This window comes from Pagrus pagrus (assembly GCF_965226575.1).
Source record: "Pagrus pagrus genome assembly, chromosome: 23".
In the NCBI taxonomy this organism is placed as follows: domain Eukaryota; kingdom Metazoa; phylum Chordata; class Actinopteri; order Spariformes; family Sparidae; genus Pagrus; species Pagrus pagrus.
In genome coordinates, this window is record NC_140205.1 from 4,538,173 (window position 1) to 4,655,364 (window position 117,192).

The window sequence follows — 117,192 nt, forward strand, 5'->3', positions numbered from 1 at the left end:
ATGTGTCCACACCTCTCGGACAACCACGTCATGGAGAGCGGGCGAGGAGGCGGTGGAGAACACGCCGGCCGCCAAAACCCAAACAGAGTGTGTGTGCTGGCCCCGGCCTCTCTGTTATGGTCTACATTCTGTGGCGCTGTGTGAATGTAGGGGAGAGTGTTTTGGGAGCGAGAGTGATGGATGACTTAATCTGAAGGGACACGGAGAGAGGAACGGGAGGTGTGAGAAACAGAGCAGGGTGATAAGGATATTTTTGTCTAATTTATGGGAAGTATTCCAAGGCCTGGACGGTTATATCAACTGTTGTTGAGAGACTGAGTTCATGTCTGGGAAAAGATCCGCTCGGCAGCGAGGTTTCAATGACGAAGAGCTGTAACCTTTTATAGGATAAAGTAGATTTTTTTTACAACTTTGGTCTCACCATCGTTCTTCTGGTTTTATATTGTCGGACTTGCCAAGTTAATCACTGACGAATGAAAACATAGCAACATTGCTAAAAAGACAAACAACATTAACAGATTTAAATGGTTTTAAACAAACTTTTTGCAAAGTGAAAACAAAGTTAAACATCAAAATTACTACGCAAATACCCAGCGACCTGCAAGGAGAAGGTCAAGCTAGCCGTACCGCTAGTGAGCTAATCTGTTTGCTTGTTTTATGTGATTTCCCGCCCTTTTTCTGTGTCCACCTGTGTCCTATTAGTCAATCAGCCCTTGTGTATGTAGTCTGTGTGCTCCCTGCTGTGTTTGTCAGTTTGTCTGTTGTTTCGCAGGTTGGGAAACTAACAAGGCACTGCACAGGTCACAAACGGGTCAAAGCAAACTGGTCCCTTGGTGTCTAAAAAGGTGGCGGTGGGAATAAAACACACAGCACGACCAGCAGCGAACCCAACAGCTCCTGATTACCTGTGACCTAGATCTTGAGAAATCCCTGTTCACATCAGGACCTTGGGGAATCTCTGATGTGTCCATAACACTGTTTTGCACCCCCGAGTCTTCGAGTCCCTTCTCCCATGGTTTGTTTTCAGGCTTTTATTCCCTGTTTGTTCTTTGCCTTTTGATTTGAACTTTGCTGCTCTTGGTTTGAACTTTGTTTAGCTTTTGTGTTTCATCTTTGTACTTTGGTATTTTTGCATATTTTGGTTGTTATGGTTTGGGATCCTCGACTTTGTTATTAAAAGCTGGCTTTTTTCTTCAGCACTCGTCTGCCTGTGTCTTGCGTTTGGGTCCCGTTCTGTTCATCCTGACAATTATCTGACCTATTTCCAGTGAAGTTCCCTGTTTCAGTGCGCAGCTGTTTGAAGGACCACTGCAAAAAATGTGTGTGTGTCATAATTTGTCACTCCCTGATTTCAGTATAGTCATCGCGGTCCTTCGAGAGTTTCATATCTCAGTTCACAGACTGGTTTCCTGGTTCGACTCAGACCAAACCCACCATTTTTGTGCATTCACACAGTTTTCCTGTCAACACTTATTACATTTTGGGTGTTTGTACCCATCCACAGAGCTTCAGTGACATCTGTGAAGAGAGATGTCTGCACAGAGCCCAAAAAATACTACAAGACGACACCCACCCAGCCACAGTCTGTTCACCCTGCTGCTGTCTGACAAGAGATACAGGAGCATCCGCTGCCGTACCACCAGACGACAGCATAACCTCGAGAAATGATGGCCAACGCTGCGAAAATAACACCACAGTTGTAATAAACTGGACTTATCCTTTAATATTACCACATACAAAAAACAATTGAACAGAGAGGGAGAAAGATGAACAATAATATTTATATAGATATATACAAATAATACTGTACAAGAGCACGAAGGTACTGAATGTAGCAGTGTAATATGAGATGAATCAAAATACATAAATCATAAACGTTGGAACGGCTGTTTTTGAAAGTGTACATACACGAAACCTACAGAAAGAGCTGGACTGAGTCTGGACTGTGCTCCTTACACACCGCTGCATTCAAACCACTCTCTCGCACACACACACACACATGCTGACACACACACACACACACACACACACACACATTTGCAAAAACAGGCAAATACATTCACGTTCGGGGTAAAATCCCATTCACTCTGATTTCAACACAGGCACACCTGGACTGGCTAAGGTTTAACCACCTGTAGTGGCTTGTATGGCTTGTTCAGCGTCACTCTGGGTGCTCTGCACATTATGTCTGCAGCACACACACACACACACACACCAAACACACACACACACACACACACACACTGCTGTCTGTGTGTGTGTGTGTGTGTGTGTGAGGGAAGGGACGTGCTCCATCCACAGCCCATGTCAGGGGGTCGTGTAGTGTGTGTGTGTTAAGTCTTCCTCTCTTTGTGTGTCCATATTCCCTCAGTCCATCTTAGGCTAAAGTGCTCCAGAGGAAGAGATTCAGTGTGTGCGTGTGTGTGTGTGTGTGTGTGTGTGTTTGAATGTGCGTCAGTGGGTCCGGGGGGCATCACTCAGAATAGAAAAGCACTTGGCCGCAGCGCTGAATTCCTCATTTCTTGCAGAAGAAATCCCACATAGGAAAAAATAAAAATAATATCCCATGTGCTTTTAGCTGGTGGAGTCCGCCACAAACTTAAGGGTTTTTTTTTTTCCAGTCATCTCAGTTCAGCCCCCAAAAATCTGCGAGTCAATATTCCACATCTGGAGGACAAGAAGACACAAATCCACAGTCTCGTCTGTCCATGTGTCCGTCTGTCCTCCAGTGCTTTGACGCTCCGTCTACCAGTTGCAGTCTTTCTTGAGTAGCGAGAGGACTTTGCGCCCCAAACTTGCTTTCCAGGGCTTCACGAAGCTCTTCATGTTGACCAGGAGGCGGCCCTGCTTACGGTCCGAGTGGCCCGCCACGAGGTACTCCACCCCTGAGGGGAGGACAACATCATATTTTAACATTTTAACATCATATGCATGTTATTCTGCATTTCAGTGGGAGGTTTTAAGGTATTTATCATTTATCTGTCATTAATCAGTCATGGGAGAGTGTGAGTCTGACCTGGGTTGAGGATGGGGCAGGTGCAGCCCCGTGCGGTCCAGGACTCGGGGTAAAGCGTGACCCGACCCCGCTGTATCTTCACCTTGGTGTTCTGACTGAGCACCTTCTGAACTTTGACCTCCACCTCGGCGTGGGAGCCCTTATCGTGGGCTGACAGCACTTTCACCTTCAGCACTACGAGTCAGGAAGAGAGAAAAGATGTATAAGACTTTCAGTGTACATGTCTGTGTCTGGACCCGTGAAATGAAGTGTTAGCGGACTTTTATTGACGATAAACATGTTAAATTTTACAAATACAGTCAGCAGTAGCCAATGTAGGCTACTTCTTTGTCACCGGTGGAGACAGTCCCCCAGATTCCCTTAAAAAAATGCTTAATTTAAGAGTTTGTAAGTCAGGAGTAACTTTAAAAGCTTTGTTGGACACTTTCAGTGACACATTTTAAATTACTTGGGTCTTTTTGTAAATTCGGCAATGAAATTTCACAAATGTTAGAAACCAAAATGATCCTTTAATTTAAAAAAAGGACAAATAAACACATCCATGTTTGTTTTCTTACCGTATGCATAATTCATGGTGCAGAAGAGTTTGCTGTTGGTCAGGGCTTGTTCTTTGCACTCACACTTCTCTGCAGGAGACACACACACACACACACGCACAGATTAATATTTGTAACATAACTGATGCTGTGTGTGTGTGTGTGTGTGTGTCTGTGTGTGTGTGGTCTGTGCATGGCGTCCTAAGAATGCGAACACAGTGTGTGTGTGTCCAGTGAGGAATGTGCCTATGAAAGCTGCAGTTACATGGCGGTGGAGGTGGAGGCGGCGGCGGCGGTGGGGGGTCTAAGAGAAAGGACACTTGGAAACTGTCCACGCATGCACACACACACACACACACGCACACACACGCACACACATGCACACACATGCACACACATGCACACACACCATCTTTGTTCCGTGTCCTTCTAAGGCCCTATCAAGACTTTCATTACTTAACCATTACTGCTTGGTCACTGGACTGTGGAGGAGGATGAATAACACACACACACACACACACACACACACACACACACACACAGACACACACACACACACAGACACACACACACACACACACACACACACACACACACACACACAGCCACACACACACACACACACACACACACACACACACACACACACACTGTCAGTCTCACCTGAGTAGTGGAGGGCAGAGAAGAGCTCGTCTGCTCTGAAGATCCTCACCGGGTCGCTGGAGTTTCCCTCCAAGTTGTACAGGTCCAGATCAGAGCTGCACACACACACACACACATAAACACACACACACACACACACGGGAATGAGTCTAAACTAATCGAACGTCAGATTGATCAGGTATTGGTAATCGTATCCGGAGAGGAGAAGCTCTTGCACTCACCCAAACATGCAGTCTCCTGTAAAAGGATCACAGTCTCCCGCACAGTCACATGGACGGCAGCCGTATTCGTGGAAGCCCCAGTATCCCACCATGCACCTGTCGCAGTGGGCTCCACCCACTCCAGGTTTACAGATGCAGTTCCCGTTGGAGGGGTCGCAGAGGGAGCCGTCAGCCAGGTGGAAGGGCATGGAGCCCAGAGGGTGACAGCTGCACGCTAGGAGGGAAAGAAGAAGAAAGTTTAGATATAAAGGCGCCATCATGTTAATGCTACTGTTAATGCACTGAGATGGTGTAAACCGAGAGAGACGGGGACAGTCACCAATAAAAAGATGAACTTATATCAAATCATAGTTTCCTGAACCATGATTTGACTTTCTGTCGAGGTGAGAGTGCAGGGGGACGGGCCTCTGTATGTACAGTCAGTAGTTAAGAGTCATTTACTGCCAGTCGAGCTTCAAGCATCATTAAACAGCAGAGAGATGGCCCCAAACAACGCCCCCCGCTTTGTTCCTCTCTCCTCGTCTTCGGTCTCTCCTTCACCACGAGCTCCCTCCCCGTCTGCCCCCGAGATAGGGACAGATTTATGGAGGAGGAGGCCTGACACCTCCTCCTGTAAGGGCTCCCGGCCTCAGTGTTGATAACAGCAGACAGTCGTTTTCTCAGACTTGCCAGTGGAAACATGTGGGTGTGAGTGCGAGTATATTGTTTTTGGAGGTTGTTTAAAGAACACACTATCAGCACACAATTAGAGGGGACAGGAGGGAGGGTGTGTGTGTGTGTGTGTGTGTGTGTGTGTGTGTGATAAGAAAAAGAGAGATGCCTTTGTCTTACGAGCTCCTGCAACAATACCAGACAGACAAATGGAACAACTGATGAATGCTGACATACTTAAGTCTGGTAATAAATTAGACTCTACAGGTCAGTTTAAAAGACCTTTAGACTCGATGGTCCGATGTGACTTTCTCTTAAATGGTTTGATGTTTTTTTTTTATGCCATATGAACGCTCACAGACCCATTTTTAGGGTCGCACGTCTGCTCTGATTGGTCAGCTCTCACAAGCCTGAGTCAGCACCGCCCACCATGTTTCAGCATCAGTTCTGCAGGTGTTTTTGTAATAGAGAGCCGAAGTCACGGCCCTTTCGTTCAACTTCTAATAAAACTAAGCTAAGCTCCGGTATATTAAACTTGACAAACTCTCCTTCCACATAAGTGTCTCTGTCAATATGAACAGATTTATTGTGATTTTCACATTTTTTAACAAAGTTTCTGAGCCGAGCTGATCGCCATGTTGGTGCTGAGCGAGACAATGTAGTTCACTGAGCAGTTTAACACAAAACTAGATGATCATTTATGATCTTAAGACAAACAGCAACTTTCCAAAATTGATGTAATTCATGGAGCAATAAAGATAAACATTAATAGTTTCACGCTAGGGTTAGACTTCTTGACATAATATGAAATGTCTAAAATTGTTACTTGTTAGGTGAGTGTGTCTTATATTAAGTGTAATGAGATATTTTGACTCGTAATTAGACAAATATACTTGGTAATATGTTGAGTTTCTGGGAATAATTTCTCATCTGTCTAACAACACGTACAATATTTTGTATTACATTCCCTCCTCACTCAATAGTTTTGTTATTTAAATCCATGTTTCTGTAATTCCTTTGTTTGTTTGGTAAGCGGTGGGCGTATGTGGTCAGTTGGGGCTTAGAGGCTCCTCTGAGAAACTGTTTTTTTGTCTGAATTTCCTCGACAGAAAGGGAGCAGGAACGACAAGTTTCCCACGTTCGACTGCTAAAACTGCGGATGAAGCACATTGTTGTCTTCAGCCCGTGAGAACGTTGATCAGAAAGACGTTTCCACCTTCCTGAACTCAAAACCAGACAGTTTATCAGGCGAATCACCAGGTACAACAAAGATAAGATAAACCTTATCACGAGACCCGAGCTGCACAATATCAATAAAACAATAAAGATATCACATTTATAGACTTTACAGATGCGAAAATGCACGAAGGCACACACAAAAACACACATACTTGACATATAACGGCCATTATGACACGAGACCTTGATATACACGCTGAGAAGCATTGTGTACAAGTGTGTACGAGTGTGTGTGAGTGTGTGTGTGTGTGCGCATCAGGCCTCATCAACACTATTATTTCGCGAGCTGCCTCCGCACGTTAATAATTAACGAGTCTACAGCACCACCTCTGTTCCGCGCAGAGCTGAAACACGTGTGGCGATGTGCTCGGTGTGTGTGTTTACATATCTGCGTGAGAATTTATGAGCACTTGAAGGGGTCACCACACAAGGACTCCTGTGTGTAAACGTGTGTGTGTGTGTGTATCTAAGATAGCTGACAGCTGCAGCAGCGCAGACAATGAAAACTTCATGAGCTGAGACATGACAAGACACCTGCCTGAGCAACCTGTGCAGACAACAAACTACACACACACACTGTAACTAACCCCCCCCTCCCCTCCACGCTAAAGAGTTTAGTGTGTACGAGCTTGACAAGAGTGTTTTCTTTCCCGGGCCCCTCGGAGCTTGGTATGAAAAAAATGTTCCTCACGACGGAGGGAAATTCCTCCATTGTCAGCGAGGGCTAGAGCGGGGTTTCACAACCTGTACCTTCGTCTCAGGGGTTCTCCGAGCTTTCCATCGCTCCTTGTTTCTATCAGTCAGCTGTCAGGGAGGATTCATTAGCCCTTCAGCCTCCGCAGTTACCCAACAGGTGAGATTTTCACCTCAGGCGATCGCTGAAATCCGAGCTGCATAACGTCTGTTTTAAAAAATCTGGTGCGTTGGATTTCTTTGCCCTTATCAGCGATGCCAACACACCTAAACTTGATGGCATGTTGGCATACCTTTGCTCCAAAAGAAGTCTAATTTATCAACTATGAGATCCTGATAAGATCGACGCTGATGGAGCAGAATGGCTCGACTCAGAGAAAGTGATTTAGGCCTCTTACTGTCATAAGAGGTTGGCGTACACGCTCAATGAGTGTGACAAGGTTATAGATTTATGGGGTAAAACAACACCCCAAAGCAGAGGTCTTCAACATTTTTCAGGCCAAGGACTCCTTCGCTGACAGACAGACGGAGCAGCGACCACTGTTATGTTTACTGTAGAAGAATTTCTGTTCTATTTCAAACTGGGCCTACATGTGTAGGGCGGCCTATGGTGCCATGTATAAACAAGTTGGCTAATGTTAAGTGCGTTTGCCTCACTCTGCATCCCTGTTTTTCTCTGAGGGGGTTTCTGAGGTAGAGGTTATGTTGCTCAATACGTTACAAAACAATCCATTCATTGTGGCTCACGAGAACGTCTGTGCGATATTAATACAGATAACAGACCAATTTGTTTCTATGATACACAAAGGTGGTGCACATCATCAATGTTGAGTAAATTAAAGGCCAACCAAAGAGGTTGGTGTGATTACTGGGGCAACTACAGCTACTGACCTGCTCCAGGGTCGTGTTTGTGGTTTTCTCGAGGTGGGATTTTTTAAAACAAAACAACAAGCTAGCGGTGGAGCTGATGCAGCGCACTATTAGCTGCAGTTGCCCCGGTAAACACACCAACACTTTGGCTCCCACAACTGCAGTGTCTCTGGGCTCGTTAGGTAGAGCGGACAGGCTGGGTGGCGGCGCAGCGAGAGGGCAGCCCGGTGGCTGTTTTGGGTGGAATATCTAAAAAATATTGGATGGACCGCCATAAAATTTGGTTCAGACATTCACTTCCTTTTTTATTTTGTGTTTGTACAATATGTTGATTTATGACTAAATACCTGCAAATCTAATTAGCCATAGTTAGCATTGAGCTAATAGAACTGCCTCACAGAATTGCTAGCATGGCTGTAGTTTTATTCTTGTTGTTTGCTGATGTTCAATGTGTATTCTACCACTATTTATTATGATATTTGTATTATTAATTTGTGTAAGTTTTCTATTTCTGTTGTAATAGATCTCTTAATATCATGAAAAAGATCAAATTTGCAGGGCACGCCCGAACTGAGTGATACAATTGGGCTGATAGCCGACACTTTCCCCCCTCTAGATGTTTTTGAATGGTCTGGTACAATTTCGACAGTTGTTTTGAATTCGATGCCTACGTGAACGCAAACACACTCACGCTGCAGTAATCACGCGCGAGTCCGACATACCTGCAGGACCGAGCGCACTGGGTCAAATCTGACAGATAATCAGAGGGAGAATGTAGCCACTGCTCTGCGGTTATGGATGACTATCGCGTGTTTACTTAAGACGCGTCTCATCGCCGGAGGGCAGAACGCTGCACAACCCAGACACACACACACACATATAGAGGACCCTCACACATTTACAACAACTACCAATGATTACCCCGAAGCTACTTGAGCTCTGAGTCACACGTGAAAAATGGCAAAACAAGCCGAGATGGACATGCAGGGGTTGTGTGTCGAGCTTGGAGTCAAGACGAAGGAATGTCCCCATCTGATGATTAACTATGGTGTAAACGGTGGACGGAGCGTGGGCCGTCTGCTGTCTCTGTCTCTCACACACACACACACACCCACACACACACACACACACACACACAGAGAGCCAGGTGCCCATCAGAAATCAACGCTATCCAGCACGTCCCGGCTTGTGATCTCAATCCTCAGCATTCCTCGTGAGAACGAGAGCGCCGTGCCAGTGTGGCGTGTGTGAGGTTAATGTTGTGATTTACGCCAGCAACATTTTGTCAACACCGGCATGATTAACGATGCGTCATGTAATCCTACAATGTGTTCTACATGTCGCGGTTGTGGGTTTTATTGGTGTCAGTTTGCCAAAAAGTATACATGAAAAAGAAAAGCTCATATCTACAAGAGCAACGCCTGTTTCCTGAGGATACGTTATAGTAACAATATCAGACATTGGTTACAGGATTTAAGAGTTTTTAAAGCCACTTTGAATAAAAAATATAACACATTTCTGTGAAAAAATGAATAAAAGTTGGTGAATATACAGTTCGCCCACACCTTCCTTCTAGCCTACACAACTAACTATTATTAACTAACTGTTACACTTTGGTGTAACTACCTTTAATGTCATGTTTAACACAAGTGGAACCTACTATCACTAAGACCACATTTCCCATAATTCCATGCTGCACACTGTCCCATGTAGTGTAGCTGAAAGCAGCTGAAAAGTTAGGATTTTAGTCAGACTTTACACAAAACAAACTTTTTAATTAGCTTTTAGTAGTCTGGCACCTTTAAATTTACTTCTTATAACCAGACGATGTCATTAACAAACCATCTCCACAGCTTCTGTACCATCGACTTCAGATCCACAATGACCAACGTGTTTACTAAGTTATATTTGGTGTTTGTGTATCTTACGTTTGCAGGAGTCGGGGGCGGTCTGCGGTCGCTGAGGGTCTCTGTAGAAGCCGGCTTTACATTTCTGACACTGGCGACCTTCAGTGTTGTGGAGACAGTCACACGCCCCTCCGCTGCGCTGGCCAGACTCGCGCCACGCCGTCCAATCAAAGTGGCAGCTCTGAGCGTGTCCGTTACACTTACACTCTGCAGTGAGAGGGAGGAGATGAACGCATCAGCAACGAAGACGGACAGACTGGAGGAACTGTCGCTTTAGACTAAAACAAACAGCTGATATTGGCATTTTGATTGATAATTACAGGTGAATCGTCGACAGGAAGTGAATCCTCCATGAAGAGACCATCTTTATCACAAATTGCAATACAAGTTTATTTAGGCCTGTTGTATATCTGTTTCAGGAACAACGTGATAAACAAGCGACTGTTAGCTTTCTATAACATCATAGTTGCTTTTTACAAACTTGACACAGGAAGTAGAAGCTTGTTGACGGTCCAAATCTTGTTACGATCTTGTTTTCTGTTCTTAATCTTTCCATCTGCAGGTGTTTACCGTTTGTTGCACCCAAATTCTCCAAAATAGTGCTCATTTTAGACCCTCTTCTCCCCAAATCCTCATCGGGGCTTAGATGTCGTACTATGTTCAACATGTGTTTTATAGCGGCTGTGTTTGCACTTGCAGTCGTAAACAGTTGTTACTGTTTAGCTGTTTGTTCTGGGTGCTCTTGTTGCTATGTGACACCACATCTGATTGACTTATCATCATCAACAACACTGCTGGCACCACCTGAAACCATCTGGAACTTGAATCGAGAATAACATCCTGAGAAGGGCCAACATTTGACTCATTATGAAAGCAGGTCTGCACATTTCATTAACCTTTTAAGGGACAGTTCTTCTTTTTCGTTTTTACGCAGGTAGTGTTGTAGTATTGGGTCCTGGTCTCGTTATGGGGTAAATTATATTTTTACTCGGTCTCGTCTCAGACAAAGAGGACTCTTGAATGTGTCTCGCAGTCGTCTTTGTCTCGTCTCCATCTCAATACACCCTGGTCTTAGTTTTGGTTGAGGTGGTCTTGACCCCAACACTGGAGGTGGGGTTATAAGATGTACCTGTCCATAGACTGTTGTAGAAGTAGCTAACTAATGACGCAGCAAAACACGTTAGAAAAAGACCAGACTCAATTGACAGAAACAGTCATTTTACCTCACAGCACGCTGGAGTTGCTTTTCTGCCTCTGCCTGCTCGTTTAGTTTGTTTGCTTTATGGTCTGACTTTGGCGTTTTAAAGAATTAGCTCAGATTCACCGAAGTCCCACAAACAACACAAACAAACTAACCGATCGAGGCAGCGGCAAACCAGCAACTCTTGCGTTGTGCGAGGTAAAATTAGTGTTTTTGGCAAAGAAGTCTGGTGGCAATTAAACTGAAATAGATCTTTTTAGGTTTGCCTTTCTTTTGTTGGTGTCTCCATCCACAGCCGTACATTGCTTAGCTTCCAGCACCAGTGAGGGCGTGCCGACTACCATCTACTGTAGGTAAAGTGTTAATTTCGTTGAATGAAAACTGTGAAGACAAACGTTCGTCAACAACCTAAGACGGTACGATGACGAGCTAAAAATAGAAACTATGAAGAAATGTATGTTTTGTTGTCATTGACGAGACAAGACGGGGCTAAAATGTGAGTGGTGGGCTATCGGACGTTGGAAAAATGAATCGTGATGAATGATTATTTGTGCGTCTAGTATGTCTTTCCGAATATAACATCACTGGACAGAGAGTTACCTCATTCAACCCCACCTCCAAAGACCCGAACTTTCCCTTTAGGTTCCTGTGGTGGTAAAAATGTGTGACTGCGTTTGTTGGACTCACTCCGACATTCGTGTGGAGCCCCCGTCAGTCCGTCAGCGGGCTGCCAGGGCCGGTCGTTGTAGAGCGGAGCGCAGCGCTCGCAGTGATCACCTGCAGTGTTGTGTCTGCACACACACTTCCCATGAACCTGAGAGAGACAGAGAGGAAGAGAGAAGGAGCTCATTAGCAACAAGAAAAAATGATAATGATGTAGAGAAGGAGGGTCGGGAGGAACAAAGAGGTCAGTGTGACGGAGGAGGGAAGTTTCCATGTGAGGACGAGCCTGTCGGGGTGAAGACTCGACTCTTCCTTTTAGATTTATCTCCAGTTCTTCTTCTCTCGTTTCATTTCTTTCCTCCTCTTCTTCTCCCACTTCCTCTGGTATCCTAACTTCCTCTCACCCCATCACTGTCTCTCGTACTCCCTAGCCTGAAATTAGTGAATGGAGATTGATTGTTTGGCTTCATCACTGGAAACAAGAACGGGCCTCCGGTCTGAAAAGCCTGTGTGTGTGTGTGTGTGTGTGTGTGTGTGTGTGTTTACGAGTGTGTGTGTATGAGAAGAGTGCAAGTATGCAGCGCTGAGAGCACAATAACAATCTCCTTGTCATTCCTGTGAGCTGGAATGCCATGCATGCTGGATAATGATTGAAGGAGGGGAGGGGGGGGCAAGGCATCTGAGGAAGCTCTTTATTTGTTTGCGTTACACCGTGCAACTGTAATGTAGGACACACACACACACACACACACACACACACACACACACACACTCGATTATACAATGATTTCAGAGGTAGACACACACTGACACAGAAATGGAAAATACACACACTAATTCCTGCGTTTGTTTCCCACGGTGTGTGTGATGTGTCACTACCTCCTGATTGGCTCCGATTCACACACGAACACACTGTACCGAGTTTACAGTTAAACACATCCACATGCTATAGAACAGAGCCTGAAGCAACATGTTCCCCGCGTGAACTGACCCCGGATCAGCCCGACAATGTAGAGGTGAACACACATGACTGATTTTACACCAGCTCAATCACACTAATAAGGGGAGCAATCGCTTAAATGAGAGGTCCGGGCGAATAGGAGGCAGGAGACCTAATGACACGTATGGAAAAATGAAGAAGACGTTATTAATGAAGATTTGTGAGAGAGTGGAGAGAGAGGAGGGGCACAGGGAGAAGAAGAAATGGACAGGGAGGAAGAAGAGGAAGGAGGAGGAGAAGAAGAAAGAGTAGAAAGAGAAGAAGAAGAAGAAGAAGAAGATGGAGAAGAAAAAGAAGTAAAAGAAAAAGAAGAAAATAAAGAAAAAGAAGAAGAAGAAGGAAAAGAAGAAGAAGAAAAAGACGAAGAAGAAAAAGAAGAAGAAGAAGAAGAAAATAAAGAAAAAGAAGAAGACGAAAAAGAAGAAGATGGAGAAGAAGAAGAAGAAAAAGACGAAGAAGAAAAAGAAGAAGAAGAAGAAAATAAAGAAAAAGAAGAAGAAGAAAAAGAAGAAGAAGAAGATGGAGAAGAAGAAGAAGACGAAGAAGAAAAAGAAGAAAAGAAGAAAAAGAAGAAAAGAAGAAAAAGAAGAAAATAAAGAAAAAGAAGAAGAAAAAGAAGAAGATGGAGAAGAAGAAGAAGAAGAAGAAGAAGAAAAAGAAGAAGAAGAAGAAGAAAAAGAAGAAGAAGAAGAAGAAGAAGAAAAAGAAGAAGAAGAAGAAGAAGAAGAAGAAATGGCCAACACCAGCAGCTGGCTCGGGTCCAGACAGCTGGTATTTGAACCCATTTCACATGTTTACCATATCGTGATACGGGACAATTAACACATGTACACACTGAGAGCTGCACACACGCAACCATGTAAGCTCAGCCATACAGAGGACACAGCAGAGGACCGATGCACGGTGCTAAGTGCTGATGGAAACACTTCTGGAAGCTGCCAAAGGCCACTAGACGGTTTCTTTAAAGGGATACAAACACAGAAAAAAAATACTGGAGTTGCCAAGTTTTTGAGAGACAGGCCACAGAGACGTCTGCCTTCTCTTCAGTATATTTGAACTAGACGGCGCTCGGCTTGTGATGATCAAAGCGCCCCCCAAAAAAAACATTTGAAAAGCTCAACAGCAACGTCTCTCCAGAAATCATGACCTGGTTACTCAAGACAAGCTTATGAGAAAATGACCCGACTTCTCACTTGATTTATCACCTCAGTAAACAGTTTCCTAACGAGTTTATGGTCTCGATCTCTAGTTCAAGTCTTCTTCAGCACAGCACGATGTTCATTTTGTACATGACGGTCCCATTTAGAGTAAATTGGAGGATAACGCAGGGTGTTTTTTGGGGCGTGGCTACCTGTACGATGCCATTAAACTAAACTTGATTGTCTTTTGCAGAAAACCTCTTCCACATTGACCAACCAGTAACAGCAAATACAAATAATAGGAGAGACAGCATGTTATACGACATGTACCATAACTTGTGATTGAAATAATGTAAAGATCTGATCACTCAAGTATTTCACCGTTGCACAAGAGACAGAATTAATGTTTCTCAGACTCGAGAACGTTCTCCAGACCGTTCTGAAGACCTTACATAACAGTTTTCACACACAAAGTAGTGCTTATACTCCTCTTAACAGTCATCTATGTGCAAAATAGGTGGAGTGCCCCTTTAAATATGTAAATGTAAGTGTAAGAAATGAAAAGAAAGAGAGTAACAGCGGTACAGAAATATGGAAAGAGAGGCACAAACCCAGACTGGACTAATTGCTGCTAACGCTCCAGTAGCTGTCACTGGATGTCATTATGTGTGTGTGTTTGTGTGTGTGTAAACGTGTGTGTGTTGGCTTTGTAGCTAACTAACAGACAGTGTAATCACCCTGAACCACAGAACCCTTATGTGGGGGCAAAGGAGCACAAAACAACAACAACAAACAAACAAACAAACTGGTCCTTGTCGTCTACACTCAGTGTCTGGGGTCAGTAATGACTTGACGTATCAGAACCACTTTCACCACCGATTACTGCACACGCACACACACACACACACACACACACACACACACACACACACACACACACACACACACACACACATTCCTTCAAACACACACACACATACACACACACACACACTTGAAGCAGACAAAACATTGCATGCTTAAGCACACACCCCTAACACACAGCAGACCAAACAAACAGGCCCCACTGTACAGAGGAGACAAAAACGCTGCACTCTTTGTTTTTGGTGTAACGGATGGTCACACACACACCGGCAGAATGTAACTAAGTACATTTTCAAGTACTGTACTTAAGCACAAATGTGTGGTACTTGTACTCAGGCTTTGGGAGTAACAGAATATAAGTATAATATAAGTATATATGTAATTAGATTACAGATATATTCACTTACAAGTTATTAGGATTAAGTAAAAGCCAATTTATCGATATTTCTTTTTGGTATCGAGGTAATCCAAAAGTAACCAGAGTAACTAGAGCAATAAAGTGTTATTACTTTAATATTGTGAAACTTGGATCACGTTAATGACTTCATTTTCTCCAAGTTTGGTGATTTTGATTCAGATTAGTTGTTTCCTTGACGTCTTTTCGAATAAATCTGGGATTTGGTGGTTTCCGGAGATTAGGATTACACCAGACGAGCTGTGTGGATTTATGTTTTTGTTGCTTTGTTTTTTTTGTGATCTTTCTATCCGGATGGGAGTGAGTAGATCATGGCTGAATCTTACCTTTGGGTGAACTTATCCTTCAAGTACTGCTTTAAATGCATACTTCTACTGCTCGTGGAGTATTTCTACGGCATGGTACTACTACTTTTACTTCCACCACTGCACGCCCTTCCCTTCACTGACTAATCTGTAATCTCTGCCCTCATCTTCCATCTCTGCTTGTTTGGGTTTTGCCAGAAACAGCGGCTCTGGGTCGAAACAGACACAGAAAACAAACTGCTGATAGGAGGCAAAGGCACTTACATAACCGCCGAGTGTTTACCGAACGCTCCCGCATGGCACACAGCAGAACGACGCGCCTATGACCTGAGGTAATGTTGTGAGGACAGAAAGATTTACTGTTCAAACTTTAGGTCTTAGGTCTAATATTTGCTGTGAAAAATGGACATCAGCCACACATGCGAGCATTAAAATGATCTATTATTATTATTACCCTGGCGTGCGGAGGAGGGTTTTACAGCTCTGTGATCTAAAGAGGATTTTCTACCCTCATAATAAGGAAATCCTGCTGAAAACACTGGTCAGAGTTACTTGGAATTTCTTGGCATGAACATAATCAGATTTTAAGATTTAAAGACTGCGTCCAATAACTCGGCTATCAGCAGCTTCATTACAGAAAAAGCTGGTATCAGCAAAGAAAACACACGAATCGTCTTGTTCATCAATCACGCATCATACCGAGCGTTCTCTCTGGTTCATATCAGCGTAAAATATGAGATTTTCTCAGCTGCTCGTCAGAAGGCAATTTTCATGGACTGTTAAGTTATGGCGGCTACATGTCCTGTTATTGTTTCATACTCATAATGACTAACAGGATGTAAAATAGAGTCGAAAGTGAAAAGATAGTCGTAGAAGCTGAAAAGATTTGACGTATTAACAATGAATCTTAAATCATTTAACCAGGGGCACTTAGAATATGTCCCATTACATTCTGCATGGACAAAACTATTATTATTAAAGCATTATTAATTGTTTTCTTCCAAGACCCGCCCTACTCCACATCTTATTTGGCTTGTATTTTATGATGACAGCCTTGAAAGCTTCGTCGTCCTGGTATTTTCGACAGGAGAAGGCCAGGAAAAGTGGCAGAGTTTATTGATAGACGCCTTCTTTCAGCCAAAATGCAGAAATATCTGATCTGACAGAGATTTTCGTGGCCCTGGTAGTCTGCTGGACAACATGAGTGCCTGTTCTGGGCTTTCTTTCTGTGTCCACACAAAAGCTGATCTGGAGGATGAGTGAACCAGAGAAGAGCAGCAGCAGACAGCTAAGGAGGCTGAAGAGGTCGGTGTGTTTACTGGGGCAACTGTAGCTCATAAACCACTGTATGAGGACCGCAGGAAAAATAGACATAACCAGACTACAGCTACGCTAGGAAATAACAGTTTGAGAAAAACCTGGAGAACACAACCCAGGAAGGAAACCAAGGCCATCACCATCTTAGTTTAGAGTGTTAGCATGCAAACATTTGCAAACTAGCATGGCTTAAAAGTTTCTTCCCCAAAATGTTCCTCTGGAAAACTAAAAATACTATCGCTATGACTAGCCTACTAAATATTGTATATTCACGTGTTTAATTCAGTTATGATTTAGATATTAGCCCAATCAAAATGGACAAACTTTATTTATATAAGATGATATTTTTGCCACTGTAACAACACATTTCAGTATAGGAATGCAAAAGATATGTTGAGGTATTAAAAAAGCCACGTTGTTACATAATTTGTCCATCTGATTGTTTTTTATGGCGCATATCATGGTGGAAAATCTTCAAAAACAAGAGATCCTTGTCAAAAATGCTTGTTTTGTTAGCCGTTTATGTAGAAACACAAGCATTGGCTGAACACTTGCATCTGATTTTTCACTATCAGCCTCGTCAGTCAGACTTTACTACTGTATATGTCGATGTAGTGCTATTGTTTATCTGTCTAAATGTCTTCGCTTATATAAATTGTAAAGGAAACTCCTTGTTGACTCTCACTTTCCCTGTCGAGCCTCACTGATTGCAGAACAGGCTTCAAAGTCAGCCAGCGTTTCTGTTTGTGGAGATGGCTGAGATAGGAGCCCGGCTCTGAAAACGCTTACGGTTGATCGCCAGGAAAAACACAGAATCACACCTTCATCAACACACACACACATCAACACCACCATTAACGCTCCGTTGAATCAATATCCACATCTCTTGGGTTTGTTATCAGCGGAAAGGCAGCTGTTTATCTGAGCAGACAGAAGAACAGAGGAAGCAGGAGAGAGAAAGGTGATCCCCCACCACCCCTCCTTCAGAGTGTTATTAAGACGACTGCCAACACAAAGTGAACAAGTCATTTAGTCTGTAAGTATCAAGCCTTATAATCTTGATTTCCTGAGAACAAGTGTGCATGGGGAATGTTAAAAAATGCCAAAACAAGGCAGAGAGAGGAAGAGTGGTGCATTAGTGCCATGCCAAAGGACAAGGGTGAACTTTCATGGAAGAAAAAGTTTAAGAAAATGTGAAATACCATCCATGATGCACTCAGTCAGAACTCGTCTCTTACCACATGGTTGGTCCGGTCTCTGATGGGCTGGTACCCCGGTGCAGGAACACACTGCTCGGCGTGTCCGTTACAGAAGCAGCTTCCCTTCACTATCAGGTCGTAGATGGCGAAGTGTCGGGTGGGAAGATCTTCGCGTGCAGCGGCGAGGTCTTTGGCCTGGCACGGACACGGCTGACGCTTCAGCAGTCGGATTCGGACGTTGGTCACCCTCAGCTGCTGCTGGCCCTCCGCCCCGAACGGATCCAGGGATTCCCATTTCGGGAGCGTCCGGTAGATCACCTGTCAGTCAGAGAGGGAGATCTGCTGTCACACATGTTGCAGTTTAAATACGTTTTATTTAATACCGGATTAGGCTAGATTGAATTAAAGGGGACTGAGGTAGTTCTAGTAAACTCTTCTAGTCCTGTTTTGGTCTTGATAAGCCTGTATTCACATATAAAAAGCAAATTAGCTTCTCTCCCATGTTTGTGGTGTTTCTATCCATTCGTAAAACTAATTTCTTTGGCGTAAGTGTTGGATGCAGCCTTACTTTCATCCTTTTAAGGATGAACAAACAGCAAAAACTCAAACGCTTGTTGGGCCTGGGTATTTATGGTTCCCCCTCTCTTTGCTTCATGACTTTAATGACTGAAAATGTTAATAAAATGCTGAATAGTGCACAAGAGACCCACTTCATGATTTAGAGGGATTAGACGGGTTTATTAAGTGACACAAGCTGTTTCATTGACGCTGCTCATGTCACTACATCTGTCATGTTAATGGGGGTTTGTTTTGGTATTATCCGTGCTCCAAACTTTGACCCCGCCGTCACCGACTACGTCCTCACGTGACCATGAGGCTGCTGGGTGTCCTTAAATGAGTTCTCCCTCTCTCTCTCCCCCCTCTCTCTCTCTCCCTCTTTACTCTGTCTGGTCCCTGGACATCCTTCAAATCGAAGATCCCTTTATGGGCTGCCATCGCCATGCCTACTGCTGCCACTGGCAACCAACACCGCTGCTGTTGCCGGGGTGAAAAAAGTTGGTGTCTGCTCCAACTCTCGCTGTGAAAGAAATGTGTGTGTTTGCAGTGTGTCTCTCTCTACAAAGTGTGCGTTGTTGTCATTGGCCGTCATTGATATCATGGGATGAGTAGTGTGTGTGTTTATGTGTGCGAGTGTGTGTTTTCTTTAGTCGAGGCTCTTGGTTGAGATGCAAGTAAAAGCCCCCACGCTGCTCCCTCATTGGCCGGATGACTGGCCGAGAGTGTGATGGGAGGAGCACTATTAATTTCCCTGTTGTTGAAAAAGGTCACGGGGTCACGGCATTGTGGTCCACAATTAAGAGAACACGACAAATAGGACGAGGGGCGCCGGTCCGCGGGAGAGCACGGAGAGCAGGGCCAGACAAAGACGGGGACGGAGATGCAGCTTCACATAACTCAGGGCGGCACAAAAGGCCTGCGACAGCCCGGTGACACCACAGCAACACCAGCTCACACACACAACCACACTGGCATGCACACAAACATCAGTGTCGAGGATTTCTTCACCCAACATACATTCAACGAGAGGCCATCTTGGAGCTTTTACAACACGATCATGCCTCTTCGTTTCTCTTTTGAGAAAAAAGTTAGTATTCGCTGATATGCTGATGAGACCCATGTTTATGTTAATATGAGGCCAAGCAAATGAGTTTAACTAAATGAGGACAATATCAGAGTTAAGTTTTAATTTTAAATTAAATTAATACCTTGTCATTGTTTTTAAAACGTGTGTGTTTGGATGCAGCCTTACTTCAGTTCTTCTGACAACCTTAAATATACATTATAAACTTATACATGCTTAGTTCTGCCTTCAGAGAGTGAAGTGGGGCTTGGATATTACTCCAATACTCCTGGATGCTCCTCTGGTAGGTAGATAAAACATGATGAAGTGCCCTCTCTTCACTATAAATATATTACAACTCTCTGCGCGCTGCTGCCCTTTTTATTTTTTTTGCCGCTGCCCCTCAAACATCCTGAGTCTGCCACTGGTTGTAACCCAAACCAGAGCTGAAAACAAAGCAAGATCCAAGTGGTGCTCAATTAGCATCCAGTCTGCTCAACCCACGCAGACTCTCCAACCTACGTTTGACCGTCAATGTCGTCAGAGCCAGCGGTCAATAAGGACAGTGGTCAACCAAACTGTCCTCACCAGGAAATTTACTGGACAGCCTCGCTTTCATTTACTGATTCATGTATTTTATTTTCCCCGCAGAGTCTTCCAGAAGTGAAACACTAAACCAGAAAGCCCAAAGCGAAACTAAGGCCTTGATCAAACCAGTTGACAACATATAAACAGCTGGAGATTTGTGTGACAACTGTCCGTGGAGATGCCAGAGAAAAAGCAATGTACGTCAGAAGTGTTTTCTTTGTGCATTGTCGTTTTAAAGGCACCCTGTGAAGTTTTTGACCACCGGCGGCGCTATGGAGCAACGTTTTGACAAGCAACCCTCGTTTTCTCAAACATTACGAGCATTCGAATGGATGCGCATGAACTTGAACGAGCACGCGACACATATTCCTGCGATTTTACACTTTTTAACGGACCTGCAATTGCTGGTGGCTGCACACAAAAAACGTAGCAACGTCCCAACAACAACCAGGAGAGAATAAAATTGCTGGACGGCAAACAGTGACACATGATCAGAGTTTCAAAATATTGTTTTTCAAAATACTTTGCAGATGTTTCATGAGACAGGAAATGCAATCATCGGGTTTTGTTGGGCCTCTGGGAGAAGACAAGAAGACGACACACTGACTATAAACATTTATACTGATGTCTGTTTACAAGAAAACTCCACAGGGAACCTTTAACTGTAACTGTACTCACAGTAACAAGGTCTCGTGAGCAGAATGAAACACACCTGCTGTTAGAAACCATCTCTGTGGGTTATTGAAATGCACACACACTAGATGAAAATGTTTTACACCTGCAGTCAAAAATATGTCATAAATTACAGCCAGATTGTTGTTTTGTCTCTCCGAGTCCTGTGGCAGTGGGTTCACTGTGGGCCATGTGTCCACTTCAGACCGCAAAATAAAGTAAGTCTGGCTTTAACAGGCGTAATTCCATCAAAGCACTGTGGACTGTAATCTGGTAAACAGGCACAATGGGCATTGATGGAAGGAGAAAGACGGAGAGGGAAACGGAGAGGGGGGATGGGTGTCTAGCCAACGGTACCAACATCCATCAGAGCAACGGCACTTCCTTCCCAGCAGACAGACGGAGAGCCGACTGTATGTGTTTATCTGGAAGGGCACGGACAAGTGTGTGTGTGTGTGTGTGTGTGTGTGTGTGTGTGTGTGTGTGTGTGTGTGCGCTCGAGGAACAGTGGAAACGAGAATATGTGTGTGTGTGTGTGTGTAGGCCAGTCTGCCTCTCTCTCTTCCCTAAGGAGGTCAGTCTCTACAACAAACACTCACATTCTTCCAGCCCGGCTGACCTCATAAATAAGACAAGGAGCCCTGCATGCTCCACACACACACACACACACACAAAGCACCTTTTCCCCACATTACAGGTGAACACGAAAAGCTTTCAGCGCATGAGACGACACGCTTTCATGTTAGCGGGAGAAAGGAGAGAGGCGGAAAGCTGAGAGGACCTGCTGTAATCGCTCCCAGCTACAGTTCAAGCCCCCGAAACCTTCAAATCTTTTAACCTGAGCCAACAGCAATCACACACGTGCACGCAGATAAACTTTAAGTCAAGTTATCAGTCAGGTGATACCTCTTATTTGCCCTGCTTTAATACGATAGTACACGTTGTTGCTGCAGTCGTGCTTTTGACTCGCGCTGACGTAGTGGAAGGTAATCCTTCTAAGGCTTTAACGTAATTACTTCTTCAACTAGAATGGCACTCGGTAGAGAGCATACCTCTGCAAAGGCTCACTTATAGATATCAGCCACCTAAATATGTCTGACCATCTCTTTAAGATCCATTCATCCGTTCATCATACCCTGAGAATTTTACAAAAAAGTGGGAAAAAATTCCTGGAGGCCGTTTCATGGAAAACCGTTCACTAGATGATGTCATCCTGCTGAAAAAACAACGTACACAGGTGAAATCATACGCCACATAATGCTGAAAGCTCCAGAAAACAGATATAAGAAGCAGGAGAAAGTAATATTTGGTCCATTCTTATAGACACTTTTCATATTTGTACACGAAACACAGCAGAAGTGCGACACTAAAACACAAGCTCGTCCATACCGCACAGTTTAACGCTTTGTTTTTATCACCTTGCACCAGCCACAGGCACGTTACTGTCATCATAGGTGATGTGATACAATCACAACACAAACACACAGAAGCAGAGACAGTGTGAACAGCTGAGCAGCAGCGGCAGCTGGTCTGTCAGAGCGCTACTTGACCTCTTTTAACCTCCGGGTCAACAGTTGAGGGGTTAAAGGGCGAAGGTCGTGCTTCAAGCACAGGTGGCTGAGACGCGGTGAGTAAAGCACACGCTGGAGAGACACAGAGAGGAGAGGAAGCTGCTATTCTGATCATGGATTAAATGCAAAAAAGGCTAATTTCTCAAAAACACGAGCGTGCGAAGAAAGCGCAGGAGCGCATACAGGAAGATTTACGACATACAGCAGCAGAATCAGCTCCTAACACCTGGGAGGAGTACTCGGAGGGAGTCGCAGCAGTCAGTCAAAGAGGACGTAAACACACATTACACATGAGAATCACGCCAGGGGGTCCAGAGCAGCACCACGCTCGGCATGCGCCTCCACACACATCTGCCGTGCAGCTCCCCGACACACACTGCTTCAATTAAACATCAATGGACTTCAGGAAGCCCTCTCGTGCTACAGTCAAAGTACGCCTATTAAATCCTCACTCATGCACACACGCACACACACATTCGCAGAGCTTCCCCCACCTGGCTCTTTCATTCTGCTCAGTGTGCTAACGACGCCATATGACTCTCGCATGTTGCGTGACTTCACAGCAGAAAGAGCTGGATTTGTTCCAGCAGGACGAGGGTGCACTTTAGAAATCATCTGTTTAGGAAAGCATCTCTCTCGCTGCGGCACGGTTTACCTGTCATACCTGACGTGTTTTATATGGACATTGTTAGGAGTTCATTCACAGAGGAAGAAAAAGCCCGAGCAGGAAACTTTCTGTCAGCCCCTCCAGCGTTTCACTGCAGGTGTGTTTATCCGCCCTCCCTTCCACCTTCCACCTGCGTTAACCTGCTCTCTGACTGTGTTTGGATCCAGAGAAATGGTGGGAACTCAACCAAGACTTGATACAAATCTGATCACCTCGGGCACTTCTGGCAAGTAGTCATGAATTGTCAAAGAGAAAAAAAAAGGCAAAGTGATCCGAGCTCCGGTTAAAGACAGTGATATGATTTTAACGTGTATACTTGACACTGAAACCCATTGGGAGCAAGTTCACCATGAAGCGAACACAAAATCAGTGCAGTGACGTGTGTGAAATGGAAGAAAAATCAACTTGAAGCATAAAAATAGACTTAAAATACTAAAACGTGAACTCAACACACAGCTCCCTCCTCACCTCTCCACGGTTGCAGGGATAAGCCCCGGAGTATTTGGAGGTGCAGGTGGCCCCGTCCCGCCCCGCTCCTGCCTTGCCCTCCTCCAGCCCGAAGGCGGCGCTGCAGTTGGAGGCGTAGTACTGCAACATCTTCCACGTTCTCCCGAAGTCCTGCGACCGCTCCAGCGTCATGGCGGCAGGCCTCGGCGAGCGAAACACTAAGATGAGGTGCGTGAAGTAGAACTCGGCCTCCAGGTCCAGCTGCACCGTCTCAGACTCCACCCCCTCGGCCGACTGCCACCAGGTGTTGGGGTGACGGAAGGAGGAGTCGGACATGGCCCCGGCCAGGTGGGACAGGAGCGGGAGGCCGGCGTTGCATTTGGCACACTTGGCGGCGCTGCAGGCCAGGTTGGCGTTGGGGTCGGAGTAGGAGCAGTAGAGCTCGGTGCCGTTGTTGCCGCAGACGGTCTGCGTCAGGACGCGGCGGCCCAGGGCCAGGTTACCCATGCGAGGGTTGCAGGCTCGGCTCTCGCAGCGAGGGGCCACACCTGCGCGAAACACCTCCGCCGACACACCTGGAGGAGCAGACAGGAAGAGAGAAACAGTTTACTGAGTAAATATGGTGACATAACAGCTTTCTAGAGAAAACTGTGAAAGTGTGAAAGCATGTGTGTGTGGCAAGGTGTGGCACCCACTATACCTGAGCTTAAAGGGTCAGTTCACCCAAATCACACTGCTCTCGTGGCATTCGTCCACATTTATTTAACTTAAACACAACACTGAGCCATCTTAATAGCAAATTAGGCTATTTTCATTGTCGATTAATCGGTTGTTAATATTCTCGATTAAAGAAAATGCTTAAAGGCACTTCAATTCATGTTTCCCAAAGCCTACGATTACGTCCTCAAATGTCTTGTTTTGTTCACAACCCAAAAATGTTCAGTTTACTGTCAAAGAGGAGGAAGGACACCTACAAATGTTCACATGCAAGACGAACAGCAGCATCACTGGGACTATTTCTTTAGGTAGGATGATGAAGAGGAAGAATACGCCCCAGAGAAAGGCAAAAACTGAACAATTAACGCCAAAGCTATCGATTTTTTATCTGCTTAAGTCCAGATTTTAAGAGAAAGAGTGACCCAGATTGCCACAAAACCTATTTTAAAGGCCATATGCAAACAAAAAACACAACAGAAGAACACTAAAGAAAACTCTCTCCATCTAAACTGAACATTTTGTGACATATGTCTAATAATTGACCATGTCAAGCAATAAAAATGTCGTGTTAGTGACACTAAAAGCTCCACTTTGACCCTCGAAATCAAAAACTTGCTTTCTAAACACACTTGGAGGTTTTGGAGATGTTGGGACTTTGCCCATTCTCCACAAATCAGTGTTTTAGTGAGTGGGCGAGCTGAGATTTAGAGTGACTCAGTGTGAGTGTGCGAGTGTGAGTGTGTGTACACAAGTCAAGTGATTTACCTCGATCGGAAATGTTATGCAAAAGGGATAATAGAGGCATTGTGCACCTGCCTGCTGCGGACTGCAGCCAGCGTGGACTCTAACACAGATAAAGTTTGGCAGCTCGGGGAGGATGAGCAGCAGCTCAGACGCCTCCCAGACGCTCTGCAACCCCCCTGAGGGCCACAGTGTCATCTTCCAGGGCGGATTTATCATCTCAAACCTGGAACTTTCCGTTGTTTTTCCATGTCAGACCTCACAGACAGGCTCATATTAAACATTCAGATGCTGAATTAATTAAGTTTAGCACTGGGGAACCTTTTCTGAAAGCATGTTTGGTGTTAGACTGGAGTTTATGTTGAATTACATAACTGTCTGTAGGTGGGAAGGTCAGACTTAAGCCTCTAGATTGTATATTATTCTCCTATTTTTCTAATTAATAGGATTTAAGATAAGAAATAATTTAGAAAATAATGTTAAATTGAACTATATTTAATTTTACAGAACCTTCAATAAACCTAATCTGTAAGCTTTTCATCTAAATGTAAATACAAGACAAAAATCTTCACGCTCATGTTTTCAATACCAGACTTCCATCTAAATCTGCCTAATTTAACAACAATGAGGCTCAGACATATCCCCTCATGTTCTTTGTCTACCAGGGGTTAAAATGAAAACTGTAGTTTAATAATTTCGTTTATAAATCTGAATTAACTCCAAACTTTTAATAAATGTGGGCTCATGTGTCAGAAATCCAAATCAGAAACGCTTTCAGCCGGAGATTAAATTGCCTAAAAATTAAGGCGAGTTCTGCATTGCTGCCACCTCTTCCCAGCACATTGTTGCCCCAGTGACAATAACTCTGACAATAGGATGTTTCATGAACTAAAACCAACACTTACCTGCGTCTGACAGCACGGCCAGGCCGATTACGAGTAAAACCAGCATATCTCCGTGTGGCAGGAATAATCCGAAATACATGTGAGAGGAAGATGGAGAAAATGAAGCGTGCAGAGATCTCATCCACGGTGAGACAAGTGCGCAGGTTCAAATCCAGTGTGGACTTTCTCTTTCACTCAGCTGCGATCCAACAAGGCGATAATAACTCATGGAGAAACAACATGATCCCGGACGGTGCGTGATGTCCCGCAGAGAGAGGAGAGGAAGAGTAGAGGAGGAGGAGGAGGAGGAGGAGAAGGTGGAGGAGGAGGAGGAGGGTCTGCTCAGCTCGTCTGCTGCTGCTGCTGCTGCTGCTGCTTCGGGACCCGCAGCGTGTTTCATTTCCCCGCACTGAGCCTGCTGCCCGCTCCGCTCTGCCCCGCACATCTATTTCTAAGGAGCCGGAGCCGCGGAGAGGTGGTGTAGTGACAGCAGCGGCTCCGCCTCTCCTCCACATTTTTCTCTGACTTAAAGGAACATTCCAGTTCAGTGCAGCGCTGCCAGGGAGGCAGGAGAAGTAACTAAGTACATGTACTCGAGTCGTGTGGGGAAGTACTTTTACTTTATCTGAGTATTTACATTTTCTGCTACTTTATACTTTTATTTCACTCCAATTCAGAGGAATATCTTGCATTTTTTGACAATATAACAAGTTACTTTGCTGATCAGATTACTGATACAAAATATAGATCATGTGTTTTTTTTATAGATTAAGATATCCAGTTGTATGTAAAGTTTAAAAACAGCTTTAATATGACTTTGTTATACATGAAAGTTACCCATACAAAGAGTATTTGATTAAAAGTCTTAAAATATCTGATATGAAATGTATTCAAGTGTCGAAAGAATAAGTAAAAGCACATTATACACATATCTACAGCCAATATTCAGATGTTTCTGGTGATCAGAAAATAAAACAAATTAATTTAAACCGACTCTGACTGACTCTGATGCAGCGTGCTGTCTGCAAAGTAATAAGTAACTTAAGATGGCAAACAAATGTAGTGGTACTCAGGTCCTACTTGAGTAAAAGTAATGATGTAGTCCTAAAATATTACTTTGGTAGAAGTGAAAGTCAAAGTTAAAGTCTTCTCATATTAAATGTTCTCAAGTATCAAAAGTACAAGTACTCCATTTACATAATAAAGTACCTCAGAACTGCACTTTAGTACAGTACTTGAGTAAATGTATTTAGTTACTTTTAGTGACATTTGACCGCTGACATCTGGAAGAAACTGGAAGAAGGAAGAAGTTTTTATAACAATACAAATATTCACAGTAAGAGTTATTCATTGAGTCTTACTCAAGTAAAAGTACACAAGTATCCTCAGCAAAATGTATTTAAAGTATGACAGTTAAAGAAAGCATTTTAAAGGAACAGTTCACCCAAAAAAGAAAAAGAAAATTCAGTCATTATCTACCTTAGATTATGTTGATCGAGCTGTCTGGAGCCTTTTTATGTTTGTTTTCTTTCATCAGCATGAGGGTGAGTTTTTAATGTTGGGGTGAACTGTTCCTTTAATTTTTTTGGGCTGCAGCTACACACGTCTAGCTGCACACTTTAGTTTTAACATCCAAAATACTGATTAAACCTTTCTGAATGTAATAAATGAATCATCAGTGTGACTGTTACAGCTGTGGTGCATTAAAAAAACTAAATTTCCCTCTGAAATGGCATCGAGCAGTAAACAGTTTCCTTTTTAGCTCCTCAGGTTCATTACTTGAGTAAATATCCCAGTACTTCATATTAATACCACGACACGACTGAAGCTGGGACCCCCTGAACAGACCACGTGGAGCCTGATGAAAAGCTGATACGGGGCGTAAACGAGCGCTCATATCCACATTTCTGACTAATTGGCTCTGGACGGAGAAAGTGACGGCGGATGAGCCGCTGACGCACTTCGAATTACACCGATTGGCTGCTCGGCTGAACCCGGCCGCGGCCTTTGTTGACGACATTGTTGGTGTCTTTACAAAACCAGTGAAATATGCGAGCCGATAAACTGCAAGCTTTTTGATTCTGCCTTGGTCGTCTACTCCAAACAATGACCGCTTTAATAGACTATAAAAAGAAAAGAGGGACGGGATGGAGGCATTTATATCTGAGAATGAACTCTTGGAAGAACCACAACTCAGATTACAAACTCCAGCTTGTGCTGCAGCCCGCCTGGATGAGGAAACAGTGACCAGGCTGCAGGGTGCCCCCCTGTGCTCAGCAATGGTACAAAAAAAAAAAAACATTTGTGGAAACCGATGTTGGAAAACTGTTCTTTCCACTCCGGCCCATTTTGGGTCAAGCTCCACTGAACACAGCATGGCTTTGGCTTCTCTGTCTGCTGTGTAATCGGACCATGACCTGCTTTCTGGGCATCTGACCCGTGTCCAATAAGCAGTGAGCCAAATGAAACTATCTCACCTGTTCACTTTGTTCTCTCTGTCCTGGATCAGTCACTGGTAGCACGTCTTGTGAACGTGAAAAAGTACTGCCTTTCTCAGAGGTTTAAATGCTTTTGAGTCAACGTTTACGCTAAGCTAAGCTAACCGGCTGCCAACCGGAGCAGTCAGAGGTTATTACAATTCATCCTGGGGAGGGCCGAACTTATTCTGGTTCATCCAGTGGTTGTTGAGATGCTTCAGCCGGGGACGAGCTGGTGGATCAGTCTTCAGAACGATGTTAAAATCTCTTTCGACTGTCAAACAGTGGATGTTTCCACACAGTCGGGGAGGTTCATGAGTCTCATGCTTTACACTTCCTGCAGCTCATCCACTCCACAGGCTCATTCACTGTTAACTTAGCTACACCAGGCGGCTCTCAGCTGCCCGCAGACTTCAAAGGGCTGTTTGGCATCAGACTGGAATGATCTGACTGGCCTCTTCAACAAAGCCGTCTTCCTCCAAACGATGATACCAACAAGTTAAAAGCTGCAGCAGACAGCTTTTCTTTTTTTTTTCTTTCACTCAGGCTGTTTCACTTATCAACCAGAGGATAGACAGACCCGTCTACAGACACTGAGGCTGTCTTTATATGTCTCTTTGTAGTCATTTTACTGTCCCTTTGTGGTCATTTGCTGTCTTCTTGTGGGCGTTTGGCATCTATTTGTGTTCATTTTAGGTTTCGTTGAGATTATTTTGTCTTTCTTTGTGGTCTTTCTTTGTGGTCCTTTTCCAGACTACAAAGTCTGGTGTCTTTGTAGTCTTTATCAGTGTCTTCACAGCCATTTTCTGCCTTTTTGTGGTCATTTGTCGTCACTTTGTAGTCATTATATATCTCTCAGTGGTCATTTATGGACTCTCTATGGTTGTTTGTCTCTTTGTAGTCATGTTGTGTCTCTTTGTGTTTAGATTCTTGTCTTTTTATAGTTTGTTTCTGTTTTTTTTGTGGTTGTTTTGCATTTCTGTTGTTGTTTGACGTCTCTTCTTAGACATTTTGTATCGTCTTTTGACATCTTTCATAGTCATGTTGCTTCTCTTGAGGCCATTTGATATTTCTTTTTTGGTCATTTCTGTCTCTTTGTGGATGTTTGATGTCTCTGTAGTCATTTTGCATCTCTGAGTGGTTGATTTGCACCTCTGTAGTCATTTAGCAACACACTGTAGTCATTTTATGTCTCTTTGTAACTGGTTTGTTTCTCTTTAAGATCATTTTCCGTCTCTTAGAGTTCACGTTTCATCTCTTTATGATCATCCCGTGTCTCTTTGTGATTATTTAATTGACTTTCCAGCAAGAAATGTTAACAGTCACTGCACACGGAGGCTCTGACACTAACAAGTCACTTACATATTGTCTTCTGGTGCGAGGGTCACTGGTGGATTGGTTTTCCAGGAGGGGCCAGTGCCACCCCTGGCCACCCCGCCGGCCCTGCCCTCGCTCCCAACGTACACCGACACGCACACACCCACACTCACACATTGTTATCATGCCACAACTGACACCGTGACTGACTGACGGATCGGTTAATTACACGGAGGGCAGCTCAAAAGGAGAGGGAAGAAAAATAGGCTAAATGATGTAAGGACACGAGTATTTCAAACATGCAAAGAGAGCGCTGGTGCAATTTCAGAGGAATTTTTCTGACAGAACCCATCCCTTTACTGTAGGAAATCAGATGTTAGTTTTATTCAGAGTATCAGGTCTGAACTTGTCAGATGCTTTAGTAACAGTTGAACGCTTCAGCGCCGAGAAATGAGTGAAATATTCAGACTGTTTGTGCCTGGAGAGAAATAGCTGCCCAGACAGAGAGCCAGCACGACCCAGATATGACAGTCAGTTCACTTCTTGCTCCAAAACAGGTCAAAGTTTTTAATTACTGAATAATTCTCTGGCAAGGGTCGTATTAAAGTGAAATATCCTATAGAGGACAGTGTAGTTCAAATCAGGACACACAGAGATTGACAGTGATGCTGGATATAGTTCAGAAGAAACAATATAGGAATTAATTCACCTTGGATGACACATGTTAACAGATAATGTCCTTTCAAGCATGTTATTATGCTGCAAGAGGGAACATACACGTCATAAAGTAACATAAGGTCAACTGGACTTGTTTCAGTTTCTTGAAGACGTTTCACCTCACATCCGAGAGGCTTATTCAGTTCATACTCACTGGAGGGGAGTTGGCAGGCTTTTAAACTCTGTGTGGGTCACTACTTTGATCATTAATTGCCATCACCTCCCAGAGTACTCAAAGCTTGTATGTGCAATTTGAGGCTGGATATATTGTTTGGAGGACACTGATTAGAAATAATGACACTCATGAGGAAGTCTAGGGAAAAATGTTTTAAGATAACAGGTTCTCTGGCTCAGAAAAGCACTTATTGATAAAGTATGCCTTGAATTAACAGTTTATGCTTCTATGCTTTTATGCTTCTTTCAGATTAGTTTTTGTCTCTTTATGATCATTTTACATCCCTTTTTTTGTTGATTTTCACCTCTATAGTCATTTGGCATCGCATTGTGGTTGTTTTGGCATCTCTTTGTGTTTTTTTTAATTATATAATATATAATAGTATAAGAGTCACATTTTTCTGCATTGAGTACTTTTAATACTTTGATTACACTTTCCAGATTATATTACATGCTTTTAATTTTTGTAATTCAGTATTATATAAACACAATTTTCTGAAAATAAGAGACTTTCAGTAACTTCTCATCCTCAGTGACCTACATGCAGTACCACCTCCCACCGTCAGGGGGCGGTGTGTGAAAACATGAAGGCTCCTCTGGGGTCAGAGTGTTTCTACTTCCTGCTCGGCGGTAAAGCGTGTGCTGGTCTGCGAAGTGCAAACGTTATTGTGACGACAAGTTATCAAATCTACTAATTCACAGACAGGATTAAACACAGCCGACATGGTGAGTATACCTCGTTAATGTCTGCTATCGACTCATGAGGTGTTTTGTGGGCTTGTTTACGTTTTCACCGCGCCAAGATAGTAGCCGTTTTTGCTAGTTAGCATTAGCTACGTTAGCTTTTCATTCATATGATTTAGTGCAAGTGACTAAATGAATCCCTCACATTTATGCGCACAGGCAGAGTAAAATGTGAAATGTATTTCCTTGTTTGGTTATACGTTGAGTATTGTGCATCCTGTCATTTATGGTTAAAAGTGTGCCCGATTAAGTTAGGCACGCCAAACTCCATTCAAAAACCCTCTAATTTAGCTAGCTTAAGCTAATTGGTAATCAGTACGGTTTAAACTCCGCAGAACTTGCTCCACATAAACCCCCAGCTTCTCATCTCTACCTGCAGAGACAGCTGCTTGTTTTGATTGTCTGGTTTGGACACACGGAGGCTCATTGACCTCATTTTGCTGAAAACTATACAGTCAACAAAATAGTACAAACATAGGTGTATAATTTATCATGTATTCTAAAATACACCAAAAGCCACTTTTAGTTGGGTATATATTCAATCACAACACTAAAAATAAAGAGAGACACAACGTAATTGGTTTACCTAGCGTTGCACAGCCATGCACAAAACACATCTTGTTATCATATCATTATATATCAGAAAAGGTAACTAGAAACATGTTGTCCTTTGATATTTGTTGATTATTTCCTAAACCAACAACATATTTTGCAGCTGTTAGTAATGCCCTGGGTAAAGTTGGCAGATGCTGTCACAATATGTGTAGTTATCTAATGTAACCAAAGGTCAGTATAGTTAAGATGTGTATAATAACCTGCCTCATCTTTTCTCCACAGAGTTTACCTCTGAACCCGAAGCCATTCCTGAACGGCCTGACAGGAAAGCCAGTGATGGTGAAGCTGAAGTGGGGTATGGAGTACAAGGGCTACCTGGTGTCTGTGGATGGGTACATGAATATGCAGGTGAGAATTATTTATTGTATGCCTTGTCCCAACATGAATGTTATATATAAACCCTAACATGTGGGTTAAATATTGTGTTATATTGTATGTATAGCATTAGAAACTTTTACTCACATTCTTATTATTGATCCAAGAGTAAATCAAACATAAAAGTTAGATTAACATTGTGACTTGTTATTCCCTCTGTGATGACTTTGAATTGTTCAAACAATCCTCCCTTTATTACAAGACAAAAATACAAGTTAATGGGTGGAAAAGAGAAAACATGAGTGTTTGCAGCAGTGCCCACACAGTCTGACCTTAAAAGAAAAAAAGATGAAGACTGCAACTGTTGATTATTTTCATTTTCAATTAAACTGTTGATTATTTTCTCGATTGGTTGTTTGGGCTATAAAATGTTAGAAACTGGTGAGAATCTCAATCAGTGTTTCCCACCTTTTTATATTTACATTTTTCCCCAACAGCTGGCAAACACAGAAGAGTATGTGGATGGAGCGTTGGCGGGTCATCTTGGTGAAGTGCTAATCAGGTATGACGTGAACCTAAAACATGTTAACTAGTTCAGTAGAGGCTTCTGTATTTGATTATTTAAGTTTAGATTTACTGCTTTTAAAAGAAGGTTATCTAAAATAAGATCATGATATATTTTTGGGGATTTTTCCAGGGAAGCATCACGCCAAATCTGTCTGAACAAACAGCATCAGATTCGTTTGAAGAAGAGAAAGTTTAAAGATTCATAACCACCTTAACTTACATGTTAATAATTAATGTCAGTTTCAAAAGAAATCCATGGTTGAAGCAGAGGAGCACTAGATAATCGACCAGTTGTGTTTTGTCTTTTCCCTGCAGCCCGTTGTGTCAGTAGTGTGTGCGCTAACTGTGTTTCCTACCCACAGGTGCAATAACGTTTTGTACATCAGAGGTGTAGAAGAAGAGGAAGAAGACGGAGAGATGAGGGAGTGATGTTGGCGAAGAGGACCCGTCCTGTTGATCTGTCTGAGTGTGATTGTACCTCGTAGTTGAGTTGATGTGTGTTTGTGTTTTCACCATGTGAAACAAATGAACGCTTGAGGGTTTTTTTCTGGTTATTTTTCAAGCTTTTTTTTTTTTTTACTGTATAAGACCAATTTTATGTTGTAACATTGTGATACAGACACAATAAATGATTATACCCTTTCTTAAACCTGCTTGTTTTGTTGTGATTGTTTTGCATCTAACCAAAGTTGCACAAATTCCTCTTAGATGACAGCAAAAGATTCACCAGTTAAATGTCTGTGGCAGAAGCGCCGCCCCTCTCTGTGCACTTTAAACTCTGCTCTCCTGGGCAAATATTTGCCTTGTTCCCAAACTAGTTGAAACCCAGTCAGTCAGAAGTAAGTGTCTCTGCTTTGGATGAATCAAAATGTCCGGTAGCTACAGACTCCTGGTGAAGAACGCCAAGCAGGTGGTTCTGATCTGCAGCAACGGAGAGAAGTACATGACCAAACATGGGATGCAAAATCTTTGTGTGATTGAAAATGGGAGCGTAGTGATAGGAAGGTAAGTGTCCGACACCACAAATTAGACTGAACATTAACAGTCACCTGAGATTACTTCATGCTCAGCGTGACTAGCAGGCCAGAGTCTGAATTAGTGAATACATGTGACTCGTATCTTTAGTTTTGATGTATCTGCCTTTCGTACCTGCACAGAGTGTCAGCACTGTTCTGATCTTCTCATGTAAATGCACAGTGGTAACACCTACAGGCTGTGGTGATGTATTACACCCAGCAGTACTTGAAAAGTACATCCATTATTGCAATTTTGAGGTATTTTCCATTTTATACTATGTTATACTTCCTATTCGACTCAACCTCAGAGGGAAATACTGCTCTTTGTACTCCACCACATTTATCTGACAACTTTACTTTAAAGTTTCTGTACAGAATCTGTTTATTCAGACAAACGGTAGGATCAGTGAATGTTTACATTAAACCAACACATTTCTAAATCCAGTGATGGGCTGATTGAAGCTGTGGGGCCTGCTGAAACCATCAGAGCTCAGTATCCAGAGGCATCCTTTGAGAGAGTGATTGATGCTACAGGAATGTGTGTCCTGCCTGGTGAGTAACAGCTGGGTAATGGTTTTTGCCAAGTATGCACTGATTTATCGACCTGTATTTGCTTCATCGAGTGCTGTCAGCAAGTTAGATGACAATCACTGATCGTAGGGGTCGATGCTTTTTCGCTGTTGATATCCCTACCATCAGCAGAACAAGAAATAATAAGTAATAAGTTAAACCCTTCCCTGGCACAAAAAGATGAATTATATTGTTTTTCAAAAATCATTTCACAATCAGTATATCTCCAGTTTTTGCACATTAACTCAACAAAGGGCTGCATGCGAACTGTACTTTTGGACTGTATTCACAATAACATACTATCAGTGATTACCATCTCAAGAACCTTCTTGTTTCAGGGTTGGTTGATGCCCACACCCATCCGGTCTGGGCTGGTGACAGGGTGCATGAATTTGCAATGAAGGTAAGTATACTCTGACCCTCTCTTTCTTTACCCTGCTTCTGCAACTGCAGCCAAATGCAATGAATGTTTTTTTTTTCTACAGCTGGCAGGTGCCACCTACATGGACGTGCACCGGGCCGGTGGAGGGATCCACTTCACGGTGCAGCACACTCGAGCAGCCAGCTCCTCTGAGCTGCTGGCCTCCCTCAGCAGCAGGTTGACGCGGATGCAGCGAGCCGGCACGACCCTGGTGGAGTGTAAGAGCGGATACGGCCTGGAGCTGCAGACTGAGCTCAAGATGCTGGAGGTGATCGAGGAGGCCAGACGCACCCTGCCCATCAACGTCTCCTCCACCTACTGTGGAGCCCACGCAGTACCAAAGTATGCACCGACCTCAATGTGATCTAATCTCACATCACATCCTGAATATGAATCCTTACTGTCCTTCTCTGTCCCTTGTCCAGGGGGAAGACAGTTGCAGAGGCCACAAAGGACATCCTGCAGGTTCAGCTGCCCCGTCTGAAACAACAGATGTCTGCTGGGAGTCTGAGAGTCGACAACATCGACGTGTTCTGTGAGCAGGGAGTGTTTGACCTCAGCTCCACTCGCTCCATCCTGCAGGCCGGTAAAGACATGGGCCTCAACATCAACTTCCACGGAGACGAGCTTCATCCCATGAACTCTGCTCAGGTATCACCATCTCCTGAAGCTGTCTTTACTGTTTTTTGGCCACTTGGGGGGAGCGGTGGAATTAAGCTAATAAGCTGAAATTGAAAAAAAAATAAATAAAAAATTGTTTCATCAGGACATTGAAGCGATTTTTAGTCATTGATCATAATCTTGATAACCTGTGTTTGTCAGTTGGGTGCAGAGCTCGGAGCTTTAGCCATCAGTCACCTGGAGGAGGTCACAGACGAGGGGATCGCTGCCATGGCAACAGCAAGAACGGCTGCCGTCCTTCTGCCAACCACAGCCTACATCCTACGGTACTGTAACACCAGAGGTGGATTGTAACTAAGTACATTTATGTTTTCGTGCCACTTTATTCTTCCACTTCCACTTCATGTCAGAGGGAAATACTCTACTTTTTACTTTACTACAATTATGTGACAGCTTGAGTTACTTAGCTACTTATTTTTGGATTCAAAAGTATTCAAATTTTATAATACTTAGTCAGTCACAGTGGACATTTTACCTTTAAAACTTGAAGTACATTCTCCTGATTATGCTGAGACATTGCCACTTAAGTAAGATTTTCCATGCAGGACTTTTACTTGTAATGGAGTTTTTTAACAGTGAGATATTATGTAAGTAAAGAGCCTGAATACTTCCTCCATGACTGTGCAAGACACACACACATACTCATACACCCCTCACAGCTGTGAGTTGTCTAATAATGTGTGTGTGTTCAGGCTGCCGCAGCCTCGGGCCAGAGACATGTTGGACGCCGGGGTAATTGTTGCCCTCGGCAGCGACTTCAACCCCAACGCCTACTGCTGCTCCATGGTGAGTACAACACGAGAGGTTTACAGTTGACGCAGAGGAGTTTTGCATGATGGACTCACCCCTCGTCTCTGTCCTATCCACCTCCTTCAGCCTATCGTCATGCACCTGGCCTGTGTCAACATGAGGATGTCCATGCCGGAGGCTCTGGCCGCGGCCACCATCAACGCTGCCTACGCCCTCGGGCGCTCCCACACACACGGCTCCCTGGAGGTCAACAAACATGGAGACCTGCTCATCCTCAACACCACACGGTAAATCAGGACGGGAAAAGATGTTAAGATGTACACGGAGAAGAGAATATATCTGGATCTATAAAATTATATTTTTATTATTAGATGATCATTGATAAAAGTCAGCTGCATTTATCATGGTAAGATAGAGATGCAGTGAGTGGAAAACCATACAGGGTTCAGCCACTGGTGAAAAGTAATCAGTGATGGAATGTAACCAAGTACATTTACTTGAGTACAAGTTACTTGAGTACACTTTTGAAGTAATTGTACTGCAACTACATTTATTTGATAACTATAGTTACTAGTTACTTTGCAGAACACATGCTGCATCTGAGCCAAAGTACAGCATATTTAATTTTTTTTTTGATCAGCAATCAGATAAAAAACAACAAAAACAAAACAATGATTTGCACAATTGGAAAAGTGCTGAATATCAGAACATCAGATGTGATAATTGTTTAACCCATATTATACAGTATATACGTGGGTCAGTGACAAATAAGGGTTTGCATTATGAGCAATTCAAAAATGTTTAAAAAGACTGCGAGGGCCGTTCATCGCTGCTTGCAGCTTTAATTTTTATTAATTTTTATATGTAAATATTAGCATGTTAGCTCAATAGCTTCCAGGTCATGTGATCAATAGACTCAAAATCATGTTGGGATCATGTAACTACACTGGCTGCATGAGTCATGGGTCACCAGATTTGGCCCATAGCTCGTTACACATGAGTACGTTAATTCGATACTACAACTGCCCTCATGTGCAGCACGATAGCTCAGTAGCACCCCCTAACGCCCCCTTATGGCTTTTCCCATAAATTTTTTTTCATTTCTACGCCTCCTACTTTATTTCACTAGTCCTACAGATTTAACGCCACAGACTTCACACTCACTAAAAATCATCTTCAGACCTTGATGATGACACCTTGTCAAAAGCTTTTGCCTCCGATATACATATGTATCATGACCAGACGCACAAAATACCCCTCGGCACCGAAACCCTCAGTCCAACAGGAAGTCGGCCACTTTGGTTCACAGCGGCCATTTTGTCAAACTTGAAGCCCCGCCTCCTAAATGCACATACACTAACGAATTTCGGCACGCATAAGTATCGTGACCAAGCGCACAAAAAAGCCTCTTGGACCCACAACGTCAGTCCAAAGGGAAGTTTGCCATTTTGGTTCAAAGTTGAGATGTTGCAGCCATTTCCACCAATTTCCATGGCTCCTACTTTAATTAACTTGCCCTACAGTTCATCGCTGCTTGCAGCTTTAATTTATACTTGTACTTTTGATAATTGCCTTTTATACATCAAGAAAAGTTCAAAAAGAAAAGTTCAGTTCAATATTCATCTTGTGACGACTGCATGCCCTGTGTGTTTAAATGAATTACCTGTATGTGAAACACACCCTCACCTTTACGTTTGTACTGCAGGTGGGAGCATCTGATCTACCAGCTGGGAGGACATCAGGAGCTAATCCGCTATGTTGTCATTAAAGGAAACATCGTGTATGATAATGAGAAAACCATGAATTTATAACCATAAAATAGATAATTTCTTACCGATTCAGATTAGTGTCGGTATATTAACAAATCTGACAGCTACAGCTTGTATTCAGCTGAGATTGTATGCGTATGATGATTACAGGTCTGTCAGGTCTTTCCATAAATGTCAAAATGTTTCTATACATAAATATTAACCTGCAAATCTGTAACTGACTCAATGTTTGTGCTGCTTGTTAAAATGTGACGAAAGCCAATGAATCAATTATTACAAAAAAATATGCTTCAAGTTTATTTTATCTAGTAAAGTTAAGTAAATTTCTCAAGTGTACTTTATGTAGGTAAGTACACTACTATCAATGCAGGCTACTAGTAATGCAGGCCTACATTCAAGCATACTACTTAAACACTTATTGGGACTAAATTGGCCCACTTTTAGTTTATAAAAGTATACTTCTGACTTAGAGTACAGAAAAATTGACATCCCAGCTCAACAGAATATACAAGTAAACTGAAAAGTATACTCTTTTATTTGTAGTTTAAAAGAAGTATACTTAGAGCACACCTGACTTCATTTTGTAACGGATCTCACAGCATCAACAACTCCTAGAAACTGATGTTTTTAGATAAATGACAAACCGGTTGATTAAATTCTGCCTCTTATCACTAGGATTCAGTTAAAGTCAAGCTATCAGTCGTTGAGTGACTACAGAGGCATTTCTTTATCACTTCTGAAACAGGTAAAATACTTCACAACGCAAGTGATCAGTTTATTGATTGATCTGACCTTATGTTAAAGTTTATAATGACCTGCTGCTCACCCTGCTTTATCTATAGGCTATAATCAAAGAGCTGGTGTTTGACTGTCAGGGTGAAAACAGATATAGAGTAAAGAAAGTAATGAGGTCAACGAGTCAGTTATCAGTACACCTAACATTTGTAAAGAGTGCTTTTATTGAACATGTTAGTACACAACACTTGTTTTATATAAATGTATCAATACATTTTTCCACAGGCATAGCTTTAGACAACTAAAACAACCCTTTCTCCTCACTTTTCCTCCGCTCAGTCTTTGTTCTCAGTTCTGCTCGTCAGACACCAATCCTCTACACACAATACTTTACATGAAAACACACATTATGATGTGATTTTTAAAAGGTAACCATAAGAAAAACTAGTTTGAATACTATTCACAACAATAAATGGTTGTATAAATGAAGAAATGTGGGATAAAAGGCGGTTGTGGCACACAATAACTGTCTTGTTTGTCCTATAAACAAAAGGTGAGAGTAACAGATGTGACGGGCTGGTATAACAACATGACGTTGTTAATCCCCTTCAGGCTTCATACTTCTTCCCTGCTCTGTGGATCTGTTGGTAAAGCGTCATCGAGAAAGCCATACCAAGGAGCTGGAAAAACAAAAACATGTCAAAAATAATTAAACTAATGCCACTTGAGTGTCTGAGTAAGTGTCTCATAGATAGCTGCATACCTGTATGACCAGCACACACATGGCGATGGTTCCCAGAAGGTGTTTGTTGTCATCCAGCCACTCCTCCACCTTCTCATAGCAACCCTGAAAACACACAGCAACATTAGTTAGGAAGGGAGGAAGACGAGTTCTGCACATCAGAAGGCATCCAGTTTAAAACCCAGACTCCACGACTCTTGCTTTTGTTGTTTCTGATGTCAAATTAAACAGACAACAAACATTTTCATTGAAGCCGAGCGTGAGGATTTATGTTTTTCTCCTTGTTTAGAAAGGAAAAGTTGGACATTTTGGGACCAAAGATTCAATTTGGCCCACCAGATGTTTCTAGCAAAAAATAAATTCATAAAAAAAAGATGATGTCTATGCTGTTTATTTTTTTGTGAAGTACAAATGCTTTTTAAATATATAGGATCCATAATTATTCATAATTTTTCTGAGCAAAGGTTTGAGAAGGAAGTCATTCATTTAAGAGAATTTGGGATCCTTTTTGGACCAACATTAATTTCCAGATTTGGCCGTCCAAGGGAAAAAGTTTGGGCACCCTTGCTTTGTATTTACAGTAATAGTGTTCGCCACAGAGTACAACTTTAACTTCTATTTTAAGACACAATCACACACACTGACCCGTGTCCAGAAGGCGTTGGAGGCGTTGCGACCACAGCCCTGGTAAAATTGCTGGCAGCAGCGGTCAGGAACCACGTTTTCATGCAGGGCAGTGTACCAGTCATTGTGACTCATCACTCCACAACAATGCCACTGGTGCACACAGACAGGAGACAGAAACAGTCATTTATTTCTAAAAATGACATTACTTGCTTACAGCTGAGGTTACAGAGAGCATTGCGGGATGATATGAGGTTGGAGCTGGATGAAAAACAAAATCTCAAACAATGAAAGAAGAAGAATGGCAAGAAATACATATTGTCAGTATATTACGCTGTACTTTTCCAAGCCTAAATAAAGTTTATTTTAATGTGACATGTCTTTATGTGTGTGTAGTATTACCTCTCCCTGTATGGCGTTCCACGCATCCCTCAGGCCTGCATTGTTATCTGTGTTGTACAGCACCAGCCCTTCCTTCAGGTCCCGTCTGGCATTGTCACTCACCTGGGAACAAAGAACAGAGTAAAGAGGTGGATCATGGGATATGTAGGCACACTCACATACAGTAGGAGAAGAACATTAAATATGAATGTTCCTTTGCGTGGTTGTACCTTGTCGGTGTAGACAAAGAACAGGATGAGGAGGATAAGTTCGGCCAAGAGGATGATCAACAGAACGATGAAAAACTGAAGAAAATCATACGAGAAAGACGATTAAACAGAAACATGAAGGATACACTGATGTTGCATTTATGTCAATGAAAAACATTGTTAATATGAGCTCCCTACTTAAAAATATGCTTAATTTCACCCTTAGGATGTAAATTATGAGAAATTAACCTGGTTGAGGTCCTGACTTTTTCCATGTTATGAGCATAATAATACCATGTAATGACAAATATAAATTAACTTTTTAACTTCACTATAAAGTTTCTCCATCATGTAAAATTCCGACACAACCTGAACACAGCACTAAGAAGTACACTCTGACTTAAACTGATATTTAAAAGCAACAAGTAGTGATGCATGATGGGCATTGTGGTACACTCACACTCAACAGCAGGCACTTGTTCTCCTTGATGGCACCCAGGCAACCCAGGAACCCCGTCACCATGACGACCGTGCCGAGGGTGATGATGAGGTTGGCGGCGGAGAGCGACGGGAAGGACGGCGACAGGGTGGCAAAGCTGCCCTGAGACACCGACAGCCACACGCCGACACCCAACAATCCACACCCGCCCAGCTGAAACACACACAGGAAACTCAAACACTTCCTGCTGATTTGTTGATTATTGTTTTGCTGATTTCACCACTGATTTATGTTAACATCTAAAGAACTTTGTGTGTGTGTGGAAAATTACCCAGAAGAGCAGGTTGAAGAGGAACAGCATGTATTTGACACAGCAGATGCAACCACGAGCCATGACTGAATCGACGGGCACTGAAAGAAATTAATTAAAACAACAAGTTTAATAAAAGATTAAATTAATGATGCATTTAAATCAGAGCTGATGATTCTCTTGTCAGTCAACTGAAGCATTGCGCAGGGATAAAACTGTGAATAAACAAACTTTAAGGTCGAATATGAACTTGAATCATGTCATTCATCATAACTGGTTGGGGTTTTGCAGCATATTTCATCTATCGTTGGTAGTTAGTTCACCAACCTCTTTGTTTCCTCTTACGTCACACTAAGTGTAAACATTTCATTCTCCATGGAGAGTCACGCTGAAATCACATCACAACAAGGAGGAGACGAACTCACCACTTCAGGAGGAGACACAGGAGAACGGAGAAGGTCTAGTGGAGAACCTGGGACACAGAAGTGTACAGAAACTTTCAAACTTCACTGTATATTGTATACAAGCTATTATATATATGCTATGATGAAGTTGGTTAACACTGAAATAGGGCTACAACTAAGTAATACTTAACAGCAGATTATTTTCTTGGTTAATTGATTAGTTGTTTAGTCAGTGAAGACGTAAAAAATGTCCATCATTGTTGATCATGTTTCAACAAACAACAAACATTTGTTTTTTAATAATGATCCCTCAAATGTGGTTATCAAACACTTGTGACAAAGATATGTAACAGGTAGGATATTTTACAGGTTTACAGTTAAATCTTAACTGTAAAGTATAACCTTACTTTCTAAAATATCATTAATGTATGTACATTCAGGAGTATAACAATATTTTAATAAAGATAGCAAGTTCACTAATATGAGAATTATCTTGATTGACTGATTTTTTTGAACACTGAACAAACTAAATAAACAAACTGACCTTAAAGGACAAAAATGATTTCATACTGTTTTACTTTGTTTATATGTGGCGGACCCTGCCACCTTTCTAGCTTCAAACAGTCTTTTCCTCTGAGAACAGCTCGTCTATTCAGTCATGGAAATACTAAATAAATAAATAAACCTCATTATTATTGCAAATATTACAATTCTTGGATTTCTTCTCCAAAACTACAGAGTGGCCCTTTAAAGTAGAGCTAACTGTTGTTTGATGTTTAGCAGCTAGCTTAACTTCTTTCATGACCGTTGACTCATAAAGCAACAGTTAAACTGTTTCATGTGGCCAGACGACGACTACATTACAGTTTACGTTTTTTATTTAAAACCTATAAACCGTCTTAGTGGATTTATTTGTTGTTAAAGTCGCATAAACAACATTTAAATCTGTATTTTTATCGTTAATCTGACAAACAGCGGATTCTGTCCCCCGTCTCCACGTGACGTCACTGGACCAAACTTCAGTTTTGCGGTTTTTTTACGTCAGTTTGCGCTAAAAAACGGACAGAAGACGCGCTGGAGTCGCTGCTAAAGACGCTAACTTTGTACTTTAGTGACAACAAAACGTGCCGATGTTCGCCACGGGCACGTAAATCACAACGCTGCGGGGTCGGGCCGTGATTGTTTTCATGTCCATGCCCTCGGAAATGAGACGGGAACACAGGGGGAAAAAAGCAGGGATCGTTTCCTACCGTCGGCTACGAACTGGAGCTCATCTTCCCGCGGACGTCTCGAGTTTGAGCCGCAGAGACCTTCACATACTCCCGCTGCTTCACCTCACGGCAGCACTCGGTACGAAAACTAATCCGACGGCTGGAAACTGTAAAAGTCGGCTCTGAAGTTTCGTCGATGGCTGGAGAGAAGAGGAGGAGGAGGAGGAGGAGGATTCTCCAGAGAGGGCGGAGCACAGCGGAGGAAGCACCCGGAGTGGAGGCGTGACGGTCCGGGCTGGAGAGAGAAGGACCGTCCGGGCAAAGACCCTGCTGCGCTGTGTCAGTATGACCGGCTGTAGGCACAGGCGGTGAGGGACAAAGTGCTCCAGTCATTCCTCAGTAAAAGTAAAGATATCATGTTAAAATAGTACTTGGACCCCATGTTGAGTGAATCCTTCAGACATGCTGACTCTGATAGAGGCAGAACTAATGTTTGACAGTGACAGACACTTCGGGCACATTGCCGTACTTCTGTTTTACCTAATTCTTAATTTCCTCATCAGTTTGTTTTCTAGAGAAACCATTAAAGGTTTAAGTTTGTGGTATGATGCAGCTCTTAGTGACAAGCAGTTGTTCCAGGGTTGAGACAACAGATAGTGGATGGCATTTAGGGTGTAGATGTCAGGGCCTTTAGGCAAACTCAAGGTCTGGTAGTTTAGTCTGTTGCCACAAATACTGTCACTGTTTACAATGTAGTGTTTGTTTTTTTTCAAAGGCAGCGGCGCATGAGAACATGAAACTAGCTACCTCTCATATTAGAAAATTACTAGGAGCCCCACAGTGTCTAAGCAGTGTATGGAAACACAATAGAGAGAAATATGTAATACCAATTGTAAAATAAAGTAAAAATAAAAAATGTACCAGGCTTCCATAGGGACCAACTTCTGTTTTTTCTTTGAAACCCACTGTTATAAGTCAAAGTCAACTCCACTTTCTCTTTCAGGTGTCTCGGTGAGCACCATGGTGGATCTGCAGAAGAGAATCATTAATGGTCAAATCTGTACTGACACTGAGCGTTGGTACCATGTGCAATTGATTATGACATCACAGAATGGTAGAGCCCGCTGCGGTGGCTCTATGATCAGTGACCAGTGGATTCTGACTGCACGTCACTGCTGGGAGCCGGGAGAGTGAGACATTTTTATTTAAAAAATATTAACAATATATTTCTCACTTATAAATTCAATCTGAAAGTCCTAATGCACTCATAAGTATTTATCTGATTAAAAATGATAGCATTCACAAAATAAAGATAGCAACTGCTTATGTTCATGTTCAGAACTGACATGTAGTATTACAATATTATGTATTTACAGTGACGTTCCTCTTTGACCTCTTCTTACTTGTAGGACAATCACGGCACTTTTAGGTGTGCATCCAGGTGGTGAAGGAGACCCTCAGGAAATTGACTTGAGAAACATTCATCCACACGATAGCGCTGACATCATGCTGCTGAAGCTGAGGAAAGCTAAATCTGGTTTTAATCATATAAATCTTCCTGACTGTGTTAATCATCCGACTCCCAAGAAGTGAGTTGTGATCTTTCCCCTTTAATAAGTCTGAAAGCTCAACTCTTGAGGAACTCAAAATGAAAAACTGACCTTTGCTTTTTTTCTCCTTTTCATTGTGTTTCAGTGCTATGGTTCAGATTGCAGGTCATGCAGCCACCACTGCAGCTTCTGATGGAACAAGAAGTGAGATTAATCTTGTTTATTTTATATTAACAGTTATATATGTTTATCACAGCATGTGTTCTTATTTTTCTTTTTACAACACTGATTCCAAAATAGTAGGGACGCTGTGTGAAACATAAATAAAGCACGTCATAATTTGCTGATCCTTTTTTGACATATCCTCAATTTCAAATAGCACAAAGACAATATATTTAGTGTTTTACTTATCAACTTCATTGATTTTTGTGAATATATATTTATTCAGAGTTTGATGCATGTTTCAAACAAGTTAGGAATGAAAGGCTCAGTCGTTCACAAACAAGGACACACTTTGTGACACACAGAGTTGTTTAAATGATATAACTACACCACTTAGCAACAGTAGCCCCTTTTAGTTAGAAAATGCGGCACATTTGCAGCCAGGTAAAGGCTGCAATCTGCCGTCTTGTCTATGTGAAACGGAGGTGTAATATTCCTCCTTTTCAAAAAAGCTGCCACTGGGGTAGGTGTAAATATGTGACGTGACGCGAAGCATGAAGTTGGGCTGCTTCTTCTCCCGGCGAAACTCCTCGGTGACCTTTTCATACAAAATACCATCTTTCACAGTCCCCGTGACTGTTTCTGAGTGTTTAACACTGTGTTTAACAACTGTGGTTGTTAAACACAGATTGTTTGCAAGTAATGTCTGTTTTTATTTCAGTTTTACACAGTGTCCACAAATTGATCAGAATCATTCACTTGCAAACATATATTTTCATTAAGTACATTTTTATTTTGTCTTAAAGGTTTGTTGCTTATTAATTACATTTATGTAAACACATTGTAAAATATAAATCTTAAGCTTAACTCAGCAGAATTCATTTGAGACTTTTTCGATAATAAAGCAGATAAATAGCCTAATTTAAAGATGCTGTTTGATTTTTAAAAAAATATTCAAACTTCTTTGAACGTATTTTATAATCGTCAAAGTAAGTATTAATATTAAGACTCCACTGGTAAGATACAGCAGAGTTTTCGTCATTTGTTGGTGAAGTGTGTAAAAGTTAAGTAGATTATGTAGAAAAACTTTCCTTTTATATTCTCATCTAGCGCCTTATCGTGTACCGGATCTCAAGTGTGCATACGTCAAAGCTATTGAATGTCCGACGATGGTCAGTACCGCACCATATGATCAGGTGTTCTGTGGTGCAAGTAGTGTCAACTCTAAACAAGTGGATTCATGTCATGTGAGTAGGAATGGCTTCTAACCTTATATCTTTTCAACAGTCATTACAAGTTTTTACACTTTATTATACAGTGAATAATTATTTCAAAAGTCTGTAAAAAAAAATTTATACATCTCTTTCACAGGGTGACTCTGGTGGAGGAGTCGTGTACAATGACACGATTTATGGTGTCATACTGACTGGAAGTAAAAAAGCCTGTACTACACCAGTTGAATTCATGGGGGTCTGTGGACACATGAGGTGGATCAAGAAGATCACATCAAAAAGCTCTCTTGACAAACTAGAAAGATGTGTGTTTGGATGTGGTTAATTGTGAAATATCCCATCATTTACCAGAAATGTCATACTGTTGAGTTACTCTAAATATACAGTTGATACATTTACAATTGATTGGTTTACATTAAATGTTCAACTATCATTAGTCGTGTCTGAGTCACAGAAGTTAATCATATAGATTCTTCCTGTTATAATGTTGTTATGATAAAAAGAGAACCAGATTTCTACAATCGTACACGTTCCTGTTTGTAAATCAAATGGATTTGACCTGTTATTACAGTCCTTGTATGGAAAAACTAGTGAAACTATGAAAAAGGTGTAATAATCGTCTGCTCTTCCTTTTAACCACACTGATAACATGACTCTCCTTATACAGTTATGACATGAGGTAATAATGATGTCAAATAAAATGACTTGCAACCCTTATCTTGCTGATCATTGTCTCTATTCAGTGTCACATCTGCACAAAAAAACCTTGGTCTGTGCTCATGAACCACACATATGATGTTTGTCAGTTTAAAAGATAATTTTCCAAATCAATAGTTGATGTTTGTCGTAAAGATAGTAACAAATCATGTAGTTTTGTGTTAAACCACTCTGTAAACTCCATCGTCACACAACTCAACTCAACACACATCACCGACACCAACATGGCCGCCAACTCGGTACAGAAAAGATACTGAAAATCACAATAGATCTGCTCATATTGACCACTGCAGTCATGTGACCTGTGAGCCCTACCCTCAGCTCACAGACAGCAGAGCAGAGACAGCAATGTAACCTGGTTGCTCCCGACCATGTGCTGTTATCAGCTGGGGGCTACACGCCACTGCCCAAAGGTTGACAACTGGAAAAACTCAGCAAGTTTCAAAGAAAATAGGTGAATACAGGTAGGGGGCAGGGTCTCTGCAGATGTAGACACTGCCACACATTTCTATTCTGTCATAATTGATGATTGAGAGGCATCATTTTTCCGTCAATAAATTGCTTTTTAAGGAAATTCCTGCACATTATGTCTTTAGGAGAGTCCTGAGTCGAGAAAGGAAATAAAAAGTAGAGTGTACGGTGTATTTCATGTCTCCACTTGACCCATTACTACATTAATACTACAGTGCTTGTTTTATCGGACCAACAGTTCAAACCTAAAAATGATTAAGAATAAATTATAATAACTGGTTAATTAAAAGAAAAAGCAGCAAATCGTAACATTTCCAAAGTCAAATAGGACTTTAATAAAGGTTCATCATTATAACATCAATATAAATACATGACTCTGAACAGAAAATACCAAATAAAAATACAAAACATACAAAAAACATTAAAAGCAAGTTTCTCTTTCTGTTGCCTCCCTGGAGCATCATGGCGTTAAAGCAGCGCTGCGTTTCCTGTGTGTTCCCGGGTCGAGGAGTAAAAGCCATTGTCCAGTTTCTGCCAGCGTCCGAGTGGCAACCATTTTCCAGTTAACACTGGGATCTGTAGTGGTGCCCCCACAATGAAGGAGGCAAAGGACACATAAGGAGGAGGGCAGTGACACCGTCACTGACTGACTGCTCCTCCTTTATTTAACGCTCTTCTTTCTCTCTGCTGGCGTCTGTTTAACCCAGGACCCATCGATCAGACTGGGAGGAGTTCAGCTGCACAGACTCGCTGCTGTCTCCATCCTCCTGCTGAAAGATACACATACGAAAGAAATCTGTGATCAAACTACAAAACTTACATGTTTGGCAGTTGTGGCGCTGGAGGAATGTTGCCAGATTGGGTGGTTTTCCGCCCAACGGGACTACTTTTAAAAAAAATCATTGTCTCTTTTCCCGATTTTGTCGCCCCTCTGCCTTCTCCTACGCACCTGTCGACCCTAAGAAGGATGCCGTACAGTAAAATCAGTCACCTTGTTGGCGATGGCCCGCAGTTTCCCCAGCAGGGAGGGTTTCTGGGTGTAGACCACGTCATCGTCAGGTTCCTCCCCTTCAGCCAGACCACAGCTGTCTGCAGCTGGCAGCTCACACTCCTTGTTGGCAGACATCACCAGGCGAGAGTACTTGTACTCCAGCCTGACCACAGACCACAGAGACACCGTCAGCAGGAGACAACATAATATCTGGCACCTTCAGGGGTGAATAATGATTAATCTGCTGATTATTTTCCTGATAAATCGTTAAGTCTGTAAAATGCCAAAAATTTGTGAAAATGCTCGTCAAAATTTCACAGAGCCAAAAATGACGTCATCAAATTGCTTCTTTTATCCAACCAACTGTCCAAAACCCAAAGACTCTTCATTTACTGTCGCAAATCACAAAGATAAGCAGGAAATCCTCACATTAAAGAAGCTGGAACCAGAAAATGTTTTACCTTTTTGCTTGAAAAATGAAGTTGCAGCTCTATTTTATGATAGTAGTTACAGGGATTGTACCACACGCTTATTGTTCTTAAATAGCATTTAGATCAAGATAAATCTGAGCTGTCACGAGATGATTAAGATATAAGTTTTGTTTCTCACGTTTCTCTAATTTTCTTGTGAAAAAATTGAAATTTGACCTTCTTCAGAGCTTTAAAATGCCTCCAAATGACACAATTTAAGAGGAGAAACTGGCTTTGAGAAGGCCAGAACTATCATCTGAGCTGTAATGATGAGCTGACTCATATCTTAGTTAATCGACAGAAAAATATCAGCCAACTATTTTGATAATCAGTCAAATCTATCAGAAAAAATGGTTGAAAATGCTTCTCACATATGGAGATTTCCTGCTTTTCTCTTTTTAATTTCACAATAAACTGAATATCTTTGGGTTTTAGACTAAATCTAGAAAATAATCTGCAGGTAAATCAATAATGAGAATAATCATTAGTTGCAGACCTAAACCATAAAGGTTCACCCCATTAAAACCCAACATTGTATAACTAAAGTAAAGCAACAAATCAAGTAAAAGTAAAGAGTCTGAACTTTACTGTCACTGACAAACATCTGCTGACATCTCTCCCTCTAAATAACATCTCACGCTGATCTTAAAGAGTATGTCGGTCTTCACTGACACCGGTGGTAGTGTCTGCCTGGCAGGTGCCTCTCACCTCTTGTTTTTCTTCCAGAAATAGCAGGTGAGAGAGATGAGCAGCACGGCGACGAAGGCTCCGCCACCAACCCCGACCTTCAGCCACAGAGCGATGGCCTCACATGGAACGGAGCTCCTCGGAGGCAGCGACACGCCTTTGGTGCACAACTTTGGCTCGTTCCACACGTACAGAGTTTCCTGGAGAGGGTGGAGGGAGACCGGGGGAGAATTTCATCATGCAAGCAGAAATGTGTCTTAATAAGATCAAATGACGGAGCAGACGGATTTCTTTCTTTTGAGATTTCTTTCGGACAGCTTAGAGAGATGACGGGAAACAGGAAGTGGACACAACCCTGGTTTGATTACCTTCAGGTTCAGGTGATGTTACAGAGTAAACGCAGACAAAGCAAATCTCCTCAAGGACAGTGAGGAGACAGAGTGTGTGTGTGTGTGTGTTACCTGGACGCCTCCCTTGCATGCTCCCTCTATCTGGTGATAGTCGTCCTCGGAGCAGCGTGGACAGGCGCTGGCGCTCTCCCACAGGAAGTGAAACGTACAACCGTCACATGTTCCTGCAGAACAGGAGCTGAACAAACACACTTTTCTTTTTTATTTATATAATCTAATGTCTTATGTTCTGGTATGAGATGTAGTATTTTCATATTTCCAGCTATACATTTCATTTTTCATCCCATTGATTTGTACTTAAGGTTAAGGTACATATGCAGAAAACGTGTATTTTCATTCACATTATATAACTGGTTGTATGATGTTCACACTCACATTACCTGTTTTCTTTTTCATGTATTTCTTTATTATTTGTCATCATTATAACAAACATATAGAAAGACAGAGTGCACAGAATATAAGCGTGAGGTAAAAGAACGAAAGCGAATAAAGTAAAATAAAAACATATAAAAACAGTCTCGTACATAGAAAACATTATCGTCTACCTGGGCACAGAGAGCTCTCCTCGCTCAGACTTCTCGGGGTTACAGCGAACAGTGATGACTGAACTGCGACCCTGATCACAGGACGCCGTCGCCTGTCTTGACCTGACAGAAAACGAGGACACAGTTAAGACTTAAACGCAACAAAAACACTCACACACTGTCTTTCATGCCGTACCTGTAGAAGAAGTTGATGTCTGGGACATCCTTTGAGTTTTCGGGAAAGAGATCTGGTTCAGCGTTCACGCCATTCAGGACGGTGTCGACTGTTGCTCCTGGAAGGAAACGCAGATAAAGATAAGTCGCTCTTACCAGTTAATCATCAGAGAGCCGCATACTGACATTTAACAAGCTCCGTACCGATGAACGTATCCGCAAGGCTGACTGACTGGGAGGAAATGGCCATCCTGAAGCCCCGCCCATCAGCTGGGATGATGGTTGATTGACAGATGAAGCTGTCCACTGAGTTGACGAACTGAGCCGGGTCGCTCTCGTCGTCCTTGTTGGACACGACGGTGACGTTATCGGTGCAGACGGCAGCTCTCTTCCCCTGCAGCCAGACACGCACACATCATCAAAAACTATCTGTCAGTTGCTATGGTTACGCTCTATGTTTCCCTGCAGCTTTGTTATCGTTTTATCACACCGTGGCGACAGGCCTGCACGTGAGGAAAATGTGATCACATCATGAATAAATCTTCCAAGACAAGATATGGAAAATGTCAGATGAATTGTAGCTGGAATATTTAATGAGGTCTGGTGGAAATACAGACATTATATACAATATGTGTAGCAATGTATGTAAAGCAAGTGAAGTAATGCCGACATAAACATTAGTAAATCCAGACATAAGAGGCTAAAAACTGTCATTTATAAAGAATAAATAAAAATCACTTTTCATTCACTGCACATTTACAATTTAATGCATTTAAATTTTAGTGTTGCTTTCATACAAGACAGTTAATCATGAGTGCAACAGCAGAGTAAGAGTCACCAACTCCGCACAGCCAAAAATTTAAATATCCAGTCAAAGTAGGTCAAAGTTTAAAAACAAGAAACGATCTGAAGGATGTATATATTTTTTTTTACAAAGAATGAGAGTGACATTAAAGAGGATACTAAAACTATAACTAAAACTGCAATTGAATATTAAGATATTAAGAAAAGAAAAAAGAAAAGTGATCAAATATTAACTGTCGCTAATAAAAGATTGATGTTAAGTGAACTTGTGAATTACCTCGTGGCCACACAGGCTCATGTTGAACAGGTGGAGGTATTTTGTGCCTTTCGAGGTGAAACTCGGCCCGATGGTCACCGAGGCCACGTCGCTCAGAGGGCTGAGGTCAAAGGTCAGCGTGCGGTTGTTCTCCGTGTGGGTGAAGGAGCAGTCGCTGTAGCATCGAGAGTGTTCCTGACAGAAAAGGAAATACATGAACTCACATCATGCAACATATTAGATGAACTTTCAGACAGTGCAACTTCATAAAGTTATTGGTATCAGAACCAAAACTCAGGCGTCATATCAGCAGTGGTAATATGATCTAGTCTCTCCACCTTGTTGCTCACGCTTCCAGGTCCACAGGCGACACACGCGTCCTGGCCGTAGGTGTGGCGCCCTGCCAGGTGTGTGTTGGGCGGGCACTCCTGGCATCGGTTGGTGTCTCTGTCGATGAAAAACCCAGCGGGGCAGGGGACGCAGGAGGAGCCGGCCCGCTGGGAGTTCTGGGGTATCAGAGCGCAGACCCGACAGGCTGACGCCACACCATCAATAACGTTGGTCACACTGATGGAGTACACCTTCACCATGTCACTGACGTAACGGCGCACCTACAAACATACAAACACGGGACGAGGGAAGAAACATGTGAGGTTTGTTCTTGATGTTTAATGAATGTGAATTTATTGTCATATTCAACTCCTTTTTTTACGTAATATATCTTTAAAGGGAAGGTTTTGTGTGTGTTCACTCACGTCCAGCGCCTGGTTAGTCCTCTGGAAGGCCCATGTATATGTGACAGAGGCGTTCCTGGTCATGCTGTGCGAGTACGACTGTTTCCCCTTACTGCCTTCCCAGGACTCCACCACTGTGGTGCTCTTACTGTTCACATCCTGCAGAGGGCGCCACAGCAAAGAGTCATATGGGAAAGCTAGGGTTGAATTTCTTAAAACAAATATATGCAGAATACAGTAATAATAAACTGGACCGCTGCTGGAGAAGAAACGTGAAAATATCGGCCTGCTGGTAAAATAAGTCACCCACGTATCGCCCTCTGTTCTAAGCACACACCATCATGAAGTAGAGCTCACAGTCGGCCGAGCAGATGGTCTCAAACACAAAGGTTATCTGGCCAAACTCATTACCGGTCATCCCTGACAGTGAGGCTGGGACCCTGCCACAAACACACAAACACAGACATTTAGATGAAACACTTTAACAAACATGATCACATACAAACACAGGATTTTTAAAGTAGACAACTACACGACCTGTTTCTTAAGGTTAAGTCAGCTACCAGGAAAGCACGCATACTTACTTGAAGCCAGGCACGTGCAGGGTGAGGATGAGATAGTCATTATCTGAACTGCTCGCTCCGCTGCGAATGTGGTCCCCCGCTACCTCCCATCCTGATGAACAACAGACATGATGCGCTCACATTACACCTCGTTTATTGTGGGTTACGGATCGCTGCACGAGTAGACGATGCTATGTGATGCACAAAGTCCATTTAGTAGCTGTTGTGGAGCTTGTGACTGCATGAGGTGATCTTTAGCAGCAGAAAATTAAGTTTTACAGGTTCATCTGTAAAACTTCATTTCATCCAAAGTCCATCTCCTGATGAAGATCATGTGATATGAAAAAAAGCTCCAGAAGGGCGACTAAAGCACCTTTACTGCCTTACGTGTTTACTTGCTAGGTTGTTAGTAGTTATTTAGATTGTAGGTTGTTTGTATTAAGTTACTTAGTAGGTAGATCATTAGTAGTTAACGTTTAGTTACCTAGTTAGTCAGTTAGTTAGCAAGAACAAGAAAATCGAGATCCTATACATTATACATCCCGTCCACAATGGACACATTTCCCTCCTGCCTCAGTGTCACAGTTGTAACTGCTCTCACCATTCATGTCGTCACATTTTTCGTTTCCCACGTTGAAACACGAAGTCTTCATGTTGGAGGGCAGCACGTTCCACCATTTGTATTCATAACCCAACACCGGCTCTGTACCTGCAGGGCACTCAGTGCAGGCTGGACACACACACACACACACACACACACACACACACACACACAACAATAACATTTTCCTCCTTGATAAAACATTATGTTTGAACAGGAACCATCTTTTCAGGTGTGGATTATGCAGCTGGGTCGACTCTTTACAGAGGCTTTCTGGTGCATTTTACTACTACTGAACTGATACAGATAGGGAGTGTAACAGGAAGTGAACAGATGAAGGAGCATTCATTATTATGTGCTATGAATAGCTGCAACAATAGACTCATTGTCATTTTTAAGGTGTTGATTTGACTTTTCTGAGGTACAGATTAAAACCCTCCAGTTATATGAACATGTGTGGGCAGGTTTACCGGAGGTGCCGTCTGAGTGGGTTCCAGGTGGGCAGGGCAAACAGGTGGAGTCGTTGCTGTTGTAGTAGCCGGGGTTGCAGGGAGGGCAGGGCTCTCTCTGCCCCGTTGCGGGCAGCTCCACGGCGCCTGTGACGTTCTCCACACAGATTTTTGGCTCCACCCAACGATACAACACCTGCGTCTGAATCCGACAAAACCACAGAGGTTGTGATCAGGGATTGAAAGTTTCTCTAAGGGACTGAGGGGCTAATAGAGGTAAGAGAGGGATAATAGAGACTGAGATGCATAAAAATGGACAATAAAAACAATTAATACCATCAACAATAGAGAGCTGTGTTTATTTCATGGTCTTTGACAATCATCATTCTTACTCAGCGCTTTCAGAAACGTGAATCAAAACCGGCCAAGGTCATGGATGAGTGCCAAGGAAGTTGATTTAGGATCGGATGTCATGCAAAGCGCTCACTAAGCTCTTCATCGTTTCCTTTCTCATCACACTGTGTAACTTCTCTGGTTTCTAACACAGTGACCTGAGACAGCTGACTAAACATCCTCCCCCTTTGAAAACCAATTTAAATGTAACGCAGTAAATAAGCACTGGACTATTTATCATATGTTCTTTTATTCAGTGTAAACATTCGACCAAATGAAAAATAAACAGGAATCTTCATGCTCATCATGTATTAAACCTAAAACGAATCATGAGTGGAGTCAAAAGTCGACATATTTCCAAACTGTCTAGTTTTAACTGGATTATTTTGTTGTTTTTGTGTAAGTTTACCAAGAAATTCAAATTAAAAACAACGTAATCCTATTAATCTTTCACAACAACCAAATACTGCCATAAAACTTTCGGTTTAGTTGTCTTTGTATGTTTACACCCCATGAAAGAGGATGTGTTTGTAAATCAGTGCGTCTGTCCTTGTGCAGTAAAAAGGTGAGGATGTTTGTGTGTGTGTGTGATGTATTAAATGTGTGGATGCTGCTGACCTTCCCTTCGCTGTCGCAGGCCGTGTGGATCTGAAAGTAATCCTTCTCCGAGCACGGCGGCCTCACCTTACACTCTGCCCACCCCTCATCTGAAAGAGGAGTCGAACAGGAGGACGAGATGTGATGATGCAGAACGCAGTGAGTCAGAGATACAACATGCACAACCAGAATGTGATCAGAAACAGGTTTATAACCAGGTGGGTTCTCACATACACAGAATCTACCTTGTTTTTTTATGTTATGTTTTAGTCAAGAATTACGAATATAAAATAGAAATTTACGGTAGGAAATATGAAAAATATATGAACAATATGTGAAATATATCTGTGTTTCAGCAGACATAAATGTTTCTCACTGGATATAATGAAGCCAAGGAAAGAACCACAGCTCGTATGAGTGCAGACGACTGTTGTTCATGTGTACATACGTGAGTAGTGGTGTTCAGGACAGGGAGTACAGGAGGCTGCGTCCTTTATGGAGAAGGTGTTGCTGGGACAAGGCTCACAGGATGAGGAGCCGGGGGCCGGGCTGAACCAGCCGGGCTGACACGGAAAACACTCCGATGTGTAGGCTACACCTGTGTCGACATAAAGCAGCAGCGCAACACACACAAGTTATTTTTTTACCTTTTCAACGAAACCAAGTCCTCATCCAGAGAGCTTAAAATGTACCCTCTATCTGGATGTTCTTGAGCAGCACAGGTTTGACCATCTTCCCTCCCACCAGGATGCCCGTGGTTCTCCAGTACAGGATGTTCGTTCCGGACTTCAGATTCACCTGAAAGCAAAGAAGGACATGCAGTGAAGCTCATCCAAAGCAAGCACATAATACTGTCCCTTCTAACACAACCAAGACCAGAAACTCACTGTGTGTGTGTCCCATTCTCCGTTGTTAGTGACTTTAATCCACTTCTGGTCATCAGCCTGGGCCATTTCCTGACACTGCTCGTTCTGGACCTGAGCACAAATTGACACGGAAGCTGTCAGCCACAAAATCCAGACAACAGCTGCTGCTCCACTAATTAACTTACTATTATCATTTGCTAAATAACAACGAACCAAATGGTGAATATATCAGAACACATCATATTGTAGGAAGCGGTCAGAGGAGCTTACATAGAACTCAAAGAAGATGTTGTTGTCGGGGTACTGGTACGTGAAGGAGACGGAGCCCTGCTTCTCCAGGTGGACGGCGTAAACCAAAGACACTGTACACTCATCACGGTTGGACTCCAGGTACACACCCTGTGGCGTCCATGATGAGCTGCAGCATGGATAAACACACTCAGGCAAACAACAAAACACGACAATAGCTGTATACTGTATTTCTCAGTGTAATACCTCTGTACTCAGTTCCATCTACTGTCTAACCTGTGGGAATAGTAGCATTTGTAAGTTTCACCTGTTACAGGCCTGAATGTCCTCTCCACTTGGGCCGGGGTCCAAGAAGCTAGCCAGGCTCGTGAAGCCTGCAGGGATGGTGTCCCATTGGTCAAAACGGAGGCCGCTGCCCAGCGAATAGGAGCCGGCGGCGCACGGTGTGCACTCCTGGATGCTCATCTCTAAATACTTCCCGGCCGGACAGGAGAAAGCTATGAGACAGTGAGGAAATAGGGACTTATTGGCATGTGAACACAAAGAGATATGAGCACATGCATGCACACACAGACTGGCAGTGCTTACAGCAGTCTGTCCCCCTGGTTGGAGGTGGAAGGTCTGAGCAGGAGCCTGGGTTGAGAGGGATGGAGACCCTCCATCGTGAGCCTGTGCTGTCACACTCTGTGTACTGGTAGTAGTAGTCTGTCTGCAGAACACACAAAGAGATACATACAGATATGGACACAACAAAACCTGCATCATCATTCATCTTCGTCAATTGATCAACTGAAGAGAAATCAATTGCCAACTATTTTGGTAACAGCCATTTTTCAAGTAAAAATGTCATTTGTTGGTTCCAGCTCCTTGAATGTGAGGATTTGTTGCCTTTCTTTGTCATTTAAATAAAAAGTCTTTGGGTTTTTTGACGCAATTTGAAGACGTCACTTAAATGACTTGGTGCGAGCATGAAGCTGATTTCATATGGAAACAAAAGCTGCTCATACAAAAGGGCACGTCGGAGGGGTGGGAGCACGTCCTGGGTAAAAGTGGTGGCTGACCCCGATCGCCACGGCAACCGACCACTGGAACAGTATCGGTCCATTAAGAGCACGACAGCGGGTCATCTGCACAGTCGCTTCTCTCCAAGGACTGTTGGTTGTGATGATGTTAAACAGACTGAACTGTCATTTAGAGGAACATTAGGTCCAAAGCAACTGATTATGACTGCTTTTAATCTCCATAGAAACCAGAGCAACATGTCGTCATCTACAGTGAGTTCAGTGTTTCAGAACAAGCGCTGAGTTTTTGTTTTTCATTATTTTTTAATCAATAAACACAGTCAACAGAATACATTAGAGAATATAGACTTGCTGGAATGATCTTATGTCGTATTTCTTCTTTGCTTTTAGCCTTTTAAAAGCACTTTATTCTTTTTTATTCTCTTATTACTTGTTTATTTCATATTTATTTAATACAAAATGTCGGTCAAAACAACCTTCATTGAGTATTTATGATTTAGACCAATACATTGTTTTAATCAACATTAAAAAAAAAAACAGTAATGAATAAAGTGCATTGGATTTTTGAACTTTTATTCAAGTTTTGCAGCTAGGCCTACTCATTTTACCTTTAAAAATTAAATCAGCTTCACACGTATGAAATTCTTGCAGATTTAAGGCAGAAAAGTCAATAAGAAGGGCCTGATTTTTAGTTTTTGAGTCCAAAGTCTCGCTCTGGCAGTTCTCCATCTCCTCCCCCGAACCTGCTGTTCAACTGGGCGGACAAATCATCAGAGTGTGCAGGCAGCTAAGCGCCGACATCTAAGTAGCAGCTAATTAAACCGAAACAATCTCAGAAATGACCTCCGATGTGTGTCGGGGGAATAAGATGGTTTGCAGATACAGGGTGTGTGTGTGTGTGTGTGTGTGTGTCAAGCTCTTTTAAAAAGACTAATCACCTCTCTGCAACAACAAAAATGGCCATTCATGCTGCGTCTCCTCCCCCCAGCTCTCACACAAACAAACATACAAATTGTGGATGGCCACGTGAGAGGCTAACCGCCTCATTAACATGTAGCGACCTGCACTGACGGTCACCTGCTGCCTCGTTCTGGATGGAGGGACCAACAAGAGGAGAGGTGCCCGTGGTAATGTGTTGACAATGGGGGGAAAAGGTGAAACTGATTAAAAAAATAAATAAATAAATAAAAACAAACAGGGGCTAATGTGTTTCGCTGGTCTCCCGGGTGACTAACGCTGGTTGTCATGGAGACTGATGAAAAGCAGAGAGAGAGGGGGGGACAGGGGATAAAATGCAGCGCCACAACAGTCAGGAGATTGTGGGAATGGAGGTTTGTGCAGAAAACAAGAGAGATGGATGCTTAATGTTCATTATTATTTGTTAGGTTAGAAAAGTGTCTGAGCCTGCTTTTTGACAAACTCACTGACAGCTGGCCCACATTCAACTGTACATAATATAGTCTCTGCTAGTATGAAGCTACATTTAGCAGCCACTTAGCTCCATTCTGTGACTAGGTAGCATCTTTAAAACCTTAGTTTTTAAGCTTTTTACCACTTACTGTACTATGTATTTCCATTTTCTGCTACTTTATACTTTAACTCCACTACATTTTAGAGCCAAGCATTGTACTTTTTTACTCTTCATTTATTTGAAAACTGTAGTTACTAGTTGGAACTGAACTAACGGAGCCCTTGAATACATTTGTACTTTTTTACATTTGTATTTTTGCTTATATTTCCTTCATAAACAACAATAAATAAATAAATAAATAAATAAATAAATAAATGCAAACAGCAGTTTTTCCACAGTCTTCTTTTTAAATCATTGCACTGAACTAACAAATGCTAACTAGCCCTACTGGTTAGCTTAGCATGAAGACTGGAAGCGGGGCAAAAAAATCTGAGGGTAACAAAACCCAGTTACCAGCACATCTAAAGCTAATTAATTAAAACCTAATATTTAGTTTATTTAATTCAAACAAAATGTGTAAAAACGACCTATTTTGGTTTTACACGAGGAGCTAGCTAGCATTTCCTGACCTGAAGTTCGCGATGAGGTTGCCAGGCAACCAACTGTCGGTGGATTATTTTACCGTTGGATATTTATGCTAGGCTAAGCTAACCGGCTACCAACGATATTTTCAATTTGCAGAAAGAAGGCGAATTAGTATGTTATTCCCCCTTATATCCGTAAAGTGCTCACATAAATTGTGGTAAACGTGGACGTTAATTTAATATCGAACTAAACAACTGATTTTTGTGTTTTTAATGAGCGTTTTTTTGGTTTTGTTTTTGCCAAATAACCCCGAAATGTCCTCAAGTCTGCTCCATTCAGTGATTCACAGACAAACCCAGGATGCTGCGTCAACACTGAGCCCTGCTAGCATCACAATAAACCCCTCACCGCGGTCCTCTCTCCTCCTCAGCGGGTAATCCTGCCCCGGCTGGCCGGCAGACGGCTGCCTGAGCGGGGGAGGAAGGCCAGCAGACCGCGTCATCTCGTTATGGAGCGCGTTCAGGGTCAACATTGAACCGCATTGTAAGCCGATCAGCGGCGTGAGGAGGACACCGGAGCCCACATGAAGCTGTAAAACGTCTTGTTAATGTGTTGTCTTATTGTGCATTATAGGGGGAAGCCTTGTGGTTGTTTATTTCTGCATGCATGGCCATTTTCTTGACTTGATCACCGCATTAAAATATGTGGAAAATGTCATTTCTAGATGAGAATAATGATTTAGAAACAGCAACTAAAACCATTTACTGGCGCCTCAATGAGCACTTGTGTTTTTAAAGTAGCTCCAGGATATTAGGAGATGATAATAATTAAAAAAAAGGTACAAAATAATAATAATAAAGCGCACTCACCTCATCGCACGGCCGCGGGTCTCTGCCGGCGGACACTGACGGTGCGTGAGCGGTGATGATGAGTAGAAGGCAGCGGGGGAACCAGGAGGCCCACACCTGCTCCCGCATCCTCAGCTCGGATCACAGACGGCCGGCTGTCCGCTGCCTGGAGCCACAAACATGAAACAGGCCGAGCGGTGAGTGTTTGTGTGCCGCCGTCCCTGTCATTGATGCGCCTGCCTGCCTGTCTCTCACCCTCCTCCTCCTCCTCCTCCTCCACCCACACCACCACCGTCAACACACGCGGTGTTACAATTACACTTCCGGTCCCGGCTTTCAAATTAAAACTCGTGTTATTCTTAGATAAAAATGCATTAACATTTGAAATTGTAATGTTATTATTTTTGTTATTGTTATCTTTTTATTCATTATCCTTTCCTTTAATTAGCATACCTTTTTTTAAAATATTTTTTTATTCTGCAGGCTTTTGTAATGTGTAACTATTGTTTAATAAATGTACTATGCTCCTTTAACTATTCTTATTAGTCTTAAATCATTTTTGCTCCTCTTAGAGTCACACTTTTAATACTTTTGTTGCTCAGTAATATTATAAAAGGAAAAATTCAGTCAGTCAATTCAAGCAAAAAACAAACAAAATAAACAAACAAATATTTGCTTCACAAATTGTGAAAATGTGATACTTTTTCTTCTATCAAATATGACAGTGAATATATGCGAGTTTTTAACTATTTTTTGAATAAAACAAGTAATTAAAATAACTTACGTTGGGCTCAGGAAAGTGCTAGTTTCTGACATTTTCTATTAAGTGATTAAAAAAGAGAATAATCCTCAGATAAATCAAGAATATCAACAATTGCTCTCCCAACCCATGCTTTAATCTTAAACCTCGTGCTTTTATTTTGAAGGCTCCATCACCTGTCTCAGTCTATCTCATTATTTATGACTTCACTTCTCCCTCACATAAACCTTCACTCAGACTGTGACGTCACCACTGTGATAACGCACGTTATCTTGATTGACAGCTGCAGAGAGACAGCAGGCCTGCTGGCTGCAGAGCTTAATATAACTCTGCACTGACAGGAGAGTTGGAGCCTGAGAGGCACTAACAATGTGCAAATGTGTTGATCCTGCAAAACTCATACATCCTCTATTATTGATCCTATAGCATCCACACCAACCTATAGCCTACTGGATGCTTCCTTTTGTGAGGTATTTTATTTCTAATCTAATTTATTCCTAATATTTGGTCTTTATTTGCTAATAATATTTATCAAGATTTAAATATTTTAATTCTGTAGAGAGGATGACTTCTCTTCTGATTGACACCACATCTTCACACGTTTTACTAATTGAGTCATGCTGGAAAGTGATGATTGATATTTCAGGTAAAGCACCTTTCAAATGCAATGGATTTACATTAGACATGAAACAAGATTTAACAGCAAGAGCCAACAAACTAACTAGCGTGAGGACAGAATAATGCATACTGTGCTACATGCAACATCACAGGTGCTCATGATTGTTGGTTGATTTAGTTTTTTATGGTAATTTAGTAGATAGTTTGATTTTATTTCGTTTTATTTTGATTGCAGGGAATCTGTGTTTTTTCAGTTTGGTCTTAATTTTTCTTGGTTTGACAAAAATTACAATGAAAGTCTCATTAAAATGACAAAATCAGTTAAATTCCGATGAGGAGGTGTTCATCTGTTCACCGGCAGGTGGCAGCAGTACAACAGCGCTACCAAAATATCCCCAGTAGAAGAAGCATGAAACCCGGAAATGACGTGAGTGCAGAATCAAAACAGTCGAAATTTGACAGCTCGTCACCAAAAGGCTGCAAAATGCAATGGAAAATGTTACTGCCAGTGTCAGAAATAAACGACACCATTTAACCAACATCTTTAGATACTGGGGCGACTTTTTATCGGACTGTCGAGGAATGCTAACGAGAGGAAAAGGTGCTTTTGGCTAGTTTATCTACTAGCAGCAGCAGCGGCTCCTCTCCATGTACCTAGCTGGTTAGCTTCCACGGCTAACGAAAGCCGCTCCATGGCGATCTATGGGCTGAACATTACCATATATAGACCGGCCACAGAGCTCCCTCGCCGGTGAAATGTAAACGGTGACTCTCGGAGGAGGCTGACTAAAGGGCAAGCATAAACAAAGAAGAAAAAAACACTAGCGCGCTAGCTTCACCATGTCATCTGACCAGATTATTGCCATCGTCATGGATGACAAAATCTACGAGGTGAATAAGAAGAAGCTGATCGAGAAGAGCGACTACTTCCGCGCGTTGTACAGCTCCGGGATGCGGGAGTCCACGGAGGACTCGGTGCAGCTGCAGGGGCTCAGTGTCCCCGGCCTGGAGCTGGTCCTGGAGTTCATCAACACCTCCAAGGTGCAGGTTGTCAACGAGACTCTGGAGGACCTGATCGAGACCGCCTCCTTCTTGCAGGTCACCTCCATCCTCAAGCTCCTCACCTCGGAGATCCGCATGGATAACTGCGTGGAGCTGTACAGCCTCTCTGAAGTGTACGGTACTCATGATCTGCGTAATGCTTGCCTCAAATACATGAGCTGCTACTACCACCCCATGGTGAGGAGGCCGGAGTTCAGCAGCCTGCCCTCTGCTGTCAGAGACCAGGTCAAGGAGATGCGCATGAAAGGCACCGCCACCCTGGTAGCCATCGGGGACTTCACCTGTCTGTCCCTGGAGGTGCCTGATCAGGATGAACCCTGGTCCATGCTGAGGTATGGAGAGATGGAGCAGCGCTGGAAACCACTGGCAAACAACCTGCCTCCTGATATGATCAATGTGAGAGGATATGGCTCAGCTGTCCTGGATAACTACCTGTTCATAGTGGGCGGATACAGGATGACCAGTCAGGAGATCTCTGCGGTGCACTGCTACAACCCCTGCAGGAACGAGTGGAACCAGGTGGCTCCGCTCAACCAGAAGAGGTAAAACCAGACCCACACACGTCTTCTCAGTCATCAAGTACTTCTGTTGTGTCTTACTTACTGTGTCCTCCCCATCAGGTCCAACTTCAAGCTCCTGGCGGTACAGGGGAAGCTGTACGCTGTCGGAGGCCAGTGTCTGGGCACGGTGGAGTGTTACAGCCCAGAACAGGACTGGTGGACCTGCGTGTCCTCGATGCCCGACCCGCTGGCTGAGTTCTCTGCCTGTGAATGTCAGGGGATGATCTACGTCATGGGTGGATACACTGCAAGAGGTTAGACTAACACAGTTCAAGTAGTCAGGATACTGGTCGCTCTACAATCAATGTGTACAGAGTATACAATAACTATATCGCACACAGTGGAGGAGAAAGATATGTAGGATAACATGAAGACAACAAACATTCACAAAAAAGTTCTTTCATAATCTTGGAAAGGAAACTTCAGAGATTTCAGTGGATTATTTTTGTCCTACACAACTTTTTGTGTCCTCTCTTTAAAAGATGTCCAGATGAGAGAAACTCCAAGTTGATAAAAATGCTGATACTGAGTTTGGTTTGATTACTACAGTACGCTCACAGTACTGTATATATTGGTGAGGGTTGTTGTTGTCTATATCCTGTCAGGAGGACTACAAGTATCACTCGGGGTTAGCTAGAGGGATCTTCTGCTGATGGCTTTTGTTTTCATGTCTCCTATCCTTTTCCAGGAGAATGAGCATGTTGCTGAGATGGTTGTTTTTAAAATCAATGTATGTACGTTCAGGAGAAACAAGTTCTTTCAGTCAGAGTTTCTTTTTCTGTGTTTGTCAGACAGGAACACGAGTGTCCTCCGATACTGCCCCACCTCTGACACCTGGACGGTGTTCCGGTCGTGTTCTGCGCACATCCGCAAGCAGCAGATGCTCTCTGTGGAGGACACCATCTACCTTGTGGGCGGTTACACCCACGAGCTGGAGGCGGGCCGGCGGCAGCGGCGTCCCAGCCAGACGGAGGACGTGCTGACAGTGCAGTCCTACAACGTCACCACTGGGGAGTGGATCCAGCTGAAGGAGAATACGTCCAAGTCGGGCCTGAACCTGACGTGTACGCTGCACAACGACGGCATCTACATCATGAGCCGGGACGTGAGCCTGCCCACCAGCCTGGAGCACCGCGTCTTTCTCAAGTACAACATCTTCTCCGACGCCTGGGAGGCATTCAGACGCTTCCCGGCTCTGGGACAGAACATGCTGCTGTGTTCGCTTTACCTCCCCAACCTGCTGTGACTGAGAGCGCTGACGGTTCAGTGAACACTAACACACAGTGGAGCCCGCGCTGCATTAATATAGGCCAGTATGTGGCTTTGCTTGTCCTTGCACAGAATGGGGCTCTGCAGCGACAGTGGGAGCAGCGTCCGGTTGCCAGGTTGGACGCCTCGTGACCTCTGTGCCTCGAAAACAAAACGCACTACCTTGTACATAAATCCTGCTGTGGATGCAAATACAAAAGCTAAAATGACGAGTATGAAAGTGATGAAGCGCCGTGGCCAGCAGGTCAACAGCATCATAGCAGCTTGTGCCAGTTTGTGCCTCTCATGTACTAACATTAAAGGGATAGTTCAGGGTTTTTTTGAAGTGGGGCTGTATGAGGTACTTATTCATAGTCGGCGAAACATTTTCTAGCCACCTTAAACAATCAGTTTAAATGCACAGTATGTAATTTCTGCCACAAGGGATTTCTCATTTAACAAAAAACGAAAGATGCAAGTAGCGTGGGATCATGGGAGTTGTTGTCTTTGTTGTTCATGTTCTATCTGACAGACATGTTCATTTTCCAGTGTCACTCACATTATGTTTGGTCGCGTTCGCTGACTTCCTTCTTCACTCTTTGATGTATCGTCTCTTGTTAACCCGAAACTTGAAGCGACAGGTGACCAAATGAAACGCACCGCTACCTGGAGTAAAATAACAGATTTCTCTGGGTTGGAAACATTTGGGATAATGTAAGTACTAAATGCAACAACAAACATTTTGTCGTTTTTTAGATATTTTAATGCAGAAATGTTACATATACTAAATATTTCCACTGCTTTACCCTGCCGTCAGACAGCCCTTTTCGATTGGGCGCTGAATCCGTTATCGCTCTCTCTAAAGGCACCAGACTCCTTTGACAGAAACACTTATTTTACCTCGCAGAATAAGGGAGTTGCTGCACCACCGTTGCCTGTATTAGTTGGTTTGTTTGAGTAAATGTGTGACTTTGGTGAATTTAAACTAACCGATTAAAGCAGGGGTAGACTAAGGATGAGTCACAATCCCACTTCAGAAACCCTAAACTATCCCTTTAAAGATGCATTCATGTCACAGTGGTAATCATCTGTTTCTCTGAGAATGAGAATGAATTACCTGGTAAGTTTGAAAAACCCAGAAGGTCATTGGACAAAACTTTATTCTGTTGTGAAGGTGTTGCCAGGATCTTCAAAGAAGAAATACTTTGTCTAAAGCTGCAGCAATTGATTTTTAATCAATTAGTTGCCAACTATTATATACTAGTAATTTTTTAAAAGAAAAAAAGTAAAAACTATCTGATTGCAGCTTCATAAATGTAAAACAAGACGTTTGAGGACGTCGTCTTGGGAAACACTGATCAACATTTATTTATTTATTTATTTTACCATTTCCTGACATTTCAAAGACTAATCAGCTGATCAATTAAGAGAAAAAAATACGCCACAGATGATGCAGGTGAAAATACTTATCAAGTATCAAACTGCAGCTAATACTAGCTGCAGTTTTAACTTCGTCTTCTGCATTTTTAAAACAATTTTTAATTAGATTTCTATCCAGGTAACAGCTGCCATCTTTGTTTGCTGCCAGATTCGCAACTTGGGTAAAAGGTTGAAAATCCTTTTTTATTGTGCAGCAGACTGAATAGTTTTCCATCCAGATGGTTAAAATAACTTCATCTTCATAACAGTAATAATTTTTTCGAGAAACCATGAACCACTGTTGAAAATAATGCAAATACATGCGAGGCACAAACTGGGGCGATATAACAGCATGGGCCACAATGTTCTCGATGTTTACACTCCAGATATGGCGTACATGTTTATCCATAATTCACTACGAACCTTAAACACATTTCCTGTATGTACTGTACATAGCAGATAATCATGAAATGGCTTTGGTTTTACACTGCCAGTTTTACGGGGATTAATGGTTCCCTGATAGTTGCTGTTTGGGATGAGAAGTGGCTCAGAGGGAGCTTAATGTGTTGCACAGTCTTATTTTCCAGAGATACACTAAGCAAAGCTTAAAGCGCAAACTCCATGAAATGAACGATGCACATGTGCCTTCTGCAACCTCAGTTAAAAGGAACTTGATACAAAAAAAAAAAGCACAAAATGCAAGACTTTGTTACATTGCCAGCAACTGACCAAAACTGCTGTGTTTTATTTTTCCTCTCTGCTAAAGCAGATTTTGTTTCCATTAAGGTACTTTTCAGTTCCTCGGTTAAGTATTCGTGGTGTGCAGATGTGAGAAATGAGCCTCAAAGTACATCTTATTTCTGAAACTGTTGGAGTTTGGGGTAAATGCAGCATTTAAAGTGTTTGATTTGGTGGATTTTCAGATTCTCTCTGCGTTACTGATTTGTTTGACAGTTTGGAAATTTAGGTCATGATATTAAAGATGATGTTCAGGGCGCCGTTTGTTCTTTAATTCAGGTCATGTCATTTCAGCTGGTGTCTTTTCTTGCAATTCAGAAATTAAGAGTCAGGCTCATTATACCATGCACGACATCTTCCCACAATCTTTTAGTTGCCACCGGGGACTGTGGAGTAAGTCCTGCCTCTGTAGGTCACTCTGCTTCATTCCTTCCCAGGAACATTCGGCACAAACGACCCAACCAATCAGCATGTGTGCTCCTCAGACCCCGGGGAGCCGTGCTGAATCTGCTTTCGGGAAAAAGTCACAAATTTGACTGATTCCAGCTTCTTAATGTGAATATTTTCTGGTCTCTTGCGTCCTCTGTGGCAGCAAAATGAGTATTTTTGGGTTGTGGACAAAACAAGATATTTGAAGACGTCATCTTGGGCTTTGAGAAACACTGATCGACATTTTTCACCATTTCCTGACTTTTTTTAGACCAAATAAATCAAACGATTAATTGAGAAAATAATCAACGGATTAAACGAGAATGAAAATAAACGTTGGTTGAAGCTGTGGTCCTGTGAGCCTGTAGTAGAGGTCGGAGAGGCTTAAAGATGAACAGTGGAGGTTGTATTTGTTTAAAAGTTTCCTTTTTCCTTGACAATTATTGGGTATTTAGCTTTTTTTTTTATTAATTGATTTGATTGATCATAATCTGCAAAGTTATAAGTAACTAAAGTTATCAAGTGAACGTAGTGGAGTAAATAGTATAATATTTGCCTAAAATGAGAGAAAGTATAAAGTATAAAATTCACCAAATAAAGAAAGAAAACAGCATCATATTATATTCACGATTAATCAATAGCTCATCTAGCCAATAAAATGTCTATAAAATGTCAAAACCTCATGAAAAATGTGCATCATAATCCTCCAGAGCCCAGAGTGACGTCTTCAAATTGCTTCTTCTGTCCAGCCAACAGTCAAAAACCCAAAGAACCTTCATACACTGACATAAATGACAAAGAAAAGCAAATGAACCAACAAATATTTGAATTTTCTTTGCTGCAGAGTAACAAGAAACTAAGACTATCAAATAAATTGAGTAAAAAGTACAATATTTGCCTCCAAAATAAGTACGGAGTAGCAGAAAAAATGGAAATACTCAAGCAAAGTACAAGTAGGCCAAAATTTTTCCAAAACATCCACAGAAGACGTTGCAGCCTAATTCTTACTGTGTGGCCGACTAATATCGAACGATCAGAGCTGCATGTGTCTTTGAAATATCATCTGAATTCAGCTCGTTTGACACTGAAGCATCTCAGGCTGAAAGAAAATCAAAGAAATCCCAGAGTAGAGTCGACCAGCAGGGGGCAGCACATGCTCATCTGAGCAGTCACAGTATTTTCCACATCACCTTCACAAGGACTCCCTCCACCAAATAAACAGTATTTACTGTATGTATATAAATAACCATCCTCGCTTTTTTAGCTCTTTCTTTTTATTCACGTGCATTTTCAGAAAAAGTTCCCTCGTGCTGTGAAAGATGTGATAATCAGCCGTTGACTGTATCACCTGTGGGCTGCATCATCACTGCTATAAAAAAATTTTCATCATCCGAAGGTCATGAGCGCAGACGGATGAGATATTTTTAGATGTATGTTGGTGTGGACAGATGACGGACAGTAGAAATTGGGTACTTTAAATCACGGCGGCTGCCAAGTGGGGACGCAGAGGAAATCAATTGTTGCCATCAGCGGTCCAGATTGATCCTCTGTGTGGCGTCAGATCGCAGCGATCTCTCTCACGCTTCCACAGCGAGGGGCCGCCGGGGGCCAATCACTGCTGACAAGTGACGAGGTTTGGGGAACAAGACAGAGAGTGACAGACTGTGTGTAGTGGGGTGTCACAAAAAACAAAACAAGGGTCTTTTCTTTTGTGTTTGCGAGAAAATGTGAGTGTGAGAATGCATCTGTGACGAGTGTGTGATGGAAAGAGGAGGGTTCAGAGGAGAGAGAGGAAGAGAGAGAGAGAATACACTCCTGAAAGCAGAGATAGAGTGTAACAGAGAGAGAGAGAGAGAGAGAGAGAGAGAGAGAGAGATCCAAGGACAGACGGCACTGAGGGGAGGGGAAAACACACAGTCTCTCAGTCACACCTACTCACAGCCTCTGCAAGAGACAGAACAGGTCTTGACACTGCGAGGAAGATGCATGTCTACATCAGAGGAGCATTCAGGACAGGACAATAGCTCCCGAAAAGCTGCTGAGACAGATACATGCCAAGGACTACAATCACAGAGAGAGAGAGCACAGCAAGCCCAGAGGGAAGGACAGCAGAGCAGGGTGGAAGAGGCAACATCCGCAGGTTTGCCTGCCTTAAAAAGGATCTAAACAGAAAGCAGCCTCTTGGGGTTTCTCTTCCTCTGCGCTCATTCACTCAGCGTCCTGCTGCCTGCAGAGAGCTCCACAGTCTCTCCGTGCTTCAGTGCACAGCTCCAGAAAGGACTGATCTGTAGTCCCGAGACCATGAGTGAGGCGAAGAAAGGTGAGCTAGCCATCCGGGATAAAGCCATCCTGCACCAGCAGAGGCGCCTGAAGCAGGCCACCCAGTTCACGCACAAGGACTCAGCTGACCTCCTGCCCCTGGACGGGCTGAAGAGACTGGGCACATCCAAAGACTTGGTGAGTGGAGACAGTTTATGATTCGCTTTGACTGGAGAGGCGGGAGTGAGCGCTGCCAAGTGCTCTGCAGTGGTGAAAGGTTGAGTTTGAGTGGAAGTAGGTGTCAGACTTGTACGGCAATTGAGAGAGATAAGTCAAGGTGGTGAAGTCGTGTTTGAAACAGTGCTGACAGATTTGACAGTCGGACTCATGATGGAAAAAAAAGATTAATATTGATGCAGCAGAACCAGAGATATCATCTTTTTTCAATTCAACACATTATTCCTACTTGTCAAACTCTAGTGCTTACATTACCCACAATGCAACTCAACTGCCAATAGTTCAAACTGAGATTCAGGTGTGGTATATTAGCGGCTAATGTAGCTTCAAGTAGAGACGGGGAACTCCACATGACCAGAATTTTCATTTTTAAACTTCTTCAGCCACAACTGACGCTGACTCGAGTGACATCACTTGAGTCAATTCACAATGATTTAAAGACGCTTCATCTGAAGCCACAAAGGGCTTTATGCAATTTTTTATCCACACAGCTCACCGTTGACTTTTGCTTTCACACTAGACATGAACAGAAGTCTCCTAGACCTCCTCGCTCCTCCTCACTTCCTCATGTTCAGCTGTAATAATTACTACAGCCGCTACAGGTTGAGGCCGAAATGGCGAAATGTTCGAGTGCAGATTGTTCAGAAACGGATGGAAAAGTATCATCGAACCAGCGTCCTTAACTTCAACGCACGTCATAGGATCTCACCTGAAAGGGGCAGATATTAGCGTGTCCACCCAGGTGTCATGTTTCCATCACAACCAATCGGAGCTGGAGCCGATAAACACCTGTTGCTACTGCGGTCATTTGACGTGGACGTGATCTTCCCAGAATCCAAGGTGACATCTTTGAATGTGTGGTCAGTCTGAAAACAAAAATATATTTAGAGTATGACGATATGAAAGGTTTTGTTTGTCCACTCTGGGCTACTGTAGAAACATGGCGGACTAAATCCTTCACACTGGACCTTTAAAAGCACATAAAGCAGATCATCATTCAGCTCTACAGAGGCTCCATCTTACCTGTTAGTTGTCTATTTTAATCTCAGTTTCATGCTTAGGGAGCTCTTAGACTCCACGTGAGCACCACTTCCTGTGAACACTAATGCACCGCTGTATGTTCTGCATGTAAGTGCAGCCTTGAGAACGAAATTCACCCTATAGAGCTTCATGAAAGATTCAGGTCCCGGCTCTCTGCATTCACAGGAGGGAAGTCAAAGCCTGTATCACCGAGCAGGACACACACACACACACACACACACACACACACACACACACACTCGTTTCCAGGTTGATATCTAGCTATGAAAGATGTTCCCGCATGTCAAATGAGACCTCTTAACTTCCTCTTCCTCTAAAAACCGCAGCTGTTATACACTCTGAGGAACTCCCTGTAATAATCTCCACAATTTATTACTCCACCTCTCCTATGACACAGTTCTGGTTTGATGGTGGCTTCCCAGATTCCCCAGAGCTCTCCAAGAACCTCCACACAATCACTCTGGCACCGGGACGCGGCAGTAACAGTGCTCTGTGCTCTGCCAATGTCACACTGCGACGCTTTTACGTCTGCCAGGTTTTATTACCAACATTTGCTGCTTGAAAACACTCCAACCTCTTTCTCTTCTTCTTTGACCGAGTCACATTTCCTTGTAATCTAGTGATAGATGCTGTTTTCTCTCTCTTCGCTCCATTATCAACCTTGTGTTTTCGACCATAACCATACTGGCAATAATAAGTAGACTTTATTTAAGGCATCAACAAACTATTTTCCTGTTGTAGCCTACTTTTCTGTTCCAAAACATTCATAGACACTGATTCATGATTCCCAGAGGATGAATCTTAGCGACTTTGGTGGTCAGTTGACCTTCTCTTGAGACGTTTGTGTTGACATTTGTGGTTTTAAGTGAAATATCTCAACAGCTTTTGGATGGATTCACGTAAAATTCTCTTCATGTTCCTCTCAGGATTAACTGTAGTAGCTTTGGTGATCCCTTTATGTTTCATCTAGCGCCACCATCAGGTCAAAATCAGCCCAAAACTTTCTTCCTCACACACACCACAACAACACGTGCTTATGACATCATCAGACAGCGCCTGCTCTGACCAGGCACGATCAATAAACAACTGCTCAATCCAACGCATACACTAGCATGGCTGTATACTCTCGTTATTCCTGTTATGGAAATGATGAGTCCAATAAAGATCAGTCGAAAAAATGATCACACCAAGATAAGAGCCCCCGAAACTCTGTTAGATTCAAGGAGCTAATCTGCTGTGATTCAACACCTCCTGCAGGGGCCTGAAAACCTCTTATCATAATACCAATTATCTCCCCCTCTAAGACAGAATGGATCTCATCTCCGTACTTATCTAAACTCTAATATGTGGCACACATGTGACCACGGGGATCGTAGCACGGTTCGCGTGGCGTCTACAAGTGAATGTCGATGTCAGAATAGCTTTGGAAACTTGAGGGACGTTGCCAGCAGCCCTTCGCCGTGCCTGTACCTCCTCTCTGCAGACAGCCAGCCTCATCGTTCAGACTCAGAATAGACGCGGCCGGACCAAATGAAAAGAAAGCGTGACGAGTTCCTGAGGTGGTTTACATGCCGAGCCCTGCCAGACAAAAGATGAGATCATCTGGAGAAGGCAGGAGTGTTTGTATGTCTGGAGGATGTCTGACTATAAATAATTCCTCTCTATTTGCTCCAGTGATATCCTTTTTATTCTTCATCTAATTACAATACTGCTGACCAATCACTCTTCGGGCTTCATAAACAAAGGTCACATCTGAAATGTCAGACACTGACCTTTGACAACAAATGATTTTTTATCTTTTCTGCACAAAACACAAAAGATTCATTACGTTAGAGGCCTTATATTTGTCAGTTAAGATGAAGAGGACTTTATCTTTGTGTTGCAAATGGAGAATATAGTTATTTTTTTAAATGTGTTAAAGTGTTAAACCTGCTGGTCTATGGTTAGTAAATCATCTTCAGCAAATATGCCAAACATTTGCCAGTTTTAGTATCTCAAATGCGATGATTTGCTGCTTTTCTTAGTTTATATCATTTCAAATTGAATATTTTGGGGACTTGTCACCCTGGAAATTGTAATCGGCATTAGCTGTATTCCTGTCTACATTCCCGCTCTCGCTTTCCGAACCTTTCACCCTACTCGTCTTACTCTCTGCGACAAATTTAATAAAGCGCGTTTCCCAAAATGTCCAAAATATTCAGATCGACAGTCTGCTGCTACACACCGCTCTCAGCTAAAATCAGTCAGAATTGGAGTCATGGGGGTGTTATTATGACATTTTAGCTGTAACCTCGCCTTCCGTGCTTTTAATTTCTGCTAGCTGGCCTGTCCTGTCCTGTTTTTGTCCTGTCCAGTGTGTTATCAGCACCAGAGCCTGTTATGTAAGAGTGAATTTGTTTTGCTGCTCTTTAGCCTGAGGTCCTTTCACTCTCTGCTGCAGCAGCAGCAGCAGCAGCAGCAGCAGCAGCATCACTCCAACCATGTTGTGCTGCAGAGTACGAGGACCAGTGAGCATGAAAAGGGCAAAATCCACGGCTCAAACGCAAGAGCGATGGAGGGGAAAGGAGGAGACGGCTGATGATGGGGGTCAAGGAGGGCGCGCGGTTTAGTAGGGCTGTTTTATGTAACGCAGCGTTAAATGTACGAAGAGTGAATGTGACAGAATGAGGGTATATGTGAGTGTGTTTGAAGGATTGTAAACATCTGAGCCCGGTTACATTAACACCTGAGCTCAGCACGGACCAAGTTATTGTGTAACCACTGAGGGACCTCACTGTACACGCTCAGTGTTAGCTGCACATGAATCAGGGATGATGTCGAAGAGGAGGGGTGACTTTAAAGCAGCAAAATGACACCAATCATGAGATTTAAAGGGGCAATACCATAAATTCTTATGTTTGTTGGTTTGTCAGCAGGATTAGACAAAAACTACTGAAGGGATTTTTACGAAACTTGGGTGGAGGATTGGTCTCAGCCCAGAATAGACCCTGTTAACTTTTGATGTGGATCCAGATAAGGAGACAGATCCAGGAACTGTCTGAGTAATAGGGCGTTTTTCGAGCCATTCCATCTTTATTGCAAACATGTGAAATATTGATTGTTTTCAGGATTTCAGTCTTGTCCGATGTGAAGAGCCTTTTGCAAAGCATTTAGATCATCAAACTCTTCAGTAAAAGTCATCCGAATTCAATTATTCTGACAGGCTGCTCTTGAATAAAGGTTTATACTCAGGGGGGGATTCGCTGAGAGTGATGCTCCCTTTTTCCTGAACACATTCACACCTGGAAGCTGCCCAGTACGACCACAGTCTGGCCACTGAGCAGCTCCACTGGAGGAGTTGGAGGTTGAGAGACTTGCTCAAGTCAACATTTATTTATTTTAAAATTGGTCGAATGTAGAAGTGAAACAAACATTTCGGTTGCAGGAAGCCTCAACACAAAAATAGCATCCTTGAAAATCTCATATTGGTCTAATTTTACTGCAAACACCTCGTGTCTGCTGCTGCAGAGCCTACCTCATCACCCCCCCGCAGCTCTGCTGTCTGTTTGCTCAAGTCCCTCTTTTACACATGAGTGAGCCTGAAACCTCTGCCTGTGTGTGTGTGTGTGTGTGTGTGTGTGTGTGTGTGTGTGTGTGTGTGAAGGCCTGTCTAATCGAGACACTGGAGTCTCCAGCTACATTTGAGGATGATCAGAAGCTACAGAACTGGGCTTGAATATAGAACGGTGTCAGAAAAGGAGCTGATAGATGGAGAAAATGTGAGCTTACTACATCAAATACAACTTAAGTCCTGATTTATTTAACTTTGTGTCTAACTTAAGCCAAAAATATCATGTTAGCAATTGAAAGGACGTTTCTCACACATGAATAAACTAGTGTGAAGAAGTTTTGTGCTTTCGTCAAACGTTCGTTGTCTGGATCTCCTGTGTGAATTTCTACAAGCAGATGTTGCACAGGTTCTCACATTCACATGCATCCTGATTCGCTCTCTCAACTCAATCGTTTATGATTTTTCCCAGAAGGCAAAGCAGCACTTCAAAGTGTGGCGTAAACACGACAATGTCACTTAGTGTGATCGTCCGGCTCTCGGGGAGTTTTCCTCTTCCTGCGCCTGTTTCCTTCCAAAACAAACCGTGTTAAATCGGTTCAGATGCAGACTTTATTATTAGCTACAGGACAATTAGGTGGGCTGGAGCGAGGTTAGCGTGAACCTGTCTCTCTCGGTGTCATCCGGAGCGGCGGATGGGCGGCGACGCTCTCCCTCAGCTGCTCCCCTCAGAGCGGTGTAGGAAGACAGGAGGCTAAAAATACCCGACAACAACAAAAAAACAACCCCAACAAAAGAGGAGAAGAGAGAAGATGATACTGAGACAGAAGAAGAAGAAGGAGTATTTCTGGTTATTTGTTTGGGTTCGGACAGGTGACACAGGACGCCTCAGCCTGCAAACGACTCCAAAACTAATCTTGGTGCTTTAAGTTCTTATAATTGAAAAAAAAACTACATCATGTCTCTTTTTTTAAAGCAGCTACAAGGAAGTTTCATTTGGTATTGATTCTGGCGACCCCTGTGGACAAAAGCGGTACCAGCAGCATAAATTTTAAGAGACAGGCTGTTTAATAACTACTTAAAAACTCCTCGTACATTTCGGAAAATTTGCTGATTCCTGCGGAGTTAGTTTTAACAGCGTGGCTGGATTTTAGCACAGCGCCAGGCTAGCTGTCTCTGTCTGCTTCCAGTCTTTATGCTAAGCTAACCTCAGCTAGTGGTGTTATTCTCCCCTCTGACTCTTAGCAAAGAAGCAAATAAGTATATTCAAAATCCAAAATGTCTTATTTAACTGAAGAGAATTACTTTTTCTTTAATCAGTGCCATCATAACAAACATTTACTTCATGTAGAAAGTGCTCCCCCTGCAGGCCTGGAGCGCTTTGCCTGAATATGCAGCGTTTTTCTGAAGCATTTGTGTGTTTTTGACTTTGCCTCGTTTCTGTATTTGCTCGTTTTTCTTAGTGTTTTGTTATTAATTTCACTTAGACTTCCTAAATGCTGCATGTGTTTTCTTAAGTTGCAGCACGTCTTCCTTCATTGGTCACTGTAAATGAACCCTATAGATCATCTAAAGGGAAAGGGACAGTTAAAATGTCGACTTAAAAAGAGGCTACATCATGGAATAATTAATTAATCCACTGATTTGTTCAGCAATAATATAATTACATAAAAACATCAGGATGTACACTGGAAAGTGAATAAAGAAGAAGCTCATAATTGGCAGACAGCCCTCAGTCAAACACATAATTAATCATTCACTGATTATAAGAATTGTTGTTGATTAATTTTGTTAGATCAGCTCGTCATTCAGCATTACAACAACATCATTCATGCAGGATTTAGGGCTGCAGGGAAGACACAGAAAGTGATGCAGTGAAGCAAAAGAGAGGACAGAGATATAAAATAAGGATGAGGAGGAAGTGGAGGAGGCAGGCAGCAGATGTGAAGCTGCCGGAGCCTCCTGGTCGGTGCGACAGGAAGTCAGCCGCTGGGGACCTCCATCAGAATGAGAAAGAGGGCATTAGGAGCTCATGTGACTGGCTGAACGAGAGAGAGGAGCCTGTTGCAAGTCAGATAATTAGTCCACATGGTAATTAGCCTCTAATCTGACTCACAGAGGGAGAAAAAGAAACGGAGGAAGAGGAGGAGGAGGAGGAAGAGGAAGAGGAGGAGGAGGAGGAGGGTCGGAGACACACAATAACAGTTGTCTTTCTGTTGCACCGGCAGATAGACTGGTTTGGACTGGTTGGTGATCAGGGGTCAACACAGGACTCACATCAGCAAAATCAGTAACAGAGCACGCATGAATGGACACGAAGGACCAGAGTCAGTCAGAATAAACGACCGGTTTCATCCTGAATTTTGCCCTTTTGGTCAGACATTGAATGTGTTTACATGAGCACTGGTATCCTGGTTTGTATCCTTACAAACAAGCATGAATAAGGACAGGTTAGGCAAATATTTCAGCGATCAGACTAATTTAATTCTACATGTTTCTTATTGCCGACAAATCCCAAGAAAAGACCAAATAAACAACAATGTGTTTCTCAAAGCAACAAAATGTAACCTCCTGGTGAAAGATAGTTGATCGTCTCATCCCGAGTTCGTCAAATACTGTCGCTTCAAGTTGGCAGCTCAGGTTGCGTCGCTTTGATGCTTTTTTGATTTCCCTACATGTCCGTGGGGGAGCTTTGAGGAACCGCTAAGACCCACAAAGCATAAAGGTGTCATGACAGATGCAGAAAATCAAAGAAAATATTCTCTCGAGGCAGAGGAAAACACGATGAATGTGTCGGCTTGTAATGTTTTCATTTTGTGAGTTTGTATGTGTCATCGTGGAGAAATGTGTTCGCGGTGACTCCTTTTGTAGCAGAAACCACCACAGAAGAAGTTTTGAGTGTTGCGCGTGAATGAAAATGGGTGTGATACACTGAAAATACACTGAAATAAGCTTCACACACAAAAGAACTGAAGTGAAAGATATTCCTGAGTGAGGAGGAGGAAGAAAGATGGCCTCAGTGTTAAATCAATGCCATTAATTCTCTGACAAGCATAATAAACGATGGCGAAAGCTTCCTTCCACATTATCTTTGCCACATTTTTTAATCAGAAGCGATGAATGTTGACATAATATCATTCAGAATCACTCGGCATGCTGCGAGAAACGAACAAACAGATTTCACCTCAGCGACGCCAATTTCACCTCAGCTGCTTCAACAATGACACAATTCACCGTCAGATGAAGCGTAAACAGTCGGAGGCATTGTGTGTGATAGATAAACTCCATACGGGACGCCGCTGCCTGCCGTCTTCATTAGATTTCATGTCGGGTGATCCACAAGGAGCCCGTATGACTGACGCCAGTTCACTGTTCTCAGCTTCTCTGTTGAGAAGCAGTCAGCAGAACGAGAGTGAAAACCTCGAGAAGTGTCATGAGGGTAGAAACATTTCTCACATGTCTATTAAAGGACGCTGTGGGGGCCCCTCTCATTTTGTAATAACCGATAATGAAGCATGGAGTTTTGTGACTCTATCATCTTTGGTCTCGGATCGTGTTTCACACAAGCTGAACATTAATTCACCTCCCTCCGTACCTCCTCCAACCCTCCCGCCTCAAAAACCTCTGCACTGTATTTAAAGCAAAGATCAAGTCAGCCTTTTTGAGTGCAAGATTGCCAGTTCACCCCTTGAACCGCCGCCGCCGCCTGCTAGCAGCTACATGTTGCTAACACAATTTGCCGGCGGGTTGACCTCGGAGCAGTCAGGGCTCGGCAAAAACAGACGCCGACCATCAGAGAAGACGGGGAGCGGCATGACGAGAAAAATGGCTGAAATCACATTGTGTTTGTTGTCCATCAGATTTAATCTTCGCTTCCCTGCAGGCTCATGATAGCGCAGAGGAGCACAACTCTTCCCTCCTCCTGCCTGAAATCGTTTTCCTTCTTATCCCGTCCCCTTTCTGAATAAACACATTGTGCTACATCACCAGACTTATTTCATTAAGATAATATTTTTCACGCTTTTGCTGATTCACACACGAGCAGATGCGCGTATGAACCTTGATCTGTCACGGTCTGCATGCCCAAGCTGTTTAATTAATTTGTAAAAGAGGATAATTACTGTTATTAAATGATTGAGCCCAGGTGGGAAGGACGACGACTGATACGCAGGACACTGTCAGAACAAACACAGACAGAGAAAAATAAACCTGCGAGGCCGATGTGGAGAACAGGACAAGAGGAAAAGCATTCAGACGGTCTGAAGTGGAGCTCCTTATTGAATCTGATTAGTTCAGATGTCGAGGAGATCAGCATGAAAGATCCTGTTTTAGTAGAGCTACTGCAGAGAGGAGAGGAGAGAGGAGAGGAGAGGAGAGGAGAGGAGAGGATGACTTTAAGGATTAGGAGTCGATCTTTCACTCAGGGTTTGGGTTGGTATAAGGAATAAATGTAATTCAGTGGAAGGCAGAAAAATGGTCTTGATATCTGTTGGTTGCAGAGAGTAGATGGGAGAAGAAGTGGGGGGGAGGGTGAAGGGAGAGAAGAAATGTGAGGGAAGGAAAAGGAATAAAAATGGAAAAAAAGAAAGGCTGTGGAAGGGAGAGGGGAAAGGAGAGGGAAGTGAAAGAAAAGACAGAAAAGTAAAGCAAATAGGGGAAAATGCAGGAAAACAAGGTTAGGAGAAAAAAGAAAGGTAGAGGAAAGGAAAGGAAAGGACAGGAAAAGGAAAGAGGGTGTTGAGAAAAAATAAGAAAGGGCAAATAGTAGAGATGTGAAGACGAGAGGAAAGAGGAGTGAAGAGGAGAAGAGGCCAACATGGCCGCCTGTTTGTAAAGCAGCTGGGAGCTCCTCGGCCCCAGCTGGAGCTCAGGGAGGAACGAATGGGCTAAATCGAACCCACTGACACGGCTGGTGATTACTAGTTTGAAGTGTTGTTGTTTTGGACAGGAGGCCTGCTGGAGTGACACACAGAGGTCTATGAATAGCACAAACCCAAATCTTTTACAGTATTAGATCTTCTTTAAGATGAATCAGAGCTTTCTGACCTGACAGGCTGTCAGAAATGACTCTCAGATGATCTTAAGAGGTGTTGGATGGAGCTGCAGATCCACAGATGGGCGTCTGACACCAAGTGCCACTGAAACATAATGACAGATGACACAGAGAGCGAGGCCGCTGACACTCGGACATGGCCAGGCATGAGATCACATTATTACAGCCATGTTAAGGTTGGTCTTTTGGGTCCTGATCCATATTTTCCTGAATTCGTCTTCATTCATATTCTGCTCAGGGATACTTCTAGCATTACTGCGTGCATGTTAATCAGAGCAGAACATCAGATAATGACCAGTAATGTGGAAAAAAATACACAGATCTTTCTTTTCTATTCCTTTCCGTTAATAAGGGTCGGTGACACTCGATCACAGCTGCGGGATGGAGTTCCCCTCGCGGACAAAAGAGGGTCGGCGTTTTTAATCGACCGCTCCCTTTGTGACGGCGCCATCATCCACAATGTGTCGTCTAAAAACAAATCACACATCCAGCCTTTTCCACGGAAGATCTCCGTTCAGCCGTCGATACTATCACGCTGAAAATCGCTGTCAGCACTCACAGTGAGAGGAGCGACGGCGGCCACATTTAAAGGGTTGTGAAGTACACAGCCATTTTCTGTAAAAAGGCGTAGCGGCTGCACGCCTGTTGACTCAGAAAGAGGAGGCAGATGGAGGGAGGCAACAGGTGTGCATGAGTGGTGGGAGAAATCCAAAGCATCTAAGGAGAAGAGCACATTTTCATTTTTCAAGTGCCAAAAAAAACAAAACATCATGGTTTGGTTTAAAATATCTGTTGTGGTCGTTCACGGATGGACAGTGCTAATCGCTAACAAAGATTATCCTGAGAAAAGATAGTTTGGGAGTTAAAAGTCTATTAAAACAGCCTCTGACTCAGGCTGCTTCCTCTCAGGTGTATTGCTCTAAAGCTTATGAAGATGCCTTTTTTGCTTCACTTGACATTTTAATATTTGATATCCACATGCTTATTAACGATATTACCCAAGAGCTGCTTCTCACATTAGCCTGAATATATTTAGAGCTAAAATTATTCCCCAATACACGTTTTTTAATTTGAATATACCTTAAAAAAGTCCTGGTGATTTTAGTGTTCGAAGGGAAAAGAAAAGCTTTGTGTTTTATTAATGCGGTGTGAGGCCGTGCTGGTGTTGGGTGACCTGCTCTGTCTGAAAGTCTGAAGCCAGACTCTGCTGAGCAGCAATGTGATTACAGAGGAACAGACAGCTTAAATACAATTTACTTTTTATATGATCCAGAGGAAACAGCCAGTCAGTGGCCACATGTTGTTTTCAAACAGTGGAAATGTAGCATTAATCATGATTAATGACTGGGATTGAATATATACAGCAACATTGTAACGCACTTTGTTTTGTTTCTGTGGCCATAAAGAACACGTTGTCAAGATATTGTGTTTAGTTCAACATGTTGTGTAGCTGCGTTTGTCTCTTGAAAGATCTCAGGTGACTCCAGAGAAGTGTGTCTTAGCAGGAAAAACATGGCCACCAGGCAACAAAAACCCCAAGAAATGATTTTATGACAGTGATAATGTGAAAGTGTTGCATCTTTTGTGAAATGCTAACGGCACATATCTCTGTGTGTGTCAGCATCTGCAGTCGAAATGGCTCCTGCTTGCTGCAGTGTGACTTTAGACTGTAAAACATATAAAACACGGACACAGTCTGTGTGATGTCGTAGGTTGAGCTGCCTGACTACGAATAACTCATCCAAAAATGTGCAAAAAGACAGAGTGTGGTGGAGCTGAGCGAGCGGCTCGCTAGCTTTGAGCCTTATTATGATTGTTGAGTGAGTTATATAAAAATCATCATGAATAACAGCTACAGACACAAAAAAACGTTATTTGTCCAAGGCTGAAAAGTTTGGCACTTTAACATTTGGGCTCTCACAGGAGAACGACTGACTTTTAGAGCCGGTCTCAAGTGTCGAGCGACTGCGGTGTTTTTTGGCACTTCAGCCTCAGAGGCTGCAGCTTGTGTGTGTGCGTGACTCATGTAGAAATACATCTGATTAAAAATCAGACAATGTCAGCTTGCAACTAGGTACCTGTTAGTTGAAAAAAGACTGTTATATAACCACCTCTTGCATCTACATGTATGTAAAGTACCAGATCAGTACACCAAAAATAACATGCAACAATGTGTGTGTGTGTGTGTGTGTCGAGGTTCCCAAACCTGTAATTAGTCTCAAGGCTGATGCTCACGTCTGATTACAGTAATACTGACTGTAGATCAGCAGTCTGCACAGCGTGCATAAGCAGCACTTAAGGATGAAAATCATTTGAGGTTATAAATTAGTAATCTGCAATACGAGCCGCCACTGGGATTTAATTTCCACAGGTGATCTCTCCTCCGGCTCGATCGATGCTGACGTCAACGCTTCGACATTATCTGCTCAGAGAGTCTGTGGACTTAACTTCAGCACAAACTCCATTAAGTGCGCCTACATTCATTAGACAGTGACAGCACGGAGAAATAAGTGAAGGTGACGATTACACTGAAGTATTACTTGCTGGTAATCAATCCTGCTGATCAATGGCCTCCCTTAGCACTTTAATTAGAATTTGGCATGTAAACAAACTGTATGACTGATTTTGTGTCGACGTTTCCCTTCAATTAAAACTCAAAAGGAGTTTGAGTCTTCATGGGAATTACTTCTCCTGAACATTTTTCTCTGAATGTGCTGATAATCTGGAAGCATGAAACGTATCCCGACATGTTCCTTTAACACAATGACCCACATATCTTGTTTTTTACTCTGATTAAACGTATCTTGCGTCAGCAGCTGTCTGTGACGTACCCTGTTGAGATAATACACTATAAATATTTATCTTTTCACCGTGCGAAAAGGGGGGAAGGCAAGCAAACATCTGCATCCTCTCACATACATCGAATCTAATGAATGTAGGACAGTTTCCACCTCACATTGTTCAGCTGTGTTTGATTAACCTCATGACTTTTGGCGTGTTTTGGACTCAGTGTTCAAGAACTGAATCGTTATATGCAACTAGTTATCGATAAATCTGTGGATTATTTCTGGGTGAATCGTCCGGTCTATAAAACATCAGAAAACAGCTAAATAAATCCACAAGTTGATGTCTGCAAATGTCTTGTTTTGTCCGACCATCCAAGACATCCAAAGACATTCAATTTATCACAATTTAAGATTATCCTCTCTAGAAATATCCATACAATATCCATCTGACATACATTTCTCTTATGTCGTCCCCTGTAGCAACCTCACAGCATCGTCCAGCGCCGCCTGCTGGAGGGAAACATCACGCGGCTGCGAGGGGAGGCCCGGGACCCCACCGGCAGGGTTCGCTCCCCGCTGGCCGACACCAAGGACGGAGCCGCTGACGCCGAGGAGAGGAGCGAGAGCACGGCCGACGACTCCACGGAGGAGAGGGAGTCCCTGGAGGAAAGCGAGAGGAGCCTACGGTCGGACGAAGAGGACGACAGCAGCGAAGCCGGAGCCAGACAGACGGCTGAGAAGACCGAGGGCACGGAGGCCTCAACCCTCCTCGCAGCTCTGGTCGTCCAGTGCAAGGTACTGCGATGTGATAACTCAGCCTGTCTGTCCTCACTCACACTCAGTGCTTTCACACTTTCTACTACCGCATAACAACTGAAAACAAGCGGTAACAAAGACGGTCTCCCATGACTCATCACTTGAAGCCCACTCTTCAGTTATTCTCTCTTTACAACACATCAAAAGCTTGGCAGGAACCAGCAGCTGTCTGCTCGGATCAGGACAACAGATAACTGAGGCATCGTGACTCTGTCAGTTACAACCTGGTTGTACCTGATGTCACCTTTGTAGACTTAAGAACTGAAGAAACATTTGGTCTTGTGTTGTTGTTAGTTGCTACTCTGAGGAAAAAGGAAATAATGTTGGGGAGGGGGGAAGTTGTCTGTCTCCATTTTGAGCAGTGGTGGCTGAGATATCCTGACTCTTTGTGCCCAGTTTGGGTCAATCACTGGATCCTACGTTTCCCATAATGCAGCTCAATAGCCAACCATCACTCTCTGCACGTATAACACAAGTCCAGAACAGATCTTCATGTGTATAATCGTTACCACCTTAATAAAAAACTCAATCGAACCCTAACTGCATCGTAGTCTAGCCATGTTTTATGTTAATGTTTAAAGACCACGTAGAATTTTTAAAATCCCCATTAGCAGATGAAGGAAAGCAGAAATCGGCACCGTTTACGCATGCAGTGACTCAGTATTCATGCGTTTTTATCAAGTGTCTTTTCAGAAGCACATTAGGCATTAATGGCTGTCTGGTTTCACATCGAGATGCTCCCCGTGGTCCTCGATCTAACACACTCTCCAACACTCCGACGATTAATGTATGCAGAAAGGTCACACGAAATACTCGAGGAGTGATTCAGTCCTGTCCTCCAGCTGATTTTTCTTATCTAGCCACCAGAGAGCACAATGTTGGTAAAAGCGGCGATATTAAAAATTCATCTTGAGGAGCTGAAGTGCTAATATTTTGGCATTTTTGGATCCTGATTAGAAAGAATGGCAGCCGTGGACGGAGACATTTCTTGATCCTCCGTACTGAAATATAATCGGTACGATGATCAAACGGCTGCTGTCCCCTGTGGTTTCAAAGTATGTTGGACAGCTTCTGAGTTTGTGAGTGTATTTAAAATTAATCGTACACTTTGGATGTGTCTGGTAGATTCAGCGTTTTTTTCGCAGTACTCGCTGTGCTTTGCTCGGTTTTATCATCAACTTATTAAATGCAAAGTGTTCCTCGGTTACTCATTCGGCAGCTATTTTTAACCATCAGGGAGCGAGAGAGGGATTTCTACACGGCCAGGACTGAGACAAAAGAGCAGGTTTGTAGGCCTGCTGATAACACCGAGTGCCTGCGAGGACAAAGGAGGCTCAGCTCGGTCGGTACAGAGTGTGAAGGATCAAAACAAGGCTCATGGAAACTCAACGTGTTTATTTCCAAGGGGGGAAAATATCCTCGGGTCAAGTGGATAAGGTATTGATTTATGACGGGGATGATGGAGAGAGGAAGATATACAGACACAGAAACCAGGCTGGGTGCTGGACGGTAAAAACCACAGTAGTAAAATCTTATAAAGAAACTTCAACAGGTGCATTTTGTTAATAGACACAAAAGATAAATCAGCTTCTGAATGATATCGTCGTCAGTGAACACAGTGATACCTGCGTACTGACTAGAAGAAAATGAAAGAAAGAAATGAAATATCTGGATTTGAATCAGATCTTCATCAGGTTTTATTGTGACATCCCAAGAGGCTGATGAACCATCCGACCTGTGATCAGAATCTCAAAATGACAATCACTTCAAAACTCAATCAAAAGTTCATGAATCCAGAAGACTGGTGCTGGAGAGACAATAACACATCAAATATATTAGAAATATCAGTACAGACATGCTGTAAGCTGATCGCTAATTGAACTCAGAGAAAATGCTAACATGCTGATGCTACCGTGACCATATTCAAAATCCTACTTGTTAGCATGCTAAAATCAGAGGAATATATCCTCTAGGGGAACTTTTGCAACCTAATCGCCAGAATAAATATTAGCAATATACGTTTCTGCAAACCAAGGAAATATTGCAGCTTCAGTTTTATCTTGAGACAGCTCTGTGCTTATTCTCTGGTTAGGTTTAGGCACAAAAGCTACTTGGTTAAGCTCAGGAAAAGATCACGTTTTGGTTTAAAAGTCCTGGATTTGTCACCACAAACAGCAGGTTTTGCCCCGAGGTCCTCCTCCAAACATCCAGCAGTGTCACGCTTACAAACGTTTCTGAGATATTTCAGTCTGGACTGACAGACGCTGCCATCCTTAGAGCCACGCTGCTCGCACGACACGAGAATATTCAAACTGTCACATGATGACTCTGTCCACCTGAAATAAATTGAAATGTCACCTCCGCTGTCCTGGGCTCTAACATGCTCGATGAACTGCAGTGTGTCTCAGGAAGGACACTGAGTGAAAATGCACCGTCACACTGTGTGCTACAGTGATCCTGAATGATGAATGCATGCAAATATATCTCCTCGTTTCTGGTCAGAGTGTAGGCATCACTCCCATTTTGAGGGCTTAAAACTGTTGTATTCACTGTGTCTGCATAGCTTTGTTATAGCATTAGCATTCTTAGCTCGTCAAAGTATTTCCGTCCAGTATTTTGACAGCTCTGCCTTGTGAGGACTTCAAGCTCGCTCCAACAACTGTTTCCTGAACTGCAGTTTATCTGAAAACAAAATACTGAAAACTAACAACCACAGCGGCATGTAGCTGGGATCTATCTGCATTTGTCAGGCACGGTCGGATGCACAGTCAGAAACGCGGGGGCGGTGCCAGCGCTGCTTATCTCACATGCATGCAGGGCCGCCATATGTCCTGAATACATTTCTTCAATCCACCATTGCTTTGTTTTTACCGTTTGTTCACAGGTTGCATGACATCAGCTGAGAGGACGCTGACTAGAAAAGGTCATTACAGACAACAGCTCCCACAAACCGTAACAATCTCCTGCACTCTGCCTCACATGAAACATGTCTTTGTGACACGAGGCGCCCTGCAGGCGACAGAGACGCTGCGAGATGCAGAGGAAGAGAAACGTCAGTGGGAATTAGGACACGCTGTCAGTCAGGAGTCCTGCAGTAAAACGCTGCAGAAATCAGGAAAAACACTGAAGATTAAATGAACAAATATTTTGGAAATACACTTATTTGTCTATTTTTCTGCTGCCAGACAAGATGGTGCTGCTCTCTTATCTGTCTGAAAGGAGCTGCAGCCAGGAGTAGGTTAGCTAGCTTAGATAGTTTGCTGTTTTAACAGAGTAAACAAACATTACTCGGGCCAACATTCACTCTCTATCAGCTCCTGAGAGAAATATCTGGCTCTTTAGCCGCTAAATGCTTCACTACACTCGCTGGCTAGCGCACATTTTAGAGCTTTATTGCTGAAAACAACTAGCTCAAGTCAAAAACGACGCTATGAAAGTGGTGAACATCCACTCAGACTGTTAACTTAGCCACTTTAAAGACAAAGATAATCATTAACTCTGCAACGTGTGAGTTTTTAGTTTCTAAATTGAATCACGAGACTCGTCACGGCTCACTCTCCTCCTCAGCGTGGGGTCGTTTGGCTGACTAATGAGTTAATGCACTCAAATGACTCATTTGGTTAATATTTCATGACCTGGTGATGCTGCTGCTGCTGAGATCATTAAGTGCACTCAATAAACTCAAGAATCGGCATGTTGGGAAATAAGAGTCAGCACTACAGACGAGTTAATGATAATCAAAGTAAAAACACCTCATGTCATCTGTAATGGTACACAGAACGTCCCTGCGTGTTCATTCATAACTTGATCATTAACTGCGAGGTTGCTGGTCCAAACGCCTGAAGCAATTAAAGGAACAGAAGTGATTAAAGGCTACAACGGAGAATCAATACGGATCAAGCTAAAACACAAAAACACGACTGGCTTTAAATCCTGCGCCACTGTGAGACTTGTTTTGTTCGTGCAAAGTTGATTAAAAATCGACTCAGACTTTATTTTTCTTGGCATGTGGCAGCCGAATGGATTTGTTCGAGAATAAAAGAGATCGGCGGTTTTTAAAGGCTCCCCAGAGTTGTTTTTAATGTACTGTGTGACTGGTTGTTTCCCTCATGTGCGGTTTTTACCCGACTGAAGTGGAAAATCTCACCGTGACACCAAAAATCCCCGCTTTTGTCTTCCCCACAGTGCTGCGAGACTGAAGTCAAGGCATCCATCAACACCGGCAGCCAACATAACCACATCTCCACCTCCTGCTGCCAGAGGCTGGGGTAAGAGGGGTTACAACACTTACAACAGCTGCCATGTTTTATAAGCAGTTTACAAAGTGCCTTGACAATCAAATTAATCAAAAGCAAATACTGATAAAAAACAGAAGAGGTAAAAGTCTTAAGATAACAGGAAAGGGAGAGGAGAAGAATGAGCTTTAAGGAGAGATTTAATAACGACTGCCTGCCTGTGAGCTCTTCAGGAGGGTTTTTTAAAGACCTGACATCACCTTCATCTTCCAGAAAAGACATTAAAATACCAAATAAAGCTCAGAGTGTGGAAAGGATGTGACATTTTGTTCCCATCTTGCTTTCAAAACTGCTCTTAAGGTAACAGTTAATGGTAGAAGCTGTTAAAAGTGACGTACCGTACGTCTTTAAAAGCTTCTGATTGACATTTTAATAAAAACGCTGATGAAATGTACCTCAGAGACATGCCTGGGCTCAGACTGCTGCTGCATTAAATGAAATGCTTATAATTTATTTGGACTACTGAAGATAGTTTTCTGTGTCTGTGTTTATTATTAGACTGGTGCCAAGTCAGGACAGTTCACCATGTGGTGGGAGCAGCGCAGTGACGGGTCTGCAGCTTCAGCTGGGCCGACAGACGGTCCAGTGTTCAGCCTACGTCAAAGGTAAGAGCGTCGGGTCACGCTCAAACCATTTGAATGATTCTGGTTTCTTTAACAAGGATTTCAGTTTCTGCAGGGCTGAGTTGAATATGTGCTCGTCTCTGCGCTCAACATTCAGACAGACGGGGCTTTTTCCTCTCGCAGGCACAAAAGGTCGATAAGAATATGTTGAAGCGGTGAATAAACGTCTCTTTTGCTGATCCTTTCCCACTTTATATTGACAACTCAGCACAATACTGGTGATAAGTGGTCATTCCAGTCACTAAAGGCACCGGTCCAAAGACGAACAACATCAACTGCACAGAATAAACCAAAAAAAAGGTCCAAAAGAAGGAGAGGAAGACGTAGGGAAGATAAACCCTTTCATGAATGTTTAGAAAAGCACGAGGAAACACTTTCAGTTGTGCCCGCGACGTCAGCGAGAACCATGAACACAGCACAGCGGCTGACTTCAATAGTAGGTTTATTTTTGAACAGCGACAAGCAAAGCACCTTAAAGAGAGACAGAGCGGCCACAGCAGAACCACAACGCTTGTCTGTCTGGTTCTGGACGATGCTTTCTATTCTAATCTTCACTAGCTGACCCACAAATCACGACTAGTTCATGGTGCTGTGTCGTACAAGGAAGCTCCTCTCTCCCACAGAAAACACTGCTCCTGAAACGCCTCGTCAGTAGTCCCGCCTTTAATTCGGCGACTTTGTGACATCACACTGCGTCACCATGTCGCACATTTGTATAATTTATGCCGAGCGGCTAGTTCGGCACGTAATAATTGATTCAGCACAGCTGCTCTGTTGTTGTTAGCGGTGCTGGCTCAGGCGTGTGTGAGCTGACCAATCAGAGCAGACTGGGTGTCCTGGAGGAGGGGGGCCTTAAAGAGACAGGCGCTAAAACAGAGCTGCATTTTTAAAGCATGTAGACCTTTTCTAGTAGTAACCCAAAATAAAATGGGAAACAGATGGTAACAAAATCTGCCTTCCAGCACCTCGAAAGCTCATTAATTAACACATTTTATATCATTTCTACACTCTGATTTCACTACAGATTATTAAACCTGCTAGAACGTGTTAATGAGTGAGATTTAGAGGCAGGAACGGCCTGATTTTATTACCTTTGGACAGAGCCAGGCTAGCTATTTCCCTCTGTTTCCAGTCTTTATGCTAAGCTAAGCTAACTGGCTGCAGCCTCATCGTCACCGTCCTGACTTGTTAAAACAGGCTCTTACTTTGGAGGTTTATCTCGGTCTCTTGTTGTTACGAGGGCATTTTGTCCTCACGCAGATAAAAAACAAGATGACACACAATAATTAATGTTGCAGTTCCCGTCTGCACCTCCTCCTCCGTCCCTCCGCCCCGCTCAGTAATGAGTCTAATTCAGTCCCTGAACCCGACGCCTGACTCTTTCACAGACATTTAATTCTCACCCGGCTCCAAAAGTCTCACATCAGAAGTACATAATGCTTATCAGCATGTCTTATTAACCCGGGAATGAATAATTTAGTTGTGTTGATGATTTAACCTGGACTCACCCTGGTGCACGCATGTTTCCTCTCTCCCGTTATCTCTGCAGAGGATGAGGCGTTCGAGCTGTGCCTGGGTCTCCACACTCTGCTGGAACTTAAAGTAAGGCCCTCATTTGCTTTGCTAATGTCTCATCTTGTCTTTTGGCGTGTGTGCTTTAAAGAAATGGTCGCGCAGCTTCGGAGCAGCAAAACAAACGCCAGCAGAAACATTAACATTTCAGGGGGGGAAAGATGGAGGCAGGAGCACAAACACTTACAAAGAGATGTGCTGGATGTGGCTGTTATCTGAAGGGAAAAGGCTTCGCAGATTCATTTTAGGGGCACAGCTATTTGTTAGAGTCCCACTGTGCAGGTAAAAGCCAGATAAGAACGAACGGAGGACATCCTGCGAGGTGAGATTTTGAATTTGCACATTTGAAAATGCAATTTAAACCCCGCGAAGAGATTATCTGGCAATCTGAGAGCACTGTTCTCTCTCATGTCAGTATTTCATGTGCTGCAGCTGTTTAATATATTCCTTAAACTGAATCAGAGCGGGACTCGAGGACATGAAAGGAACACACGCTGTAATCTTGTAAATTAGCCCTCGAAGACTTTGTAACCGAAGATGAACATTTCCCTTCGAGCTCACTCCTGTGCTGCAAACTTTCATAAACAACACGGTAGTTAATCAGGATTAATGGTGTTAATTATCACGTGGTTTGTTAAAATGTTGTGTAACGCAGGGCCTGCAAACACAACTCATCCCTGCTGGGACTCATGAGAGAAACTAAACATTAAACCAGTCTTTGAATTTGATTTTTGGATTCTGAGTTAGCAGCTTTTGACAGCATATGTTGTTGTGTAGCGCAGAGAAAGTAAACGTAATAAAAGATATAGTTTGTTTTACAACAAAAAATGCCAAATATTCCCTCGTTCCAGCTCCTCAATGTGAAGATTCAAGGCTATATTTTTGTTTTATGTGTCAGTAAACTGAATATTTTTATGTTATTAAGTGATTTTATGTAATTGGTGAGAGTCAGCAGGCGATTTGTTAACATAACACAGGGTAGTTTGCTTGAGGACATTTTCTCTGACTCTTCAGTTTCAGTCTCTCACATACGCTGTTAAAAATTAACTAATCGCCTACTGGTGAGAGCGTTAAACCACAAGATTCATATATAAACCACACAGTTTATGTTTTCTGCGTACAAAAACCCAAAGACATCCTGTTAACGATAGAAAACAGAGAAAAGCAGCAAAGCCTTACATCCAGGAAGCTGAAAAAAGAGACTATTTCGTGTTTCTCCCTCCTCAGATTGTTACATTTGAATTTAAAAGCTCGTATTTTGGTGGATGATGTAGTACAAACTGTTTTTCACAGTGCTGCCTGGACCTGAGCGAGCAGGTCCTGAAGCTGCAGGGCTGCGGCGAGGAGCTGCCCTTCCTGAAACCATCGACCCACAGCCAGTGCCAACACGACACCAACGAGAACCTGTGAGCCCGACCCGACGGCAAGCGACCGCTTCCCCTCGAAACCTCGACTGGTTGCAGCAGCGAGGCGCGACGCCGTTTGTGTCCTGGACTGTCCGATCACAGTGTCTCACACTGCCAGAGCACGGACGAGCGTTTCGCCGCCGTCGTTCTTGAGTTTACATCATTGTGTTTGTAGAGTTGAGACATTCACCATGATTATCTCTTATATTCAATTAGTCTAGTTCTCAGAGTGGATGAAAGCCAGAATGAGCTGATCTCTGTGAGTCTAATCAATCGTTATGATTACACTGTATATTCAAACCGATTCCTCTGTCGAGCTGCTCGGTCTTACAGGGAAAACTATTATAATCATTTGAAGTGATCTTTAGTGGAATATTTTGTGATTTGGCTGTACAAAAAATTACTTTAAATCATCAAGTGTTGACTGTAAACTTAAATCATTTCAGTTTTAGATGGCGTTCAAAGAATTGTTTTATACTTTGGGACACCCTAGTTCATTTTTCTTACCAATTAAACAGAGACACCGGGCTCACAGTGTGGTAAACAGCCAGAGGCCACTTAGCTTAGCTCGGCATAAAGACGGGGAACCAGGGGAAAAAGTCCAAAGGTTACAAAATCCGCCTCAAAGCACCTCTAAAGCTCATTAGTTAACATAAATATGTCTGTTTAATCCACGCAAACGCTGACATTTATCCATTTTTTTAGTCTTTCCACAGATTAAACTACCGTCTCCTGACCTTCCTTGAGTTGTTCTACCATCCATCATGTTGTAAATGTGAATATTATTCAACACATACAAAGCTAGCTAACTTTTTCAACATTTAATCTGAAACATTGAGCTACTTTCTATCTTAATTCATTACTTTTAGCCGACTATTTCATTTTACTATCTGTTTCAACCATGTATCTATCACTTTTAGCTAAGTAGGCTATAACGACTTGCTCATTAGCCTACTTTTAGCTAACTTTTTGAACTGTTGAGGCTAATTAGCCTACATCAAAAGCGTATATCCATCACTGTTAGCTAAGTATTTTAACTGTAAGTCCATTACATTTTGCTAATTGAACTGTTGATTATTTTCTCCTCGCTATCCATCTCAACCATTTATCCATTAGCCTCCTTTTAGCTTCACCATCTGACAATCCATTAGCCTACTTTTACACAGTTAGCTGGATAAACAAGTGTCCATTACTCTTAGTTCTCTATTCAACTGTTCGTCTAAAGGCTACATTAACATACTGTGTTTTGACTTCTCTGCCGGCTTGCTAACTAGTTATCACACTAAGTTAAAACACTTTATTTTCAAGACATACATGTTTATTTGTGAGCTTTAGAGGTGCTGGTGGATGTTTCACACACATGTGCCGGCTGCGAGTGGCATCAACATTCTCGACGTACCTTATTGTCAAGAATGAATAAGCATATATTTCCCAAAATGTCAAACTATTCCCTGAAGAGTCAACTCATCTAAAAAGTGTCTGTACTCAGGGTGCCCTTTCGAGTGTGCTCAAAGAAGATTTCGAGAAGCCTCGATGTTTTCTGAAGTCTTGTAATAATTTGGTTTGGATCAGGCTACCTCTTTACGAGACACGGACGGGTTCTCATGTAGAAATTCAGAAGAGATCAGAGGTAAATACCACGGTTTCTGGCTGGATTCAGCTTTGTAAAGCCCCCTTTGCAGAGAGATGTGGTTAAGTTTTCCAGGAGCGACTCTTCCAGTTCCCTATAAACCCCCCTCCTAATAAAAATAGACGAAGCCAGCGAAACGTATTTGAGTCAGACTACAGAAATATCTAAACATTCCATCTGCATGACTTTGTAAAGTTCTGCCTTTGTATAAGTCTGCATGTTTGTGTACTAGTCTGATTGTGTCGGGGTCTGACGGGGCTGTACGTGTGTTTTACGTGTGCATGTGTGTGCGTCAGGAGTCGGAGCGAGGCTTTTTCTCTGCCTTGTTTTTTGGCTTCACGTGGGAAAAACGTGGAAAAAACAGGTCCTATCTCCCCCCCCCCCCAAGAGCTCCGGTCAGAAAAAGAAGCTGCCAAAAGCCGACCCCAGCTGCCTTCCCTCTCTCTGCCTCTGTCAGGAGATGCTCATCACTCGGCTGAGGCTGCGCTCTGTGCCAAGGCCCCTCTTCACACTCATCTTCCTCTTTATTCTGGCTCACGTTATTCACTTCGACGCCTCATGTTTGCTTGATTTTGCCTGTCACGAGTGAAACGATAAAGACCTCCCCACTACAGTGCCACCTGCCTCTCTCGTCTCAGTGTTTTTCGTAGCGTGGAGAATCAAGAACTGCCTCAGATCATGCTCTGCTTTAACGAGCCGTGCCGTGCTTTTTTTGGGACCGTGCTGCAGCATCCATCGAAAACACCTCTTTGCGGAGGCGATCCACGCGCAGTTTGGCGATGTTTGTTTTCTCTTTGATGTACTTAGTGACCTTCCTACGCCGTGTGAGAGGAAATGATGTATGACAGAAGTTTATTTTTGGTGTTTCTCTTCTTCTGAACAGTATTTTCTCTGCCTAATAAAATATGTATTCTGGCTAGCTCCGTTTGGATTTATGGTTGTGATATTAACTGACACAGCTCCGGAGGAGTGAGGAGGCCGAGTTGCATTTTGTGAAATTGCAGCCGTTTAAAAATCTCTAATCTCTGCCTGCCTGTCTGCATATCGTGATTCACCAGACTGGTGGTGGGAGGGCTTCACTAGGAGGCAGCCAGAGCAGCCGGTTTCTAGTTTTACTGGAACGCACACTGCTTCCCATGGTCCGTACAGGCAAAAAAATGTGCCATTCGTGGTACATCCTGCTATATTAAGAACCTTATCATGTCAGGAAAGAGGAAGCAGATGTTCCCACAGCACCAGTGGGCTTCGGCAGTTGACCCCTCTGACCAGTGGAGGTTCCCATCTCGCTGTTGCCCTTCTTGGTCCACGTCAAGTCCGTCAGAGCCTCAAGTCTCAGCTCAAGTTTAAAGTCCTCCTCTCAGGTCTTCATGAACAGAACACAACCACTCCTTCAATATTCAAGCTGGTGCCGAGGCTCTTAATATGTTGAACAGCAGTCAACAGCTTCACGATGAGATCAGCTATAAATGTCTCAAAGTGATGACAGAGACGTCTAGGAGCAACAAACGTTGTCATATTCAGCCAAAAAAGCATCTTTTACTTGATCTCAACCAGCTGAGAATGTGTATTTATGATTGTCACACATGCAGAAAACTAAATTATTAATCTGGCTGTTGAAGAAAAGGTTGATTTTTCACGGCGCCGTGAAATCATATCCTGGAGATAATGTCAGTAAACGCTACTTTCAAAAGTAGAAATATAAAAACTTGACTCGAGCCTTCGGCGGTCTTAAATCCCTCATTTTTGTGAACACCTGAGCTGCGGGCTGTATTACAGATTCCACTGTGACAAGCACAAGAAAAACAATATTGCATGGCCAAACTAATGAAAGCAGACAGTGAGCATGGAGGCATACAGCTACAGAAATGTCACAACGAAATAAGTCCACTGCCATTATGGTATTTCAGACAAAAAACCCCAAACTAGATTCCTCTTGTCAGAGCTGTCAGGTGAACATGAAATTTACACAAACCTTGTTAGAGAAGATCCCCCCTTTGTAACGCCCCCTCTCTTGTTTTGAGTCATTTCACACACCACATCCTGTTAGCTCTGCAGCAGGTAACACCTCTGCTAGGAAAAGGTACAGTCAAGCGCCTTCACAGAAAACACACTGTGGTCTCGACGTTTCTCCTCGTACTGGGGTCTTCAGTCGACTGCAAAGTGAGACGGTTTGTCTCAAAACCACACACACTGATCACTCGAGACGTCACCGATCATATAAGGGAACGAGAAAAAGGGTACGCGCCGACTTTTTGACCTTTAAAGTGGAGCTTCGGGCTGCAGCAGATGCTCGACTGTCTGTGCAGTAGAGGTGTTGCATAAAGCAGCGTGTCTCATCCTCCCATACAGTATGCATGAGGAGGAGATTCTCATTTAGGAGGCAGATCTTGACTGGAGATTGCAGCAGAGGGGGTGCACTGATCTGTAGCAGGGAATGACTCATATAAATCTCCATCCAGAGGCGTAAAGAGCGCGCACAGTAACACGGTGATCTCCCCGAGCCTTCCTGTACCGCCGAGACTCACAACACAATACCTGTGTGCCTGTTTAACCTCTCATGTAAGCGTATTTATAGATGAGCAAGGTCAGATGTAGGAGTAGAAAGTGGAAATTACAATAAATAATGATAATGAAACAATTAAAAGCGGTGTCTGCTTCACACAGTAAGTGCAGAGTCGTGATTGCAGTCAAGTGTCATATTTTCCGTCTGTCACAGCTCCAGTAAAACTTCACTGCACTTGTTTTCTGCTCTTCCTTGTCTAACAAGTGTAGATTTACAAACACGAGTTTAAAACCTGTTTCAACACCAATTTATTGATATTTGTGCGAGTGGAATTGAAGCATTTGCATGTATGCCCGTTTCTACAGTGACAAAACAGAGTCAGATGTACGCACAGCTTTATACATCTGACGAAAACAATGAACGAACAAGTGGAGGACTGTTTTCAGCAGCAGATCAACACACATTTTGTGCTCTAGTGAGAGTGTAAACTGTATATATATAATAAATAATGCAGAAAAATCACCGGACAAATCCTTTAATGTAATTTGAACTCAAAGTAAAATAAATAAAAAAGAGTCTACAGCCGTGATAGTGGCACTGCTCGGCTGTACTTTGAGCTAAATGCTAACGTCAGTATGCTAACACATAACTACAACGCTACGATTATAACGACAGGCAGGTGTAATGTTTACAACGTTCAACATATTGAACACAATACTACAATATTTCATAGACGACTGGTAACTGTATTGAAAGCATGACAAGTAAACATGTTGACGTGATGGAGGCACTACAGAAGGTCAGACTGTCAATAAAGTGATTATAATTCATCCTCAGGGGATCATGAATGTGTTTACTACATTTCACACAATCCATCAAACTGTTGCGGCGACATTTCACTAAAAAAACAACAAATGTGGAGCTCGTTGTAGAGCTGGAGGAGAGTTCAGGGGATCATTCAAGTCAATGGGATTCGTCCTCTGGGGACCGTGAGTGTCCTGACCAAATAATTGGATGTCTAACCGACCGACTGACTGTGATCTCTTGAGCTACAGTATACTGCGAGCATGGGTAGAAGTGATATTTAAAGCCTACACGCTGTATGAAAGTCTATTTTGCATCGTACTTCAAGAGTGTACTTTAGGTTTTTTGCTCCACTTCACATGATTAGATGCTGTGAAAGACAAGTGTGGGCAGCAGGACTCTGCCTCTGTCAGAGACCTTTAGTCCGCTGCTCCATCCGAAGCCTCATTACAGCCTGTTTATTTACTCGGCCTGTCACCAGAAATAGCTTCCTGCCTCTTTTTGTCCTTCATCTCCATCAATAGCCTCTCCTCCCTCCATCAGGTGAAGGGTTGCACACACACACACACACACACACACACCACACACACACAATGCAGCCCTGCAGGCTCGATTAACTCCGTGGGATGACCCACAAGCCCGGACCCCAGAGAGAGAGCTGGGGATATTGTGAGGGGAATATTGATCAGACCAGCTGAGGCCTCGTTATGTAACGCAGAGGCAGGGAGTGGACGGTCCTCCAGAGAGGGTTTGTAACAAGACAAGGAGAACATTAAGCTCCTGGCTGGAGATAATCACACAGACATTAACATGCGTTAATAATTATTATATTGGTAGGATCATTTTGCCCTCTAGTCTCTTATATCTACAGAGCGAGCTCACTCTTTATTTGCCATTTCTTTCTGTTTTCTGACGCTGTTTGTTTCGGTTTAGGCAACAAAAATACTTTGTTAGGTTCAGGAAAACATGGTTCAAGTTAAAATATATCCTTTCTCAATCTTAAACATGTGTTGGGAGGGAAAACTTCAACCATGTCTGGATATTTTTCTGGTCTTTTTCACGTGATTACAAAACGTGATTGTTCAGTTTCAATGATCCAACTGCCATGGTAGCCCAGAAGGGACAAACCAAACACCGAGTCTACTTTTCAGAGAGAGGATCTCTGCAACAACGGCTCGCCTCCACGCCGCCTTTCTTTGTTCACACTGAACGGAGCAGCACCGGCATCACACCGCCCCCAAGGTGTCGTCTCTGTTGCAGAACCATAAGAGGCGTGACGGTACACGTAATATCGTTGAGATCTGTGATTTCTTTACTGCATTTCCACCTGTACATCTAAAAATGTCCCAGCAAACTGTTTATAATCACATGGATGCTGGTTTAATGTGCTGTGATTGAGATCCTGACCCGTCGTGCGTCGTGGAGAGAGACACAGATACTCTCACTCGTAGGGAGGGATGCTGTTTTCCAGCGGGAGTTCACTGGAGACTCAGTACGCAAGACTGACCTCATTAAATTTCCTCATTAAATTTGGTGATTTCATTTTCAATATAAGTTGCCAGACACAGTAACTACAACAACATAACAACAGAAGACGACAAAGACATTATGAGTTGAAGTTTTCTGCCCTTCCTCCTCTGTGACTGTCATAGAGGTGGTGAGGCAGAGTAAAGGTAATGTGAAAGGGGCTTTAAGGGAAGGTGAGGTGTAGGCGCTCGGTTGAAATCTGCAACTACACCTCTGAATACCACTAATACCACTGTTGTTTTGGGGCAGATACTTCATAACCGGCCCCCATGCAGCGCCCAGGCTCGGTCCTTGTGGCACAGTGGGGGGGTCGGGTGTGGGAATATGGATCTGATCCTGACTGACAGACAGCTGGACCCCCAGCCTCCAGAGCTCCATCACGTTTTATCAGCGGATCCAAGCCGCCGAGGGAAGTGACACCACTGATTAACGCTCCCCGATTTCGCCTGCGTCAGGCTTAATTCAGCGCGTTTCATCATCCCCTCATGCTCGATGGGAGATAGCTGCAGGATGAACAGCACGACAGGCCAGTTTTAATAGCCGGTGGTGTTATCGCAGCAGATGCAGAGAGGATTTCAGTCTGACTGGCTGCTTTATTATGCAGAGCGCGCTCAAAGTGTTTGATTTTTATACAATAAATTGTAAAAAAAAAAAAATCCCACCCAGTGTTTTGATCAGTGGAGCGGTTGCCTCGAATGTGACCGGCTAATGCCTCGTTTTAACTTCCACTGTCACGGTCAGATTATAAAAACTGCTCCGTGCTGAATGGGATGTTTTTAATTAATCCCACATCATTTTTATGCATACGGGATTTATTTTGTTGCGTCTGTTTGAAGTACAGAATCAATTCCAGAGGATTTTTTAAAACACAGCATGCAGACTGAGAATATTTCTCCTACAGAAAGGAGGCGAGCTGCAGCTGGGTTGGCTGCCAGGGATGAAGTCGAGCTTACAAATAGCACCCTGTACGACAAAAACACAACAAATTCATAGTTTGTTGTGATTATACACTAATGAAAAGAAACAGGAACATTATATTCCAGTTAATAGATCCTCCTAAATCCCCCTCGTTCGTATTAAATGGATCTTTAAATCACAAAACCCTCTAGTGCCCGTAGAGATTGGAATATTAATTGGTATATTCAGGGTTCCTGCACCTTTTCAATAATCAAATTCAAGCACCTTTCAAGCATTTTCAAGGTGCATTTTCATGCTTTTCCGGCAACTTACATCTCTGGTAAATCAGGTATATATAGATGTTTTTCTAACCTTTCACTTTCCTCAAATCAAGCTGTTTTTTTGCCCAAGACTGACCAATCATTAACTGTAGTGGTGTAAGATCAGCAAACGGTTTGACTTTTGAAATAGCGGTGTTGTCCACAGGTCAGTCGGATCAGGACGAACTGACAACATACTTTGTCAAAAAGGTCGAGAACCACTGGTTTAATCTTAATTATTCACTGTATACATGACTTCAGCTCTTCTGTCATATAAATGTAGCAAAAAGGCTCAATACTTCCCTCTGAAAAGCCGTCACGTAGAGCTGCAGAGAGCTACAGTTCTTGGGTAATTATGCTTGTACATCATGAGCTTTCAGGATTTGCTGCATTAAAATCGCGTCAGACTCTCAGGTGTACTTGTCACATCGCCTGCCGTGTTACGAGGTCTGAAGATGAGCTTTAGCTAAAAAATCCCTGATTCATCTTCTTTCAAAGCCGCCACATAATTATCCTCCTGTATTCAAGCTATCCCTGCAGTTTGTGACTCATCAGCTTTGTGTTCAAGGTGTGTGAGACGTGTTAATGTGTGAGTGAATGAATAACAAGCCGCTGTGTTCTGGTTTGTTTGTGCAATCAAACACAATGGCTGCATATATTCATCTCAAATCATAGTCATGTATACGGACGCATCAGTCTTTTGATTGATGAAGATCATAACTAAACTGTTACATAAGTAGCTACTTAAAGGGTAACTCCACCAATTTTACACGTTAAAGTGTGTTTACAGGTCTCAGGGAGTACAAATGCATATGTGAAAACGTACGATAAAGATTTTTGCGGATCCAGATGAAGCTGCATGTAATCTGAGGAATGCCCTCCAGTGATGTCACTCAGTGGCTAAGTTGCATTGTGGGTAATGTAGGCATCAGGTTGAAAAGCAGTCCACTGGTCCATCATTGTATTACGATAATACTGTTGGACTCATAATGGACAGTTTAAAGACAAAATGATCAAAATCAAACAGCAGAAGCAGAGCTATCGAATCATCTGCCCCCTCAAGTGACTGACAGTTAGCTGATAACGCTAGCTAGCTAACATTAGGGCGGTACGATACGCTGGGCTCGTACCCGAGCCCCGAGGAAGAGCGCCCGGCTCTGAAGCCACTTTTCATAGAGGCCAAAAAAGATACTTTTTTCTGCACCTTCTACAAACTCTGTAGAAGTATTATAAGAACGAAAAAATCAATATGACCTTAAATTAATAATCAAAACAGTTTCTGGGTGGTCAGTTGATCAATCGGCTGATTGTTGCAGCCTGATAAATATCTAAGTTTGATAGCAGATCTGTTGAAAGAGGATAAATAATCCTGTACTTTCAGATCTTTCACCCTGATGTAAAACCAAACAACAAATCTTTTATAACCCATAAAACTGTGTAGGATGCAGAAGTTTGTGGGAACAGTGACAGCGGAGCAGCAGCAGCAGATCGTCCTCCGCTGATTTGTGGACGCTCTAACTTTCTAACCCGAGCGCCATGACAACAGATTGTATGTATTTACAGAGCTGACGGCGACTGCCTGACTACCCGGCTGACCCGACACCGGAGGTTGTGGAGGGTGGGAGGATGCAATGTGTGCCTTAGGAAGAGGCTGGGCTGTCAGTATGTGTTCAGCTCAGCGAGGAGATTTTCTTCATTTTCAAGCAGCCATTTTTCTTTTAGCAGATTAAACTTTCAAGACCTTGGAGAGGAAGTCTATAAAGCCTCTTTAAAGTTGGATTATTCTTTCTCTTCTCAGCTCATTATAGGTCTTTTCACGAAGCTGAAACTTAATAATATCTTGAATTTTGCTTTTTTATTCATGCAGAAATAAGGTTGGACCAACCATTTTGACGCAGCAGGCGAAAAGGGAAATGTCAGGCTGCTTCGTATTGTATTTAAATGCTGTGTGTGAGTGATACCGAGCGAGGCTGCTGCTTCCCTTGGTAGTCGAGCGCGTGGAGAGCAGCCTAAAGCGAGTGTGGCTGCATGCTGTCAGTTTCTATAGACGGGGTCCTCGTGATGGGTCTATTACTCACTGAAATGTCTCGTGGCAGTGGTCTTTTATAGACATTAAAGCCGTGGTATATGTTGATGTCACAGCCTTTATTGGCGTGTGGCCCTCCATTAAAGAAGGCGTACGTCAAATGTTCATGCAGTTGATCTTTGATTATACCTTCAGCCACACTAGCGGGGGAAAAGTATAGGACTGTAAATACCAGTCTGTCAGATACGTATCTCACCTACTATCAGGTGGATTACTTACGACCAATACTTGTCGTTTCATGTACAAAACTTCGGTTTATGAGCAAATACCTGCATCAGCCTCAGCTGTACCAGATACATTACAAGAAAAAGACATATCACTTCAGGCATTTTGAAAAGAGGAGTCGGCAACGCCAGAGATGGTGGTTGTATGACACATATCCCGCAATCGTAGCAGCCGAACCAGGACAGATATCAACCAATCTCAGCGTTGCACTGACAAAAACGAGATTCAAGATGATGCCGGACTTCTAATAAGCAAGCAAGAAGAGGATATCACGCTAATGCACGGGATTACCAAGCAAAGACGAGGTTATTCACAGATTAGCCACTAAAAAACAAGAAACCAATGAAATCTGTTCCTGCTCGTGACATGACTGAGTTAAAACTTTATGTCCAGACAGCCTTAAGTAGTTTTCGGCTATTTTGGAAATCTAGACTCAACACTGTCATTGAAATTATCCCAATAACTCCTGATCCCTGAATGTTAACCAGTAACGGGCGCTGTGTGCCATTTTCTCCACTTGAAATATGCTCTGGTACCCTGATGACCTTTTAACTTCATGTGAAAACAGAAATGCTACACGGATCCACGTCAGATAACAACCAACTCTCCTGAGGCAATATTTCTTGAAAGCCAACTTCCAGATGGCGAAGCTAAAAAAAAAAATAAATAAAAAAAAAGGGGCCATCTGGGGTTGTTTTATCGTCAATTCAAGAAATTATTTGGCTTAAATAGCTGCACACACACACACACACACACAAATCCACACAAGGTCAGTCAGATCACGACGAGGCCGTGGTCATGTCGCGGGGTCAGATGTCTGAGATGTGTTTTATGTCCAGCCTGAGTGCTCGGAGGGGAAAATATCGGAGCAAAAGTCACGCAGGATTCATCACTGGAGGCCCCGGAGGACTTAACGTACTAAACCCTCTGACGTCTTCTCTGGAGAATCAAAGCTGAACCAGGAGACGGCTGTTTGAGTCGAACACAGCCGAGACCTAAAGCCACGTGTAACAGATAGGATCCATAAGAACAACAGCGCGATGCATCAGCCTGTCGGTCCTGTTTGACCATTAATGGTCATAAACACAAATCAGTCTGAGCTTCCTGAGCAGGAATGTTCTCCACTTATAAGGACAGACTGCAGCTGAACTGTGCGTGTTTGGATTTTCTGATAAAAACAGTAAGTGGGTTAACTTATCACGACTCGGCCACTAATCTAACAGACAACCTGACATGAAAACACAGGAAGATATACTGTTATCATAAATCATGACATAAGCTACAAAATACTCTGGACTCTGGTTCTTTTCATGATGTACACTGACGAGGTGCAACGAGCCAAAAGACATTAGCCTCTATCGAGTTCCCTTATTAAAATGATACCAATCAAAACTGAGGAGAAGGAGAATAATCGAGGGAAGTTTTAGTTGATGAAGCACTTTGACTAAAATGTTCATCTGTGTCCAAGAATCTCCAGAATGAGCTCTAACTTAAAGATCCTTCATCTCTTTAATGAGGGCAGTTTCGCTGCTCTGACGTAAACGGAAACCTGATGATATTTATCAGATATAAAAATATTGCTCGAGTGGCTGGATGTGAGTAAATCCCTGCAGCAAAGGATAAATTCATCCATAAATACAAATTCAGTGATTATCTGGTCAACCCTCATGCTGTAAAGTCAGGTGAAGTAGTCACAAAACATTTCTGGAGCTTCTCAGCAAAACGTGCTGCAACCAAAAAGCTAGATCTGCAAGCAGGTGTCAGAGGGGTCCAAGCCCTCCGGCGCAGGTCACACCTGTCGAGTCGGACCTGCAGGCCCACAGGTGTGACAGAGGCCGCAGGTTGATAGCAGATTATCACCCTCAGTGTAAACTGCAGGACCTCGAGCTACTTCTGCAGAGGGAGAATGTGGCGACAGGTTAGTCCAGCTGGCACTGGGAGCCGTGCTGCAGTGTTTGGGGCTTCGACCCTAACAAAACAAAACATACAGCTCGTCTGGTATAATCCAAGTCTTTAGAAGCCTCCAGATCCCATATTGATTTGAAGAAATGTATTTACACACAGCTTGCGGTCGAGCTCATACCCATGCTTCTAGCTTAGCAGCTACAGTGAAGATTTCATAAATAACGTTGTTTTTACGTTTTAAAACATCTCTCTCCATCTGCTTCAGTTGTTTAGGAGAATGCTGCAACACTGTTTTGCTGTGACGCTTCATAAATGTTTTGTAGACTATGAAACGTCACCAAACTCTCCACCGGCTCGAGGGCGAGTAGATAAGGACTGAATTTTCATTTTTGTGTGAACTTTAACAATCTTAGATTAGTGGACGGTTCAAAAGTCTTGGACGGTGCTTCATCTGGCGAGTTATCTGTTGGAATAACAAAACTACGCTTTCATGCAACTTAACATTCACATCCACCTACTTAACGGTTAAACTGTGATGAGGAGGATTTCACTTTTTAGTGTGAAGGCAACAAAAGTCAAACAACTGAGAGCAGCCACACGCTCCTATAGGGGGAAACCTTCCCCTGGCACGTCTCTAAAGGGCAGACGCACAACAAGAGATGAGTGGCTGTGGCCTGCCGGGACACCTGAGCCTGCGTTTACCCCGAGGCACACAAACACACACAGCTCATCTATATTGCATGACAATAAGAGAGGCAGTGTACATAGGTGGTTATAGGATGCTCCCGTTGGGAGAACAGTGGGTGATTCCCCCCCGATAAAGCCCTGCAGGCCCTCTGCCGCTCGGCTGACAAACACTGCCGTCTTGCTGCTATGTAAATCTCATTATGTAACAAATGTTGGATTATGTAAGATCTGTGGCGCTTTTTGTCTTGGAGACGATACAGCAGATAAAAGGAGGGACTAAAGGGGATGAAAAGAAGAGCGGCACTCACTATCTTTAATCAGAGAGGTCTTTTCATCGGCTTGTCAGCGCTGACTGACAGCGACATAAAGCCTCGGCTGATCCTCCTCGCTCGCACGTTCACACACTCACCGGTGAAAACAGCAGGTGAAACAGTATAATGTTTCCCTCTGCATTGTGCCTCGTGCTGTCGTCGACTCTCAGCCTCGTGAATAACAACCGGGGCAGACAGCATACTAATGACAGAGGCGGCGTGTACGTCTGAGATTACAGCCAAGTCGGGCGAGCAGATCAGAAACTTGAACCTGACACGTCTGTCTGCAGGGGGACACAAATAACAAGACCAGCAGCAGCACAGGAAACAAGCAATCAGTGTTTATTAACAGAGTATTTACAGAGGCAGTGTCGATGCGTGTCGCTTGGTTAAGTCTGTGAATCCTTGTAGAGAACGCTTGCCACCGCTGATCTCACTGCTGCCGGGTCCTCAGTGTCTGTGGAGGGAAGAAACACAGACGTGGAAATGAATATTGACACGAGACACTTTATGAAGACTTTCTTGCCAGTAAAATCTTCGTCTTTGGTCTGAAGTCAAACTATATTGGAAAGCAGGGATAGGGCGAGCACTCACAAATGTTGTTGTGAAAACTACTTTGGTCCGGACTGAAATGTCTCAACAACTTTTGGATGGATTTCCAAGATATTTTGTTCAGACATTTATGAGCAGATACATGCAAAACTAATAAGACTCCTATCAGCTTCGAATATCTTGCCAATTGCTCCTTTAAATGCTAATGTTAGCATTAAAATCCCTCCTAAAAGATCATTTCTCAGTGCAGAAATGTGAAAAATCAGAAAAGTGAAAACTAATTCTCGACATTAAGATTACCTCCAACACTTTTGTTATAGCGGGCTGTGTGTTACTTACGACTGAGACCATTGGAAAGTAGAAACATAGCAGTTGTAAACATGTGCATTGTGTTTACACTCAAAGCTACTTCTTGGGTTTTGGTGAGAGTGAGCAAAGATAACTGAAGTAAATTCATCTGTTCATCACAGCGTAGCCCTCTGAAACAGAATGAAATCACAAGGTGTCCAGATTTCCACCCCTAATGCTCGTAGTTATGATTGTTGCACTGTATTATGCTAATTCTTGGTACAGTGCGGTACATTTGCAGCCGTTAGCCATGTTGTTAATATGCAGGCAACAGGAAGACAAAAGACGGTAATTTCACCTGCAGAACCAGGAGTGACCATTATCCTTACCCTCCAGCACTGCAGTTTCTAAATGTTTGATCTGGTTCTCTTGTAAGAGCTGTAACGAAGTCTATCCTCCCTCCTAATGTGAATCTAATGCAGTTTTAATAGCACCTGCTGCAGCTGCTTTTCATAAATATTATGTTTCTGTCCTATCACGAGGTTTTTGTTAAGTGTTCGGCAACGTTTTAGTTCAATGTGACAACAAATGTGAAAATAAATGGAGGAGAGGCGATTCTGGAGAGAGTTGTTTGTTGAGTCTCATTCCCCAAAACCTTAAATAGTATTCAGGACATTAAAAGTTATTTTGGATCTTGATGAAGCTATAAAACTACGAAGCAGCTGCATGTTAGTTCGCTGCTCGAGCTAATTAATGGGCTACTTGTTCTAGAGAGTCTGAGCTGAAATGTCATAATTATTGTCATTATTGTCATAAAACACTTTAAAACCAGCTTCTCGTGGTGAAAAGTACATTTACTCAAGTGCTGTATTCAAGAAAAATAAGTAATGAGTAAGTATTTCCATTTTTTTGCTACTTTCTACTCCTCCAGCACATTTTAGAGAGAAGTGTTGTATTTTTTCACTCCACCACATTCAACATCTGAAAACTAAAGCTTCTGATTACTTTGCACATTTAGATTCAGTGAAAGAAAGATCAGTTTATAAAACATGAAGCATCCTTCTAGATTAAACCACCCAACAGTATATAAAGTAGTTAGATTACCTCCACCTCCACTAGCTACAAACTAAAGTCCTGCTTACATGTATGCAAACTAACCCAAATATCTCATATATACACTGACATTATTACTTTTCCTTCAGTAATGAATGCAGCTACTTCTTCCAGTGTGATGAAATATTCCTTACCTGGCACTGCTCCCTACACCTCTCTCCTGCAGCACTCTCCCAATCGAAACTAGCTGATGATTAAACTGAAACCGGCGGGCACGCAGGAGGAACTGTCAATATTTAAAAACCTTCGCACGTTGTGATGGAGGACTGACGGGCCGACTGAGAGGCCGGTTATTAAGGTGAATGAGCAGCAGGGAAGAGACTGAGAGCCGCTGCTGACATTTGTAGGAGGTCAGAGCGAGGCGGCTGACGCAGCTTTCATTTTTTGACTTGTAGTGTTTGATGTCGTGCATATTTAAGGGTTGTATGTTTAAGTGACACTTAGCAATTTCTGTTGACGGAGATCTGACATGTGTCCTCATATGGACGAACACAAAGCAAACCATCACTTCCTCCACACTCGACACATTTTCACACTTTCATTTTCCCTCACTTGTCTCTGTTTCTTCGCTCTCTCCTCCTCTCTCCTTCCTCGTCCCCTGGCTGCTACATCAGAACATTTTCACCACTGGGTTAGGTAACAACAAGGCTGCGAAATCGTACTGAAAAAGACAGACGACAGGCCCAGAGGTTGAATTATTAACAGAGGCAGCAGGGAGCTACGCTAACACCACCGAGAGCAGGCTGCAGGAGAATCAGCTGGAACCTGCGTTTTCATCCTGCAGTCACAATCGTGTGTTCGTGTGTCGTCATCAATCTTCCTCGCTGAATAAGTTTCCAGTCGTTTCACAGTGTTTTTCTGACGGCTGACTTGCTGGTCATCCATGCAGACCGAAAAGCACGGACTCCTTTATAATTCAATCAGACTCACCCTCTCCTGTAACAACGTTTTTACATACCCAGGCTGAAAACGCACGAGGAATGAGGGGGGAGAAATTAGAAATTAGCAGGAAATAAATAAACGTTGTGCCGCATTTGTAATGATTAACCAAGTTATCGGCTTGGTTAGACCTTGTGTTTGTCGGGAGGACTGTGTTTGGAAAGACTCTGGACGGCAGGAACACAATTTTCCACTGAGCGAGATAAAGAGAAAGAGTCAGAGAGCAGCATCCTCAGCTCCTGTGGTCTGTGTGCTGAGGGATTACAGCCTCGCTAAAAATACTGTGCAGCCCAGTTGACTGACAGGCTACAGATTTATATACGTCTGGACACAGAAATGAAAACATTTGAGGATTTTCTGGTTGAATTTCCTCCCGGGCCTTTTCCTGTACATGTGTGTAGATCATTTTTCTGTAGCTCTTGTTCGTACGAGTGACACAGCTCAGATTCAACCGTAAATCGCTTGATCCAACTTGATGAGCGCCACCTGTTCGTTGGTATAACTGAGGGCCCTAAACTGCGACATAAGGTTTTCCAGTTCTGCTGCGTTTATTGGTAAGTTTGTTTTATTTTATAGCTTTATCTCACGTGTCATTGTCTGATTAACTGTCTCTTCCCAGCCCCTTTTCTCTGTTGACCAGTGTTTAACTAGTTAAATAGTCCTTGTGTATTTAAGCCTGTGTTTTTCTCTCTGTCTTTGTCAGTTCGTCTGTCTCTTCACGTCTGTTCCTTAGTTCTGTTTTGCTGCTTTTTGGCCCAGCTTCCTCCGCTCTCCCTTTTTTGTATCGGTTCGTTTAGTTTTTGCTCTGTTGGATTCTCGTCTTTGTTTCTGTGGACTCAGCTTAGTTATTAAAGTTCCTTGTTTCTCACCCTGCCTTCTGAGGTGTCCTGTGTTTGTGTCTTTTGTTTGCCAAACATAACAAAGTTCCAGTCATTAATAGGAAATAAGAAATTAACACTGCAGAGCTTCAAGTGTTGCTGCTGGAGATCAGCAGACAAAAACACAACATATTCAGCAGTTAGAGGACTCAAAACAATTCTGGACTATAAATATAGCTGCTAACGATGTGTCAACAGAGCAGAGCTTTTCTGTGACTGTGAATAAGATAAAATTAGATGCTACTAAAAGTGTACAACCGTGCTAGCAGCTCTGTGAGGCTCTAATTATAGGGACAACTGTGCTTTGAGCTAAATGCTAACAAGCTCACAGCGACAATGCTAAAATGTTGATGTTCAGCAGGTGTAATGTTACCTGTATACAACACGAGCGGACCCTCCAGGTCTGAGAAGTGAAGCCAATGCAGAAGTGCCTCCAACCTTCATTATTTGTATGAACGACTTGTTCGTGCATGAGGCCCATTAAACCTGCGAGCATGCCTGAGCTTGTTAGCGGTAGAAATCTGTCATGTGGAGATCGTTTGTCGTCCCTCCTCATCAGTATTCTGGTCACAACTGAGTTTTACAACAGACGAGTTGTCCGATCACAGCCACAAACAGACGAGGCGTCGGTGTGAACCTGATGGAGGATGCTCTCTAGTCGTCGGCGTACTCACCGACTCCCAGCTCCCTCAGGCGGCTCTTAAACTCCGGTTTCTCCTCCAGGACCCTCAACAGGTTCGTGGACTCCATGCGCTCCAGTTCCACCTTCCAGTAGACGTAGATTTTGTGACTGAAGCTCACGTAGACCAGACACGGGCCGTTCTTACCCTCCTTACACGTGTACTGACCTGCGAACACACAAGAAACAGCAACAACACCGCATTTATTACAGGAAGCTTTTCCTCATCATGCTGTGGTTTGGCGTGTTGTGTGAATACAGATGAACACATCAGCGATCCTCTGCTGCCCGGCTGCTAATATTTTCCCCTGTAGCAGAGCCAGCATGCACACAAAAACAGAAACCAATCTAATCTGCCTTAATGATCACAGAGAGCAGGCAGAGGGGACGGAGGATGGAGGGGGGGGACTCGGTAGGTGCAAAGAAACAGTCCACAGTGGAAACAGGCAGATCAAACAAAGTCTCTTCTCTCTTTCTCTAATCCACTTGCAGCTGTACATGGCATATTAGCTCCCTCAAATTCACTGTGGCTTGATCAAACACTGCATAAAGATGTGAGAGGACAAACTGAAGAGGAGGAGAGGGAGTGTATGAAGACCGGGGGAGCATGAAGCTCAACGTTGCCACCTGCTGGTGACAGCCGTGTATCCACTCAACCATCCAAGGAAGCTTACGGAGATATTTACTGTCGGGCCGCGATAAAACTATGTGACGCAGCCAAAAAGAAGAAGAATGCTGAGAGAAGCTATAATGAGTTATTTCTGAAGTAAGTTAAATCTGCATTAACTACTTTTCTGGCCACTCAGGGGAGCCATCACCTTTTTAAATAAAATAAATACATTTTATCCATATAGCACTTTTAAAAACAGAGTTTACAAGGTGCTTTGACAAGCAGGAAACTCAGGAAGACAATATTACAGAATAAACACTCAGCAGTCGAGACAAACGCAAGGAAGCTGAGGGATAAATGTAAAAGGAATGAAAGCAATAAAACAAGCAAAATCACAGACAAAACGCAAATACAGAGATAAATAAAAGAATAAAATCAATAAAGGTCGATACGAAGATGACATCACATCAGGTGACTTCAGAACAGATAAAAAGATTCGGAGCTGTAAAATGAATAAAGGATAATAAAATAGATAAAACAAAAGCAGTAAAGGACGTAAGAAGAGGACGTCACATGAGAGGAACACGTAGACTGAGAGCAGCAGAGGGAATGAAAAGATCACTTCACATAAAGCAAAAAGAAAAAGTGGGTTTTCAGAAGCGCTTTGAAAGAAGTTAAGGTCAAGGTTACTTTATTTATTGGTCTCCACCAGGGAGAAAGTTGTCTCGGAGATAGGGAAGAAGTTGCAGCACAAAAAAGACATCCAATAAAAAACAACATGCGGTACAAACGTACATCAGGTTAAAAGACAGAACCATCACGTTCATTTCTGGCTGTTAAGAAGCTCGGTTGATACAGGAACATCGATTGTGCCTGCAGAAGGGAAGCCTGTATCTCCAGCTGATTAGCTCGTTAGCATGTTGAATATTTGAGCTTCAGAGGCACTTGTGTCTTTTCAACCTATAGACAGAACAAGGCTAGCTGTTTCCCATTGTTTTACAGTCTTTCTGCTAAGCTAAGCTAAGCTAAGCTAAGCTAATGCATGAGACAGTTTGGGGGTGAAGTATGAAGTCCCTCACCAGCACAGAAGGCGTTGACGTTCTCGTCGAACTGGAACCGTACGACTGTCCGATTGTGGTCGATGATGTAGGTTTGACCATCCCAGGCACACGCCACCACCTCCTCTCTGCCGTCTCCCTGCAAGCAAACACACATCTTCGCCATCATCCACTAAATAAATGGATATAGTGCTGATTTTATTACACTTTAAAAAAATGTTTTCAATGAAAATACAGTAACTTTTAGAGGAAATACAGCGCGATGGTGCCGATACTGGTAATAATAACCCGACAAAGGCACATTTAAATACAGTAACACTTGTGAAAACTGGCCACTTCACTCTGAAGTGGCTTTTTTAGACTGAAGCAGAAAGGAAACACACAAATCTGAAGGAGGAAAGAGGATCCACCACAAAAGAACAGTGAGCTGCAGCACCAAAACACAGATTAAAAAGTCTGACTGGAAATTATCTGTTTTATCTGTTTTTATGTGAAATTTATTTCATCTTCATCTATTTATTCATCTTAATATCTAAAATATTGCATTTCCAGACAAAGAAAAATGCAAAAAATGAATAAAAAATACTTCTATCAATTAATAATAATTAAAAACAAAGACTCACAGTAACGTCGAGCTTCTGCAGGGCGAACAGTTGATGATCCACCTGGACGGACCACAGCAGCTGCTCTGAGCTGTCCATCAGCTTCAGGGTACCTGGAACATTTAGAGGTTTGTTTTTAATATGGGTCATGAACAGACTTTTTATGAAAAGGGAAACAATGAAAAGTTTATTATAAATAACTCTGAGTTCAGTCCAGTTATAAATAATAAACGTCTTGTTTCCAAGAAGGTGAGAAAGTCGATGCTGCTCTGAAATCTTCCTCACACTGTGACGTCCTCGACAAACACAAACTGAAATCCAGCCAGTAATAGTTTGTTGGATATAACTCAAAAAGCCTCTAATGGTATTTTAATTTCTGTTCTCTGTGTTCGCACATCGGGGTGTCGACAGGAGGGAGATTATGAGAGTAAAATGTTGGCAGCCGGAAGGCTTCAGTGACGATAATCCCCGAAGATCCTCTCTTCTTTAAATATTGATGGACTCTCCAGCTGCTCCGAGAGCCGTCTGCCAGGAGGAGCGTCAACATTGGCCGGCAGCCACCGACACATGCTGAAGGGTTCGTGCTGCTACTGCATTATACAGGCGACATATGGCACTTTATACCTGCCGTGTAAATACATTGTGTCGACTGATCAGGTGGCATTTAGTTCTGGTCCAGTTCGTTCACATTGGCGTTACAGATTAACAAGAAACGCAGTGATTGGACAGTTTTGATGACCTGCATCGTCAGAACTACATGGATCCACGTGGGGAAAATAATATATAGTAATACAGAGAGTGTACAACTTTAAGAGCAACATTCAGGCACCTAAATGGTCAATTTTCAGACAATCGAAGCCAAACATCACATCCAAAATACTCATGACTCACCATCTAAAGTGCAGAGAGCAAACAGGCCACATTTAGAAGATTCCTCTTTTGAACCTGTTGAGAAACATTAAATATAACTTATGAGTAACTTACAGAATACGACGTGTTGTTCAGAGTAAACAACAACAGAGCGGACTCAGGTTTTCTCTGGTACCTTTGCTGATGCTGCCAATCAGATGAGTGGAAACATTCTTGTTGTGTATCCGCCCGGTGGTCAGATGGAGAACTACATCTCTGGAGGGTCCCTCGCTGCGAGCAAAGAAAACATGTAAACGATCAGAGTTTCTTATATTTGATCATCTGTCACTTTATTTCACAGCAGTGATAGTTTGTCTACCTCCCGGGGGTGGCAGGGGCTTCTTCTCCAGAGCCGCTGGAGTCATGTTGTGTCCAGGAACACAGCAGGATGGCGTAACCGCAGCCCGGCTGAGACACCATGAGCTCTGGTAAACCTTCTGGACCCGGGTTCACTGACAAACTGTCCACCTGCACCACAGACATTACTATTAAACATTCAGAGTTTAGATTAATAAGATGATGAGCTTACATGTCAGATAATCAGTGAAGGGCTTCCAAGTTGCTGGTCTGAGGTCTACCTGCCCCTCCAGCAGCCATTTCTTCAGCAGGACCAGCTGTCCGGACCCCAGATCTGAACCTTCTGACGGCTCCTCCCAGCGGAAAGCTCGCACCACTCGGTCTGTGTAGCCCACCACCAGCTCACAGCGCCCATCGCCGTCTGCGGTACAGACGTGCACGCCACGCAGTCAAACTCACAAGCTCAACACACAGGATGGATGTACAGCAGTGAGAAAGCGGAGCCAGGATTTACCGATATCACTGATCAGGATGACTTTGGTGTTGGCGGGAATGTGTTGGGTGAAAAGAGGCTTCTGATCTTCAAAGGATGTGAATTCATGCTGGCTGGATGAATCTGATTTACTCGCGGTGGCAGCTGTCAAGTCGAAGAGGTGAAACCAGCCCTCAGCTCCAACAGCGACCACAAAGTTCTGTCAGACGGAACAAAAACACTCTCAACCACCAGAATATTCTGATTCACTGCTGCGGATCATTCATTTTTTTATAACTCACCCTTCCTTTGTTGCAGACGTCTCCCACTGCGACACAGGTCAGCTGGATAAATCAAAAAAATCAGGAGATGAGTAAGAGAAACAATCTCACGATGAGATTACGAGCGTTTTCAGGTGTTTGTACTGACCATGCCCACACAGGTTCTGGTGATCCAGGGTTTGGAGTCGTCATTCTTGTACACGAGCAGCTTTCCACTGGTGTCCCCGACAACCAGCTCGTTCAGCTGCAGTTAAATGGAGACGCAGATTAACTTTGATATGATGTGGAACAAATGTTATGAGTCTAATAATGTGAGACAGACAGATTTATAAAGAAAGTTTGAGCACAATACTGGTGTGATTTCTGATAGATTAACAAATCCAAGTGTGTAAAGGACGTTGTTGGTGCTCTCTGGTGGACAAACTATAGATAACATGTCTTTCTTGTCATTTATCAGCTATAACATACAGTGGTACAGATATATCTGTAATGAACTAGTATCAGCTGATATGTCAGCCTAGCTTATCAATCTGCTGGGCTTGATTACTTATCATTGAGTCTGGACTTTTGATTTTCATGACCTGTAAGCCATATTCGTAATGAATCTATAATATATGAAAGTTTCACTTTTTGAATTAAGTTCTGGGGGGAAAAAAGCACATTTCCATGATATTCAAATTTTTCTTAGATGCCTTTGTAAAGTCATTCGTTTATTTAGACAAGCACACAGTAGAAATAGAAATGCTTTGCTGACACGAACTTTGATATATTGTATTATTTGTATATTATAATATTTGAATATATATTTTGCACTCAATGTCTTTTTGTCCTTGATTTGAGATGTGGTTAAGATACTTGCATTCTATTTGCACAGAATTAACATCACAACCAAGTCTAGTTCTTGTCCAGTACACAAAAAGTAAACTTCAACAAGATCTAGAGTTTCTGCAGAGACATTTTCTTTACCATAACAAATACAACAGACTAAGAAATAAACAGGCACCTCGTATGGAGGGTGCAGTGCTGTCACTGAAGGACTGTAAATACTTTAAAGGTGCACTATGTAGTGTAGTAAACGAAATAAACAAACTGTCCTGTTTCCTCTCTGAACAGCTTGTTTATTCAGTTATGGAAAAGACAATTATTTCTGAGTTTGAATTATGACCTCATTAATAGTGTAAACATTATAATTTAAGTCTGCACTGAACCTGCATCCTTTCCCAGGCTTGTTTGTCACGTTACTCTGAACAGACTCAGGATGTAACACTGGGCAGCTGTGAGCAGATAAAACCAAAACAAATAAAAAGTTAACAAAGCTTTCTTTACCGAGTCGTTGTCTGCGTCTCCCAGGCAGATCGCATGAGGAAACAGAGTCCCTGTAAAGTCCAAACTGACTCGCTGAACGTAGTTTAACGAGCGCATAGCTGCTAACGTTAGCTGCGAGTTTCAACCGTTACTGAAGCGGACAGTCGCTGAGTGGACAGCTAGCTTAGCTGACGTTAGCTCCCAAAAGCTAAGAGGCTAACATCAACGTTAGCCTCCTCAACATCGCTCGACATTAAAGCGCATCCTTATTAATGAGCTGCTGTTTAAAATGCCTGTTTGTCGAGTGGTTTTAAAGCGTATATTTATGTTTTAAGGTGAAGTAGTTAGCTAGGTAGGCAGCTAGGTAGCACGCACGCTACTTCCTGGTAAACAAATGCACGTGACCGCAGAAAGTACGGAAGAGCATTAGAGACAAAAAATATCTAAATCGCAAAACTTTAAAACGGTTAACTTTAGGATTGTGGTACCAAAAAATCACATTAAACACGTCTCTATGGAAGTGTTTGACTTTGATATGTATTTAAAAACGCTATTAAAAATCTGAGATTTAATTAAATGTGGATTGGACCTGTTGTTTAATCAAATAAGGGAGGAAATAGTGACATCTGGCGGTGGTTTACTGCACTACAACATAATTAAATAGTTTTATTTTTACTCCCACCTTCTTTTTGTTGCCTTTAATAAATAACACAACAGTAAAAATATGTTTTTTTCAATCCGAACCTGCAGCATTCAGATCCCTGTATATATAAAAAATCACTACTACAGATGTAAACAATTATTGTCTCAAATACCCAATACAGAAAAGTTTGGATCATGGCTTAAAGATATTTGATGACTAACAAATCTCAATATTCTTCATCAGTGTCATCCAACAAAACATGTTTGAGAACATTTTTAAAATGGCATTGACATAACTTGCTTTTTCTGTGGACTTTATAATGAAACAACCTTCTAGCAGCCATCATTTTCACACATTTACACATAAAAAAGGAAAACATTATACCTTATATTTTACCTTTCTCATACATATATATTATCAAAATCATCTTGGCAAAAATTCACATGCACAGAAAAAAATGCTTACACTAGAAAACCTTTATCAAGATAAAGATTTACATTAACAACATGCACCAGTACATTAAAACCATTCAGCACTCTAACCATAAATGCTTAAAGACCCTTATCATATATAAACAGTATCTGCTGAATCTTTATGTTTATTTGTTGTTCTTATTTCTAGTTTTATTCACCCTTTAACCCCAACCATATTTCATTACTGTCTGGTATTTTATAGTTTTGTAAGATGGGAGGAAAAGGGTTTTTTTTAACTCTCATAGGTCATTCCCAGTGTTGTCCTCTAGAGGGCGGTGTTTAGTTACAACTCGTCCTCACAGTGAGGAGGGAGGAGGTGTTTACACAAACACCACAGAGGCAGAAGTCCATTACAAAAAAGGCTATTTTAAAAATGCCATGTGGGTGGATTTCTAAGTTCTGTTTTTACATTTCTTGTCATATATTTTTTGTATTCCTCCTCACTTTGTTACATTTCCTTTTTGTCTTGCATGTATATATAGTCAGTTAACATGCATAATGTCCTCTTGTATGAATGGTGTAAATAATGAAAAAGTTGGACTTAAATTGTTAATTGTAACTTTTAGTGTAACTCTTTATTAGTGTGTCCCTTTATTCTTATACTTGTAGATGATGAGCCACTAACACATTCCTCTCTTCCCCTCTGTGTGCTGAAATGTCACAGTATTTACTCAAGTTTGTGCATTTTTCAAAAATGTTTTAAATACACAGAATCATTAAACTCAGAAAAACTTTTTTAAAGTAAATTTTTGCACATTTTGCAAAAGATAAGCTGTTTTAAAATATGCTGCAAGGCTAAACTTTAGTCTTTAAACCGCTTTAAACATACATCCATTGGTGCACCTGCCGAAAGAAAACAAAACGCGGTCAGAAAATCTGTTTTTAATGACAAACAAATTGAAAGATTATCCCTCACATCACACACAAAGACGGTTTGGATGATATGGCTGCTTGTGAGTGTTTTGTTTTATTGTCTCCGCACAAGCGACAGAAAAGACAAGAGAAAAAAAAAATACAGAAAGTGGTTAAAAAGAGGCGCCCAGATGTCATATTAATTATTACACTCAGCTATGACTGGAAAGCCCCTCAAGAAAAAAATGAGCGCCCTCCCAGCCTGAGGAAGACCAGCAGCAGCAGCAGCGGCAGCAGCAGAGAGGGAGAAAGTCCTCACAAAGCGCTAATTGGACTCTGGAAGCACACTGACAGGGCATGGATAGGTTTCAGAAAGCCTGGCGATGGCGAAGGGGTGCAGGGGGAGGCTGAATAGAACCCACGCTTCTTTTCTAAACTCTCTTGCTGGGCCAGAAAAAGGGAGAGAGAATGAGGGGGGAGGGAGGGAGGGAAAGAAAAGAAAGTAGTGGTAGTGGGTGAGGGAGGGAGGGAGGGGGGCTGGGGTGAGGTGAGGTGGGGGCTCTTCAATGCAAGCTTGATTTTGAATGCCGCTGCCACCGCAGAAAAATTGCACAATTTATTACAATCCCCCCTCTTCAGGACGCGCGTGCACGGACGAACGCGCACGGAAATAAAGAAACGTTGAATGGGGAGGGGGAGTGGTGGACAGAGGTGATATGCACACACACACACACACACACACACACACAGACATACAGAAATAAACTGTATGACTGTGTGAGTACACGCAAACAGAGACTTCAAGCGTAAGAGCGGAAGGAATACGCACAATCTAAAAAAAACTTTCTTCTTGTGCCGGTCTGTTTAATTACACATGCACGCGCCGTACACGCACGCGCAAACACACATACACACACAGACTATAATTCATTGTACAAAAGACAGAAACATGGATAGAGAGAAAACTTCGTGCGTAAAACCTGATAAAATAATCCTAAACTGGTTCCTCTCTGTTCTATTGCGCATGTATGCACTGCACATGCACGCGCAAGCTCTCGCTCCCCTCTCTCTCTCTCTCTCTCTCTCTCTCCCTCTCACAGACACACACACACACACACACACACCAATTAATCTGTAGTAGGAAAGACACAAACACGGACAGAGAAGAACTCCATGCTTAAAAAAATAGAACATACGCACAAACTGAAGTGATCTTCTGGTTCCAACCTGTTTTATTGAACATGTACGCCCCGCACATGTACGCACAAACACACACACACACACACACACACACACACACACACACACACACACACACACAGACAGACAGACAGACAGACAGACAGACACACACACACACACACACACACACACACACACACAAACAGAGGATGTTCACGCGTAAAAACTGAAAAATTACGCACATTCTGGAAAGTAACTTGTTCCTCTCACGTGTTTTTATTGCACACGCACGCGCGCGTACACACGCAGATACACACAGAGAAAATTAGAGAGGGTGTTACAGTTTGGTCTTGGTTTTGTTCCGCGCTGAAAGACGTGTTTTATTATTATTCTCTCCTCAAAGCGACAATAATCGACAGATCTCGGCGCGTCCACGCTACTGTAACCATACCGGGTGTATCAAATCACACACAAAGCCTCCTCCGGACCGCTTCTGAGGGCCCCTCCGCAGATTTGCGCCCCTCCGTTCCGCCTGTGCGCGGCTGATGATCTGCTCTAATCAAAGTGGAAAATTCGGCCTCTGTTGCAACAATGGTGCCTCAAATGAGCGGCATTCAGACGCGTCTGTAACGTTAACAATAAAACTAGACGGCGTTCGAGTTGAAACGGCAGCGAGCGACTGATTTACATGCAGCGCTCTGAGATCTGGACTGTGAGCCGCGAGCTGAGCGCTGAGAGCTGAGCTGTCTTTCAGCACCACAGTTTGGTCCAGAGGAAAAGGAAAACTGGATCATGGAAACACATTTGACAAGAAACACAACTACAAACTTTCCCTTTCTTTTCTCTTTCATAAGAAAGACTCAAAATGCCCAAAATGAGTGAGACTGTTTCGATGTTATCTGCTGAAATGAGAGTTTGACGTGTGCGTGTGTGC

At 42.9% G+C, this 117,192-nt stretch overlaps 9 protein-coding genes across 14 annotated transcripts; 5 read left to right on the top strand and 4 right to left on the bottom strand.

Annotated features, from left to right (window-relative positions):
* Positions 1-1,703: 1,703 nt before the first annotated feature.
* ntn4 (netrin 4) lies at positions 1,704-25,891 on the bottom strand. Its single transcript, XM_084346584.1, has 10 exons — positions 25,829-25,891; positions 23,487-24,040; positions 17,939-18,217; positions 11,685-11,811; positions 9,818-10,003; positions 4,437-4,650; positions 4,216-4,310; positions 3,574-3,642; positions 3,017-3,190; positions 1,704-2,885 (listed from the first exon to the last, which is right to left on the bottom strand). The coding sequence occupies exons 1-10, from the start codon at positions 25,872-25,874 to the stop codon at positions 2,746-2,748; spliced, it is 1,884 nt and encodes a 627-aa protein (XP_084202710.1). The 5' UTR covers positions 25,875-25,891; the 3' UTR covers positions 1,704-2,745.
* A 5,186-nt stretch (positions 25,892-31,077) lies between these two features.
* snrpf (small nuclear ribonucleoprotein polypeptide F) lies at positions 31,078-33,382 on the top strand. The gene is made up of 4 exons (XM_084346482.1): positions 31,078-31,218; positions 32,074-32,199; positions 32,664-32,728; positions 33,096-33,382. Exons 1-4 carry the CDS (start codon positions 31,216-31,218, stop codon positions 33,160-33,162), a joined length of 261 nt encoding a protein of 86 aa, XP_084202608.1. The 5' UTR covers positions 31,078-31,215; the 3' UTR covers positions 33,163-33,382.
* A 189-nt stretch (positions 33,383-33,571) lies between these two features.
* On the top strand, positions 33,572-38,211 carry amdhd1 (amidohydrolase domain containing 1). The gene is made up of 9 exons (XM_084345691.1): positions 33,572-33,738; positions 34,195-34,301; positions 34,658-34,722; positions 34,805-35,082; positions 35,166-35,391; positions 35,563-35,687; positions 36,114-36,207; positions 36,298-36,458; positions 37,877-38,211. The coding sequence occupies exons 1-9, from the start codon at positions 33,602-33,604 to the stop codon at positions 37,980-37,982; spliced, it is 1,299 nt and encodes a 432-aa protein (XP_084201817.1). The 5' UTR covers positions 33,572-33,601; the 3' UTR covers positions 37,983-38,211.
* A 665-nt stretch (positions 38,212-38,876) lies between these two features.
* Positions 38,877-43,391, bottom strand: LOC311252454 (tetraspanin-9). Its single transcript, XM_084345607.1, has 9 exons — positions 43,035-43,391; positions 41,806-41,852; positions 41,402-41,481; positions 41,092-41,283; positions 40,653-40,727; positions 40,444-40,545; positions 40,063-40,194; positions 39,439-39,522; positions 38,877-39,355 (listed from the first exon to the last, which is right to left on the bottom strand). The coding sequence occupies exons 3-9, from the start codon at positions 41,462-41,464 to the stop codon at positions 39,284-39,286; spliced, it is 720 nt and encodes a 239-aa protein (XP_084201733.1). The 5' UTR covers positions 41,465-41,481; positions 41,806-41,852; positions 43,035-43,391; the 3' UTR covers positions 38,877-39,283.
* Positions 43,392-43,450: 59 nt separating this feature from the next.
* Positions 43,451-46,656, top strand: LOC311252456 (serine protease 1-like). The gene is made up of 5 exons (XM_084345612.1): positions 43,451-44,185; positions 44,405-44,584; positions 44,691-44,749; positions 45,818-45,954; positions 46,079-46,656. The coding sequence occupies exons 1-5, from the start codon at positions 43,911-43,913 to the stop codon at positions 46,262-46,264; spliced, it is 837 nt and encodes a 278-aa protein (XP_084201738.1). The 5' UTR covers positions 43,451-43,910; the 3' UTR covers positions 46,265-46,656.
* A 779-nt stretch (positions 46,657-47,435) lies between these two features.
* Positions 47,436-60,031, bottom strand: LOC311252455 (endosome/lysosome-associated apoptosis and autophagy regulator family member 2-like). Of its 4 annotated transcripts, none has more exons than XM_084345609.1 (22): positions 59,783-60,030; positions 56,484-56,604; positions 56,203-56,392; positions 55,917-56,064; positions 55,668-55,757; positions 55,473-55,578; positions 55,229-55,378; positions 54,802-54,890; positions 53,812-53,992; positions 53,342-53,470; positions 52,762-52,852; positions 52,515-52,617; positions 52,199-52,336; positions 51,782-52,054; positions 51,465-51,638; positions 50,588-50,777; positions 50,406-50,502; positions 50,231-50,332; positions 49,737-49,863; positions 49,297-49,475; positions 48,119-48,281; positions 47,436-47,894 (listed from the first exon to the last, which is right to left on the bottom strand). In XM_084345609.1, the coding sequence occupies exons 1-22, from the start codon at positions 59,888-59,890 to the stop codon at positions 47,826-47,828; spliced, it is 3,018 nt and encodes a 1,005-aa protein (XP_084201735.1). In that variant the 5' UTR covers positions 59,891-60,030; the 3' UTR covers positions 47,436-47,825. The 4 variants fall into 4 exon arrangements, with proteins under 4 accessions (XP_084201735.1, XP_084201734.1, XP_084201736.1 ...); XM_084345608.1 differs by having other exon boundaries at positions 47,436-47,897; positions 59,783-60,029; XM_084345610.1 differs by lacking the exon at positions 59,783-60,030 and adding an exon at positions 59,322-59,419 and having other exon boundaries at positions 47,436-47,897.
* A 1,385-nt stretch (positions 60,032-61,416) lies between these two features.
* Positions 61,417-65,471, top strand: klhl42 (kelch-like family, member 42). The gene is made up of 3 exons (XM_084345179.1): positions 61,417-62,743; positions 62,822-63,015; positions 63,553-65,471. The coding sequence occupies exons 1-3, from the start codon at positions 61,980-61,982 to the stop codon at positions 64,005-64,007; spliced, it is 1,413 nt and encodes a 470-aa protein (XP_084201305.1). The 5' UTR covers positions 61,417-61,979; the 3' UTR covers positions 64,008-65,471.
* A 2,993-nt stretch (positions 65,472-68,464) lies between these two features.
* On the top strand, positions 68,465-92,779 carry nrip2 (nuclear receptor interacting protein 2). The gene is made up of 6 exons (XM_084345149.1): positions 68,465-69,052; positions 81,999-82,313; positions 86,520-86,602; positions 87,128-87,234; positions 88,802-88,854; positions 90,118-92,779. The coding sequence occupies exons 1-6, from the start codon at positions 68,897-68,899 to the stop codon at positions 90,232-90,234; spliced, it is 831 nt and encodes a 276-aa protein (XP_084201275.1). The 5' UTR covers positions 68,465-68,896; the 3' UTR covers positions 90,235-92,779.
* itfg2 (integrin alpha FG-GAP repeat containing 2) lies at positions 69,817-113,500 on the bottom strand. Of its 3 annotated transcripts, none has more exons than XM_084345148.1 (12): positions 113,130-113,500; positions 111,952-112,047; positions 111,825-111,866; positions 111,565-111,742; positions 111,332-111,471; positions 111,073-111,221; positions 110,890-110,984; positions 110,736-110,789; positions 109,866-109,957; positions 109,264-109,381; positions 107,570-107,743; positions 69,817-69,957 (listed from the first exon to the last, which is right to left on the bottom strand). In XM_084345148.1, exons 1-12 carry the CDS (start codon positions 113,223-113,225, stop codon positions 69,953-69,955), a joined length of 1,239 nt encoding a protein of 412 aa, XP_084201274.1. In that variant the 5' UTR covers positions 113,226-113,500; the 3' UTR covers positions 69,817-69,952. The 3 variants fall into 3 exon arrangements, with proteins under 3 accessions (XP_084201274.1, XP_084201272.1, XP_084201273.1); XM_084345146.1 differs by lacking the exon at positions 69,817-69,957 and adding an exon at positions 103,452-103,582; XM_084345147.1 differs by lacking the exon at positions 69,817-69,957 and adding an exon at positions 105,203-105,739.
* Positions 113,501-117,192: the final 3,692 nt, after the last annotated feature.

Bases quoted from the DNA above. Each gene is read 5' to 3' on its own strand.
- ntn4 (XM_084346584.1), bottom strand. From the start codon at position 25,874: ATGCTGGTTTTACTCGTAATCGGCCTGGCCGTGCTGTCAGACGCAG. The intron at 24,041-25,828 runs GTAAGTGTTGGT...CTGCTCCTCCAG, and splicing joins GGCCGTGCTGTCAGACGCAG to GTGTGTCGGCGGAGGTGTTT. The intron at 4,311-4,436 runs GTGAGTGCAAGA...GTGTGTGTGCAG, and splicing joins ACAGGAGACTGCATGTTTGG to CTCTGATCTGGACCTGTACA.
- snrpf (XM_084346482.1), top strand. The intron at 32,200-32,663 runs GTGAGAATTATT...TTTCCCCAACAG, and splicing joins ATGGGTACATGAATATGCAG to CTGGCAAACACAGAAGAGTA. The intron at 32,729-33,095 runs GTATGACGTGAA...TCCTACCCACAG, and splicing joins CTTGGTGAAGTGCTAATCAG to GTGCAATAACGTTTTGTACA.
- amdhd1 (XM_084345691.1), top strand. From the start codon at position 33,602: ATGTCCGGTAGCTACAGACTCCTGGTGAAGAACGCCAAGCAGGTGGTT. The intron at 33,739-34,194 runs GTAAGTGTCCGA...TTCTAAATCCAG, and splicing joins GGGAGCGTAGTGATAGGAAG to TGATGGGCTGATTGAAGCTG. The intron at 36,459-37,876 runs GTAAATCAGGAC...TTTGTACTGCAG, and splicing joins CTCATCCTCAACACCACACG to GTGGGAGCATCTGATCTACC.
- LOC311252454 (XM_084345607.1), bottom strand. From the start codon at position 41,464: ATGGCTCGTGGTTGCATCTGCTGTGTCAAATACATGCTGTTCCTCTTC. The intron at 40,546-40,652 runs GTACAACCACGC...CTTTGTTCCCAG, and splicing joins TCTTTGTCTACACCGACAAG to GTGAGTGACAATGCCAGACG. The intron at 40,195-40,443 runs GTAATACTACAC...TGTGTGCACCAG, and splicing joins GGAACGCCATACAGGGAGAG to TGGCATTGTTGTGGAGTGAT.
- LOC311252456 (XM_084345612.1), top strand. From the start codon at position 43,911: ATGTACCAGGCTTCCATAGGGACCAACTTCTGTTTTTTCTTTGAAACC. The intron at 44,186-44,404 runs GTGAGACATTTT...TCTTACTTGTAG, and splicing joins CACTGCTGGGAGCCGGGAGA to GACAATCACGGCACTTTTAG. The intron at 45,955-46,078 runs GTGAGTAGGAAT...TCTCTTTCACAG, and splicing joins AACAAGTGGATTCATGTCAT to GGTGACTCTGGTGGAGGAGT.
- LOC311252455 (XM_084345608.1), bottom strand. From the start codon at position 59,890: ATGCGGGAGCAGGTGTGGGCCTCCTGGTTCCCCCGCTGCCTTCTACTC. The intron at 55,379-55,472 runs GTACATTTTAAG...ATGTCGACACAG, and splicing joins CAAGAACATCCAGATAGAGG to GTGTAGCCTACACATCGGAG. The intron at 50,333-50,405 runs GTACGGCATGAA...GTTTTCTGTCAG, and splicing joins GACATCAACTTCTTCTACAG to GTCAAGACAGGCGACGGCGT.
- klhl42 (XM_084345179.1), top strand. From the start codon at position 61,980: ATGTCATCTGACCAGATTATTGCCATCGTCATGGATGACAAAATCTAC. The intron at 62,744-62,821 runs GTAAAACCAGAC...CCTCCCCATCAG, and splicing joins GCTCCGCTCAACCAGAAGAG to GTCCAACTTCAAGCTCCTGG. The intron at 63,016-63,552 runs GTTAGACTAACA...TGTGTTTGTCAG, and splicing joins GGGTGGATACACTGCAAGAG to ACAGGAACACGAGTGTCCTC.
- nrip2 (XM_084345149.1), top strand. From the start codon at position 68,897: ATGAGTGAGGCGAAGAAAGGTGAGCTAGCCATCCGGGATAAAGCCATC. The intron at 69,053-81,998 runs GTGAGTGGAGAC...CGTCCCCTGTAG, and splicing joins TGGGCACATCCAAAGACTTG to CAACCTCACAGCATCGTCCA. The intron at 82,314-86,519 runs GTACTGCGATGT...TCTTCCCCACAG, and splicing joins CTCTGGTCGTCCAGTGCAAG to TGCTGCGAGACTGAAGTCAA.
- itfg2 (XM_084345146.1), bottom strand. From the start codon at position 113,225: ATGCGCTCGTTAAACTACGTTCAGCGAGTCAGTTTGGACTTTACAGGG. The intron at 110,790-110,889 runs GTACCAGAGAAA...GTTTCTCAACAG, and splicing joins GATTGGCAGCATCAGCAAAG to GTTCAAAAGAGGAATCTTCT. The intron at 103,583-107,569 runs GTGAGTACGCCG...TTCCCTCCACAG, and splicing joins CCTGAGGGAGCTGGGAGTCG to ACACTGAGGACCCGGCAGCA.